This window comes from Pezoporus flaviventris, unplaced genomic scaffold (genome assembly GCF_033815535.1).
Source record: "Pezoporus flaviventris isolate CSIRO_AGI_PZ_B2104156 unplaced genomic scaffold, CSIRO_AGI_Pfla_v1 ptg000252l, whole genome shotgun sequence".
NCBI classification, from domain to species: Eukaryota; Metazoa; Chordata; class Aves; order Psittaciformes; family Psittacidae; genus Pezoporus; species Pezoporus flaviventris.
The window spans coordinates 251,196-384,710 of NW_026892799.1; the positions used below are offsets into that span (position 1 = coordinate 251,196).

General features: G+C 54.1%; 8 protein-coding genes, 1 long non-coding RNA gene and 14 other non-coding genes across 28 annotated transcripts; 4 read left to right on the plus strand and 19 right to left on the minus strand.

Annotated features, from left to right (window-relative positions):
- Positions 1-1,201: 1,201 nt before the first annotated feature.
- PCGF2 (polycomb group ring finger 2) lies at positions 1,202-12,745 on the minus strand. 3 transcript variants are annotated; one of them, XM_061442725.1, is made up of 10 exons: positions 12,728-12,745; positions 7,115-7,254; positions 6,818-6,914; positions 4,129-4,184; positions 3,748-3,798; positions 3,552-3,660; positions 2,883-2,931; positions 2,662-2,760; positions 2,263-2,343; positions 1,202-1,715 (listed from the first exon to the last, which is right to left on the minus strand). In XM_061442725.1, the coding sequence occupies exons 2-10, from the start codon at positions 7,224-7,226 to the stop codon at positions 1,401-1,403; spliced, it is 969 nt and encodes a 322-aa protein (XP_061298709.1). In that variant the 5' UTR covers positions 7,227-7,254; positions 12,728-12,745; the 3' UTR covers positions 1,202-1,400. The 3 variants fall into 3 exon arrangements, with proteins under 3 accessions (XP_061298709.1, XP_061298711.1, XP_061298710.1); XM_061442727.1 differs by lacking the exon at positions 12,728-12,745 and adding an exon at positions 11,474-11,589; XM_061442726.1 differs by lacking the exon at positions 12,728-12,745 and adding an exon at positions 11,474-11,577 and having other exon boundaries at positions 2,662-2,757.
- A 58-nt stretch (positions 12,746-12,803) lies between these two features.
- Positions 12,804-12,877, plus strand: TRNAN-GUU (transfer RNA asparagine (anticodon GUU)). The gene has a single exon. It is a non-coding gene; the product is annotated as a tRNA-Asn (tRNA).
- Positions 12,878-16,369: 3,492 nt separating this feature from the next.
- PSMB3 (proteasome 20S subunit beta 3) lies at positions 16,370-19,182 on the plus strand. Its single transcript, XM_061442754.1, has 6 exons — positions 16,370-16,410; positions 16,496-16,750; positions 17,387-17,494; positions 17,847-18,024; positions 18,381-18,475; positions 19,061-19,182. The coding sequence occupies exons 1-6, from the start codon at positions 16,370-16,372 to the stop codon at positions 19,107-19,109; spliced, it is 726 nt and encodes a 241-aa protein (XP_061298738.1). The 3' UTR covers positions 19,110-19,182.
- A 2,657-nt stretch (positions 19,183-21,839) lies between these two features.
- PIP4K2B (phosphatidylinositol-5-phosphate 4-kinase type 2 beta) lies at positions 21,840-42,850 on the minus strand. The gene is made up of 10 exons (XM_061442762.1): positions 42,557-42,850; positions 33,817-33,914; positions 32,181-32,277; positions 28,574-28,726; positions 27,685-27,831; positions 27,283-27,321; positions 25,865-25,978; positions 25,334-25,592; positions 24,860-24,963; positions 21,840-24,226 (listed from the first exon to the last, which is right to left on the minus strand). Exons 1-10 carry the CDS (start codon positions 42,731-42,733, stop codon positions 24,146-24,148), a joined length of 1,269 nt encoding a protein of 422 aa, XP_061298746.1. The 5' UTR covers positions 42,734-42,850; the 3' UTR covers positions 21,840-24,145.
- A 1,076-nt stretch (positions 42,851-43,926) lies between these two features.
- On the minus strand, positions 43,927-58,649 carry CWC25 (CWC25 spliceosome associated protein homolog). 3 transcript variants are annotated; one of them, XM_061442757.1, is made up of 11 exons: positions 58,642-58,649; positions 50,324-50,361; positions 49,944-50,116; positions 49,463-49,699; positions 48,708-48,777; positions 48,088-48,215; positions 47,786-47,855; positions 47,247-47,419; positions 46,608-46,712; positions 45,876-46,037; positions 43,927-44,437 (listed from the first exon to the last, which is right to left on the minus strand). In XM_061442757.1, exons 2-11 carry the CDS (start codon positions 50,339-50,341, stop codon positions 44,323-44,325), a joined length of 1,251 nt encoding a protein of 416 aa, XP_061298741.1. In that variant the 5' UTR covers positions 50,342-50,361; positions 58,642-58,649; the 3' UTR covers positions 43,927-44,322. The 3 variants fall into 3 exon arrangements, with proteins under 3 accessions (XP_061298741.1, XP_061298739.1, XP_061298742.1); XM_061442755.1 differs by lacking the exon at positions 58,642-58,649 and having other exon boundaries at positions 50,324-50,413; XM_061442758.1 differs by lacking the exon at positions 58,642-58,649 and having other exon boundaries at positions 46,608-46,694; positions 50,324-50,376.
- On the minus strand, positions 51,229-51,300 carry TRNAC-GCA (transfer RNA cysteine (anticodon GCA)). Its single transcript has one exon. It is a non-coding gene; the product is annotated as a tRNA-Cys (tRNA).
- TRNAC-GCA (transfer RNA cysteine (anticodon GCA)) lies at positions 51,684-51,755 on the minus strand. Its single transcript has one exon. It is a non-coding gene; the product is annotated as a tRNA-Cys (tRNA).
- On the minus strand, positions 52,074-52,145 carry TRNAC-GCA (transfer RNA cysteine (anticodon GCA)). The gene has a single exon. It is a non-coding gene; the product is annotated as a tRNA-Cys (tRNA).
- Positions 52,623-52,694, minus strand: TRNAC-GCA (transfer RNA cysteine (anticodon GCA)). The gene has a single exon. It is a non-coding gene; the product is annotated as a tRNA-Cys (tRNA).
- TRNAC-GCA (transfer RNA cysteine (anticodon GCA)) lies at positions 53,079-53,150 on the minus strand. Its single transcript has one exon. It is a non-coding gene; the product is annotated as a tRNA-Cys (tRNA).
- Positions 53,508-53,579, minus strand: TRNAC-GCA (transfer RNA cysteine (anticodon GCA)). The gene has a single exon. It is a non-coding gene; the product is annotated as a tRNA-Cys (tRNA).
- On the minus strand, positions 53,985-54,056 carry TRNAC-GCA (transfer RNA cysteine (anticodon GCA)). The gene has a single exon. It is a non-coding gene; the product is annotated as a tRNA-Cys (tRNA).
- TRNAC-GCA (transfer RNA cysteine (anticodon GCA)) lies at positions 54,442-54,513 on the minus strand. Its single transcript has one exon. It is a non-coding gene; the product is annotated as a tRNA-Cys (tRNA).
- Positions 54,782-54,853, minus strand: TRNAC-GCA (transfer RNA cysteine (anticodon GCA)). The gene has a single exon. It is a non-coding gene; the product is annotated as a tRNA-Cys (tRNA).
- RPL23 (ribosomal protein L23) lies at positions 56,791-58,647 on the minus strand. Its single transcript, XM_061442761.1, has 5 exons — positions 58,566-58,647; positions 58,240-58,323; positions 57,680-57,808; positions 57,082-57,195; positions 56,791-56,914 (listed from the first exon to the last, which is right to left on the minus strand). The coding sequence occupies exons 1-5, from the start codon at positions 58,576-58,578 to the stop codon at positions 56,832-56,834; spliced, it is 423 nt and encodes a 140-aa protein (XP_061298745.1). The 5' UTR covers positions 58,579-58,647; the 3' UTR covers positions 56,791-56,831.
- On the minus strand, positions 57,426-57,556 carry LOC133263108 (small nucleolar RNA SNORA21). The gene has a single exon (XR_009741444.1). It is a non-coding gene; the product is annotated as a small nucleolar RNA SNORA21 (small nucleolar RNA).
- A 184-nt stretch (positions 58,650-58,833) lies between the features above and the next one.
- TRNAC-GCA (transfer RNA cysteine (anticodon GCA)) lies at positions 58,834-58,905 on the minus strand. The gene has a single exon. It is a non-coding gene; the product is annotated as a tRNA-Cys (tRNA).
- A 1,320-nt stretch (positions 58,906-60,225) lies between these two features.
- Positions 60,226-60,297, minus strand: TRNAC-GCA (transfer RNA cysteine (anticodon GCA)). Its single transcript has one exon. It is a non-coding gene; the product is annotated as a tRNA-Cys (tRNA).
- Positions 60,298-60,506: 209 nt separating this feature from the next.
- LASP1 (LIM and SH3 protein 1) lies at positions 60,507-88,702 on the plus strand. Of its 2 annotated transcripts, XM_061442759.1 has the most exons (7): positions 60,507-60,670; positions 65,619-65,713; positions 76,867-76,951; positions 83,213-83,320; positions 85,982-86,159; positions 86,273-86,361; positions 86,500-88,702. In XM_061442759.1, the coding sequence occupies exons 1-7, from the start codon at positions 60,602-60,604 to the stop codon at positions 86,671-86,673; spliced, it is 798 nt and encodes a 265-aa protein (XP_061298743.1). In that variant the 5' UTR covers positions 60,507-60,601; the 3' UTR covers positions 86,674-88,702. The 2 variants fall into 2 exon arrangements, with proteins under 2 accessions (XP_061298743.1, XP_061298744.1); XM_061442760.1 differs by lacking the exons at positions 60,507-60,670; positions 76,867-76,951 and having other exon boundaries at positions 65,633-65,713.
- A 4,709-nt stretch (positions 88,703-93,411) lies between these two features.
- Positions 93,412-104,360, minus strand: FBXO47 (F-box protein 47). The gene is made up of 12 exons (XM_061442731.1): positions 104,232-104,360; positions 103,970-104,085; positions 102,254-102,460; positions 101,671-101,841; positions 98,892-98,968; positions 98,273-98,350; positions 97,168-97,276; positions 96,099-96,275; positions 95,854-96,000; positions 95,114-95,256; positions 94,560-94,719; positions 93,412-93,621 (listed from the first exon to the last, which is right to left on the minus strand). The coding sequence occupies exons 3-12, from the start codon at positions 102,432-102,434 to the stop codon at positions 93,500-93,502; spliced, it is 1,365 nt and encodes a 454-aa protein (XP_061298715.1). The 5' UTR covers positions 102,435-102,460; positions 103,970-104,085; positions 104,232-104,360; the 3' UTR covers positions 93,412-93,499.
- An 8,576-nt stretch (positions 104,361-112,936) lies between these two features.
- Positions 112,937-113,500, plus strand: LOC133263086 (uncharacterized). Its single transcript, XR_009741440.1, has 2 exons — positions 112,937-113,128; positions 113,401-113,500. It is a non-coding gene; the product is annotated as an uncharacterized LOC133263086 (long non-coding RNA).
- A 260-nt stretch (positions 113,501-113,760) lies between these two features.
- On the minus strand, positions 113,761-131,754 carry PLXDC1 (plexin domain containing 1). The gene is made up of 14 exons (XM_061442722.1): positions 131,651-131,754; positions 130,553-130,677; positions 128,603-128,746; positions 128,457-128,526; positions 127,494-127,616; positions 127,245-127,363; positions 126,304-126,403; positions 124,631-124,726; positions 121,212-121,293; positions 118,939-118,999; positions 117,972-118,107; positions 116,445-116,480; positions 115,211-115,371; positions 113,761-114,115 (listed from the first exon to the last, which is right to left on the minus strand). The coding sequence occupies exons 1-14, from the start codon at positions 131,703-131,705 to the stop codon at positions 113,996-113,998; spliced, it is 1,428 nt and encodes a 475-aa protein (XP_061298706.1). The 5' UTR covers positions 131,706-131,754; the 3' UTR covers positions 113,761-113,995.
- Positions 131,755-132,456: 702 nt separating this feature from the next.
- On the minus strand, positions 132,457-132,528 carry TRNAC-GCA (transfer RNA cysteine (anticodon GCA)). The gene has a single exon. It is a non-coding gene; the product is annotated as a tRNA-Cys (tRNA).
- Positions 132,529-133,515: the final 987 nt, after the last annotated feature.

Genomic DNA, 133,515 nt, shown 5'->3' on the forward strand with positions numbered 1-133,515 from the left:
AGCAATGGTGCTGCTGTCCCAGCCGTGCTGGGGGTGCAGTGCTTCCAACAGATGAATTAAAGGATAACAATAATTAAGAAACACGCTGACGACATCCCACATTTCCTGACCTTTGGAATGGGGCTGTTCAGACAATTCCCGTGCCGCTTTGCCTTTGGTCCTCGCTGTGCCGCTGTGGGGGTGCTGGCTGGGTGCTGCAGGCACTTGCTTGGTTTATGTCCCCCTCCCCAGCAAGGGCAGGAATAAACCCCCCCCCCCTTGGCTCTGTGCTCCTGGGGCTCGTGTGCTTTATATGGTCCATGTAGAACGTTGGTCCATTGCGGGGCTGCCACCCAATGCACGGCAGCACCTTCCCACCATTGCCCCTCACCGAAGCCTCCTGGCTAAAGGCACTGTACTCTATAGTTTCTCTATTTAAAAACCCAATGGGGGGGGGGGGGGGGGAAGGAGGAGAGGGGGGGAAGGATGAGAGCAAGGGGGAGAACGCAAAGAAAAGCTTTGAAATGCAGCGTTGAAGCTGTGGGGAGCCACTTGTGGGGTGCTTTGAAGCCCCTGGGTCCCACAAAGACTCATCCAGCGCTGCCAAAACAGCCCCCAGTGGTTTAGACCAGAATCGGTGCTGGTACCAAGGAGGAGACACCAGTATCTAGTGGACCTTGTGCTCCTGCCCTTTGTCGCTGGCACTACACCACCCACCCTACTTACTGTGCATGAAGGGGAGCGTCTGCATGAGGCTTCACGAGGGCAGAGCCTGAACCTCCATCCAGAGACCGCATGGGAAGAGCAGATAAAGGAACAGGGAGGCGCTGGGCAAGGCAAAGCCAAGGTGGGGGCAAGGCCGGCAAGCGATGCTCAATGCCAACCAATGGAGCCGGGGCAGCCCGTTATCAAACCTGGGGCTAAAACCAGAAACAAACACAAACACAGCAATAAACCACAGGGCATGGGGGGGGATGGAGGGGCAGTTTTTGGCTTCTGTGCTTGGCCTTTACCTGTGCTTCACCCTTACCTGTGCAGCTGCGAGTGTGCCCCTGCCCCATGGAGGGGAGAGGGATGGGGAGGAGAGGGAAAAGTGGCAGAGAAACTGAGCAAGGAAGGCAGCAGCGGCTCCCAGCTCTGGCATGCAGCTACATCAGTGAAACCCAAAGGAAAAGGAAAGGGAAAAAGGAGGTGGGGGGGGGAAGGAAAAGAAAAAAAATCATTTAAAAATATTCCACCACCTTTATGCGTCGTATTTGCACTTTAAATTAATCCGGTCGCTCGGTAGAAAATAAGTACGTATAATTTGTCTTGTTTCGCTTCCGTTCGTCGTTCTCCCTCTGTCCACATCTATAGGTATATATATATAATATATAGAGCTCTAGAAAAGCCAGCCAGGAGTCCCCTGTCCGCCCGCTGCTTTAGGTCAAGGCCGAGGCCGTGCTGCCGTTGACAGTCGCTTTGCGGCAGCGGGCGGCGGGCGGCGGGTGGCAGTTCGAGGAGCCGTTGAGCGCGGGGCCGGTGCCGGTGGAGCTGGGGGAGCCGTGGGATGGGGTGGCCGGGCTGGGCAGGGAGGAGGAGGTGGCCGGCAGCGTGGCCGGGCTGTGGGCTTTGTCGCTGAGCGACTCGCACTCGGAGGCGCCGCTGGTGTTGGTGCCCTCGGGGGTGATGGGTTGGGAGAGCTTGAGCCGCTTGCAGGTCGGTTGGACGCGGTACTTCAGGGGTAAGGGGCCGTTCTGCAAGGGAGGGGGGGGGAAAAGGGGGAGAGGGGTGGTACCCGGCACCCTGCGGCACTGCCGATGGGCACCAGCCCTCCAGCCTGCCCTGGGGATACAGGGAGAGAAGCGTGAGCAGCATCCCGCATCCTCCTAGAAAGCCCATCAGGAGCAAACACCTTTGCAAGGAAAAGCTCGTGGGGTTTATGCACGGAAGTGCCCCAAGTTTTGAGCTCTGATTCTTAAGCTTTTCAGTTCCAAAGTTCTTCAATTTTAAAGCTCTTTAATGTTGAAGTTCTTCAATTTTTTAAGTTCAATTTTAAAGCTCTTCGATTTTAAAGCTCTTCAACTTTAATGTTGAAGTTCTTCAGTTTTTTAAGTTCAATTTTAAAGCTCTTCAATTTTGAAGCTTTTCCATTTTGAAGTTCTTCAGTTCCTAACTCCTTCCATGCTGACGCTTCCCCATGCCCTCAGCCCTCCCCTCGAGGACTGCATGTCCAAGCTTTCCTCCAACACAAGCCCCCCCAGTGCCCATCCCCATAGCAGGGAAAGAGGCAACTGCGCTTACCCTCCTCCAGGGATAGATGTAGGCGATGTCCATCAGGGTGTAATACTCCTTCAGGGGCTCATCTTCATAGAGGACTTCAACCTGGGGCAGGGGACAGGGTCAATCCTTCGGCATGGGGACAGAGGCACCACGAGCCCCCCCCCAGCCCAGAGCAGCTCATTGGGCTCTGCCATCCCCAAGGGTGCTGCTGGAGCTCCAGCCCTGCTTTGGCTGGAGGAGCATCCCCATTGAGACAGGACCCACAATAAAGGCCTGATCCCTTTGAGATGTGGGGCTGCAAAGCCTGGGCTGCACAAAGCAGAGCAAGCGAAGCACGGTGAACGTGTTAGCAGAGGATGCAGCCAAACAGCATCCCCCTTCCTCCGAGCCCACCGGAGCGCATCCCAAGCCCGAGCTCACCTTGTACTTGCTGGGAACATCCATCTTGTTGCGGAGGAACTTGGCCAAGTGCATGACAGTCATGGCAGCCGGGCAGCGCAGGAACCGCAGCCCGTTCTTCTGGGGACCGAGAGGCCTTGCTGAGTCCACGTGCAAGTAAATGGGCAGCTCCCATCTCCCTCTTCCCTCCCCACCCCAAAAGCCCCGGAGGCAGCCGGACACAGTGGTCCCACCACGCTCACCTTCTCCTTCTCCAGGTCCCCGTTCTCAACGCTCCCCTTCTTCTCTTCTCTAGGGGGATAAGGAAAGAAAACTCGGGATGAGGTTTATGGAAGGAATTAAAAGGCAGGGAGAAACAATACCCCATTAGAAGGGCTGTCCATGGAGGAGGAACATCAATGACCTTCAGCCAAGCTCTGGCTTCCCCCACGCAGTTGCTGCCATTTCCAACCCCGTGCGCTGCAACCGCTGCCCAGGCACCCACATTCCCTGAATCCCACTGCCCTGGATGCTGCTGACATCCTTGGAGGCCACCGCTGGGACTGGGGATGTGGCAGCCCTTGGGCTCTGCCACCGGGGGATACAGGGATGCCGCTGCCACAGCAAGCACCCACAGAGGATGCAGGATGCAGGACCAGGGCAGATGGGGTTTGGGTGCTCCTCTGGCCATTCAAGCATCCCGGGGTACTTGGCCCCATGCAGGGCCATGTCAGCCACCACCAGTTCACCTCTCAGAGGTGCCCAGAGAAGCTGTGGCTGCTCCATCCCAAGTTCAAGGCCAGGTTGGACACAGGGACTTGGAGCACCCAAACCATTCTGTGATTCTATGACCTCAGCTCCATCTCCGGAGCAGGAAGAAAAGGTGAGAGCTCATTCACAGCCCCAAACTGGGAGTAACCAGAAAATGGTACCTTGACCCTTCATAGAACTCTATGGACAGGCTGACAATCTCATCATCTGTCAGGTTCCCTTTGTCCTGCTCGGAGACTTCCCCGCGATCCTCATTGGACCCATTGGGAACTGCAGGAGGCAGAGGGAGGGAGAGGCTGAGCCATGGTGTGGGGGGGCACAGATGGGGTGCTGGGGGTCCCTGGGGCTGACACTCACCCTCTGCCACGGGGTAGGCTGCATAGAAGTCGCGCCTCCTCTTCATCTCATCTGCAGGAGAAGGGAGGAGGAAGGTGAGGGGGAAACCACCACACCAAGGGGAGATGGGTGCTGAGTGCCTGCTCCCGACCAGCAGCCCCAGCACAGGCTGCCCATAGGACCCCATAGGAGGGCAGTGGTTCCCAGCATTGCTTTGTGGCTGCCCCCAGCAGCGGATGGGCGCTGTCCGGATGGAGCCATCCCTGTCTGTTCACACCAAGCATTATCCTCCTGTCCCAGCCCCAAGGATAGGGGGGTGCGTGGGGACCAGCCTCACTGGTGGATGGGATTGAATTACAACCAACCCCAGACCCACCCAATGATAACCGGCCATGGTGGTACCTTTGAAAAGCCCCGGGACCAGTTTGTACACGATGTCCTGAAGGGTTTTGTCCGACCTGAGGTGGGCAAAGAAACAGGAAAAGAGGGGGAAATGAGCTGGAATAGGGAGCAGTTTGCTTCCAGGGCTGCCCCAGGCCAGCCCGGATGCTATTTCCCCCCATCTCCCAGCATAGAGCCCCAACTCCCCAACCCATGGCGATCCCAGCTCAAACCCATCCAGCCTCATGCTCACTGTAAGGGTTCAAGCTGGGAAAAGAGAGAAAAAAACAGCTCCAAACTCCTTGTAGATGTGTGGGATTCGGGGGCCAGGATCCGTTCCAGCCCTCAAAACAACCACACCACCACACGGAGAACTTAACAGGGATCAGCAAGCGTCCCTGCACGCCTGAGTTTCCATCCCAGTCTACTTCTGGAGCCGGCTGCGGTTCAGGCTCAGGCTTTGACTCCCCTCCGTCCAAGGGGGATGCAGGGCAGCATCCAAAGGCAGGGAGAGCACAAAGCGGGCTCTAAACCGCAACCATCTCAAGGCAGGAGCTTGTAAAGCACTCGAGGAGCCACGGAACTCAAGGCATGGAGGTGGGAGCGGGGCTTTACTCAAGGCTCAGGCGCAGGCTGCTGCAGGAGGAGGATGCGGCGCAACCGAAGCCCAACAGCTCAGGCAAATCAGGAAGGAAATCACCTCCCAACCCAAGCAGGAGCCGTGGGGATGGTGGAAGGTAAAGGACGTCTGCAATTGCTCCCATGGGAAGAGCCAGGCCTTTAAAGCAAACCAAATGACCAGACCCTGTAGTGTTGTTAGCCCAGCCGCATCCTTCATCCCTCGGTGCTGGGTGATGTCAACACGAGGCCCCCGCTGTGATTTGAGTTCCAGCACGTACCCAGGGCGTTCCCTTTATGATTTGCAGCCAGCTGATGGCAAAGCAGCCTCGGCTGCTGGCCTGGCAGCTCAATCACCAGCCAGAGCCTGCCCAGGGGGGGAGTCAGACCCATGCAGCATCAGTGTGGGGCTGGAGGACACGGGGGAAATGGGGCACAGCATCCACGGCACCGGTTGGGGAAGTAAAGGGGAAAGCGAGGCCCTGATGGGCACAGACTTCTCTATAGCATCGCATCTGGACCAGGCCCACACGTGCCCCACATTGCCCCCCAGCAGGACATGGCAGGGCACCATGATGGGATCCATCTCTGCATGCAGACAGGGGTGTTTCCGGGAGGGAGCAGTAGGAGCCAGAGTGTAAATATTTCATAGTGAAGCAGGAAAAAATAGAAAGGAAAAGGCAGAAAAAGTGTTACTACAGAAACGGATTTACATGGAAAAGGCTAAAAACACAGAGGCTAGAGAACCACCCCAGTGATGTACTGCAGCCTTTCGTGGTTTCTATGCCAACCACCTGCAGAGCCAATTCCACAACTGAGGCAGGATGAGTCTGGCTTTTCCCAGCCAGGGCACGCTGGTGTGAAGGCACCTGCACTGCTGCACTGCCAGGCTGGTACCCCCCCGGGGGACACAGCACCCACGGGGGACAGAAAAGGGAGTTAGAAAGCACAGGAAGGTCCCAGGTTAAAGTATGCATGGTGGGACTGCGGGATGGAGGGAGGGAGGGAGGGATGGAGGGATGGATGGATGGATGGATGGATGGATGGATGGATGGATGGATGGATGGATGGATGGAGGGATGGATGGATGGATGGATAGAGGGATGGATGGATAGATAGAGGGATGGATGGATGGATAGATAGAGGGATGGATGGATGGATGGATGGATGGATGGATGGATGGATGGAGGGAGGGAGGGAGGGAGGGAGGGATGATGGATGGATAGAGGGATGGATGGATGGATAGAGGGATGGATGGATGGATGGATGGATGGATGGATGGATGGATGGACGGATGGACGGATGGATGGATCGATGGAGGGATGGAGGGATGATGGATGGATATAGGGATGGATGGATGGATAGAGGGATGGATGGATGGATAGAGGGATGGATAGAGGGATGGATGGAGGGATGGATGATGGATGGATAGATAGAGGGATGCATGGATGGATAGATAGAGGGATGGATGGATGGATGGATGGATGGATGGATGGATGGATGGATGAATGGATGGATAGATAGAGGGATGGATGGATGGATGGATGGATGGATGGATGGATGGATGGAGGGAGGGATGGATGGATGGATGGATGGATGGATGGATGGATGGATGGATGGATGGATGGATGGATAGAGGGATGGATGGATGGATGGATGGATGGAGGGATGGATGGATGGATGGATGGATGGATGGATGGATAGAGGGATGGATGGATGGATGGATGGATGGATGGATGGATGGATGGATGGATGGATGGATAGAGGGAGGGAGGGATGGATGGATGCATGGATGGATGGATGGATGGATGGATGCGGTCTGGGATGTGCAGGCATGGGCACAGGGCAACCATCTGGCTCCTGCCCCAGCCACCTCCTGCTGCCCCACAGGTGTCCCTGACTCCTATTCCCTCCATGGTGCCATTTCCCACCATCCCCATTCCCCCTCCACCCGGAGAGCACCCGGAATCCCCACTGCAGCAGGGCGCACGGCCAGGAGCAAGGAGTTTTCACACCGTGAGCAACGCAACTGCTCCCTGCTCAGCCCCACGGCCGTGCCCCCTGGGTTGGCTGCTGAGCCCCCAGAGCTCACCTGATGCTGAGGAGGGGTCTGGTTTTGTGCACTTGCACATCACACATGGGGCAGTACTTGTTCGTCTCCAGGTAGCGAACGATGCAGGTTTTGCAGACTGCGGGGAGAGACTCGGTGTGAGGGGATGGAGAAACACACAGAGCCCCCCCTGTGCCCCCCACCGCCAGCACCCCTGCCCCGCATCCATCACCCCACAGCTCCATGCAGCATCAGGATGGGTTTGGGCACCGTCTCGGAGCGGCACAAACACCCCTGCTGGGGCTTGGGGCGCCCCTGGGTGCAGCCGGGGGCACTCACAGGAGTGCAGGCACTCCACGATGGTGGTGGCGTCGATGAAGTAGCCGCCGCACAGGGCGCACATCAGGTGTGGGTTGAGCTCGGTGATCTTTATCCTGGTGGTCCTGTGCATTTTGGAGCAGCTCCGCGAGGGATCCCCCCTGCAGGGAAACAGCCCGGGACCCCCTCAGTGGGTCAGGGTGGGATCAGTGGGGCCCACCCTGTGCAGCCCGGCTCCCTCTGCCCCATGGCTCCATCGCCCTGGGGGTCCCCAAGTGGGTCCCGCTATGGCTAAGGCACCTTGGAGAGGGGACAAGGCACCCATTAGCCAGGTCCTTGCCTGTGCACGCACACACACATGTGCACACACACTTGTGGGCACACACACACATGTGCACACATGCACACACACGTGCACACACACACGTGGGTACACACGTGTGCACATGCACTCATGTGCACACACTTGTGGGCACACACACACGTATGCACACACGCACACATGTGCACACACACTTATGAACACACACACTTGCACACACACAAACGTGTTCACACATGCACACACGTGCACACACATGTGTGCACACACGCACACACACGCACACATGTGCACACACACGCACACGTACACACATGTGCACACCCATGTGCGCACACACACGCACACCCACGCACACATGTGCACTCACGCACACACACGCACACACGCATACACACACGTGTACACACATGCACACATGTGCATACACACGCACACGTGTGCACACACACATGTGCACACATACGCAAACACGTGTACACACACATGTACACACACGCACACATGTGCACACATGCACACACGCGCACACACACGTGTACACACACGCACACACGCGCACACACACATGTGCACACACGCACACACACATGCACAAACACACGTGTGCACAGACACACACGCACACACACATGTACACACACATGCACACACGTGCACACACACATGCACACATGTGCACACACACGTGTACACACACGTGCACACGTGCACACACACGTGTACACACACATATGCGCACACACATGTGTACACACACGTGTACGCACACACACACATGCGCACACACACACGTGTACACACACACGTGTACACACACATACACACATGTGTACGCACACACACACACGTGTACACACACATACACACATGTGTACGCACACACACACACATGTACACACACATACACACATGTGTACGCACACACACACACGTGTACACACACATACACACATGTGTACGCACACACACACACATGTACACACACACACACACGTGTACGCACACACACACGTGTACACACAGCATAGCTCTGTTTCGCTGCCCGTGCGCTCCGGCACTTCCACGTTTACAACGGGAGACAGTGGAGCCGGAGCCTCAAATCACTGCAGTTTTATTGTTTCCATGGCAACCCTGATACTTGGCGAGGGGCCGGGCCATGATTGCACCCATGCGAGGCGAGGGCGAGAGGGGAACAGAGCCCCCAGGTTTGTGCACGGCTGCGATGACAGCAACACCCCACGCACCCACAGCGAGCAGACACACGCACACGTGTGGCCTGTGTACACACGTGATGCATGTACACACACACACACGCAGGGGTGTACGTGTACACCCCCACACGGGCGCTCGCACGGGGTCTGCTATGGGGCAGGGTCACGGGCCGCTTGACACCCAACGGCCAACAGTCAGAAGCACCAAAGGATGGGGTGAACCCCACAGCCGGGGAGCCAGCGGGGTGCACGTGTGGGTGTGTAAGGGTGTGCAGGGGTGTGCAAGGCTGTGGGTCTGGGGGGGTGCTCAGGGCTGTGCATGGAGCGGTGTGTACAGGTCCACGCGAGGCTGAGGAAGCTGCCCCCGGGCTCCCAGTGCTCCCAGTGCTTCCCCAGGGCTCCGGACTGGGTCTCTCATCTCATTTGGCCACCATGGAGTGCCCAGAAGCAGCTGGGCAGGGATGGGGACCCCAGCGACCAGGATGGAGATTCCATAGGGACCGGGATGGGGATGCTGCAGGAATGGGGATGCCACAGTGTCTGGGATGGAGATGCTGCAGGGATGGCAATGCCACAGTGTCTGGGATGGGGATGCTGCAGGGACGGGGACACCATGGCGATTGGGATGGAAAAGCCACAGGGTCCGGGATGGAGATGTTGCAGGGATGGGGATGTTGCAGGGATGGGATGCCATGGGGACCGGGATGGAGGTGCTCCAGGGATGGGATTCCATGAGGATCAGGATGGAGATGCTGCAGGGATGGGATGCCATGGGGACCGGGATGGAGGTGCTGCAGGGATAGGATGCCATAGGGACCGGGATGGAGATGCTGCAGGGATGGGATGCCATGAGGATCAGGATGGAGATGCTGCAGCGATGGGATGCCATGGGGACCAGGATGGAGAGGCTCAGGGATGGGATGCCATGGGGACCAGGATGGAGAGGTTGCAGGGACGGGATGCCTTGGGGACTGGGATGGAGATGCTGCAGGAATGGGATGCCATGGGGACAGGGATGGAGATGCTGCAGGGATGGCACACCATAGGGACCGGGATGGAGATGCTGCAGGGATGGGATGCCATGGGGACGGGGATGGAGAGGCTCAGGGATGGGATGCCATAGGGACTGGGATGGAGATGCTGCAGGGATGGGATGCCATGGGGACCGGGATGGAGAGGCTCAGGGATGGGATGCCATAGGGACCAGAATGGAGATGCTGCAGGAATGGGATGCCATGGGGACCAGGATGGAGATGCTCAGGGATGGGATGCCATAGGGACCGGGATGGAGATGCTGCAGCGATGGGATGCCATGGGGACCGGGATGGAGAGGCTGCAGGGATGGGATGCCATAGGGACCGGGATGGAGATGCTGCAGCGATGGGATGCCATGGGGACCGGGATGGAGAGGCTGCAGGGATGGGATGCCATGGGGACCAGGATGGAGAGGCTCAGGGATGGGATGCCATGGGGACCGGGACAGAGAATCCACAGGGTCCCCTGTGCTGAGGGACACGGAACAAGCCAAGCCCTGTGGTCCCCTTGCAGAGAGGGCCCCATGACCCACAGGGTGTCTGGGAAGCTCCAGCCCCCCCCCGGCTCATCTCCCTTGGGGCAGCCCAATGCTGGGGGGGGGGGGGGGGGGGGCTGTCGGTGCCCGGCTTCACACCGACCCCCAACAGGGGACCGGGCACCGGCTGCGTTTTGGGTGGATTTTGCCGCTCCCGGTACCCGCAATGGCCGCCCCGGTCTCGGCGGTTGTGGGGGGGGGAAACCCGAGCCACCGGCGCAAACCGGTTCTAATGAACCGGGCGATAACAACCGCGATTTCCTGCCGTGGGGGTGAACAAAGCCCCGGTTCCACACACACACACCCCCCCCCCCCCATCCAGGCACCGGGACCGGCCGCAGCACCGGAGCCCTCGGGGCCGCCCCGTCCCGACACCGGAGCGGGTCCCCCTCAGGGTTTCGGGGCTTTCGGGGTCTTTTGTCTCCGTGGGCGGTGGCTCTGCCCCGTGCCCCCCCCCCCCCCCCCCCCCAAGGCACGGGTGGGGAAGGACGCTCCAAAGTCACCGGTAACTTGGACCCCACCGGCCGCCCCCTCCCCGCGGGACCCACCGGCGGCGGCGGCGAGCACGGGAAATGAACCGGGACCGTCCCACCCGGCACTGCCCGCACCGGGAACGCGATCGGGAGGCACCGGAGCGTGAACCGGAGACCCCCGACAGCGCCCCCCCCCCCCAAAACCGGGGCCCAACGGCGGGACCCGCTCGGTGCGTGACACCCGCCGGGCACGGACACGCGTGGCCGCGGGGGTCCCCGGTTGCAGCCCGGTCGTGCCGCGGCTCCGCTTTACCGGGGGGGGGGGGGAACGGAACACACGCACAGACCCCACGGTTTGGGACCGGGGCTGAGGCGCTCCCGGTGCCCCGCAGCCCTTTGTACCCCGGGGCCGCCTGACAGCCCGCCCCGGGACACGGCCCGGCCCCTCCGCCCGCCCCGGGGGGGGTCCCGCCGATGCTCCCCCCCCCCCCCCCCCCCTTCCCGGTTTGGGCCCTGCGTTGGGTGTGGGGGGGGGGGAGGCAAAGGAAGGAGCCGGGGCCGCCCGGTCCCCGCAGCCCCTCACCGGTGCCCGCCGCGGGGTGGGGGGGTCCCGGTGCCCCCATCATGGGTAGCGGCGGGGCCGCGGCACAAAGCGGGGGGCGGCGGCGGCCATCGGCCATCTTGAACGCGGAGAGAAAAGGACACGGGGGGGGGGGGAAGGGGGGGGGGGGGAGCGGGAGGGGGGGGGGGGATCCCGGCGGCGGCGGCGGTGGGGGGGGGGGACCGGGGCCGTGTCCCTACCTGGTGGCGGCGGCAGCGGCGGCCCCGCGGCCGCCCCCCCGCTCCCGGCTCGGTTCGGCTCCGCGCTGCGGACGGGGCCTTTTTTTTTTTTTTTTTTTTCTTTTTTTCTTTTTTTTTTCCTTGCTCGTTTTCTTTTTTTTTTTTTTTTCCGTTTTCTTTTTTTTTTCCCCCTCCTTCCTCCTCTTTTTTTTTTTTTAATTTTTTTCCTCCTTTTTTTTTTTTTTTTTTTTATTTTTTTTTTTTTCCCTCCTCCAGCCGCCGCCAGGCCCCGCCCCGCCCCACGTGACCTCATTCCTTCGGGGTGTTGCGGAGGAAGCGAGTGAGGGGCCGAGATTGGGGCTCCCCCCCCCCCCCCCCCGCCGCTCCGCCCCCCCCATCCCTTCACCGCCCCCCCCCAAGTCCTTGCACCCTAAAAGCCGCTGGAACGGGCCCAAGGTCGAGCTGGGGGGGGGGTGTCCCCGGCGGCAGCTCCGGTCCCCGCGTTTGGTGTCACCCCAGCACCCAACACCCCCTCCCCGGGTCGGTTTTGTCCCGCGGGAGCATCCTAAGGGAGAGGGCCGGTGCGGGCCGGTGCTCGGTAGGGCCCGCGGCAGGCGGGGAAGCGGAGGGAAGGAGGGAAAGGGATGGAAGGAAAAATAGAGGGGAATGAGAGAAAGAAACAGGGGAATGGATAAGGAGGGAAAAAGGGGGAAGGGGGAAAAAGGATGGAAGGAAAAATAGAGGGGAATGAGAGGGAAAAAAAGAGGAATGGGTAAGGAGGGAAAAAGGGAGAAGAGGGGTGGAAGGAAAAATGGAAATGAGAGAAAGAAACAGGGGAATGTGAAAGGAGAGAAAAAGGGGAAGGGGGAAAAGGATGGAAGGAAAAATAGAGGGGAATGAGAGGGTAAAAAAGAGGAATGGGAAAGGAGGGGAAAAGGGGGAAGGGGGAAAAGGATGGAAGGAAAAATAGAGGGAAATGAGAGGGAAAAAAAGGAATGGGAAAGGAGGGAAAAAGGGGGAAGGGGCGGGGGGGGGGGGGGGGAATAAGAGGGGATAAAAAAAAAGGAAGGGAAAACAAAAAGGAAAGGATGGAGGAGCGGGAAGCGCCACAGTGTCCGCCGCTCCCGCGGGGTCCTGCCCGCTCTCGGTGCGACCGAGGCGGTCCCGTACACCCGCTGTAGCGGCTGCTCTGCGGAGCCCTGCGCCCACGGGTGTCTCCCCCGCTCCGCACAGCTGCGGTCGGGATCAATTCCCCCCCTACCCTGGTGCCGGTACCGGTGGCCGGTTCTCGAGGCCGGTGCCGGTGGCGGTGGGGTTGAGTACAGCGGTCGCGGAAGGGCTTCGCAGCGCGGTCTCTGTGGCGCAATCGGTTAGCGCGTTCGGCTGTTAACCGAAAGGTTGGTGGTTCGAGCCCACCCAGGGACGAGGCCACCTCTTTTTTTCCTCAACCCAGTTTTTACCGGGCCGGTCCAAGAACGGACACGGAGTAGCAGCGGTGCCCGGTCGCGGGCACCGGCAGGATGTGGCCCCGGTGGTCCCGCTGTGCTCATGGCTTCCTTCGAGGAAGGAAACCAGCCCGCTGGTGCGAGCAAAGCCACTGCTGCTCAGCCTGCCGTCCCTCTGCATCCCAGCACCGCCCATCAGCAAAAGGAGATGTTGGGACATCAAAACCGGAGCAGATTTGGGAGCCTGTTTCAACCCGGACTCTGTGTTTTGCCTTAAAAATAAGCCGAAAAAGGTCCAGAAGCTGCAGTGCTGAACTCCCCCTCTCTTCCAAAGTCTTGTAACGTTTATTTTTGTTCCCTGCTTGCCCTGATTTGATTTTCATACCAGAAATCATGAACTTAGTGGTTTAATCCAGGGAATAAAGCCATGCCAGCAAGATCCCTGTTGTTCCAAGTTGCTCCTGCAGCAGAGGCAGCACTGGGCCTCTCCGGGCCAGGGATTGCTGCTGCCTTCCCGATCCAAGAACATGAGCCTGCTGGGGAAGGGAAGAGATAAGATGGGATCGGATCACATCCCCACTGTCAGGGCTGTGAGGGACCAGGCTCTGGGTCCCCATCAGGATCTGCTGCTCCTTCTCCTCACAGCCCAAACGCGGCCTCCGGCTTCATCCCTGCTGGAAACCTTTGACAATGGAATACAAGTGCCACAGGACGGGTTGTGCCTCCGGGCTCGGTCCCGGCGTGGATAAACGGCCCCTGCACGGGCTGCGATGCTCATTGGAACCAGGCAGCCTCCTCTGTTGTGCATTCGGGCGCGTTTCCAGACACATGGATCTCTTTCCCTTTGGCACAACATCACTCCCATAAATTAAACGTTTAATCCGGTCTTCCTCCCGGAGAGGGGAGAGAGCTGCCGAGTGGGGATGGGGAAGGAAATCCAATCCTCCACAGAGCGCAAATCCCCCTTTCCATTGATCTTGGAGTACAAAATACCCCCGCAGCCGCTTGCCAGGCTCCTTCCCCTCCCCGGGATGTGCCAGGATTCCCTGCTTCAGGGTCACTTCACAGAGCCAGCACTGTCCAAAGAGGGGTTTTGCTCCCTCAGAGGAGCCCCACTGGCCCTGGCTGCACAGGGGGTGTGCCAGAGGTGCAGAAGTGGGTGGTGGGTGTGCAGGGCTGGACACACACCAGGGCTCAGTGTGGTGGTGCGGTGCAGGATGGGTTTCCTCAAGTTCCTGGCTCAATTCAGCTGGGTTTGGCCAACTTTTCCCAGTGCCCAGCAGAAGGTGCCAGGGCTGTGTAGGGCTGAGCTGGTGGGAGATGCCACCAGGACACCCTGCAGCGATCCCAGCTTTGCCCCAGGCATATGGGGGACAGGGACGGGGGTGCTCTAGCCTCGGGAACCCCCCCAGCACCACCCTGTGATGTGCTGGTCACAACCACAGGCCACCTTCACAATGCTCATCCAGCTGTGCCATACCCCCATGGGCACATCCAGCTGTGCCACGACCTTGAATGCACATCCAACAGCTGCATGCCTCTGCATGTACATGCAACTGTTGTCCTTGGATGTACATCCAGCTGTTGCATGACCCTTGAACTCCCATCCAGCTGTATCACCCCCCTGCATGCCCATCCAGCTGTTGCCCTTGCATGCCCATCCAGCTGTGCCCTGCACCTTTAGGTGTATCCAGCTGTGCCATGCCCCTGTATGCACATCCAGTGCCTGCATGATCCTTGCGTGCCCATCCAGCTGTTGCCCTTATATGCGCACCCAGCTGTTGCCCCATGTGCACATCCAGCTGTTGCCCCTATGTGTACACCCAGCTGTTGCCCCTATATGCACATCCAGCTGTTGCTCTTGTGTGCACATCCAGCTGTTGCCCCTATATGCACACCCAGCTGTTGCCCCTATGTGCACACCCAGCTGTTGCCCCTATGTGCACACCCAGCTGTTGCCCCATGTGCACACCCAGCTGTTGCCCCAATGTGCACATCCAGCTGTTGCCCCATGTGTACATCCAGCTGTTGCCCCTATATGCACACCCAGCTGTTGCCCTTGTGTGCACATCCAGCTGTTGCCCCTATGTGCACACCCAGCTGTTGCCCCAATGTGCACACCCAGCTGTTGCCCCTATGTGCACATCCAGCTGTTGCCCCAATGTGCACACCCAGCTGTTGCCCCATGTGCACACCCAGCTGTTGCCCCTGTGTGCACATCCAGCTGTTGCCCCTATGTGCACATACTGCTGTTGCCCCTGTGTACACACCCAGCTGTTGCCCCAATGTGCACATCCAGCTGTTGCCCCTATGTGCACACCCAGCTGTTGCCCCTGTGTGCACATCCAGCTGTTGCCCCATGTGTACATCCAGCTGTTGCCCCTATATGCACACCCAGCTGTTGCCCTTGTGTGCACATCCAGCTGTTGCCCCTATGTGCACATACTGCTGTTGCCCCTGTGTACACACCCAGCTGTTGCCCCAATGTGCACATCCAGCTGTTGCCCCTGTGTACACACCCAGCTGTTGCCCCAATGTGCACACCCAGCTGTTGCCCCTATGTGCACACCCAGCTGTTGCCCCTATGTGCACACCCAGCTGTTGCCCCATGTGTACATCCAGCTGTTGCCCCTATATGCACACCCAGCTGTTGCCCCATGTGCACATCCAGCTGTTGCCCCAATGTGCACACCCAGCTGTTGCCCCATGTGCACACCCAGCTGTTGGCCGTGTGCACACCCAGCTGTTGCCCCATGTGCACACCCAGCTGTTGCCCCATGTGCACACCCAGCTGTTGCCCCTGTGTGCACATCCAGCTGTTGCCCCTATGTGCACATACTGCTGTTGCCCCTGTGTACACACCCAGCTGTTGCCCCAATGTGCACATCCAGCTGTTGCCCCTATGTGCACACCCAGCTGTTGCCCCATGTGTACATCCAGCTGTTGCCCCTATATGCACACCCAGCTGTTGCCCCATGTGCACATCCAGCTGTTGCCCCAATGTGCACACCCAGCTGTTGCCCCATGTGCACACCCAGCTGTTGCCCCGTGTGCACATCCAGCTGTTGCCCCTGTGTGCACACCCAGCTGTTGCCCCTATATGCACATCCAGCTGTTGCCCCTATGTGCACACCCAGCTGTTGCCCCTGTGTGCACACCCAGCTGTTGCCCCTTCACACCCACCCAGCTGCGGCTCCAGCTGTGCGCGCCCTCCCTCCAGCGCGCCCCTCCCGCCCAGTCCTCCACCGTCCCGGCATGCCCCGCGAGCAATGACTCCTCATTTTTACCCCCCCTCCCTCCCCGCCTCCGCAACCAACCAATCAGCTGCTCCCCGCCGCAGCACGAACCACCAATAGCGAGGGGCGCTTCGCCAGGAAGCCGCGGCGGCAGCCAATGGGAAGGAGCGGGAGGCGGGAGCAGCGGCACGGTGCGGAGCGGAGCGGGGCCTGGCGGTGTCTCAGGAGCCGGCGCCATGGTGAGCACCGGGCCCGGGGACCGGCGGGGCGAGGCGAGGCGCGGGGGTGGCCCCGGGGTGGGATGGGGGCCGTCCCCGCGGGGGTCCCATCCCCGCGGGCTTCCCTCAGGCAGCGGCTTAAAGAGAGCGGTGCCGGTGCCCCCGAGGCCTCCGCAGGGCCGCGGCCGTACCTGCGCGTCCTGCTCTGTTCCAGTCTATTATGTCCTATAACGGCGGGGCCGTCATGGCCATGAAGGGGAAGAGCTGCGTGGGCATCGCGGCGGACCGGCGGTTCGGCATTCAGGCGCAGATGGTGACCACAGACTTCCAGAAGATTTTCCCGATGGGAGAAAGGCTGTACATTGGATTGGCGGGGCTGGCCACGGACGTGCAGACGGTGTAAGTGGGGCTGCCGCGTGTGCCCATGCCGAGCCCCCCAAGAGGACAAGAAGGACTCAAGCGGCAGCTTGTGCTGAGCAGAAATGGCTTTGGTTATTGGTGGGGGAGGTAACGTAGGTGGGGTCAGTTCGGCACTGCTTGGTCTCCCTTCTGTTACTGTAAGTGATTTAAGATCCCATCCCTATGAAGACTTAAAGGGGGTGACAGGAAACCTGGTGAGGGGCTTTGGACAAGGGCCTGTAGGGACAGGCCAAGGGGAATGGCTTGAACCTGCCAGAGGGGAGACTGAGATGAGCTCTTAGGCAGAAGCTCTTCCCTGGGAGGGTGCTGAGGCGCTGGCACAGGGTGCCCAGAGAAGCTGTGGCTGCCCCATCCCTGGCAGTGTTCAAGGCCAGGTTGGACACAGGGGCTTGGAGCAAGCTGCTCCAGTGGAAGGGGTCCCTGCCCGTGGCAGGGGTTGGAGCTGGAGGAGCTTTAAGGTCCCTTCCAACACAAACCACTATGGAATACCTACTGGTCTCAAGCAGGTGTCAGGAGCTGGCATCCATCAGTGTGCAGCAGAACAGTTCATGCCTGGGTGAAGGCAAAAGAAAAGGAATCTGCTTCTGCTGTAATGCTGATTCTCCTCTCTCACAGTGCCCAGAGACTGAAGTTCAGGCTGAATCTCTACGAGCTGAAGGAGGGCAGGCAGATCAAACCTCAGACTTTCATGAGCATGGTTTCCAATCTGCTCTACGAGAGACGGTAAGTGTCAAACAAGAGTCGCTGTTTATGCATCAGTGAAGGTCGTGGTGGCTGGAGCTGATGTGATCCTAGAGAAGCCAGGAGGCTGAGGAGTGCTCCTGCAGTGACTGCCCATGATACAGCAAAAGGAGACTTCAATCTAGTGACGATGTCATCTTCAGTTTCCTTGCAAAATAACACTCTATAGCAGTACCACTTTGTTCTCTTTGCTGTGCTGAAGCCATGGTACCGTGCTTCTAGGTTCCCCTCACCAAAAGCACCTGTGGGATGTTTTCCTTGCCTGGATATTCACATGGGATGCAGAGCTGGAGCTGCATCAAGGTGGTTTCACTGCTCTGTTTGTCCTTCACAGGTTTGGGCCGTACTACACAGAACCGGTCATTGCGGGGCTGGACCCTATAACACATGAACCCTTTATCTGCTCCCTGGACCTCATCGGCTGCCCCATGATCACCGATGACTTTGTGGTCAGTGGGACCTGCTCAGAGCAGATGTATGGCATGTGCGAGTCCCTCTGGGAGCCCGACATGGTGAGTGGGGCTCCTCTTCTTGGATTCAGGCTCCTGCTGCTCACTGGAGAACTGGGGATCCATGCGTTGGATGAAAAGCTATGTCCATTGGTGCTTCCCAAGGAGCATGGGAGAACAAAGAGGCTGGAGCTTATAACTGCAGGAAAAATCTTACAGCAGCTTGGATGATACTTTGGGGGTTGAACAAAATCCAGTGCACCAACATTGTTGGACAGGGCTTGGAGCAACCTGCTCTAGTGGGAGATGTCCCTGCCTGTGGCATGGGGTTGGAACTGCATGAGCTTTAAGGTCCCTTCCAACCCACATCATTCTGTGATTCCATTTTCACACTGACTAAAAGAGCTTCTGTTCCTCAGGAGCCCGACCACCTCTTCGAAACAATCTCACAGGCCATGCTGAATGCAGTGGACAGAGATGCCATTTCTGGAATGGGAGTGGTGGTGCACATCATGTAAGTGCTCTCTCCTTCCCCTGCAGAACAGAGGTAGAATTCAACAAGCTGTGTGTTAAAGGAATTTGGTGCCAGGGTATCCCTATCCCGCTCCTTCCAGCAGTATCATTAACAACATTCTGTCCATTCTAAGTGGTTTACTTCACTGCTGCAGCTCGTGGCTGTGGCTCCAGCTGCAGGAGCCACATTGGAAATCAGTCCTAGACACAGGGATTCCCTGGCTCCATTCCTGGTGGTATTTAGGAGTGCAGCTCCTCAGACAAGTAGCACTGCCCTGAGGGATGCTCTTTGCCACAGCCAGATTCAGTGTTACTTCCCCAGCTCTGCAGTCAGACTTCTGAAGCAGTTCGTTTTGCTGATGGGGCTCATTCCCTGGAGCATCCCTGGCACTGCTCTTGCTGGAGCTCCCTTGGGGCAAAGCAGGACAAGGATGAGCTTTACTTGGCTGGAACAGGCACCTTCAAGCCCAGATGATCCTGCCTGTGCCAGCAAACCCAACTACCTGTGCACACTGCAGAGGGGCCGATCTGTATGTAGGTATTAAATGTGGGTTTACTAATAGGTGTTTTCTCCTTTCCCCTCTAGTGAAAAAGACAAGATCACCACCAGGACCCTGAAGGCTCGCATGGACTAACCCAGCCCCAATCCTGTGCTTCACAGCCCCCTTTGCTTGGAACTTTTTTAAATAAAGCCCTCTATCGTAGTGAGCTTTCCTTTTCTTGAGTCTCAACGCTAGGATTAAGTTCTCTAAAGCTGTCAGGAGGAGCTTGGTTTTACACAGCAGCAGTGCTTACCTTTGTTTGAGCCACCCATCATCCCCCTACATGTGGTGCTCCCAGGAGTCAACCCCATCTCCTGGAGACAGCACAGCAGCGTTGGCTTTTCCTATCAAATTCATATGTTCTTACATCCAGGACTTGATTAAACCAGTTCTTACTTAACCCCTCCCATTGTACAGACACATATCAGATGACTTTTCCAGTTCACAGAGGACTGAAACCAACCACGTACCTTGTGGAGGCACGGTGAGGACACTTGAAAGAGGAGAGCAGGAAGGAGCAGACGTACACAAAGTTTTACTTTTATTTTTCTCTGGTTGGAGACTCATCTTGTAACATGCATGCATTTCAAAACAGTAACAGTGTCTCAAACTGCTCCTAGCAAACAGACAAGCACAGAGGACTTCAACTTCCTAGTTAAAAAACAGCAGTGAAAAAACCCTAGAATGTTTTTGTTGTTGTTTTCTTGACTTTTAACTTCATTTATTCACATTGTTTTCAGTGGCACTGATCAGCCCTGCCCACCCTTACAACCTGCGTGTAACACGCTGGGGTGCAGCTGAACAAAAGACCAGTACAACAGCCGAGTAGGGAAAAACCCAAACCACTCAACCCGATGGATGCCCAGCGGCTGGTTCTGAGCTTTGCCAGCACTGTTACACGTGATACTCACACCAAAGAGCAAGGAAAATCAGTAGTGGCTAATCTGGATACTGGAGAATGGCTCTGCAGGAGTAGGGAAGCCAACAGGCGTTAGGACACGTGGGGAGAGGAGAGGGGTTTCGTTTGGAGCTGTTGGAACCCCCATCTGTCTCAGATCGGTTCCTCAGCATCACAAACCAAGTTGAGGACACACACACACACTGACTTCAGAAAGGTTTGGACCACCTCAAGGTTCAATGCTTGGAGCTCTGCAGCTGGGAGGGAGGTGGCTGTAAAGACTGTGTGGAACAGCGCACAACCCCTACACCAAAGACAGCCCATAGCTACAACCCAACCCCGCTCCATGCCTTTCCTGGGCTAAGAGGCTACTGAAGGTGACTGTGGGGGTGCTCCCGAGGGGAGAGCAGGAGGTTCCTCCCAGAGAAGGAAATAAGACTCCAGTGTTTTAGTGTTCTTCCTGGTTATGAAAATCGGATTCAAAATTAGGATGCTTGGAGGTGAGAGTACAGCCTCATTCCCACAGGAATCTGGAGTTCTGAAGTTCTCCCTGTGATGAACTGCATGGCTTTTAAGAATTAAAAGCAGGTTAATCAGAGACATGTACCAGACCAGAGGAAGGAGCCCTTGCTGTGAGAACTCCTGCTGACATTCCCATTTCACACAGCAAACCCAGACCCTCTTCCTGACACTGAAGCTGCCCCACAGGGCGGGTGCTGGCCTGGTACCTCCAGAACATGGTGCTCTATCACAGGGTGACCCACCACGTCCTCGAGTGGGTTTTATTGCACTATTGGAGCAGAACAGCACCCCCAGTCACAACCTGTGACTGCACTCAGCCTTCCCTCTCCTGCTATCTCAGACAGGGAAGATGTCAAAGTTCTAGGTTAAACCCACTTTTTAGGTCTTTAAATTTGACAGATCCCTGTTCAGAACGAGACCCTCAGCACAGGCAGGACTGTGGACGGGGGCAGCTTCCCACTCAAGCTTCCCCAATAATCCTTTCTGAACCTCCAGCTGCCCAAAGAACTGCACCATAATTCCTGGCCGCATCCCTCCCTCAGCAGGCTCTGAGGGATGTGCTACCCACTGCAATTCTTTCAGCCAGGGGTGGTTTGCAGTCAAAATGTGCTTCAGTGTAAAGTGTTCCGCAGGGTACATGCTACAGACAGGAATATCTACATTCAGCAACCTAGAACTAAATTCACACCAGAAACAGACAACAAACTAGCACAAGCAGTTGGTAAAAGCAAGAATTAATTGAAAGGGCTGGGGTTTTTTGCTTTTAAATACTTCGAGTTAAAAAAGTGACCTAAAACAAGATTAAAAAAAACCAAACCAAAACAACCCAAAAAAAAACAGAAAAAAAAAGTCCCTTTTAAAAAGAAATCAAATATTTGCAGCTTCACTTCTTATTCTGGTAAGAAAAATACTGTCTAGAACCAAAACTGAGCATTTTTTCAACGCAATGCTACCGCTCCAAATGTAAACAATATACAAAATGCTTCTGTTAAACCAAAGTTCCATACCTGGGGAATACATCAGGAAGTGAGGAAATCGCATGTCCTTACTTTAATACACAAATATGGCAACTTGACAGAACTGGGGAAGTGCTAAAGTGAATGGAGTTCATGGGGCTTTTGGTGTCACCCGAGCCAGCGACAGCCAATTTGATCCTCAAAGGAGGTCGGTTGGAGTGGAATAAGAAAATACAATTAACTGCTCTTAAGCCCTTTAGCATCAGCCTTCCAGAAAGATTGCTGCAGGAACTAACTGCATTTTCATGTCAGCCCTGGTGATGAATGAGGCTCTTGCTCCGAGCTATGCAAGCTTCATCTGCTGACTTTCTTTGGGTTGTTTGCTTTGTAGGATGGCTGCAGTTCACTCATCCCCTTCTCTCTTCCTCCCCCCATTTCTCTCTTCTGTTTTTCCTCTACAAATGCATGATTTCAAGCCTTTCAAAGGTCCCAGCTAGTTTCCCCAAAGGAGGATACAAACTTACCAGGCCAAAGTTGCAGATTCAATGCAGAGTTTTATAACTGTCAAGAATAAAAAGTGATTGGTATTTAATTTCCGATAGTAAACTTAAGTGCTTAGTGTTTTAAGAGAAAAGCAACCAATATAATGCCCACAAAACCAAGCTGATGATACCCTCCAAGTCCTCCCTTTTTCAAAGCATTCTCATAGCTGCATTTGTTTTGTGGCTTTTCCAGCTACACACCTTAAGACATGAGACTCTCAGGCCTCCCAGACAATGGTGTGTTAACCCCACATCACACAGAACAAGGACCGGACTCCAGCGGAGAAGAGATCTGTCCCGTGTCAAAGGGAATGACCCATGAATGAAGGAAAAGATTCAGATCCCGTTATGACCCCTAATGTGAATTCTTGTTTTCTTAAAGACTCTATTTACAGTGCACTCTCGTGGGCTGAGACTTCAGCCCCTTTTTGTCCCCTTCAACGTTGAGACCTGTGGGATTCACATCACAAATGTGCGTGTGAACATCTACGAGAACCCCAAGCCCACATTCAGAATCCAGACCAGAGCTAGGTTTAGGCTAGGGAAATTACCAGAAGGTGATGAGCACCAGTTATCTCTCAAAAGGACCAAATTCCACACAGCAAACTGTAGCACGTGTTACAGCACAGGACAGACATTCGAAACAGCTTATTCCCGAAACAAAGGCATATGTGAAAACAGTTTCAAGGCAGAGAAGCAACATGTTTCAACTGCAAGAGGTTTGTTCAAAACACTAAATCCTGCTTCAAAAAAGAGAAAGACAATTAAAAAAAAGGAACCAAGAGATCTGTAAGTGGTGTGCAGCAGAGCTAACGAAACCCAAAGCAAGTCTGACAAGCTTGGCTGTGAGAAATAGTACAAGCATTCTGGAGACAAAACAGGACGTTTTTCAGTCACTCCAATAAGTTCCAATTCCTTAAAGGGGAGGAGGAAGGGGAGGGAATAACCTGGCGCAAGTGTTCAAACATTTCCACTCCTTGACTGTTGCTCTAGAGAGGGGTATGGAGCAGAGAAGAGTAAAACCAACCACAGCTCAAGTCCTGAGTCCTTTGGAGCTGGGAGACTCGCTCCGCAGTCCCAGCTCCCAGCACTCCCCACTGGTAGCGAAGTCCAATTCCTTCGTGTGCAAGTCACATTGCCATGTGAACAATGAACCACCTAAGCAAAGAACCTCTGTCAGGAAACAAATTCAAGTACCTGTTGCAGATGGGGCTAGTAAGGAAGACTGAACATTAGCTAGATTAACACTGGCGGAAGTGCGATGTTAAGCTGTCACCTAAGAGACACGGTAATTCCCGACTGAGGTGCGACAGGGAAACGCTCCGGATACTCAAATATATCCCATATCTACAGGTACAAAATGCCTTTTTCTTTTTCCTTTTATGAAATCTTCATAGCTGGCCAAATTAAAGCACAATGGGTCCGAGCACATTATGATCTGAGGTCATTCAATGCCTCTACTACTTCTCATACCTGTTTCTTTCCGTTCTAGGAGTTACACCTCTTTAAGTGATCATCTTTGGTAGATGTTCATTTCCCTCATCTTTCTTGGAAACCAAGTGCAGTTACAAAAGTTTGTCTTGCTTAAATTAACCCAAAAGCATAAAGTGTCCCAGTCTGAATTTACCTAAAGTTCAGCGACTCCTCCTTATCAGAGTAGTATTTTCTGTCCTTGAAATGGTGAGCTAGTTTCCTTCCAATTCCTACCAAGAGGGAAATAAAAGGGTTTGTGTGTCTTTCGGGTAAAGACAGTCCAGTAATAAAAAACCCCCAAAATAGTAGTTTGTGGAACCAGGCACTGCCTCACTCCCACTGAACGTGATCTAGAGCGACCCCTTCTAGACAGTGCCACGTATCATATCCCTATGGGCTTCTCTTGATCGGAGAGGAGAAAATGTCATTAGAAAGAGCAGTGCTGAAACAATGCACTTTGCTTGTTTTAAAAAGCCCTCAAATCTGTGTCTGGGCACTTCTGTTAACATAAAAACCCACTTTTCCACCTGGGTCAAGTGGACTGTTGGAGGGTGCACCTAGAATGAGTTTTTCTCTTAAGTCACGCAGTGCCACGCACTCGCTCTTGCACACTCACACGCGCACACACACGCACACCCCACATGCTGCTACAGTGTCTGTTTTAGTGTCACAGGCTGCGTTCTCTGTTTGGAAGTAGCCCCCTCTTCCTCTTCATGTCTCGCTGAAGGCTGAAGACGACTATGTCAGGATATTGGAGATAAATTCATTGAAGCGCTTAGAGTACTGCTCTGGATTCACGGTGGAGATCTCTGCCCCAGCCTGCAAGGCAGAGAGGAGACAGGAGTCACAACACCTTCCTCCAAGGGCAGCAGTGCCAAGGGGAGAGAAGGGAGGACAGAAGGGAGGGATCATGTCGGCACAGCCTGGCACAGACCCATAACAAACTGCAGGTTCTAGGGGGGAAAAAAACCCATCAAGAGGTCAAGAGATATCCCCAAGGAACTGATTTTAGGTCCAGTTGGATCTTCTGCAGACCCCTGAGTCAAAGCACTGGATTTGTTCTCATATGGTTTGGAAGGAGCATGAAAAACTCTATGTCCTCCTAAACCAGGCTCTTTCCAAGCCCTTTCGGGAAGCTTGGGATTGCTACTAGGGAGCGGGACTGGCCCCAGGATGGGGATAGGGTATCACGCCCAACTGCAAGCCAGTCTATTCTGCTCTGTGAGGCAATTTGGTGTCACACCAGGGAAATCAAGCACCTCCCAAACTGGGAAAACCTTTGCAAGACAGTCTGAGAAGATGCTAAACGAGGGAAGAGCTGCTCTTGGCCATGGAATCACTGGAGAACTTCCATACTGATAGAAAAATGAGAGTCAGGAGGCATCACCCATGCGCACGCAGGCAAAGCAGAAGCCCCAAAGCCCATCCTCCCTGCAGTGGGTGGCTGCTTACCCCATGTTTCACTGTTTTGGCAGCGTGTGCAGCTTTCTTCTTCGCATCATATGGCGTAAGAATGTCTATAATGGCCATGAAGTACACTTCCTTCTTGGGGGCACCTAGCAAGGCAAGAGAGTCGCTAGCACACCCTGAGCTCTGAGCAAAGCCCCCCTCCTCTAGAAATACGTGGCTGCTTTGCTGCATACAGCAGAGAAAGCAAGGAGCTGGAGGCTGTAAAGGGGTAGAGAAGGACTGGAAACAGCACACTAGAGGCCCACATGCTCTCTGACCATGCCACTGCTCTCCAAGCATCACATCTACCCATTCCAACTCTCACCATCCACAACCAGGCACTGCACGGCAAAGGAGAGACACTTGGCAGAATCCCTCTCTCTGTGTGCACAGTCCTCCCATTCCATTCAGCCCAGCCAGACCACAGGACACCCCCCCTCTGCCCTCCAGGGCTTCCCAGCATCCCAGGATACTCACTTTCGTGGCTTTTCATGGCATAGACGTCGACAGAGGGATCGAACTCCCCGGGCCCAAAGAAACGTGGGTAGTTGAGGAGGTTGCCAGGGCTGTCAGGGGGGGTGCCATAGGAGGAGATGGGGTTGCCTCCCAGCCCATCGTTCTCACACTCCTCGTCCTCTGCCCGATCCTCCACTTCCATCTCTTCCTGCTCTGCTCGGTCAACATCGTGGATCCCAACCAGCAAGCTGTAGTCCATAATCTTCAGCTGAGCTAAAAACTGGGAGAAAGAGATGAGTGAGAACAGCAGCATCCACGTGGGATCAGAGATTATCAGTCCTACCCTGCCAGTATCCCCCTAAGGATGGGCTGTAGCAAGAGCTAAACCCTTATTAGACTCCAGAGAATCTAACCAGCATATCCTTGACTGTACTTGCTTGACTGATCCAGGAATGGCATCCTTTGCAGCTACTACTGAGGCCACAATGAGGACCCAGTTATGGGAGACAGTTACAAGCCACCGCCCCCCCCCCCCTCCCCAGGAAACTCTACCTCCACATCCCTCTTCAGCTTCTCCAGGAAGTTCTTTTTACTCTCTTCTCCAACGTGCAGCTTCTGGCCCTCATTCAAGAAGTCGTTGTCCTTGAATGTTGGTAGATCCTTGGCCTGCAACAAGAAGCCTGGGTCAGACTCTCCAAAGCCCGGCTTCCTGGGGGAGGGCTGGTACATGGAGTGCCACAGAGACTCTGACCAAGCGTGGCCTTGCACCAGGGTGTTCTGGCTGTTTATAAGGTGAAGTGGCTCATCCTGTCCACTAAGTATGAAAACGGCATTAGGCAGAGCACACTGTTTGTCAGGGAATCCATGTGCTGAGCTGGACCTAAGGGGAAACTGAAGGGAGACACAGAAAACAACCCAACTTCAAAGGCTGCTGCAGGCTGAAAGCTCCAAAGCTGGGCTCCAGCCAGAGGTGGCCCAACCAGCTCCCACAATAGGAAAGAAATCCATTTTGTTGGCTTCTGGCTGGAGGAAGGCTTGGGGAAAACATGCTTCTCTTCCAGAAGACTTGAGGAAAGGCTTAAACCCACTGCTCTTGGGAGGAATGCGCTTGCAGCAGGCCCTGAGCACTTCTCAGGGCCACGGAAGAACATGAAACCCCTTTGTACAACTGGGAATTCATTGATTTTGTTCTTAGAATGACATATGAGTGTCTGGTGGCTTTAGACAGATCTAGTCTGAATGGCCTGAGACAAAGTGCAGCAGCAGCAAAGGCTGGGGGGGTAAAGAGCCAGCAAGCTGGGCCTTGACACCAGAGCATTCAGTGTAAATGGGAGATCCTTGGCTCACACCAGAGATCTAATTTTAGGCCAGGCTGGAGCAGACATACCCTGTGGTCCCAAACCTGAACATTCTATGTGCAAAACATGTAGTACTGTGAGTTACTACTGTGATTTCTACAGGACTTTTCCCAGCAGCATCACAGCCAAAGTTTTGCAGAGGCAGATTCTTAGTCACAAGTTCCCCTAATGGCACCAGAAACCAAACTGAATAACACACTGAGATAGCCAAGAGCCTGAGATGAGCTGCTCTGGTTTATGAAGCATCTGCTGCAAAAGCTAACTGCTGACCTGACTCAGTCTGGTACTCAGGGAGAGCTATGAAGAAATCCTTCTGTAAAGACACCATTGCACTAATGTGGGCTTGGGTACATGGGGGATTGTCCCCCAACAAGTTCCCCCCATTCCTGGTAGTGTCAATATAACAGAGCAGGGTAGGGCAGCATCAGATCTGCACCATCTCTTCCTGAGCACTTACTGGGCACAGCCTGAAAGGTGGGACAGAAACAGGTTATCACTCAAGGCCCATTTAATATCCCGTGCTCAATACCCCTTTGGAAAAGGGAAGTCAGTTGGATCCATGTGCTTCCAACCACCTGGAGGAAGGAAAGGCTGGCCAGGGATGGTCCATACCTTCTCTTTATCGCTTGCTTCCCTGGATACTGTTGAGCCCTGATAAAAGAATAAAGAAAAGAGCATTGCTGCACTATGTGTCACATTCCCAAAGAATTCCTCAACCCCATTTAATTCCTCCATGCAGAAAAATAACAGAAGCAGCTTTAACATCAGTTCTCAGCCCCTTTTTCATGCCCGGGGTACGCTTATGGGTCTCCCTGGTGTAGCAAAGGCCACTTGTATTGTGGGAATGGAACAACATTTGAGCTCCAGGAGAAGCTCCATCCACAGCCCCCCCAAACTTGCTTCCCCTGAACAAAACCCAAAGCCCAGGACATGGTCAAATGGGTGTCACAAAGACCAACTCCCCCCACTCTGGAAAAGGAGCTCAGCTCCATGCCTTGCCCTCCAAACCCTCACCTTCAGGTCATATTTCCTGTGCACAGTCAGCCTGTGACTAAACACGTTTCTGGTCACCACCATGTAGGTTTCCACTCCATCCACGGTGAGCCGGTACATGCCAAGGAACTGAGGCAGGAGGGTGTTCCCATGACACTCCACTATGAACTGGAGGAGGGCAGGGAAGGGAAGGGCAGAGGAAGACAGCACTGTCACACAAACCCATCTCTGACAGCTCAGCAAGATGCTGACAGTGAAGCCTCCAGTTCCAGCCATCTGACACCGATGGGAAAGGAAAGAGGCTTGCAAATGGCTCCGAGGGTCTCAAGAAGAGCAAGTCAGGGCATTGTAAGGACCTTCCAGCCCTGAGCTGAGACAGAGCATCCCACTGTGTGTGCATGTCTGCTGTGGCAGACTAGGTGTGCATGACCCACAGCAGAGGGAGTGTGTTGTTGGCACTGGCTAAACTTCACTTCCTGTGGTTGTGTGAGTGAAGAGAAAGCAAAGAGAAGGTCCACTGGCAGATAATGTGGACAAGGGTAGGACATTTCCAGCTGTCCCAGTTTGCCCTCCCTTCCCTGCTGCGTGTACCTGTCTCCTCCCTGGCTCCTCTGGGAAGTCTAATTCAAAGGATGGAATTAGGAGCATGTCTACGGATCTCAGGTACCAGTGACCCATCATTCATCAATACAAGGAACAGGGTGAGCTGGGAAGGGGCTCAGCACTGAGAAGAAACAGGCAGCTGTGCCGTGACTGGCTCTCCAATGCTAAGAGACACCGTTTCCTCCTGCAACAGCTCTTTGCAAGCTCTGCCAGGTCGCACGCTGCAGATCCAAGCTCCAGCTCCCCATCAGCGGATGCTCCCCCAGGTGTCTGCCACCTCCCCGCCAGGCTTCCAGACTCACCGTACCTGATGGTACTTCTTTAAGATGTTGTGCATCTCTGCTACATCCTCGCTCGACACGGCCTTGATGACGAACCTCCTGTCGTAGGTGGTGAGGAAGCGGGCCCCGCACCGGCCCTGGCTGTCACTGTTCACCGGCGCGCTGCGTGTCACCGAGTTCTGAGGGAACCAGAACAGAGCAAAGTGGGGAGGAGAAGCCAAAGCTGCCACCTCCCTGGGGAAGAAACAAAAGCAGATGAGACCTGGGGGAGCTGGGCCAGCTCCACACCCTGGCTCTGGAACAGCACACATCCCAGGGATGCTGTGGTCCACTGTAAGCGTGACGGTGGCCAAGCTTCGGAGAGCATTTCACTCATGACCATTGGAAGCATCCTTGAGTGCTCAGGTTAACCCAGCTATTGATTTACCTGGTTCACTCCACCACCTGGCATGTATTTTTGATGAGGTTTTTTTACTAAGAGCTTTTCATACACAGGCCAAGCCTCCTTTTCCTCCTGGAAGCTTAAGAACAGTCAGGATATTTCTAAAGGCTTAAAGAAAACCAGAATACAGTGAAGGAAATGGCCTTCTTTTCCCTCAAGCAGCCTAAACTGGCAAAACCACCATTGTCTGGGAATTCTTTACAGGTCCTCCTGGAAGCAAAAGCCACCCTCAGCTTCTGCTCTTCCTACAATGGGATGAAAAAGATTGGGAGTATAAATAGCTTGGTTGTTCTTCCGACAACCAGCAGCATCTGTCTTTATATCCCTGTCTCCACCCTTAGCAACGAGCCATTGCAGCTTCTTTTCCTCCTTGCAGCACGACTGGAAAATCCCAGGCAGACTGCAGAGTATCCACAACATTCCCTGAGCCCCAACGCGTTCTGAAGCCTCTCCCCAGGTAAGGAGCCTCATCCCACTGCTGGAGCCCCTGCTCTTCACACCTTCCACACCAAGTCAAACAGGTCCCCAGTCTCCTGCTTGTTTCCTGTGTCACTCCCCAGCAGCTGCCTTCCAGCTCCATGAGCCCAGTCACCAGTGCTGGTTTAGAAACCATTCTGTCAGCCAACAGTGGTGGCTCTCACTGCTGTTTCCTTGCCACTGGTGCAGGCAGACGGGGAGAATTGAGTTGTGCTCTGAAACAGTGATACTTGGTGGTGGTCTTGAGTGTCTTTTAGGATGTCAGGGCTGGACAATGCATTTCATGCTGTGTATTTTAGCTGCTGGTTACTGTTCTCTCCTCCTCTCAGCTTTCTGAGGAGCAGGCAGCAGAGGGAGCCTGCTCTTCTGCAGACAGATAGGCGAGCAGAGCCTGCTGTGAAAGAGGGATTTACCATGTCACGCTGCAAGTGAGCTCAGAGGTTTCCTTTCAGAATGAAGCATTTAAAGCTTTTAAAACTTTAATGAAGCAGGGGAAAAACTCGGCTCCTGCCAATGGCTTTAGAAACCATCAGGAAAAGAAAGGCAAACAAAAAAAAAAGCCCCTTTGCTTCTTACTGACATTTGCAAATGAGTCCGTGCTCCACAATTTAATCACCCCTCACCTCAAAACCACAGAGCTTTTCTGGTAGAAGAGCTGGGAAGCAGAAATCATGACCACATATGGACATGACCAAATTTACAGCCCTTCGGTTTACTCCGCTCCCTTCCTGTCACTCCCACCTCTTCCCCACTTGGGGTGTTATATTTAGCATTCTGGCTCCATTCCCACTGAAGCCATCACATTTTACCCACCTGCATTTAGCTCAATAAATGTTTTCTGCTTTCTGTTCTAGCTGCCGGCTTCTAAAGAGCCAAAGATGGGAGAAGTAATCCTTCAGACCGACAGCTAAAGTGGCAATGAGAGAAACCAGGTAGTGAGAACCAACAAGCACCCCAGGGGCAGGGTGCTGCTGGCCAAGCAGCCCCCTCAAGAGCCACACACAGCCTGGCATGAGCCACTGCCAACAGCCCAGAAGGTGCTGGTGCTGCTTCTCTCTGGCACCATCGGTGCCCAGAGAACAAGCCTGAGGGGAGGAGGGAATAAATGAAACCAATAATCTCACAGGCATGTGCTCAAGAAAAGCATGTCCTGAAAATAGAAGAGCTCTTCCATCACAAGCAGGAGAGATCTGCGTGCACAGCTCGCAGGTAAGGACAGCGCAAAGAACCTGGGCTCAGCTCTGTCTCTGTCAGCTCATGGGCACTCACCCAGCCCAGAGCTGCAGCAGGCAGCGTTTGCCATTCCTCCTGGGGATGGTTGGCCCCTTGCAGAAGAAAAGCAAAGCTGACTGTCAGTTCTGCTTGAAAAACACGTCTCTGTTTGAGCAAACAGCCTCCGAGTGCCCAGCACGCCTGAGAACAGGCAGCAGAGTGGGATGAGCCCTGGCAGGCAGCAGAGAGGCAGCTGAGACAATGAAACTAAGCAGCAAAAAGCCCCAGCATCGAGCCTGGTACCCCCAGAGGTCACCCCTTCTCACAGAGGCCGGTGTGCTCCCCTCCTGGTCTGGACCATGAGGCAGAGGATGGGATGCAGGCGCTACACAGCTGCCCCATACATGAGACTGCATGGAGTAGATGCAGCATCTTCCCAATGTAGCAAGCCATGGGCTAAGAAAACAGATCTCTTCATGATACTAACCTTGAAACAGACTGAGATCAGGCATAATCTAGATACAATCTGGGAGAATTCTGACACGCTTGGGGAGGGTATAGGGAGATGTATGTGGACATGGGAACACACACACACTCCCAGAAGGAAACAGCGCGGTGGGATCAGCAGGAACAGCCCTGCTCCTATCTCCTCTCCTCACAACACAGGCAGCAGTGAAGCAAAGAAGGGAGAGAGCAAGCAGCTTGTGCCACTCACCCACTGCTCCAGTGCTGTGGTGCCTCTCTGGGCTGGTGGATTCCAGGGAGGATTTTAGCTGAAGCCCTCAAGCAGCGAGTACTGGAGCTCTGCCAGCCCTTATCAACTGCAGCCATGCCAAAGACACCGGGTTTAATTACCTAACCCCAGCCTGCTAAAGGCCATGCAGCTATCAAAGCCACCCTCTTCTTCTGCACTGGCTTTTCCCCCAGTTTAAGAGGTCTCCAAGCAGCCTGCTACTACGCAGCTCCTGCAAGCAGCAAGAGTTGTGCCATCTCTTTCACTGGATTTAAGCTTAGTGGTATTAATACAAGAAAATCTCCCCTCCAAGGCAAGTCTGAGCCTTTGGCCTTTGGGGTCAAAGCAGCAGCCAGCTCGATAAACCCAATTCAACAGCACCAATCCTTGGCACACACTTGGTGAAAGCAGCACCCGAACCTGTGAAGCCACGGCAGACTCATTCTCCTTGCAGATGTTCTGCACTAGATCATGGTTATCCTCCAGCTCCTGCCTGTCTGCAGCCATCTGCTGCCTCTTCTTTCCTGCCTAGACTGCACGCTCTCTGCAGCGGGGACCATCTTTTCATCCTGCAATTGCCCAGTGCTTGGCACAGCAAGATCTACTCTGCTGCTGTGAGCCCTTGGGGTTCTGGGAAACCCATTCCAACTGTGATAATAAACCCCTAAAAACTGGCCCCATGAGAATGTTGTATCACATCTCCTCTGCCGGTTTGGTTCTTGTATCCCAGGGAAAGGTGTTTGGAGGGCAGGGAGAGAAGAGACTGTACCTGGTAGTCTTGATCATCGATCCCAAATCTCTCCCGGAGGTTTCGGAACACCAGTGGACAATATTCCTTAAATTTAAAGCGACTTGGCAGGTTTTCCCTAGGGCAAAGCAGAAAAGAGATTCTTGTGCAATGATCAGCTTGGGAAATCACACTCAATTCTTCTCCCACCTCACTGCTAACCCCCCCCCCGGCATAGCCAAGCCCCCTCCTCCCTACGAGGGCCCTATTCTGCATGTATTTACCCTCATGAGGGTAGCTTGTTTCTTTGGATGCCTACAAGAGTCACCTCCTCACAGGAACATTTGCAAGCCTAAAAGGCTTTTTGCATGAGGATGTCTGTCTGAACAGAACAATCTCCCCTGTCACAAGCACAGATGTGACAGAACCATTTCTCTCTTTCCCCTTCCTTTGTTGCTTTGTTCCCTTCAGTAACACAGCTGCCCCCTGCAACACACTGCTACTGTTCAAGAGGAAAAGCTGCAGGAAAGGAAGGGGGGAGCTCTGATTTCAGATCAGATCAGATCACTGGTGCATCAAAAGAAAGGTCAACACGCGACAAACCGTCTGACCCAGAACCCAAAGGAGAGGACAGGGATCAGCTCCAGCCAGGCGCGTTCCAGACCCCAGCATTCCAGAGCCAGCTCTGCTGCCAGGCCTCCCCAGAGCACAGTGGACACCTCACAGCATTCCCCATGGCTGAAGGATGCTGCCATCTCCTCCCTAGCAGAGCTCTTTGTCTGCCCAGTGGGAAGAAGCAGAGAGGATGGTCCTGCTTGGACACAGTGGGAGATGTTGGCAGCTCATTCTCAATGAGAATCCTTTGCATTAATATGTGGGAAACCAAACTCTCTGTAGGAGAAGAGGGAAGAGCAGATACTGCAAATTGTAAGCGCCAGGGAAGACAAACTTTTGAATCACACTCCCACTCCTCAACGCTGATCCCTGTAAAATTGAGTGAAACTGAAGCATTAATCAGGGAGCACCACACACACACAGAGCCAGGGTGGAGAACACGGCGCTCAGCATCAGTCACAACCACGGCTTCCCCAGGGATTCCAAACCTTCATCTCCAGGAAAAGGAAAAGGGGGTAACTCCAGACAAAACCCCTGGGCCAGAGGTTTAACACAGCCTCACAGCTGTCTCCTGTGAACAGTCCCAAAGGGACAAGGAACTCGGGAGGCCACAGAGAGAAAACTCCTGCCCTCTGTTCCATGCTCCATGGGATTTGGGGAATACCCAGACAGGACACTGCAGGAGTCACTGTCCTCCATCAGTTTTGTGCATAACCAAGATTCCAAGGCCCTAGGGCTGGAGTTTGCTGCACAAGTTACACCTTGTGAACTCTAAACTGTCCAGTCCAGTTATCCACATATAACTTGCTTTGCAGTGGTGCCACTTCTGAGCCTGGTCTTATCAGACTTCTTATCCCTCAAAGGCTATAAACCAAACCATGAGACAGCATCTCAGTGACAAACTGACCCTCACCATGGCCTCTTGAGGGGTCTGGGCAGGGCACAGACTTGGGGCATGTGTGCAGCCATGCCATATCCTCTTGCCATTGCAACAGGGAACAAACCAAAAGGCCGTCACCGTGCCACAGCAAAGAGACAAACAAGTTGGGAAGCACCTACTTACTTGTTGAATAGATGATTGTCCACCTTAATCTTACTGTAGGCTTTAAAGTCATCTGGCATTAACATGACAGGGACAGGAACATTGCTGAGCTCGTTGATCTAAAAGAGAAAGGAAACAGAGACTCAAACCCCAAGTTCCACTGCTCTGCAGTTACTGTCAATGGACTTCAGGGATGCCAAACACCCCAGAAGCTGGTTTGGAAGCAATAAAACCCATTAGACTTTTAGAACAACTTGCTGTGCTGAAGCAACCTGGAGAACACTGTGGTTACAAGCGGTAGAAGCATCTCAGTCAGTCATGTGCTGAGCACTCTTGAGCCAACCTCAGCTCTTCCATCTTTTCACCTTCCGCTGATCATCCAAGACACAGCTTAGAACTGAGACAAACCGACAGAAATAGCAGATCTCCTGTTTTAAATAAATCCCCTCTGCTTTTATTTAGGGAATGTTGCATCAGCCAATCTCTTAACCAGTTCTCACCATCACAAATCATGGATGACCGAAGCCTCCAACGTGGCCAGAGCAGACTGGGGGGAGCAACACAGCATAGCTCCCCTGTGGCTGCTATTCCTATGCTTTTGCTGTCTCTTGTTGCTCTTATCCCACCTTCTCGAAAGGGATGAGTCACTCCACTAGATTGTTTTTGCTCCTTAGTCATGCGTGTGCCAAGCACAGGAATAAGGGAAGCAACAGAATGAACCTGCAGCTACTATTGTACAGCCAGGCTCATGCTACAGCACCCAGCAGCGAAACAGCACTGGTAAAAACCTAGCACATAAGAACAGAATCCACCTCTGGGCTGGATGTGGCCACCCTGCTCCAGCCAAGCCCAGGCACTGACAAGGCTGTGCCAGATTCAAGAGCAGGTCAAGAGGCAGCACTGAAGACAGCCCCAGTGTCATCCATTCACATGGACCTCACAGGAATCACACGAGTCCCATCCCTCTGAACTGATATTAACCCACTGGATTGAGGAAGTCATTCCATTCCAGCTCCATTCCCATAACTCTTGTGCCAAGCAGGTAATGCTGGAGAGGAGCAGCCAACACTGGCAACAGCGGGGTTTGGACAGGAGTCAGGCCTGGAGTCTGTTCCCAACACCAACACCTTGGGCAGGGCAAGTGACTTCCAATAGGCTTGGAAACCACCAGCACTTCCCTGCTGCCTGGGAACAGGGTCCAAGCCATCAGCCTAAGGACATGGACTCCAGCTCCGGGATTCCCTGCTCCCTGCATGCAACATTACACACAATACTGTCCAAAGAGCTGCTGCCACAGCACCTCTGGAGGCAGAAACAAAAGGAGGCACAAAGGGAGCTGCTCTGCAGCAACACAGAATCACACAGTTTGGGTTGAAGGACCTTAAAGCTCCTCCAGCTCCAACCCCTGCCATGGGTAGGGACCCCTTCCACTGGAGCAGCTTGCTCCAAGCCCCTGTGTCCAACCTGGCCTTGAACACTGCCAGGGATGGGGCAGCCACAGCTTCTCCGGGCACCCTGTGCCAGCGCCTCAGCACCCTCCCAGGGAAGAGCCTCTTTACTGTCTAATCTGAACCTAAGGAGGCCAAGGGAGGCCCCAGCTCCAGAGACGTGTGATGAGCTGTCTGATGCTCTGAGCAAGCCTTTGACAGGGTATGGATTTAGCCCATCCTTTCCCCATCATTCCCAATGACAAAACCAGAGCAGATTTAACAAATGTCAGACGGGAGAGAACGACACACACACACTGCAATGAGAAAAGATGACTATTTTCAGAGCCTGCCATCCCACACAACAGATAAGCGGGAAGTAAACCGGGAACGGCTCCGTGAAGAGCAGAGATGGTGCTCATTAAAGCTCTGCCTTGGATTTCCTTTACAGCAGCACCGAGGAGCATTAAGCACTCCCATAAAGTGCTTTGGGATGTATGGAGAATGCTGCACAAATGAATGAATAATGCCACAGGCTTCCCATCATTTGTAATCACAATGGGAGCAGGAAGGAAAATACCCCCTGACTTCAGCTAAAGGCTCAATCCTGCCCAGGGCTGTTCCTTGAGCAGTAGGTAGGAGAAAGGGAAGGCAAAAGGGACGTCCCAGATGCTGATGTCCAGCTCCCAGCTCCTGCCGGGAGCTGCATCAAGCAGCTCCATGCACTGACTTTCCCCTCAGGGCACCAGCTCATTCTGTAGCTGCCTCCAGCCACTATTTCTTGCTGTCTAACAGGAGGGGAAGCTCCTTCCACACGCCTGTCCTCAGCCTCTTCCCAGCTATTAGCAGCTTGTTCCCGAGCGGAGGAAGGATGCTGAGAGGGAACAGCCATTTGGAGAGAGTCTCCTCCCTGCCAGGAACTGAGACACAAACGTTAGCAAAGTGAGATGTCAAGACGTCTCTGGATGTCCTCATTTCTGCCAAAGCACAAAGCTCAGAGCAAATGTTGTACCTGTTGCAACCCTCCTGACTGGCAGAAACGGTGCGCCAGGATTCCTCGGCTCCTTTAGAAGATGCCCCCACTCTTCCCAAGGGAAAACAGCCTGACACCAGTGAAAAAATCCCCCTCTGAGGAAGCCTCTCCCCCCCCTTTCAGCTGCAGTCAGCAGAGCTTTCTGGATGCTTTGGGATTCCTGGAGGAGACAGGGAGAAGGGGTCTGTGCCAGGCTCTGCATCACTGACTGGTCACTGATGGCCTGTTCCCCACCACGCAAGGCAGCTCCTGGTCACTGCACCTTTGCTCCTGACACCAGTCTGAAAGCAAACATGAATGGTGGGGGGTGGTTTTGTCCCAGCAAAAGGACACGCACTGTGTGCTCCCACAGTGACTCCTGCGCTCGATGCCTTCCTCAGGACGTCAAAGGGATTGGAATGGGAAGCCCCCACACTGCCTTCAATAGGGATATCCCAACCCCTCCCTCCTCACAGTATAAGGCTCAGCATCCAGCTCCCCTTCCTAAGGCTTATCAGGCCAGGTCCTGCAGCACGGTGCCAAGTGAAACCCTAGGAGAGCAGCAGCAGACAGGACAGGGATCCTCTCCTGCGGCTCATCATCACATCATGCTGGAATGTGAGCAGCCTCCGAGCGCAACGTGACGAACGCCTGGCACATGTTTGCTCTCTCGCCTTCTCCCCAGGGAGAGGCGTGGAGCAGGGATTATATATAGCAGAGTCTGTGTCTCGGAGTATTTCTGCTACAGAAGGCAAGGTCACAGCAAGGTGCAGAGTGATGAGGTGGCCAGCAAGCCCCTGGGGAGCCCTGCCCCACGGGTCTGACCCACCTGGTGCTCATAAAAGAGACGACACCGTCACCCAGCTGCAGGAGGTCTGTCCCTGCCAGGACCTGGGGAGAGCTCTGGGTACAAGGTGCACAGTGAGGTCTTGGATTGGGGTCTCTGGAAGAGGCAGCAGCCAACAGCAGAGGTGCAGCAGACACAGCCAGGCAGCAGACACAGCCAAGACAGACAGCAGAGGTGCAGCAGACACAGCCAGGCAGCAGACACAGCCAAGACAGACAGCAGAGGTGCAGCAGACACAGACAGCACCGCATCACACACCTCGGTCCCTCACCACATGGGTTGCTGTAGGAAGCACAGTGGCTGCAAGGAGCAGGTCCTGCTGCACCACAGCCTGTGCCTGGGGTGGGGGGGGGGGGTCCACACCTCCCCATCAAATGCTTTAATGGTCCCCAAGGGACCAGAATTAAGACCAGCTGATGTAGAGCAGGAGCTCTTCAGTCCTGAGCCCTGTTCTCCAGCCCCTGCAGGTTTCCTGTAACACATCCAGCTTTTCAGATCTCACCATCTACCTTTGAATCCTCTGGAAAATAAGCCCCTGGTTTTGCACAGTCCTCTTAGAGCAGTTTTCTGTTCCCCTGGGTAGGGGACATACACACAACCTGACAGGGACCAGTCCAGGCTGAAAGCACCACGAAGAAGAGCATTTGCCACTGCTGCCCTTCCCCAGGAGGGACAGCGTGAATGGGACATGCTCCTCACAAAAGGCTCAGACGTGCCAGGCTCTGAGAGGCATTAAAACCAAGACACATTTTAGCCAAACCAACTGACATCTTCCCAAGGCACCAGCAGGGGAGGGAAGAAAGAGATGCTTCACATTTCCCTGCTGGTTTCCCCCTACGGTGAGAACAAAGGAGCCACTTCCCAAGCAAGGCAAGGAGTCCGCTGCATCCCGAGGTCAGCCCGGCCAGGAGAGAGGTGAGGCAGCCCATTGCCTGCTGTGTCCAACAGCCATCGGAGAGGGAAAGGCAGGCAGAGGCCAGTGCAGCAGGGACCAGGGCTTGGGGCAACAGTGGGTTAGAAAATGCCCCCTCCCCTCTGTCTGATCAGCTTTTACTCTCCAGTCACTGGAACTGCAGACCAAGAGCAGTCAGCAGGATGCTGGGTTTATCTATAGCTGATAATTTGTCTTCCCCACCAAAGCCAAGTCCTTTTTCACTCCGAGACACATCAATAGCGTGTGTCATTCAGGGACAAATGGGCCAGGCAGGATTTGGTTTCAAAACCTGACTGTAGCCTCAGAGTAGCAATTACCATTAGTAAATTGATGGGAAAATGCGAGCTGTTTACTAACAAGAGCCAGATGATGGAGTGTGTGAGTCTCCTCTCCAGGATTCTTTACACCAGGAATTTGCTCAGGGAAGGAAAAATACTTTGCCCCTCTCCAAGTCTTTCAAGCAGACTTTCCAAGTGCTTTGTGAGGATTAGTTAAACTTCAGAATCCTCCGGGGAAGCAGGTAAAAGACACATAGAAAAATCACTTCAGCATGGAGACAAACTCACATCTGCAGCAAAACTTTGCCTCTGCTGGGCTCTCTGTGCAGGGATTTGAGGAAAAAAGAGTTTTCCATGAATTAAAGCATGATTAAGCAGTATCCAAGCTAATACCCCCCCATGCAGTGCTATGGAAGCATGAATCTTGATTTCTCTCAGTGCTCTGGGGACACTTTGGGCTTTAAGAGGGAAAAGCAGCATCGCCCAGTGACAGCAAACCCACCTCTGCCCTGAGGAAGTACTTTGAAGCCTGCTGCAAAGGATCCTGCATCCCGATGGAGCTGCAGCACAGGCTGAATCGGTCAGTGCTGCCTTGCTGATGTGGGGCAGGCTGTGCCCCAGCACCTCAGCAGGGCCTCAGGACCACTGGAGAGCATCTGTCCTCCCCATCCATGCACAGGCAAGCAGAGCTAGTGCTTCCCTTGCTTCAACCACCCTCAGCCACACGAGTCAGGGGCAGAGCAGGCAACTGAGCCCCATTTTCCTTATTGAACCACCCAGGAAAACCTCTTCTCTCCATGGCCCAAGAAGGAAAAAGCCTCCTGGAATCTCTATTTTAACAGGAGGTCCCTGGATAAGAAGGTTCAGAGCAAGGGCCTTGATCATCCATCACCATATGTTGCACTCTCCAGAGGTCAATCAGAGGCACAGCAGACAGCAAGTGCCGGAAAGCACAAATCCACACTCTTTACCCTGTGCCAGCACCAACTGATGGGACTTAAATGCTTGCTTTGTGGCAGATGCTGCTCTGGCAACACCAAACCCAGTGCTGCAGAGAAGGGAGAAGCGTGCTGCAAATCCCAGTTCTTCCACTGGAATACTCCATCGCTGCGTTCTGCACCAGCACCACTCTGAAGGGTCCCAGACGTGCTGGTGCCTCAGCCAGTGATCCAGGGAGAGCAGGAGCCTGCCCTGGGCAAGATCCACAGAGCAAGAGGAAGAGATCTACCCATTTCCACAAACATGGGGTCTGTTTATACCCACCTTTCCCTACCAACACCCACAGAGCTCCGGGGGCTGTCGCCAAACGGATCCAAGAGTCACCTCTCCAACAAGTCCCTGGGATCCCAGTGCCTGGTAGAATCAGCACCTTACAACCGTTTCTATGGTTTCCAGAGCATCACACAACGCTGCTGTGCTCATCTCGCTCCTCTTGCGAGATGGCTTCTCCCTTCCAGAACCATCCCAACGTTCCCCCCTCCTTGCACATCCAGCCAGGGCATGGATGGAGAACACGCACGGAGCCCAGCCCCAGGAGCTGAGTCTCCTCTTGCAATGCCGTGACGACAGCAGAGCTTCCCCAGGAACCATGGCCACGGCTGCTGGATTCCCCAGCACCTGACAGCAAACTCAGACATCAAGAGTGAGCCTCTGGGACTCCACTTTTCCCTCCTAGCTGCACAAGTTCTCCTCTCTCTGGTTTCTTAGCCCCAAAGTGAGCTCTTGGACTAATCCCACCCACATTTGGCTTTGCTTAAACCAGCCCCAGTCCCACCCCAATCCCAATCCAGGCAGTTTAAACGCTGGCTGGGGAGCCCCATGACAGCTAAGACCCAGAAAGGCTCCAAACTGGTGCTCCAGAAACCAGCTCCTGCTCTTGGTGTGCCAGCATCCCTGCTCCTGATCCTCTCCAGAGCCAGCACTGTCTGCATGCACACCAGCTGCTCACAGGCTTGTTTAAACACAAGGCAGGGCCGAGCTGTTGCCAGACTCGGTTAATGGACCCAAGGGAATGCCTTCAGTCAACAGAAATGGTGGATTGGAGAAAATGGGTGTTCTGGTTGCTTTGCCCACTAAAAGGTTCATCCCAAATGGACAGGATCTCCCTGGCACAGCCTCGTGGTTGCGCCAACAGCCATGCATCTCCTCCTGCTATAGAAGACCCCAAGGGAGGGCTCCACAGGCACAGCCAAGAGATTCACCTCTCCTTGTAAAGCCGTGGCGCAGGAGCCGAATACTAAAGAACCCCCCAGAAAAGAGGTTTTGAATGAAGCTCCATGGTACCCCCGAGGACAGGTCCTGCCCACACCCACTTCCCATAAAGCACCCACACCATCTCCCAGCCGCACACTGGGATGAGCAGCAGCTCAAGTGCCATCAAAGCCACCTCAACAGCGCTCGGGCACTCACAGGAGTCACCCAAACCCAGACCGAGATCGGCAGCAGAGAGATGGAGGAAAACCAGCAGGAATTTGCTGGGGAACCCTGGATTTCCAAGGGTGAGGAGGTCACAGCTGAAACGTTCTCACCCCCTTCCCAGCCCCCTCGGGTCCTCCTTTCTGGAAGCAGCTTCTTCAGAACACCCATTGGAGACAGCCTCACTACCAGCTCTGTGCTCACCACCACCGCAGCTTCCTCCCTTTCCCTAAGCATTTCATAGCCAAGTGCTCCAGAAATCCCATTGCCCTGATCCAGTGCCTAAAAAAGTTGCCAGATCCCTCCTGCTACAAGAAGCTCACCCCAGAAAGGGTAATTGCCACCAAGCAACAACTGTCCCTAAGGGGCCGCAGATGAAACTCCAAAGAATCCCTCCGATTTCCATTTCTTCAGGGCTCCACTGATCAAAGCCTCATTAAAACTCATTACCCTGCTTCCTGGGAAGGCTCTGAGCAAGCAAGCACTGGAACATCCTTTGACTCAGAAAGGCAGCTGCGTTGAACTACATTTGGAAGCTTCACTCCAGCATCAGGCAGGCTGGAAATGCAATTCTCATCATTGTGTGTGTGTGTGCTATTGGTACCTGCAAAAATTAAAGCTTAAATCCCTTTCACTCTCTAGGAAACAGCCACTAATCCACTATAGGTGTCTTTGAGCCCTAGGAGCATATTAACTTAGGAAGGGATGAGGTTTGTGGGTTCTCTGACTACCTGAATGCACAGCATCCATTCCCCACATCCCGGAGAGAGCAGTGGTAAATCAATCCTCCTTCCCAGCACGAGATCTGCGCCTGGCATCAGAGACGAGGGAGAAGTTTCCAGAGCCAAAACATGAAAGCTGGCTTTGGGAACCTCCAAAGGAGAGGGATGAAAGCACTGAGCCATCACAGGCATTCCCAAGGGAGCCCCCTCCTGAGCGAGACCTGGACCAAGCCATCACCCAGAGAAACCAAGAGTCCAGCAGCGAAAGCCTGAAGTCAAAGGGAACACGAGGTTGGGCAGAACGGAGCCAAAAGACCCTTTTGTCCTTTGGGATGGAGATGAGAGGCATCACTGTGAAGACCGGGACTGTCACCGTGCGAGTGGGACCTCGACCCCGCGCTGTAACGGTGCCATAGGGATGGGACAGGGGGTGTCAAAGGGATGCGCTCAGGGCACCAGCACCTTGCACAAAGGGGCATTAACCAAAAGGGCATCGCTCCCCCCCCCCCCCCAATCCCGGGATAAAGACCCAGGAGCGCTGAGGAAGAGGGGATGGAAAAGGGGTTGGGAAGAGGCCGCAGGCAGACGGGTGGGTGTGCGGGGGCTGCGTGCTCCGGCACAGGGACGTGTCTGGCAGCAGTGAGAAAGACAGGGACACCCCGATCCATAGGGAGAGGGAACACACCCTGATCCGGGGAGGGAGGGGGGGAACCCGACACACCCCACCTTGATCCATAGGGGCTCCCAAACCGCCTGGACACTGGGGAAGGAGCCCCAGCCCCACAAGAACGGCACCACAGGGACACAAGCGGGAAGCAGCGGAGCCCTCACAGGGCTCCCTGGGCCGGGGAAGGGAGGGAGCGGTGCCGACCCGGGAGTGCGCTGGGAGCAGGGATCCAGGGAGGGAGCAGGGATCCAGGGAAGGGATCGACTGCCGGGGGGGGGGGGGGGGGGGGGAAAGGCTGCGATAAAGGGGTAAAGGGGTGTGGGGGGGCGAGGGGCCTGGGTTGAGCCCTGCCTGAGGGAAGGAGGGAGGGGGCGAGGGATGAGGAGGATGAAGGCTCCGTCCCTTGGGTCTGGGGGTCCCGGGATGAGGATGTCCGCGGCCGAGGGGCCCCGCGCTCACCGTGTGGTTGGCTCCCCACATGAGGACGCTGAGCAGCGGCTCCGAGGCCCGGAACAGCTTCACCTTCTGGCACACGAAGTGCTTCTTCTTGGTCTTGGTTTTACTGGCGCTCAGCACCGCGCCCAGCGCCGCCCCGCCGCCCCCCGCCGCCGAGCCCCCCGCGCAGTTCGAGGCCATGGCAGCGGCACCGGCAACCGGACCGAGCCCCCTCCTCCGGGAGCCCCCCCTACCAGCGCCTCCGCATGGTTCCGCCCGGGCCGGCACACGCCCCCCGCCCCTACCCCGGTGGTACCGCCCGCTCCTGTCAGCCCTTGCCCGTTGGTCCGATCCGGCCCGTTAGCTTCTCCACACCCCCCCCGGGTGTCCCCGCAGTGGTTCCGTCCCCGCCTCCCCCTGTTTCCCCCCCCCCCCCCCCGCCCCCGCGGTGGTTCGCTCCACCGCTGAGGCCGGCCGAGCCCGCTCCGGCCCCGCGCTGAGGAGGCGCCAAGATGGCGGCGGACGGCGGAGGTGGGGAGCGGGAGGCACCATGTTCTCGGCGAGGAGGGGGAGTCCGGGATGCTGAGGAACGGGAGCGCTGCGCTGGCCGCCGCTTCGCTCCGCCTGGAGCTGCGGTAGAAACGAGGAGAACCGCTGCACGGCTCAGGCTGGGACAGAGAGCAACGGAAAAGGTTGGACATTGGGAGAGGGAAAAAGGCGAAAGAAAACGCCCTTCCCTCCTCCTCTTCCCGGCGATGGTCTCGCCCAGTTGGCGTGACGACCCCGCCCGGGCCACGCCCCGCTACACACGGACCAATAAGCAGCGAGGCGCCCGGACTTATGAATGGACTGCTGCACACGTCACAGGCCGCCGTTCCCAGGGTGAGGACGGGGATCGGCGCTGCGCGGGGTGGCCCCCCCCGGCCCCCGAGGGTCGTTCCCCCCTCCAGGTCTCGCAGCGCCGGGGTCGGGAGCTCGGATGAAGCCGAGAAGGGGCCACCACTGCCGGTTAGAGCCCGCCTGGGCCCTCACAAAGGCTTCCCCGCCCCTTCCGCCCCCAAACACCACAAAGAAGCATTTAAATAGGAGAGGGAAGTTTCTTACGATTCCAAAAAGGAAAAGGCAGATGTACAGCGCTGTACATATACACACTACTTACAAAACCCCAGAGAACCGTCCGTGTGCCAGCTCTGCTCCTTACCTTGCCCCCCCGGAGCAATGACTCCTTTTGGGTCAAACATCATTGACATCTGCGAGCAACCAAGTAACACCCCCAGGGCTTTTGGAGATGACACATTCCAAACCCACGCCCCACTCAGCCACAGGACTGAATGGGATTTTGTCCGTTACTCGCATAGCTTCATCAGATTCCACCAAATTAACTCACGTGTGAATTGGTACCAGTTTGGGGTTTAAGGACTAACAAAACCAGGGCTTTTGCTCCGTCAGGTGGAGAGCTTGGACCATCTGCTCCAAGCAGTCACCGCCCGGCAGGATTTGGTAATGACAATATACAAAAGTGATCCCGGTCAAGGTGGGGAGAGAAGGAAAAGACGTGGCCATAGGTTAAAAACGGGATACAAAAGCTCACGAGTTCTCCGGCAAAGGTTTTCCTGCAAGGTCACATCACTACAAACATGTTCGCAATGTCCTGAGCGCGCAGCAATCCAGCACCTCTTGGGGAGATGGGAAGTGTTGCTGTAGAGAGCAGGGATCTGTGCTGGAGGCCTCTCACCTTTGGGAGCAAGTGTCCGTTTCAATTCTGCACAGTGGCAGAGGGAGAAGTTCTTTCATCTCTGCATAAAGTTCCTTTCCAAGGCAGCAGGAGTCCTCTGGAGGGAGTGGATATTGCGCTTCACCCGATCTTCCAGGCTGGAAGTGGATGCACTCTCCAGTTTTAAGCGACTGCAGGGAATTGAGCCAAAAGAGAGAACTCAGGATTGATAAATCTCTTTTAAACATGACATGATTTCCAGCAGGACTCTTCATCCCGAGTCATCTACCCCAATCTAACAGAGAAACCAGCGAATGAGCTCCTATTAAAGTCTGCATTAAACTGAGCACCTTTTAGTCTGGCTTGTAACAGCTCCAAGGCCTGATTTAAGGTCAGGAATACATCTGCAGCAGCTCTCCAGCCTCCTCCATTTAATTACAAGCACAGTGGGGATTTGGTTGCTTTCTACGAAGCAAGCAAGGGAAAAGCAAAGTGTTCTTGAAGGGAAGGCAGCGTTCTCCAGGGACCAGAGCTCGTGTTGTACATGCCTATGTCAGTAACAGGAGAGAGGAGGGATCCTTGTGACCACTCACTTGACTCTGCTACTTCAGATCCCAGTGCTGTGCTTTGATGAACAATCCCTTCCTGCCTGTCTCTTAATATGCAATAAACACCATGTTTATCAGCTCAGCCCCATGCTGCTGCACAAGGAACCACAAAAAAATCATTGAATCCCAGACTGGTTTGGGTTGAGGGACCTTAAAGCTCCTCCAGCTCCAACCCCTGCCATGGGCAGGGACCCCTTCCACTGGAGCAGCTTGCTCCAAGCCCCTGTGGCCAACCTGGCCTTGAACACTGCCAGGGATGGGGCACCCTGTGCCAGCGCCTCAGCACCCTCACAGGGAAGAGCTTCTGCCTAAGAGCTCATCTCAGTCTCCCCTCTGGCAGGTTAAAGCCATTCCCCTTGGCCTGTCCCTACAGGCCCTGGTAAAAAATTCCTCTCCATGACATTTGTGATTAAGCCACCCTTGTGTGATCCCAGCTCTGGGCAGCTTTGGAAATCAGAGTTCTCCTCTGATTAATTTATAGAGCCTGAAAAACTCTACTCCAAACTACCTAACACTGCCCTGGGACCTTTATGACACACCACTGCCTGTTCTGGAAGGCAATTTCCTTTGCTTGCCATGTGCACAAAGGACTGTAAGTTACCACCCGTGTTTAGAAATGGTCTTATTTCTTGTGGGTCAGAAAGCCGTACCCAACAAGCTCTTGGCACACAGTGGGTTTGCAGGCTGAAAACTGCTGAAAGCTCCTAAAACCAGAGAATTTTCTAATATCTATGTATTAAATATGTAAAGCACTACCAGGTATTTCCAGAGGTTGGCAAAAAAAAAACCTGATTGCTGGTTCCCAAGTCTGACTGCCAAAGCCATCACAGAAATACCTATCTTTTGGGTGCAGAAGAGAGTCTGGCAACAGTAGATGTTAAGTTCTACTGCAAAACACAGTAGAGATGGATCTTACACCATTATCTGAAGCACCTCGAACATTGAGGCCATCACTCTCTCTTTTAGACGCTATGGCCTGTATTTCCCTTGAGTGCAAAAGCAGACCCTAAAAGACACTCACTTGAAGAACTTCCCATCTCTGGAGTCGAGCTTCTCCAGCTCCCGCTCCTGCTCCTCCTCCTTTTGGTGCTTCCTGAGGTTGGTTGCTCTCTCCTCTTCCCGCCACTTGGCATTTTCCATCATTTCTTGGCGTTTACGCTCTAGTTCCTCCGGAGAGATCTTCCTGTTGTGTTGAAGACATCACTGCTCTGAACCAACAGCACGCTGGGCAACCCCCCCCTCCCCGACCTTTGCTTTCCATTCTTTGAGTTACAACCCCCAAAACCAAGGTGTTTAACATGGATTTTTCCTTTGGCAGCCAGTCTGTCAATACAGGTCTAAGTGTTCTGCTTTACCACACCCCTAAAAAAACAACAGTCTGGTTTCTCCCCCTTTGCAGCCTTCTGGGTTTCAAGATGATGCTGTCAAGGTCCTGTTTTCTTGTTAGCAGTGAAACAGAACCTTTCTAATTAACAATCCATGGCACTTAGACTGACTTCGTGTCACTGCCTTGCATAGTGATATGAGACACATGGAGAACCAACAACCACATGCATTGGTTCAGGAAGCTGGCCGAGATGGAAACTACCAGCCAAGCTCCAGAGCACAAAACAGGGCACTTTAGGACTCCCTGTCTGACTTTCTGGACATTCAATCCAATCTATTTTAGTTAACAGAGGAAAACTTGGTTCACAGATTACACCTGCAATCACCAGGGCAACTTCCATCCAAAAGCACAAGGACAAGACCTCACCTTGTGTAACCCTGAGTCTGCTGTCGTCGGTAGCTCTTCTTAGGGGAAGGGCTTCTGGCTCTCCCTTTCTCCTCCCGATTGCTGTGCCTGTAACCCAGAACTACCCTTAGTAGGACAGACAAACACACATGATCACACCTCTAAGCTTGCCCTGGATTGTTTCTATACAGTTGGAAACCGAGATCTCTCTCACAACTGCAGGACTCTCAAACCCTGTCCACTCTCAAACCCAATTCTAGTGAGTATACCGTGAATTCCCATCTATTTTACTCAGTTTTAATTACTTTAGCAAACAATAAATACCATTTAGCATTTAGTCAAGGTAATTCAACAATTCTAAATACCTTTGAAAAGGTATCAGTAGCCCAAATGCAGCACAGCCACAGGCAATACCTAAAGCGTGCTCCTAGACAGAGGGTGTCCCAAATGAAGAGCGCAAAGAGAGCATGTCCTCACTAGGGACTGCCCCATGTGCTTCTGCTCCCTTCAACAGCAGCACAGCTCTGGCCTTTACACCCTGAACCCAGCAATAACATGGACAGGAAGTGGTAGGAGACTGAGTAAGAGGATTTTGACTCTGGAGAACTCTCCCCCCACAAGCAGCCTGTGGTTTACAGCACCCAGGTCAGCCACACTCACTGTTTGTGTCTAAGAGGAGATCTGGAGCTCTTGCATCCAGGCTGCTCTGAATTCTTCTTGCTCGAGCGGGACCGGCTCCTGGACCTGGAGCGATCCCGGTGCCTGTGGGACCCCCTCTCCTGAGTGGCAACTGGAGAGCTCCGAGACCTGTGGCTCTGCTCAGAGTCTCTAACCTGGAATTGAAAAGTGTTTTCAGGAGAGATGCCCTGTAAGAGCACAACAACAATGGAAGGCCACAGAGGAGACCTCTGCCAAGACAGTCCAGCAGAGGATTAAACCAGATGGGTAGTGATGTGAAGAGAAACTAAATCAAGCTTAACTCGAATTCAGAGCAGACAAAAGTCCTACCAGGATCTGAACAACTTTAGCTTAAAGGTCTAGATGGCTCCAAAACGAATCCAAACTTTATTATACCATGTCCCCCTCAAAATCCTCTTGCAGTTGGTGAAGGAGCCTCACAACAAACTGCCAAAACTCCTTTTCTTCCCTAACTCAGGGCTGCTGCTACTGAAGGAGTTGTGCAAAACACATGGACTTACTTGTAAGCCATATCCTGTGACTCTGGGAGGAGCAGGTTTCCAGGATGAACTGTTCACCCTCTTCTGAGACCTAAAGAGAAAACAGAACAGGGCTTCTGAAGCAGAGGAAATTCAAGAATACCATCGGGTTTTTGTCCACATTAAAATGTCATAAGAATAATTTAATGATGCAAACCCAATGAAGTAACAACACTGAGGGAAATAAAGAGCACCCATTAGAATGATAAGACTCAAAGAGAGGATGCATGAAAAACAAGTAACCAGCAAACAAGGTACTTTTAGTATCAAGCCTCCAAACATACTTGGTTTTGCTTCGCTCCTCCTCACTGCTGTCACTTCCACTGCTGGAGCTGCGATGTCGATGTTTCTTGTGCTTCTTCTTCTTCTCTTTCTTCTTCTTTTTCTCCTTTTTCTCTAAACTGCTTTGCAGCTACAAAGCAAGAGACCGGTTCCTTAGTGAGAATGACTGGGACCACACTTAGCACCACAAGGTAAGGAACAGAGCTCTCTGTGCAAAGGCTCCTGAAACAAAACCTAAAGCATTAAACAAGGTCCTCTCTCTCAGAACTAAGGAGGTTAAAGGAGTCCTCCCTAGTGACAGTCTGGTATCAGTGCTTGTCACACCCTATGCCTGCAATCACCCTGTAGTACTAAAGCATTAATCACCAGCTAACAAAACCCAAAGCACATCAGAAGAGTAAAATAAAACTGAACTTGAAAGGAGGAGAAACTGATTCCTGCAGACAGAAGTTTGAGACCCTTATTCTATGCTATGAGGATTATAGGAAGCTGAATTTCCTGAGTCAGGAAACAAAACTCAGCTCCTTATCCTAAAAGGAGACTGATTTTGACCTATGATCCTCTCCTTGGTTCAGTGCATTCTGTGCTTTCAGTCTGTAAGAGGGCACCGAGATAGACTTACCAGTGCCTTGATTTTCTTCATTTTCACAGGATTATTTAACACTTCTCTTTTCTTTTCCTCCTCCTTCTTCCTATATTCAAAAATAACCAGGATTTTCAAACAATTGAAAAATACCAGCTTTTCATAAAGGGTACCAACCAAGTGCAAGCTCTACAAACACATCAAGCAGGAAAGTTGTGTCCATTCAAAGCAGATCCAGCTATGGAGGTGTCTGCCCTGTCCTCCTCCAGTTAAGAGTGCAACCAGTAGGGAAAACAAAAAGCTCTTCTATTAACCATCAATGTGCCCACAACACTAAGAAAAGCCTAATAATCACAGCAGAGCACATATATTCATACACATGCAAGGGTGAGCTAAGCTGGGAGAGGGGAATCAATGTGGAGTAATAATCTTTGCATTTCCCAACTTCCAGCTCCACGATCATCATGCTTGTTCAGGTCACAAAGCCTTAGATTTGAAACCAAGTCAGCAATGTTACCCCAAAGCAGCAAACTGCCTCAAATGCATTCTTTGATGTCACGTTGCTGTGTGTGGAACACACAACAACCAAAACCCTACAAGTCATGAAGAGGGCCTCTGACCTCTTCCCAGGCAGGACCGCCACCTCCAGCCTAGAGCTCACTAACAGGCAGCTGTAGCTTTGAGACACACACACCACAGCAGCCTTTACAAAGGCAAATAAGACATTTCTTAGGGGGTTGCTACTCCTGGTGCTTTGCCTCAGCTACTGCTGCTTTCAAGGCTTCACTTAGTACCTTATCATGAAAAGCGGATCCTCCCGGATCTTGTTTGCCATATCCAGGACAGAATTGGCACCCGACTTGGCAAAAATGGAGCCTGGGAGAAGCCCTGTCTCACTGGAACAGCCTGCATCCTTGTCTTCTATCTTCTCAAAGATGTATTTGTCCACAGGGCGACCCATAAGGTACTCCTCTCTGTTCACCATGCCGCCAGGACCCTGGTACATCCACTCCAGCTTCTCTTCTTTTTTCCTGTTGCAAACAAGACCACCTTATTTCCCTTCTCAAGCTTCTGAAGTTACATTTTAAGGCAGTGGCTTATGGAGGAGAGTGGCAACGTCTTTTTGACCTAAAGAACCCTCTCATCATAGAACGGTTGGGGTCGGAAAGGGCCCTAAGATCCAGTTCCAACCCCCCAACAGAGACATTAAACCCATCGACAGGGGCACACGCAACGCCTCATCATGCAGGGCTGAGGCTCCGGGGTACCCCTCACCTCACGGTGCCCATGTCCTCAGCGTAGCGCTGCATCTCCTCCCGCGCCCGCTCCTCCTGCAGCTCCCGTTGCAGCTCCTCGATCTTCTTCCTCTCGGCCTCATGCTTCTGCTCGGCTTTCCACACCTTCTCCACATTGCGCAGGGTCTGCGGGTGCCAGCTCTTCTTCAGGTTCTGCGGGAGGGGAGACACCGCGCTGCCACGTTAACCACGAGCCGTCTGCCCTCACGGCCGGAGGCCGACAAGGGCCCGCTCCGAGCCCTCCGGCCCCGGACAACGCCAACCGCGCCCTCCCATCACCGCGCTGCCAAGGCTGGGGAAGGCCCCAAGCCCAAAGCGGTGCCCGGAGCCTCTCCGGTGCCCCCCGTCCCCCCCCCTTACCAGGTCGCCTCCCCCCATGGCGGCGGCCGCTCGGGCGCTGTCGTCTCCGCGGATACCGGGCCCGGATGTGCGTCACCAACACTCGCCGCCGGCGCGACGGTCCTGCGCGGCTCAGGCTCAAAGTCGTCACTTCCGGCCGCGGCTCTCTGAGGGGAGGCGGGGAGATGGCGGCGGAGCTGAAGCGCGGCCGGGCCCGGGCGCCTCCCGGTGCGGTTCGGTAGGGAACAAACACCGTAAACCCCAGCGAAACAACCCGCAATTGAGACACCGAACAGTAGTGAAAGCCCTCCCACACGTAAAGCAGCTCAAACCCGGCTGCCCCCGAGCCGGAGCTCTCCGCATTGCCATGTATAAAGGCGGTTTCCGGGTCCCGTTGCTGGCGGTAGCGGCCCTGGGTGGGTTAGAACCGGCGACCTCCCGGTTCCCGGCCCGACGCGTCCCCCCTGCGCCACCTCACCCCGGCAGAGCCCCCCCGCCCCTCGAGCCCTGCGGCGGGGGCGCGGCGCAGGGGCAGGGCGTCGGGCTGCGGGGCTGAAGGAGCCGAGTTCGAGCCCCGCGAGGGGCGCAGGCAGTGATTCCCTGTCGGTTCAGCACCCAGGAAGCCGCTGAGCCCCACAGCACTGCCCCGGTGCGCCTTGAGCAGAGATCCCGCTCCTAGAAAAGGGTTAAGCGCTGTGGTTAGTGGTTAAATTAATGGCAATTACTCAAACAGGAAAAACTGGAGCAGTAGCACCTGCGTTAGCCAGCGTATGCATGTACGTGCAGGATTCAGGAGAGCTTGAAACGTGGCAAACTCTGCAAAACGATCAGCAGGTGATTTTGCCAAGAGCGCAGAAGGGTAAGAAAGTCTCTCTACTGTCTGTGAGCAGATTCCAGACGAGAAGAGGGCCTAAAAGCAGCTAAAGAGGGGGCACCTGGAGTTGAACCAGGGACCTCTTGATCTGCAGTCAAATGCTCTACCACTGAGCTATACCCCCTCGACAATGCACTTTCAAAAAGAGACATCTGAAACATTCATATAGAGACAAGTTTTGCTGTCTGCTTTGGGGATCCCTTTACTTGACAACCCCCCTTTGCCTCTTCATGCACCTGACAGAACCTCTGCAGGCAGTTAAATATGATGCATTATCATTAATGTCATTACTGCAGAGAATTAAGAACAGAGAGCAGTGCACGCAGACAGGGAGCAGTTACACAGTGCACTCCAGTTTCCTAAGAGTCAGGGCCTCAGCTCCTTGAGCACTGGAGCTCAGAAACCAACGTTCAGTGCACAGCACATCCTCACAAGGCCCAGGGAGAGCTCTCGGTCTCCTTTCTGGATCCTATTTTGGCAAAAGGCAGGCTGAAGGAGGAGAAAAAGAGGGGGCACCTGGAGTTGAACCAGGGACCTCTTGATCTGCAGTCAAATGCTCTACCACTGAGCTATACCCCCTGACAACACACATAAGCAGGGTTTTACAGAGAGCCAAGCTTTTCTGTCCATGGTAAGACTGTGACCCAACACCCCCTGTGCCTCCTGATGTGCCTACCAAGGGCCATACAGAGAATACTACTGAGAATCAAAACCAGGGAGAAGTCTATAGAGAGGGAGTAGTTACACAGTGCACAGCAGTTTTCTTTAGTCAGAGCCTCAGATCCTTGAACAATGGAGCTCAGAAAGCAGTGAAGAGCACAAGTCACAAGATCCAAGGGGAGTTCTCCATCGTCTTTGGGATCAGTTTTGGCAAGAAGGCTGAAGGAAGAGAAAAAGAGGGGGCACCTGGAGTTGAACCAGGGACCTCTTGATCTGCAGTCAAATGCTCTACCACTGAGCTATACCCCCTGTGTGATGGTTTCTACGAGGAACAGCACACAACTTCATCTAGTTCTATGTCCACTGGTTAGGTCATGCTATAGAATTACAGAATGGTTTGGGTTGGAAAGGACCTTAAAAAACATCCACTTCCAACCCCCTGCCTCTGGCAGGGACACATTCCACTAGGACAGCACCCTTGTCTGCATGCTAATGTACAAGCAAAATTGTCTCTGTAACATTCTCTACACAATCTGGAGACAAACACATATGGACAGGGCCTAATTACACACACAAACTGGATCCCCTGCAGGTTCCTCTTCTATCAAAATAACCTTTGTGTCTTTGCTTCGTCACTGACACCATTCCCATAGGAAGTGTTCAGCTAAGTGCTCAGCTGAGTATCTTCAATCTTGGCCTTTGGAGATGCCGTCATGGGCAGGACAAGGACAGCAGAGCTGAAACGGAGGAATGCTCAGTTCTTCGTGAAGGAAAAGGACAACCCAAAGGGGGCACCTGGAGTTGAACCAGGGACCTCTTGATCTGCAGTCAAATGCTCTACCACTGAGCTATACCCCCTTGGCAACACATCTTCAAGAAGAGACATCTGAAACATTCATATAGAGACAAATTTTGCTGTCTGCTTAAGGGATTCCTTTACTTGACAACCCCCTTTGCCTCTTCATGTGCCTCACAGAGGCTCTACAGGCAGTTAAATGTGATGCATTACCATAAATGTCATTACTGCACAGAATTAAGGACAAAAGTACACACAGAGACAGGGAGTAATTACTCAGTGCACAACCCCTGCAGTTTCCCTATTCGGGGCTTCAGCTCCTTGAATAACAGAGCTCAGAAACCACTCTTCAGCACAAAGCACATCCTCATAAGGTCCAAGGAAAGCTCTTGGTCTTCTTTCTGTGACCACTTTTGGCAAAAAGGTGGCTAAGGGAGAAGAAAAAGAGGGGGCACCTGGAGTTGAACCAGGGACCTCTTGATCTGCAGTCAAATGCTCTACCACTGAGCTATACCCCCGTGGCAACATGCCTTCACAGAGAGGTTCTAAAAGCATTTCTATAGAGAGCCAGCCTTTTCTATTCACTGGTTACTCTTTTACCTGACAGCCACCTCTGCCCCTTAATGTTCCTCCCAAAAGGCTGTACAGAGAATTGCAATAGAGGATCAAGAACAGAGAAGTACATAAGACAGGGAATAGTTACACAGTGCACAATCCCTCCAGTTTCCTTAGAGTCAGGGCCTCGGCTCCTTGAGCACTGGAGCTCAGAAACCAACGTTCAGTGCACAGCACATCCTCACAAGGCCCAGAGAGAGCACTCCACCTTTTTTCTGGGACCAGCTTTGGCAAAAGGCAGGCTGAAGGAGAAGAAAAAGAGGGGGCACCTGGAGTTGAACCAGGGACCTCTTGATCTGCAGTCAAATGCTCTACCACTGAGCTATACCCCCACTGTACACAGTGGCCACCAACAAAACAGCATCTCAAGGATGTTCTTTGCCTAGTCTCCGACCTCTCTGTTCCATAGGAATCCAATCCAGAGGCAGAAATTGCAAGGCTGAAGCACAATAGCAGCACAAGACATCAAGTCACCACATTCCAGCACAGGAGACTGACACTCCTCTATTCCCCAAACAGCCTTGGCCCAGTTCCTCCCAGCTCAGTCTGCTCTCTTTGAGTCCACTCTTCCATGACATGGCCTTAAGAGTCTCGGACAGGACTGGGCAGAGTCTCCCCACACTGTTCTGCTCCAGGTCTAACATGCAAAAGAATGCACAGGAGAGGAAGCTGAGGAAGCTGTTCACAGGCTTCCAGTGAACAAACACCCCAAAATCCTAAAGAAAAAGTGACTCCTGAGGGGGCACCTGGAGTTGAACCAGGGACCTCTTGATCTGCAGTCAAATGCTCTACCACTGAGCTATACCCCCTCGACAATGCACTTTCAAAAAGAGACATCTGAAACATTCATATAGAGACAAGTTCTGCTGTCTGCTTTGGGGATCCCTTTGCTTGACAACCCCCCTCTGCCTCTTCATGCACCTGACAGAACCTCTGCAGGCAGTTAAATATGATGCATTATCATTAATGTCATTACTGCAGAGAATTAAGAACAGAGAGCAGTGCACGCACAGACAGGGAGCAGTTACACAGTGCACTCCAGTTTCCTAAGAGTCAGGGCCTCAGCTCCTTGAGCACTGGAGCTCAGAAACCAACGTTCAGTGCACAGCACATCCTCACAAGGCCCAGGGAGAGCTCTCAGTCTCCTTTCTGGATCCTATTTTGGCAAAAGGCAGGCTGAAGGAGGAGAAAAAGAGGGGGCACCTGGAGTTGAACCAGGGACCTCTTGATCTGCAGTCAAATGCTCTACCACTGAGCTATACCCCCATGCACAACTGCTCCCCACAACTGCTCCCCATAAATCACCAGCCCAACAAAGTCCCTACAGATTAATCCCAGGCCAAAAACCAGCTTCTCAAGAAATGTTCATTTCTTCCCTCACAAACATCCCACTGATATTCTTTAGGAATCAACTTCACCTCTGGCCAGCACCCTGTCAAACCCAGGATGGAGCCCGCAGACAGTTAAGGGGAAACACATGGCAATGGAGAGCCCCCCCCCCCCCCTTTTTCTGGATAAAAAGCAGGAAAAGGGGAGGGGGCACCCGGATTTGAACCGGGGACCTCTTGATCTGCAGTCAAATGCTCTACCCCTGAGCTATACCCCCACTGTGCAGCAAGGGCAGGAAGAGTTCCTTGTGTGCAGGGATGAGGCAGCTCTGCAGCATTCCACTGCCTCACTCCCTGCACCTGTGGCACTGCCTCTTCTATATTGCAGCCCTCTCATTACCCTTCATTTTATCCTAAACCCCACCTCTCAGCATGCTTCCAACCAGGCTCCTGGCACATAACCTAATGACTTCCCTATTAACTTTCTCTAGAACACCTCATCATACAGAAAAAAAAACCAAAGAACACTTTCAAATACCAGCTTCAAACTATGGCTGAAGCCATTCAACTGCCCCTCTGCTTGGTCTTGGGGTGGGTCATTCCTCAGCCTCAGAGAGGGATGACCTGCCACAACACCTCTCATGCTGCCAACCCATCCCAAACTGCTGCCCAGGAGCAGGGACAATCACCCACCCAAAGCATTTCATCCAGGGCCAGTCACCCAAAGCATGGCAGCCTCGTGCCCTGCCTCACAACAGCTTCAGACATCAGAAACGCAGCACAAGCTGTTAAAATCCGTCAAGGGAGAACACGTTTATTTTAGTGATGGTTCCTTACTCAGCAGCAGGTCTCCGTGTCTCTCCCCAGGGCTGAAGAACAGCTCCTCCATCACCAGTGCATCGGAAGGATGGCACCTCTCAAAGTGACTTGAGCCATGGGTTAGAGCAGTGCAATGACAGCCAAGAGCACCCCTTGTGCCCTCCTGGCACTCCAGCTCTCCTGGGAAGAAGCCACAACCTTTTGCCAGCTCCGTGGAACGACCTGCAGAAAAGAGAGCAGCCCTCAGTTGGGGTAAGTCTTTTCCCAAGTTTCCCTCCCCAGATCCCAGTTGTCCAATGGGAATGCCCGAGTTAAGACTTTCCAGGCCACATTATTTTGTGCATTCTTGGTCTCTTGGTCAAACAGCTGTGTCAAAACAGGGGTTTACAAAGCACTGCTTTTGTCCATTTCTTATCTTTTTCTACACAACCTCTGAGGTTTTGGTGCTTGTAACCACTTCATCCACTGTAACCTCTCTGCGCTGAAAGCATCAGGAATAGCAGGAAAAGACCAGGAATCCTTCACAAAGCAAAGCACGCCATGGGCAGTCCAAGGAAGGGTTGCAGCTCCTGTGGGTCACAACGTGATGTGGACTGGGGCCAAGCGGGGCATTACAGGGCTACAGCATCCAGGACACTATCACCCCTATTTTACCTTGCTCAGGAGAGCCAAAAAAACAGCTGACCTCTGGTTCACATCCAAACATCCCCTTCTCGGCTTCCACCTGAGAGGAACATGAGGAAAACCACTTCACACACCCCAAGTGTTTGTGTGTAGACGTACCTCCAGCTCTGCTCGTGAAGCCTTTCAGCTCAGCTCGAGAGTTCAGCTCAGACCTTCCACTCACAACTGCCCATCGCTGACCTCGGGGCTGGAGGGCTTCACACACGACCTCCACCAGCAGCCATGAAGCTCTGTGTCCTTGCACGTCTTCAGCAAGGCCCAAGAATCGTTCCTCAGAGCTGCTGTGCATGGTGAGCTCAAGCAGCTCACAGTACAGCTCACTTCCAGGTACTGCTTCCCACCCTCCTGCACCATCAGAGCAGTGTTCCTAAGCACTTCAACTGCCTGTTCTAGAAGAAAATTCCAGCCCCTGTGTGCAGGCATCTCGCAGCAGAGCTTCCACAAACCCACCCCACTTCTATTCATGCGGACATCCAGTGCTCAAGTCAATCCTGCTAAAGCCATTCCAGCGCAAGCCCCTTCCAGGAATTTTCCAGAGGTAGACTCTGCCTACAAAAAGAGACTTATCACTGGGTATTAAACCTCCAAACCCCCCGTCCCTGCTCCACGCAGACAAGGAGCTGCATAAACTGGCTTCCCAGAACTACCTCCCTTGTGAGGACAGGGTCCTGCTCCGCAGAGAAGGGCACTTTGGCAAGAAAGACACCACTTGTTTGGTACAAGGACTTTTATTGTGTGTATGGAACGCCGCGGCTACGCGATGCTTCCCGCGTTGGAGGCTATCCTGGGCCACAGATCCGCGCACTCCTTCGCCACAGGGCCTGTGATGGCAGAGCCTGGGAAAAAGGAGAGGAGGACAACGGCGCCTTAGAGCCCAGCATGGCTACGGAGAGGGGTCAGGGCAGCACTTTGCTCCTCTATGAGGAGCATCGGGGTCCTTCCACCCTCTAAGCAGCAACACCAACCTCCACGCTCCCCCTTCACCCAGGGTTCCCATCCATACCTTTCATTTCTCCTTTATTATTTACTATCACGCCTGCGTTGTCTTCGAAATAGAGGAATACTCCGTCTTTTCTCCTGTAGGACTTCCGCTGCCGAATTACCACCGCCGGGTGGACTGCAGAGAGACAGGAGCAGCTCAGTGTCACAGCCAGCATCTCATCTGCAGGGCTTTGCTACGTGAAATTCCACATTATAGGCAACAGGATACTTAAACCGATGGTGCGATGCTCGCAGCTGTATCTCTACTTGGACAATTTGATGTCTTCCCATCCTTCTCTCTAAATCCACCCTCAACCCACAGGTCCCTCCCCACCCTGAGCAGCGCCAAACCACGGTACCAAAGCACCGTGTCCCACCGCTGATTGAAACGAACAGCACAAGCTGCCACTTCACCCAAAAGCGGTGCCTTCGCTCTGCCCTTCCACGACAACTCACCGAGCCACTGCCATAGACCCAGCAAGTGCTTTTCGAAGGGTGGAGGCCACGCTCCAGAGATCCAGTGCCCAACTTCAGCACCAGTTTGGGGGCAGAACCATTCCCAGTGTCTCCACCCAAAGAGGGGATCCCACCGCCCCCCAGCAGAGCCATTCCCCACTCACCTTTCTTCCGCAGCTCTGGCTTGCCCTTCTTGACGGTGGCCATCACCATGTCACCCACACCGGCCGCTGGCAGCCTGTTCAGGCGGCCCTTGATGCCCTTCACGGAGATGATGTACAGGTTCTTGGCACCTATGGAAAGACCTGGGTCAACGGGGCTGGCCAGGACAACGCTTCCCAAGTCAAATCACTGAGTGAAAGCCAACAGCACAAGCGGCCTCTTCACCCAAAGCACTGCTGTTGCTGTCTCCTTCCACGAGCACAGACCCAGCAACCTAAACAAGGGAGGTTTAGGTTGGATATAAGGAAATTCTTCCCTGCGAGGGTGCTGAGGCACTGGAATGGGTTGCCCAAGGATGCTGTGAATGCTCCATCCCCGGCAGCGTTCAAGGCCAGGCTGGAGAGACCCTTGGGTGCCATGGTTTAGTGCGAGGTGCCCCTGCCTATCGCAAGGCATTGGAATGGGATGCCCTGAAGCCTCTTCCCAACCCAAACCATTCCATGATTATAGGAACTCTCCAGGAAGAAAACGAGGGCTCCGGAGCAGCCCCGTTCACCCTCACCTGTGTTATCGGCGCAGTTGATCACAGCTCCCACCGGGAGACCGAGGGAGATGCGGAACTTGGCACCCGAGGAACCACCGCGTCCTGCAGGGCGAGAAGCGGGTTAGGAGCCCGGACATGGCGCACGGCGAGGAGCCGGCCTAGCACCTCCCGGTGTGTGTGTGCGTGTGTGTGTGTGTGGAAGAGGGATTCCCGGCACCATCCGCGGGCTCCGCGCTCCCCACACCCGGCCCTCGCCATCCCCACCCGGAGCAGCGATGGAGGCACCGCGGGGAGCGCGGATGGAGCCGGATCCCGCCGCCCCCCCGGCCCGGGGCCTGTCTCACCTCGCTTCGACATCTTGGCGCCGGAAGAGGGGAACAGACGCGGGGCACGCTGGGATATGGGCTTGCCCCGCCTCCTTCCCCTCTCCGCCGGACGTCACGTGGTCAGGCCGGGGATGTTCACGTGGCGCTGGCGGGGAGGCCCCGCGGTCCCCACGTGTGGATCGCACGGTGGCCACGGGGAACACGTTGGGCCCGGTCGGTACCGGGAGTGATTCGGGGTAGAAAAACCTTGGAAAAGGGGAAAAAAGAAAGGTAGAAAACGCAAAAGAGGGGGCACCCGGATTTGAACCGGGGACCTCTTGATCTGCAGTCAAATGCTCTACCACTGAGCTATACCCCCGCCGCGCCGAATTCCCCTCCGTGCCGCCTTCCAGCGCCGCTACCGGGCACCGAGCTTGGGGGGGGGAGCCGGTGGCTCCTCCCGGTGCGCGCTTCCAGGACCGGCGGAGCCCGAGGGACCAAGAAGCGAGCACAGGAAGGGAGGCAAAGGCGCAGCAATTCGGTGTTTCCCAGGCACCGCTTGGTGTACCGGAGTGCGGCGGCAGGGCCGTGCCGCTCACCCTACACCGAGGAGGGGATGTGTCTGTTATCAGAGCCAGCCACTCTTGCCTCCATGTGTATTTGTCAGCCCTAATGATGCTGTAAATCCCGGTGTAATTTAACTGCAAAGCGAAAGGGTTTTGCCTGTTGGCAAGAAATGATTTTTGTGTTTCCCCAGGGAAAGCTTAAATCTAATTTCAGGAGGAAAACACAAGTGATGCTTCTTCATCAGCCTGGTCCTCTAAGTGCTCCGTGTAGAGCTTGAAAGCAAATAATCATAGAGTCCCAGCCTGGTTTGTGTTGGAAAGGACCTTAAAGCTCATCCAGTTCTAACCCCCACCACGGGCAGGGACACCTTCCACTAGAGCAGGTTGCCCCAAGCCCCATCCAACCTGGCCAACTGGGCAAGATGCAGGAGGTGAAGGAAATAAGAGAAAGAAAAACCAAAGCCCTGCAGTTTTGCACCCAAAACTTCTGTGTGATGAAGAGCCTCGCGCACTCGTCAGCATCTCCTCAGCCAAGAGAGGAAAATCCACCCACAACATCCCAAATTGCTGGATAAACTGAAAAGCTCGGTTTATTTTAAGCTGAGATGGGCCGGGAAAAGGTGGGAGGCTGTTTCAGGGGAGCTGGGAAGCGCTGGGTGAGGCGATCAGCGAGGGAAGGAGTGGGCTGTGTGACAGGATCAGAGAAGCTGCTTTTAAACTGAAGGAAACCAATTTAAAGCTGCATCCTGAAATAAAAGAGGCGGAAAAGAGTCGAGCGCAGCCTTTTTTAGTGTGGGTGTGCTTCATTAAAGCCCACCTGCAAGCAGAGGGTCCTTTTCTTGCGTTGGGTTCCTGGAAAGGGGAATCAAGGTGCTGTTATCCCTGACAGAGATTTAGTTAACGTTCCTGTAGAGGGTTTTGGAATGGAAGAACCCCAATTGGGTCGATGCTGCCTATCACATTGGCAGTGCAGGAAGAACCTACACGGTTCTGCCGGCCTTGCAGAGGTCGGGGAGCTTCTCCTCACGTACTTTTAAGGAGGAATCATGCGTGGGGATGAAAATAAAACACAAAAGAGAAAGACATAAGAAAAAAACACGCAGAAAATAAGAGCAATCAAAAGCTCAACCTCAAGGGGGCACCCGGATTTGAACCAGGGACCTCTTGATCTGCAGTCAAATGCTCTACCACTGAGCTATACCCCCGGCTGTCGGGGCGGCCGCGCGAGCGCTGTGATAGCGCATCCCAACGCGTGTGCGCAGCGCTCCATGCAACGCACACGCGTGTGATGGAGGGGAGGAAGAGGAAGGGGGCGGGTGTACGTGTGCGTGCACGCGTGGGTGCGCGCCCGCCCGTCCGTCCGTCCGTCCTCCCCCCGTGCTCCTCCCACTCTTCCCCCCTTACCCCCCCCCATCACTATTTAGGGTCGCGGCAGCGCGGGCGGCGGCCCCAGAAGCGGCGGCGGCGGCAGCGGGAGACGGTGGTTGGAGTCCTGGGGTCCTTGCAGCCATGAACCCCAACTGCGCCCGCTGCGGCAAGATCGTGTACCCCACGGAGAAGGTGAACTGCTTGGATAAGGTGAGTGCGGCGTCTGGGGAGGGGGGGGCGGATATATGGGATTGTGACATCTTCTGTGGGGCTGGTTCTTCCCCCCCCCATCCCCGTCCCATGTAGGATATTTCACGTGCCCTCTTGTAGGGTATTTAAGTCTTTTCCACTTTCTCTGGGGTATCCCGTTTTCTCCATGGGCTGTCTCCAAACTGCCACCCCCCCTAGAAACCTTCTCGGGGTCCCCACACTGTGGGACCCACACTTCTTCCAGCCCCGGGGGTACCTGAGGTGGCATCTTCTCATACCCCACGGGCAGTTGCCCTTTGCCTGGGGGTCACCAGCAATGCCTGGAGCCTTTTCCTTATGTGTAATCAAACAGCAGGAGAGGCCGGTGGAAAGCAACAGTTAACGCTCCCCCCGAAGCCGGGAGCCTCATCTGGTTTGCATTAGCCAAGCTTCTCCTTTTTTTTCACCCCCTTTCTTTTCCTTCCATCCCAATTGATACTTCTGTGTTCCAGAATTCCATCTTTATAGCCCGTTCTGTCTGCCATAGGGGAGGGGGGGAGTGCTTTGAGTGTCTCTTTTTGAGTGCTTTCCCATCAAAACCCATCCTTGCTGGTGCCGAGGTCCGGTGAGGAAGGCGATGGCGGTGTCTCCATCCCCTCCGCCGCCCGGCTCCCATGGGATTCGCCTGGGAACTCGCCCCTCCTGGAGAGCCGAGCCGCTCTCCTCCTCCCCCTCCTCTTCCAGGCTTCTGGGACGACCAGTTTAAGGACTAAAAAAAGTAACTTGAAGAATGCGCCGCTCTCCAGCGGCATTCCTGAGCTCCGGCAGACCCTGTTGCTCGCATTTTTAACAGATGAGGTTTCTTCCTTAAGCTGGGAATGGCTCGAAGCTGAACTATCGGCCCTGTGTTCCCTGCCTGTTGGGAGCAGGGAAGTGGCTCTGTCTTAAGGAGCCTGTGCTGCCCCCGGGTAGCTGCGGGGCATCTGAGTTGTGGATAACTGGAAAGGAAGGCGAGGAATGACCCATCCCTTCCTCCTGCGCAGCCACTGTCTGGGTTTTGGCTCCCCTGAGCTGGCAGTTGTGCAGTGCCGTGAGGGCATGGCTTGGTGTGCATCCCAACACCACGTATCCTGGCTGTTTGGAAGCAGGCAGGAGGCTGCAGTCACCATCTTGTACTTGTAGGGGCCTTATTAAGCTAAAAATCATTCCATGGTCAGCCTTGCCGTACAGCCCAGCCCTAACCAAAGAGTTACACCACACCAACTCCCCTCGCTTTCATTTGCCCTGGTGTTTCTGGCTGGACGAGCCCTCCCATGAAAGCACAGTGTTATTGGAGAGGCTGCTCCCCTTGTTTTCCTTCTACCTGGAGCAAAGTCGAAAGGACACCTCTGGTGTTGTTTGCACAAGCGCTGAAGTTGAACCCCGGGCAGCAATAAGGAAGGGCTCCGGGAGGGGAAGTGTACACGTAGCCGTGTTTAAGCTTTCAGCTCTGGTGTGTTGACAAGCAGATGGGCTTGGTTCTCCTGGGAGTGAAATCATTAAAGTCCATTTCCCTGCTGAGATTTTACAGCCAAGGAAGGAGGAAAACGTGTGCCTTGGTGGGGCTCCATCAGCGGGGCGCAGCAGCCGGGCAAGTGAGGCCATGGTGCGGTTCTGCCTCTTGACTCTGCCCATCAGCACCTGGCGAAAGGCAAACGGGGTTCAGGGAAATGGGTGGCGTTGCCTCCCCTCTGCTCTCCATATAAGGTGCTGTACCCAGCTTCTGTTTGTGGAAGTGACATCTTGTCACAGGGTTTGGTGGTTGCAGCGGCTGAACCCACGTAGAGCTGATGTCAGATGACTTTCCTGAGATGAGTAGAAGTTAGACTCGGCTGTTGCACTGCATTAAACCCGTTCAAGGCTTTGCCTCCAGCCCAAGGAGTCTCCTTTATGTCCTTTAACCATTGAGTCTCAAGTGATGCTCGCTCCCAGAGAAGGCTCCTGAAGGGGAGACCTTAGAGCAGCTCCAGTGCCTAAAGGGGCTGCAGGAAACCTGGAGAGGGGCTTGGGACAAGGGATGTAGGGCCAGGCCAAGGGGAATGGCTTTAACCTGCCCGAGGGGAGACTGAAATGAGCTCCTAGGCAGAAGCTCTTCCCTGTGAGGGTGCTGAGGCGCTGGCACAGGGTGCCCAGAGAAGCTGTGGCTGCCCCATCCCTGGCAGTGCTCAAGGCCAGGTTGGACACAGGGGCTTGGAGCAAGCTGCTCCAGTGGAAGGGGTCCCTGCCCGTGGCAGGGGTTGGAGCTGGGTGAGCTTTAAGGTCCCTTCCAACCCAAACCAGGCTGGGATTCTGTGATTTGCTTCGTGGAGGGATGCTGTGTGGCTGTAGCGTGCGCTATAAATGGAAACACCCCACCACGTGCTGTGGCTGTGAGTCCCCAGATCTAATCTATTGCCATGACCAGGTTGGCCAAAGGGCTCCATCTCTCCAAGAGCAGCATGCCTGGACCACAGCCCGTGTGCTTCTCATCGAGTCCAGCCTGCTGGGACACGGGGCTGTGCTGTGCAGCTGTACCTGGGATCACCTCCAGATGTTCGGAGCGCTTCAAGCTTGGGATTAGAAAGCACAGGCGCTAATGCTCCTCTGCAAACCTATTTGGAACTTGTCCTCTTTCTCTGCTGGAGGCTCGGCAGAAGTGTTACTGGAAGCCTACGTAATTGCTGTTCCCCTGTGTCTGTTTTTGCAGCCCTTCCTTTAGTGCTGGTTTAGATTGCTGGAGCCAGCGTTAATGCTGGCAGTGGTAGGATGAAGCTTAGTGGTGGTGAGACTTGGAGACAAGGGGTAGTGCTCTTTGTGTAGCTCTCCTCAGGCTGTGGAGAGTCCTCTGTAAGAGGTACAGGACAGAAACGCCTCTGTTGAAAGATGCCTGGTGCAAGAAGATGTGTTAATTCCTCTCTGTCTGGGGGTAAGGGCTGGCTAAATCACTGCCACTGTGCTTATTGTGGAGCCTACCTTGGGCAAGGGCAGTGCTGGCCTTGCCTTGGCTCTTGGGAGCCTGGATATTCCTTGGAGGAAGAGGCTCTGAAGTAGTGTTGGCAATGAATTCATCTCCACAGTATTTACAGTGGCATCCCTGCTACTTATCCACAGCTATTGCAGCAGAGGCAGGCCCGGGGAGGTCTGTTAACTACCTCTAATGTGGCAGGAGCTCACCCAAAAGGCTGCAGTGCCTGAAGAACTTGAGGCTCAGCCTCGCCTCATAGAGGCTGAAAGCTGGGATGGAGGGGAAAGCATCCTGTGCGGGCTGGATGGGGATGAGGGTGTTGGTAGGGAGCAGAGGGAAGCCTCCTCTCGCCGTTTGCAGTGGAGGAACTTGTATAACTGGAGGAAAAGAACAAATACGTTGCCCTGAGCAACTGAAAGGAGGCAAATTGTCCTCCTGGGCTGAGTCATCGTCTCCCAGTGTTTGTGCACTGGGGTGTGGTACCTGGGGGTAGGTGGCACAAGGGCTTGGCTCTCACCACCCCCTTGCAGGAACGCAGCAGTGGTGGAAGTGACTTTTTGAAGGCTTAAGGGGTGGAAGGAAATCACAGCGACAACCTCCAGCTGCTCTCCAGGGCTCTTTGCTTGCTGCATGTTCAGTGTTGGGCTGGGTGCCACGCTGCAGGCTTGTTGACTGGAACCTGCTGGGTGTGATGAGCTGCTGGGGTGGCTTTGGGCTGGTTCTTTCCCTGCTTCTGTGGGGTGATGCTGGGTGGCTTGGGTGCTCTGAAGAAGGGAGGGCAGCCCTGGGGCAGGGCTGAGTTGCTTTGGAGGAGCAAAGGCACTGCTCCAGCTCTGCTCCTTTCTCCTGTGTCTGATCTGGGCCATGGGATGTCTCACCGAGCCCCTCAAACAACTCCAGAGGAAGCACCAGGTCTGGTCACCTGGGGACTGGCATCGGCCTTGGTCTGCATAGGCTTGAGCAGAATTGCTTGGTAGCAGCTCTGAGCTGTTCTCATTGGGCTCCATCCAGGCACTCAGGCCAGGTAAATGCCAAGTGGAAATCATTTCATTAAGAGTAGCCCTAAAAAACCCCTGTAAACCACATCTTTATAGGGTTCATCAGGTGTTGCAGCTCCAGTGTAGGGTCATGGCTTGATTTTCAGGGGCTGTGTCTTTAGCCTTGAGTCTGAGTGTGCCTTGCTTAAAGGAGAGCTTTTGTCAGGCAACAGACCTCATCTGGGGTCAACCTGAGGCTGCTGCTGCGAGCTGTGGGTGAGAAGATGCCAGAACAGCACCCCGATGTCAGGCCAGCAGCTCCTCTTCCCTGTTGCTGCCTGCTTCAAGCCCTGGCAAGAGCAGTCATCGGTCTGGACAGCCCCACTGTGAGAAGAGGGGGATGAGGAGTGCCTGGGCTGATCCTGCATCCTCTGGGGATGCAGAGCTTGGGATCAGCCACCTAAAAGGCAGGCGGAAGGGTGGCATCTGTGGCGAGGACCTTGGAGCTGCCCGCGTCGCGCTGTCTGCTTCTCATGAGAACCTTTTAGCCTCTGCCTTGGCTCGGTGTCTGTGTGCAGCCTTACCTGACCTGCTCTTCTGGCTATCTCTTGGCTAACATCAGCAAAAAAAAACCCTAAAGCAGCATCTTTGAAGCCTGCAAACCACAGCTGGTAACTGCTGACGGCTCCCTGCTCACAGGGGTTTGTGTTGTGCTTCTTTCCGAGCAGGAGGCTTTGCCTGTCCTGTGAGTTCCTGCTCTGGAGATAAGGAAGCAAGATGCTGCTATAATGCAACTCCAGTGTTGTGCCCTGTTGAGATAAGATGCGTTGGGAGGGTCTGGGGGGGGTTTACATGTGTCCTAATCCAGTCAGAACATTGAGCCGTGCGTTCTGCAGGGGTCACGCTGGCATCGCTGGGCTGGAGTCGCTGCCGAGTTGGACTTGTGTGAACCTGTGGCCCTGTTTTGCAAGCCACTGGTGCTAACGATGCTCTTGTCCCTTGTTTGCAGTTCTGGCACAAAGCATGTTTCCACTGCGAGACCTGCAAGATGACCCTAAACATGAAAAACTACAAGGGCTACGAGAAGAAGCCGTATTGCAATGCGTAAGTGACTGCTGCCTGCTCTCGTGGGCACTGGGGCTGGGAAATGAGGGGTGAAGGGACCCTTGGCCTGCAGAAACTCTTCCCCTGCTGCTCTGCTTTGGTTCAGGGAGTGCATGTGAAGCCCTGGGCTGGAAGGGGTCACCCAGGCCAGTTAATGCTGGTATTAAAACAAGGGTTTCCAGGCTTAAATGCTGTCTATGGCTGCTCTCCAGTTCCAGCTTGGGCAGACAAAATGTGAATGAAATCCAAACTACAGGCAGGCGTTTCTATGGAGTTGACTTTGACCTGTATCCCCTTAAAGAAGGGGAAATAAAAGGGTGTTTATTCCACCCCTACTCAATGCAGGTATTTGGGAAGAGGAAAAAATGCCCTTTAGTGCAGGGGAAAGGATGTGTGAAGCAGTGAGGGACGTGGGTGGCACTGCAGCCTGGGCTCTGCTGATGGCCAAGTGCATTCACCCTCAGCTACTGGCACTTGCCCTTGGTGTTGGGAACGTAAATGCATCTGAAGGTAAATGGAGCTTAAATGCAGAATCCTTCTCTCCTGAGCAGCGTGGGGGAGATGGAGGCAGAGCATCTCCAGCATCCCACCTCAATTCACTTTCCTGCTTCTCTCAGGCTGCTGCTGAGTGATGCATGTTCACTGGCCCCCATGTCTTTTCCTGTCAAGAAGGACCCTTTACTTGTGCCCAGCTTTATGGGCTCTGCTGAGTGATGAACACAAGTCCCTGCTCAGCCCAAAGTGAAGCTCTCAGTACCCGACATGTTTCTTAATATCCATAAAGCAGCTTTGCAGTAAGATTTTTGTAGCTGCTGCTTATACATGAGTGTTCTTAGAAAGAAAAGTAGATAATGTAATACTGCTTGGCATGTGTATAGCTTGGTCCATTCACAGACTACTTTAAAAACATTAATCCTGACAGCATCCTTGTAAGATGGGTATTAATGTGTAAGATAAGCAGAAGGAAGCTGGAAGACCTTCAGCCCTGTGGTGCCTCAGCACAACCCTCCCTCTTACGTAGCTCTTATAGGTTGGTTATTGTGGACTGAAGGTGTCGATGGTGGTTGTGACCTGCCCAAAGTCCAAAACCCCTGTTTAATTGGGATGAGACTTGGACCACTATTAAAGCTCCAGCTTGTGAGGTGAAACTGGGAACTTCCTGGAGTAGTGGGGTAGCATGAGGGTGACCTGTTGATTTAGAGGGCTGTGCGTGTGTCTCAGCCTACCATGGTGGTCCAAGCAGCCTGGGGTCTGTGAGGCTGAGACCTGGATCCGTGGAGAGCTGCAGGAGATCAGACCCCTGAGCTCTTTTTAGTGTCCTGAGCCAAAGCTTCCTTTGCTGGATCGTGGGCATCACCCACATCCCAGCTTTGCCTGGGTCCATGTGCCAGGGCATGCTCATCCCCGGTGCTTCTGCCCCTGGCCTGGCTGTAGGGATGGGCCTGAGGTCCTGTTCTTGTGCTTTCTCCCTCCAGGCTGCTGGAAGGGAAGTGGGATAATAATGGGAAATTCCTGAGATTCCAAGGAGTCTGCGCAACCCATCTCAGTTTCTCAACCCCCTCTGCTTGAGGGCTGCCTTTGATGCTGGCTTGCTGTCTTAACCCTTTGCAGCCTCCCTGAAGAAGAGGCAGCTAGGCGTCTGTCCTCCCTCTAGCCCAGGGATGTTCAAAGCTGTGCACAGAGACCTGCATTAAATGCTTTGCTCTTCCTTCTTTGCCTGATCTTGCTTTAAAGGGAAGTGAAAGCAGCCGAAAGCTGCTGGCACACGAGGCTGTGCCCTTTGCTTGCTGGGGGGGAGGCTGTAGGGTGCCCAGACATGGGGTGAAGGGAACGTCCAGCCAGAGGACATGGGTTCAGTTCCTTGTCAGTTCTGCCCCCCTGCAGTATCCTGAGCTAGGAGCAGTGTCCAGGGAAGGTGAGTGACAGCCCAGGAGGAGCCCACCCATTCCAAAGGGCTGTTGCTCACGTTGGGGTTGAGGAGCCACCTCTTTTCTCCCCCAAGAAGGGGGTGGAAAAGCAACGTTTATCCTGGCAGGGAAGAGACTGCTTTTCTGAACATGCCTTAGCACAGGGTCTCCTCTGTTTGAGCCGTGGCCTTCTGCCAAATTCCTGAGTTTCTTTCTTCAAGAGAGCAGGAGGAAGAGGGCTGGGCTTCCTCCTTATCTGTGACATTACCCCAGCAATAAATCTGTGGGAAGCCTTTCAAGAAGGTGGCTGCTTAACTCTGCCCTCCCCGTGCCCAGCAGCGTTGGGAACTGGCTTGGTGGCAGATGCGATGCTCTCCACCCTCCTCCTCACTCCTCTTTTGACTTCAGCTGGGTGCTGGGGTGACTGGTTGTTCACCGGAGGCAGTGTTCAAGGCTGGGCTCATCTCTTTACATGAGCACTTTGAACTAACAGAGTTAGAAGTGGAGGGAGGGCAGCATCCAGGGGAAGTTTGAGGCTTCTGGTAATGAAGGGTGAGGGAAAGCCTGGCTGCAGAGGACAGGCAGGACTGTGTGTTCAAGGGCACCAGCTGCTCCCAAATCTGCCTTATATAGAGGCTTTAATGTCATCTTGTGCTGTAGGGATAACAGAGCCCTGTGCCTCAGTGGTGGCTCAGAAATGACTCTCTCCCAGCTGAAACCAAGCCTCTGTGTGCAGCACGAACCTGGAGCCTCGGCAGTCCTGTCTGAGGGTCCAAAGCTGTGTATTTGTTCTGGGGAGCTGGATCTTCAGAGATGGAAGCACTGCCCAGCGATGCTCTAAGTGCAGAGAGGAGCTTGCTTGTGCCTGGGTGTGGAGCCGTGTTGAGGGGGGAGAAGGAGCAGGATCCCAGGCAAGAGGCTCCTTCTGTGCCTGTCTTGGCTATAAGGAGGTTCTGCTCCTCTCCCTTGAGGAGCAAGGGTGAGACCCAAGGCTTCATCCCTAGCTGTAGGCTTGCCCAAGTTCGTGCTGATGAACAAGCAATTGCCCTGTTGGATGCATCTGGTTGGAAAGCCCTGCTCTGGCTGCATGCACCAGCCCCTGTGCTGGCATCCCGCTGCTCAGAGGGGCTGTCCCTGCTGCTGCACACCCCACGGGGCTGCAGTTTGACTTCCTTACTGCTGCAGACGAGCTGGCAGGAAGTTAATGGTCTACTTGCTGACAGTCCCTCCTCCCCCAGCACCGAGAGGCAGCCTGGCCCCACTGCAGCATCCTTTGTTTGAGCCTCCAAGGGAAGATGCTGCTGCCAGCAGAGACCTTTGCTGTGGTCCCACCAGCACAGAGAAGAGGTAATAGTGGTGCTGCTGCCTTCCACATCCCCCTTGCTAAACCCCTCCAAAAGGGGTTCAAGGCAAAGCAAGGCTGCCAGGAATATCCTGTGTAGGTGTATTGGCAGGGTCGCTCCATCTGCCACGCTGGGGTGACTGCAGTGTTCTATAAGGAGCTGACTTGCATCACATAGAAACCACACTGAGCTATCCCGGGGGATTCACATCTCGGGGCTGACATTCCTGTTTGCTGAGTCAGGGCAGGCAGCTCAGCCCTGTCCTCCTTACCTAAACCTAGCCCTGGCGTTAGTTGGGCACGGTGAGTGCGAGCTGTAAACCCTCCAATTCGTTGTGATGACCCAAAGAACCTCCCTGGCACACGTCTCTCCCCTCAGATCCTTGCTTTTCCATGCAGAGCCTGGTACCTCTGGGCTAACTCTTTCCTTGGGAGAAGTTAGTGCCTCCAAGCTTCACAAGGAGCCAGGGATCTGTTCTTGGCATTCCTCTGCGCTCCATCTGGTAGCAGCCTACTCCATTAATAAAGTGATCTTCCAAGTTTGGGGGGAGGCAGGAAGGGAAAGAGGAACAACTGTGTTGCTGGGCTGGAGTCCAGGTGTTTATCCCAGGCTTTATTTGTGCCGAGTTTCTGGATGAGAAGAGCTGCTTCCTCTCTCGGTGGGCACACTTTGCATGCCGTGGAGCTCAGAGCAGACTCTGCTGTTGGTGTAAATGAAAGCTGGTCTGCCCGTATGCTCCTATGGAGGGGGGGGGATACAGGGTCCTGCTGCTTCCCCTTTGCTGTGTTGGGGGATGGATTCCCTGGCAGCAGCCATGGAGCATCCTCGGAGCCAGGTTTGGGCTGAGCCAGCAGCAAGGGCTGCCCAGCGTTGACCTCGGTGCAGGGTGTGGATGGATGTTGACTTTGCTAAACTTATCCATGCCCTGGGGCTGGAAAAACCCAGCTCTGTTGGGATGCCCACCCTGTTCCCATAAACGGCACTGGAGGAGGTTGGGAAAGGCACTGCTCTGTTCTGGGGGCTCAGGGATGGGAGAGGGGAGCAGTGGGATGAGCAGAGCCCTTTCCAGAAGTGACTTCTCTCTTCACAGCTTGGCAACCCCTCTTCTGCATTCACCTGGAATCTTTCCATTCTGGATTAAAGCAGGTTTATGGAAACAGGCTGGTTTTTCCTTAGGCTGCTCTGCAACACCCTCAGCAACTGCTGGCAGAGCCTTTGGGGATGGAGGCGAGATGGAGGCTGCCTGGCCTCACGGACAGCAAAACCCTGCTTCCTGCCATCATCCCGCACTGGAGCCATGCTGGGGCTGGTGGTGATGGGTTTGGCTTCTCCTGCCTCCTCCAGCCCTCTGCTAGCCTGGTACCGTGGCAGGGGCTTTGAGACACCCCCAAAGGTAGAAGCTCTTCCCTGTGAGGGTGCTGAGGCGCTGGCACAGGGTGCCCAGAGAAGCTGTGGCTGCCCCATCCCTGGCAGTGTTCAAGGCCAGGTTGGACACAGGGGCTTGGAGCAAGCTGCTCCAGTGGAAGGGGTCCCTGCCCGTGGCAGGGGTTGGAGCTGGGTGAGCTTTAAGCTCCCTTCCAACCCAGGCCATTCCATGAAGCTGTGCTCTGGGTTATGTTATACCAAGCCAATCCTGATGCGGGCTGGGAGCAGATGATGGGAGCAGCAGCTGGACACGTGGAGGGCTGGACCAGCCATTTTGGCAGCTCCTCCTTGGAAGTGCTGGGAGGAACCAGAGCCTTTCCCTGCAGCCTGCTCTGGTACAGAAGGATGTTTGCGAGCCGGGTGCTGCCTTTGTGACTAACAAAAGGCCAGTTTATTTCTTGAAGCTCGTCCCCAAGAATCAGCAGCTCTTTGAAAGGCAGGATGTGACCCGGGGAGCCTCCTGGCAGAGCAGCCCTTATTGCTTCCTTTGTTTAACTCTCCTTTCCCAAAACCCTGATGCAACAGCCCAAAGGTGACAGTGTCCTCCTGGAGCTGCAGGTTTGTGGGTGGCATTTCTCCATCCCTTTAGGATGCTGTTGCTGAGCAAGCCTGCCAGAAACACTTGCTTTAAAGCAGCTTGGATTGAATGCAAGCAACACTTTGAGCTAGAAGAGGCTCTTCTAAACACTCAGTCATCTTGTACATGGTGTAAACCAGCAGTGCTGGAGGTTTGAGTCATGCTGGAGAGGCAGAGTCTGGGTCCTGTTGCTAACAGAGCTGCTGTGCTGCGTTCAGTGGGGTTTATACAGCTGTGCCCACCAGTGTCTCCTATTGGAGAAGCTTAACTCCATTTCCAGCTTGTGAGAAGCTCCAAAGGCAGAAGTTCAAGTGCTGCCCTTCTTGGGAAGGCAGCTCCTGAGAGCAGATGCTGCTTTCAAGGCAGGACTGGGATGTGATGGATTGCAAGTGCTTGGAGACTCCCACTGATCTGGAAGTGAGATCTTTACACTGTTTCTCCCTGTGAAAATACTGCCTAGGTGCCATTGGGACAAGGAAACTGGGAGCAAGGTGCTGGAATGGGGCTGTTCCTGCTTGCTGTGTGGGGAGGAAAGGGCTGTGCTTGCTTTCTGGTGTCCCTGCTAAAGCAGCTTTGGGTGTGCAGCTATTGCTCCTGCCATCACTGTGCTCCTCTGCTCCTTAGGTGCATGTGGAACCTGGGGTGCCTTTTCCTCGCGCCCCTCGGGATGGGTGTAATGGCTCTGTGGAGCTGCAGATTAAAGGGGGGTGTTTCCCAGCCTTTGCTCCATCACGTGTCCCTCTGCCCCACATATTCCTGTGCTGCTTCACTTAATCTGACAGCAGCAGGGGTCGGCCTGGGGGAGGGATCCCACGTGTCCCATTTGTTCCGCTCCAAGTGGGCCGAGGATGGATGCGAGGAGAGACCCCCCCAAGGGCAAGGCCGATCTGGTGTCTCTGGCCCCAGCGGTCTCCTCTCCAGCAGCTGTTAAAGCAATCCCCATCGGATGGAGCAGCCGTGGGGATGCTGAGGGCTCTGCACCCCCTCCTCCTACACAGCCCCTGCTGCGGAGCACCAGAAGGTCCCAAAGACCCACAGAAACCTGGCTCCTTTCCTCCTCCACCCTCCTGCATCCCTGTCCCCTGCGGCAGGGAAACCACCGGGATGCTCCTGCCCCACCAGGAGCCAAGTGTTTGGGTCCTGTTGTCAACCAGCCAGCCCCAGGACCCACAGCACCTCGACGAGCAGCTCGCAGGGGTGTGTTTTGCCCTGGCTCCTGGTTGCTCTCGAGAGGTTGCTGCTCTTGCCTGAGCAGCTCTTACTTAGCAGCAGACTTTACCCAAGTGCCGCATCCGAGGCTGCGTGGGACTCATCATTTCCTTGCAGTTTGTCAGGAGAGGGATGGTTGGAAGCAGCTTTCCCCCTCTTTGTCTTCTCGGGCAGCTTGTGCCTGAAGCCTGTGGGGCCTGGAGGGTTTTAATGATGCTCCAGGGCTCCATCATCCCTGTTTGACTCCTGTTCCCTACCTGTTGCGCTCGGGAAACAAGCATTCCTGCAGCAGAGGAACGGGAGTGAAGGGCATCAGGGCAGGTACACACGTGTGTGTGGGGGGAGTATAAATTGAGTGGTGCTGGAAGAAGACCTCTTCCTCCACTGCCTTTGGGCTCGGTGCATGGAAGCTGCTGTGGTGGGCACCAGAACTCCTGCTGGTTCCAGTTGTGGAAGCCTCCATCTCTAGCCCATGCTGGTGAGTGAGGGTGGCCGATAACCGCACAGGGTGGATTTGGGGTGCGTTGCTGGCAGAGGGAAGCAGGGTGAGCAATAAACGCCCTCCCTCTTCCCTTGCTTCCCCAGCCAAGCCCTATTTATGGTGCTGGCGAGGGGGGGGAGGACCCACAGCTCTGCTCCTGCCTTGCTTTTGGCCACGAGAAGAGGGAGAACCGGGTCCGCTCCCCCACGAGAGCACCGCAGGCAGGGAGGGACGAGCCCGTTTGCTGCAGCTCCCCTGCCTGCTCCCAACCCCAAGCAGTTCACTCCCTGCCTGCTCACGGAGGTTTAGTTTCGTTGCTCACTGCTCCCGAGGCTCATTCTCATGCACAGGAGATGGGTTTCCCCTCTCTGCTGTGTGTGGCAGGGATGCGGGTGTCTGTGTTTGCACGGCTGGGCCGTGTGGGGCTCTCACGGCTCCTGCAGCGGGAACCCTTCCATTCCCTAATTTAAGGTTCCTCATTTAAGGCACAGCCTTAAGTTCCCTGGGGACTGAAAAGCCTTTTCTTTATCAGACAGATCTCGGGAGCTGGGGAGAAGAGATGCCTCCGCTTAGGGGGAAGATGCTCGGCTCGTGTGTCTCATCCTGCTCCTAATGCAGACGGACAGATTACTCCTGCCTGCTAACCGCAGGCTGGAGGGGCTCAAGGATGTGTAAAAACCTCTCTCAACTCCTTGGGAGGTTTCCTCAATCCCTATCAGAAGCAGAAGCCAATTATAGCTCAGGCTGTGTGGTCTCTGGCTGTCTCGTCCCGTCCCTCAGCAGGCTGTGGCTGCAGCAGGGCCCAGCTCGCTGTGGATCCATCAGGCAAGAAGCAGGGATGCTCTTTCGGGTTATCCCTGTTCTCTCCCCCTCCTACCACAGCTTCTCAGTCTCTGAGCCTCACCGGGGTGAATTTTTCCATTTCCAGCCCTCGCAGTGACTGGGGCTTCCCTCCTCCTTGCATCCGGAGGCTGCTGCTGAGGACTCGGCTTCTCCCAAGCGTTATTAGCATGCCCGGGGCATGGGATGCAGTTGCCATGGCAATGGGATGATTTCTGCCGGCGGCATCAGCAGATAGTAGCGGAGCTCCTGGGCCGTGGCTGAGCTGTAAATGCAGCTCTGGCTGGTGGTGCACACACCTTACCCATTGCCTTTGCCCTTCACGGAGCCCCGGCTGTGGCTGTGGCTTTTCTGTGTGCAGCCCTTGAGCGTCAGGGGATGGGGCTGTTAGAATTGGGCATCTCTGTACCAATCCTGTCTTTGCAAAGGCCCCAGCAGCGGGGATGCCGCTTGGCTCTCCCCATAGGACCAGGATGAAGCTCCATCCCTGTTCCCAGGGGAGGCGTGGGGCTGTCTGTTGCCTTCTATGGCAAATATAGGATGAGGGAATGTAGCATCAGAGCCTTGAGGGTTTGGGCTTTGTTTGCTTTGACTTTGGTGAGAGTCAGGACGGTGGCTTCCGAGAAACTCGGGAAGGGGCTCCAGGATGCAAGGGGTAACTGGGCTGAAAGAACAGACAAGTCCCAGGACTGCCCTCCCCTGCCCCTGTAAGCTGGGTTAGTGCAGTTACTGGGTTACCACCACTGTGAGGGAAGCCCCAGCTGCCCCAGCAGCTGTTTAATAGCACCTGCGTTTGGAACTAAAACTGATGCTGCTGGTGTTTGCCCCGTGGGTACCAGCATCCCCATAGCCCTAATGCAGGAGTCATCCTGAGTGCAGCTGAGGGGCAGAGCCCCGTGAGCAGGGCTGTGCACTGCAAACTCCTTTGACACGTGCTGCCTCGGTGCCTGCAGCTTCGCTCTTAGAGGGGGTTTTGTCACCTCCACAAGGACAAAAGGGGCACGTTTCCCTCTGTGCTGTCTCTTCAAGGTAGGAATGCATTAACCCAGCACCTCCTGCAGCTCCAGGAGCCTTTACAGAGCAAACTGTGTTAACCAGAGGCCAAACCGGGCCGATGCCGTTTGTCCTTTGCACCCCTCCAAGCTGTTCATCTCTGCTCCAGCAGACAGCAGCTGGGGGTGGATTTGGTTCTGAGATGTCTTAACGCCGTTTTGCTGCATCTAAAACATCCCTCCCCGTTGCTAAGCCTTTGCTCCCACCCAGCCATCCCCACTCCAGTGGGCACCAGTTGCTGGGGGAGCAGGATGTCAAGAGCAGGTAAATGGCAAAAGCCTGTGCCCTGTGCCTGTAGCTCCTGCAGGACCCTTGTGGAGAAGCAGGATTTATCCCTGTTGGAGTGATAATGCAGGAATCTCTGCAGTGAGCTCTGCCTTGATGGCTCCCGGTGTGAAGCTGCGACACAGCCGTGCCTGCAGGCAGCCTGACCGCGGTATTATATCCCCTCTAATCAGGTTAATCTAAACAGGGATTAAACTCTATCCTGCAAGCAGTCACTGAGCTGTTGTTTGTGTAAAACTGAGCCTTGTCCTTCCCCAGTCTCACTCCTGCTTGGTTTGAGCCTTCACTTGGCCTTATTTTATGCCTCAGGCCAGCAGGGATGGGGCCGATGGGACGTGGCAGCGGGTGATGCCCTGGAGCTGAGTTCTTTTCCTCCTTCTGCAAACCACATCGGCCCCGTTTGGTTTCTCTGTGTGTGTATGGGGGGTGTGTTTCTCTTTATTCTTTCAGTGGAGCAGCTGTTTCTACTGCTGGGTTTCCTGCATTGCTGCTCTCCTGAGCTGTGCGCTGCTCTTGCAGCTCTGTGGTTGCCTCTGTCTCGTAGGGAGCAGCTCGCAACCAGACTCCTCCACATGCAGCTGGGTTTCTGCTGGTTTCCCCTCATTTGACCACGCTTGCTTTGGCCTTGGGCAGAGGTGTTAATGCTGCTTGTATAAATAGATAACTGCTGCTGCTCGGAGCACACAGGCTCCCAAAGCAGAGCCCAGCATCTTATTAAGACCCATTTCATGTGGTCTGGGAGGGGACAGGGGCTGCAGCGTTCCCAGGGCTACCAGCACCAGCTGGGTTGCATGGATGGAGATGGGGAGGCTGCACGGGTTGAGTTTCAGCCCTGGACCTGGAAGCAAAGCCTTGAGATCTGCCGGAGTGCATGGGCCCTCCCCGTTATCCTCTGCAAGGAGCTGCTGTTTCCAGTGGGTTGCTGAGCCCTGCTCAGCCCTTCCAAACCGGTTGCATTGCCTTGGATAAAAGAGGATTTATCCAAGCTCTTGGGGTAAGGGTTGGATTCGATGATCTGGTGTTGGAAAAGTCTTTTCCAACCTGGTTAATTCCATGTATGGGAGTGAACCTGAGCGTGCTGCCCTGGTGCCACGGGTGGGATGCAGGGCTGGGGCTGGGGCTGCCTCTGGTGCCTCCCACCCTTCTCCTGCACCATTAACCTGCCTAAACCCCTGCGCTCAGTTCCTGCCACCCACTTGGAGTCCTGCTTTAGCTCATGAAAGAGAAACCTCTGACCCTTTCAAAAGGCAGCTTCCCCCTCCTTGCTCTCTGCATTATAAACCTGAAGCGCTGCCGGGGGATGTCTTTGGTTTCTTTGCTGTCCCATGAGAGCAGCCACCATCTGGGCAGTGTCAGATGTCTTATTGGGGGGGGGGCTTTGCATCCATGGCAGCTACAGAGCAAGCTGCTCTAGTGGAAGGTGTCCCTGCCCATGGCAGGGGGGTGGAACTGGCTGAGCTTTAAGGTCCCTTCCAACCCAAACCACTGCATGCTTCTATGATCTGGCCGCAGGCAAGAGCATCCCCATAACATGAGGCTGGTGTGGCTGAAACTTGGAGTGCAACGAGCAAATAAAGCCCCCCTGCTCCCCCCTGCACAGCTGAAACAGCAGAGCAGGCACAGCCACTGTAAAGCAGAGCGGAGGCAGCGCTTACTCAGGCTAATGTTACCCTGAGGAGTGTTTAAGGGGAGATTGAAGATGTGTTTAAGGTCTCTCCAGGAATCAGCCAGGCACAATGGAATGGCTCCATCCCTTGGGAGGAAAACTGCCCCTTCTTTGATGAACCTGAAGTTAATATATCGAGGGTGGGAGAGAATCAATGCCTCAGCTGGGGAAGGCATCGGGCACAGGGAGAAATCCCAACACCCCCAATGGCTCCTGCTCACCCTTGCAGCGCATGGAAGTGCTGCTGCTTGCCGTGGGGCTGGGACACTGGGATGTGCTGGGGGCTGGTGGTCGTGGGGTGGTTGGGATGGGACGGGGAGCATGGCCATGGGCCCGCTGTGACTGGTGCCCTCCGTTCTCCCCACAGACACTACCCGAAGCAGTCCTTCACCATGGTGGCAGACACTCCGGAGAACCTGCGCCTAAAGTACCAGACTGAGCTGCAGAGCCCGGTGAGTGCCCCATCACCCCACGTTCTCCCTATGCCCTTGCATAGGAAAGGGCAATTCTGGGCTCTGAGTCCTTTCTCTTCCATCTCTGAGTCCTTTCTCTTCCATCTCTGAGTCCTTTCTCTTCCATCTCTGAGTCCTTTCTCTTGCATCTCACCCATCTCGACTGCCTTTGCTGTTCCCTTTATCCAGGGCTCCTTGGAGCTGCTGCGGGTGGGAAGGGTCCAGGAGGCAGTCATAGAGCAGAGAATGGTTTGGGTGGGAAGGGACCTTAAAGCTTATCCATTTCCAACCCCCTGCCACAGTCAAATGGCTTCATGTGGCCAGGCCTTGACTCTGTAGGCAAGTATTTCAGGTCAACCCAAACCTTGTAGGGCAAGCAGAAATAAACAGATAAACAGGATAAGGACTGGCACGGAGAAAGGCTTGCTTTCTCCAGAGCCTGTTTGAGAAGGGTGCTGTGCAGACATGTCCTGTTTCATCCCCTGAAGGTATCCCTGCATCAGCAAAAGCCCCCAGCCTCGATGCATGGGCGATAACTCCTGATGGGGCAGTGGGAACTGGTCCCTTTGGATGGCCCCGGAGCGATCCCTGGTTTCCTTTCCTTACTCCGAGATGAAAGATGAGCATCAATTTTGCAGAGAAACCCTTGGAAGGGCCTGGAATGGGCAGCTTTGGACGGGGGGTGACCCTCCCTCATGGCACTCGGCTCTGCTGAGGGGCTGAAGCATCTGAGATGATGCCCTGAGCCCTCGCGTCCCACATCTGCAGACGTGGGCTCAGAGGATGCTGTGCTGGAAGGAACCGCATCCAGCGGCCCTTTTGGCTTGAGTCAGCGTCTGAGCAGAGCCCAGGATGTCGCCCATTCAATGCCTGTTTCCCTTTGAAAAGGGGCAAAAAAAAACCCTGTCCGGAGGGGACGCACGCACTGCCTCGGCTCAGTGCGGGAGCAGTGGGGCGCAGCACAGGGTTTGCTGCGGTGTTTTCATGGGGAGCGATCCCTTCTCTGGATCAGCGCCCTCCTCCCCCTGCTGCGCTGTGAAGGATGCAGTGACCTTCCTGCCTTCTCGCCCGTTAGCCTCAGTGAAAGGCTGGGAATGCATCCCAACGGAGGAGGAGGAGGAGGAGGAGGAACCTCAGGACCTCACCTGATCGGAGCTGCTGGTGCCACCTCTGCTTTTGTAAGGTCCCTTCCTCCCAGCGGGAGTTGCCCTACGGCTCCCTGGCTTGCACAAGGGCAGCTTGGCTCCAGCTCAGAGCTCGAGCTCAGCCCGGGGGCTGGCTTTGTGCTTGATGTGCTGAGGAAGGGGACAGCGGCTGCTTTTCCATGGTAACAGGCGAGATGCTGCTGCGCCCGGCGCTCAGGAGACTCCAGCGCTGCTTTTACAGTGAGCCCAGGCTCTTTGGTAGTTGTTGGTTATCAAAGCAGGCCCTGGGGAGGGAGGCAGGGATGTGCTCTGCTCCCTGGGGCTTCCAGGGGCTGGATCTGGGGTAGCACAGGGCTCTCAGAGCCTTCTGCAGGCTGGGTTATGTGTGAGAATAGGGGCTGGGGGGCAGACAGCATCCTCCAGTGACCCCCTTTGCAGTGCTGGTTGTGCTGGTTGGAATGGGAGGGAATAGGGGCTGCTGGGGGGTGTTGGTGGTTTGGGTGCTGGGGAGGGATGAGGAGCAGTGGGAGGAGGTGGCAAAGCTTGAACCTGCCAAGAGCCCTGGGGAGGATGGATCCTGAACGCTCCAGATAAGATCTTAATTCCTCCCTGCTTTTGTTGTGCCTACAAAGGGGAGTCTCCTCCTTTCCAAAGGCCTCACATTTGTATTTCTCGAAGCACCAGCAGCAGCTCTGCTTTATTGCCCATCCCTTCTTTACTAATTGCAGGAGCTGAGCACATCCCTGGGGACAGGAATGGGTCCCTTCAACCCTTCCAGAGCAGGCAGTGGGGTTCATTCTTGCAGAGGAGCTGTTGCCAAGGCTTAAGGAGGAGCTGTGCAGTGATGACAGCCCTGCGGGTGCCAGTGCCACGTCCTGGCTGATGTGGGGCTGGGTTAAGGTCAGGGATATGAGAGCAGTTACGTCCTGTTCACGCTTACAGCCCAGCTCGGGTCCTCGGTGCGAGGCTTCCCTGAGGCTCTTCCTAAGGAGAATGGGGCTTGCTGGGTCCGTGCCTTCCGCAGGGGTCATTCCCTGGCCGTGGGCGATGCTCCCGTTCCTCTGGGTGTCTGTGGGGCTGCAGAGCTGCTGTCAATGGATGACCCTGAGGATGCTCATCCTCTTTCTGTCCCCACCACAACCACCCAGCCCGAGCACGTCCCTCCCGGTGCTGCTGCTATTTGTGTCTGCTGAGGAGGCGTCTCCTGTTCCGGTCACCGGTAACACCCGTGCCTTGGGTCACTAAAGGAGTCTCCAAAGGGGCAGCTTTGGCACCTGCGGCCTCCTCCCACAGCCCACGTGTGGGGAGAAGATTGCAGGTTCCTGGTCCTTGGCTCCTGTTTTGAGCTGCAGACGGGGGGGGTTTGGGTGCAGCCCTTCCTGCCCTGGCTGCGGGAGGCAGGAACCGGCCCCTGGCCCTCCTGTGGGTGACCTCAGGGACCTGCTGGTGGTGACGTCGGGGACGTGGGCATGAGGAAGGTTCAGTGCTCTCAAGCTGAGAGGGGTTAAAACCACAGTTATAACAGTGAAGGGGTTATAATGTGAATTATAACAGTGAGGGGGTTATAACAGGAATTACAACAGTGAGGGGGTTATAACAGGAATTACAACAGTGAGGGGGTTATAACAGGAATTACAACAGTGAGGGGGTTATAATGTGAATTATAACAGTGAGGGGGTTATAATGTGAATTATAACAGTGAGGGGGTTATAACAGGAATTATAACAGTGAAGGGGTTATAATGTGAACTATAACAGTGAAGGGGTTATAACATGTGAATTATAACAGTGAGGGGGTTATAACATGTGAATTATAACAGTGAAGGGGTTATAACGTGAATTATAACAGTGAGGGGGTTATAATGTGAATTATAACAGTGAGGGGGTTATAACATGAATTATAACAGTGAAGGGGTTATATCATGTGAATTATAACAGTGAAGGGGTTATAACATGTGAATTATAACAGTGAGGGGGTTATAACGTGAGTTATAACAGTGAGGGGGTTATAACGTGAGTTATAACAGTGAAGTGGTTATATCATGTGAATTATAACAGTGAAGTGGTTATACCATGTGAATTATAACAGTGAAGTGGCTATATCATGTGAATTATAACAGTGAGGGGGTTACAACATGTGAATTATAACAGTGAAGGGGTTATATCATGTGAATTATAACAGTGAAGTGGTTATAACGTGAATTATAACAGTGAAGGGGTTATATCATGTGAATTATAACAGTGAAGGGGTTATAACATGTGAATTATAACAGTGAGGGGGTTACAACATGTGAATTATAACAGTGAAGGGGTTATAACATGTGAATTATAACAGTGAAGGGGTTATAACGTGTGAATTATAACAGTGAAGGGGTTATAACATGTGAATTATAACAGTGAGGGGGTTACAACATGTGAATTATAACAGTGAAGGGGTTATAACCTCAATTATAACAGTGAGGGGGTTATAACGTGAGTTATAACATTGAAGGGGTTATAAAGTGAGTTATAACATTGAAGGGGTTATAATGTGAGTTATAACAGTGAGGGGGTTATAACATGAGTTACAACAGTGAGGGGGTTATAACATGAATTATAACAGTGATGGGGTTATAACGTGAGTTATAACAGTGAAGGGGTTATAACCTCAATTATAACAGTGAGGGGGTTATAACATGTGAATTATAACAGTGAGGGGGTTATAATGTGAATTGTAACAGTGAAGGGGTTATAACGTGAATTATAACAGTGAAGGGGTTATAACATGTGAATTATAACAGTGAGGGGGTTATAACATGTGAATTATAACAGTGAAGGGGTTATAACATGAGTTATAACAGTGAAGGGGTTATAACATGTGAATTATAACAGTGAGGGGGTTATAACATGTGAATTATAACAGTGAAGGGGTTATAACATGAGTTATAACAGTGAAGGGGTTATAACATGTGAATTATAACAGTGAGGGGGTTATAACATGTGAATTATAACAGTGAAGGGGTTATAACATGAGTTATAACAGTGAAGGGGTTATAACATGTGAATTATAACAGTGAGGGGGTTATAACATGTGAATTATAACAGTGAAGGGGTTATAACATGAGTTATAACAGTGAAGGGGTTATAACATGTGAATTACAACAGTGTGGGGGTTATAACGTGAAGAACCATTCTCCAGCTCCCTTTGGATGAATGTGTTTTATTTTCCTTTGTATGATGGAGGGAACAACTCCTGGGGAAGTGAATTGTGGATCCTGTTGTCATTACTCTGGGATGAGGTGTGGATACTGCCTGCATCGCTCCGCTCCAACGCAGCGTGTGGATGGAGGCAGCGATGGGTTGGCAGGAGTGATGGCTCTGCAGCCCCTTGCCCGGTGCCCAGCAGTGCTCACGTGTCCCGTGGAAGCACAGCACGACGTGCCCATGGATCCTGTTGGGTTGCAGTTCCCCCGTGCTGAGCACGGGGACGTGGCCCTTGCATCCTCCCAGCATTGCCCCCGATGCTCGTGCTGGGAGCACCAGGCTGGGATGTGTGGTTTGGGTTAGACCTGGCCCAAGGACCAGCATCTTCACCCGTGGCTCAGAGCTCAGGTCCATCCTGCAGCCAGTTCCTGCATCCTGGAAGTTAGAGGGGTAAAAAACCCCAAGGAAGATGGGATTTGGGAGGGTAAAACCACAGCAGCTCTCAAGGGAACCGCTCAGCCTTGTGATGAGCAGCAGCCTGGGGACTGGGTTCCCTACAGCTTCTCCAGTGCTGTGTTTGCAGCAGGATGGGGCTCAGTGAACAGGAGCCTGTGGGATGAAGGCTCTCCTGAGCAGCATCCCACACCCTGAGGCTCTGCAGGAAACCAGCCTGGGTTGGAAGCAGAGCAGAGCAAGGACAAACGCAGCTCGTGGGGCTGGGGCAGAGGTTCAGTGTCCCAGCTCCATAACCTTGGGTTCCTCCAGGCTGCTCCCTCCTCACCAGTGCTGCTCATGGGCTTCACCCCAGCTGGAACCAGCTCTGCTTTGGCTTGAAGCAGCGAGGGGCACAGAGAGCTCTGCCTTGAAAAGGATCTCATGTTCCTCTGTGCTTGTATTGACATCCTCCCAGGGTGGATGCTGCAGCCTGGTTCCTTAACCCTTTGCTGGCTAACATCTAAATGTGATACGGGCCAGAGAGGACAGCATCTCCCTAAGGGTTTCTGTGATACCGGATGGGGGGGCTCCGATGTTCTTCCCGAGCCTGGATTTCCCCTGCCTTGCAGCTTAGGAAGAGGGAAGGGGTTTGCAGTAGAGCTCCTGCTGGTGCCCAGGGTGGGTGAGCTCCAGGGCACCTTTGCCTCTGCACACAGCCCCTTTTAAGGCTCTTTCCAGCCCACACGGGCAGAGGCAGCTCCCGATCCCGGCACAGGGCCAGATCCCTGCGCAGAGGATGGAGGAGGTCAGGGGGTCTCTGTGCACATCTGCTTCCCCCCAGCCATAGGGGAAGAGCTGCTCTATGGGGGCAGCCAGGCCCTGGCTCCTTTCCTGCTGGAGCTGTTGGGTTCCAGCCTCTGCTGAGTGATGTGGGTGGGAGCAGAGCTCCTGGCTGGGAGCAGGACCGGGGCTGGGAGCTCCAGGCTTTGAGCTGTGTAGATTTATCCTAGTAAATAAAGGCACAGAGAACTGAGCCTTTTGAGCTGCTGGGCAGTGATGCTGAGGTCAGTGTGTGGCAAAGAGCAATAAGGAGGCTTGTGTATTGCCAGCCTCCACGCTCCCGTTTCCCTATGGCCATCTGGGTGTATTCCTTCCCGGTGGGGCTAAAGGTCTCTTGATGTGGACCTGCTTTTGTCTGGCTCATAAACCCTCAGGGCTGTGGGGCAGGCAGCTTGCCATGGCTCAGCTGCTCCCTGGGACGTGACTTGGGTGTGTTGGTAGCCCAGAAAGGAAATGTGAGTTATCCCAACCGTTGCAATAGAGAAAGCAGCTCAGTAGGTGCAAAAGGGAGCTGTTGGTGTGCTCCAGCCCTTGGCAATCCCCTATTTTACCCATGCTGGATACACTGGGGCAGGGGGGGGGTCTCCTTACCAAGGCAGGGGTTGCTGCAGTGCTCACCAGCGTTGCTTTTCAACCTCTCTCTTCTTGATTGCACCCAGATCCGCTACAAGGAAGAGTTTGAGAAGAACAAGGGGAAAGGTTTCTGCGTGGTGACTGACACCCCGGAGCTGCAGAGGATCAAAAAGATCCAGGATCAGATCAGCGACGTGAGTAGCTCCTGATCCCTGCGGGTGATGCTGCCCAAAGGAGGGGGGGTTCTGACCCACACTGATGGATGTGAATGAACACATGAGGAAAGCCAACCTGGATGCACCTCTGGATCCATCGGCCAGCACAGAGGGGCCCGAGAGGTGCAGAGCACCTCTCGGGCCCCTCTGTGCTGGCCGATGGATCAGGGGTGCATCCTAATCCTCATCCCATAGTGCTCAAGGTCCCATTGGTGTGAGCAGCAAGCACAGGGGGGGTATTTGACTGGAGCAGAGCAGGGGCAGCACTTGCAATGGTCCAGGTTCAGGTCCCCCCCTCTCTGCTCCCTGCTTGTGTGTGGCATCCCCAAGCCAAAGGCACCTCCTTCTCGTGTCCCTGGGCAGGCTCTGCTTGCCTGGACCCCTCCTGGCTCCAGTGAAGCCCTTTCACCCATCCAAGAGCTGCTGCTGCTGTTGTTGGTTTGTCCCCAGGGTCCCCCCTCTCTGCTCTCACCAGCCCCAAGGGGAGGACAGGGATTGTCACCCCTTTTCCTAACAACATCCCATATGTTGCAGTGCTCCTGCACCTGAGGAGCCTTGCAGGGAGCTCCTCAGTGTCCCTCCTTACCTCTGCTGGCGTGGAGGTGATCCTGGAGGCTGCTCCCATCTCCATCCTGCTTTGTCCTTTGGGAAGGGGGGCTCTGACCTCTGTCTGCAGGAGACCCAGCTCTTCCGTTTGGGAACATGAGGTTAAACCCGTGGCCAGTGGAGTGGCAGCTTCACCCCGCAGGCCCTGGCTGTTGGTACCCAGGCGCTGTGCGGGGCTGTCTGCGTGTTGCCATGGTGATCAGGAGGATGCTCACTCGCACATAGAGCTACGTGGGCTTTATCCATCCCCTGCCCAAAGCAGACCCCGTGCCCCTGCAGCAGAGCACAGGGAGTTAATTAACCTTTGCCTAATGAAACTCACGGGTGCTCCTCATCCAACACTGGGAGCTGGTGCTGAGCCCTGGCAGAAGGCTGGGGTCTCCGTGACCGCTAAACCCAGCCCTGGAGCACAGCTTGGCACAGGAACCTCTGCCGGGAGCTGCGATCCCACATGGAATTCCGCAATGCCTTGAGCTGCTCCCGCTTTTCCACCCCTCAGCATCCCTGTCCGGGGTGGGAGCTGCTCTCTGCTGTGCCCAGGGGTGCAGGGAGAGGGAGGATGGTGCAAGTGGAAGCTTGACCCCCCCACCCCAGGAGCTCACACGCATACACAAACACCCTGCTTTATTCCCTCCTCTTCTGATCCCGTTGTGGACTCTGGCAAGCCCTGCTCTCTCCCTGGGGACCTGCAGGGTGTGTTACCTGTGCACCAAGGGCTGGAGGAGGTTTTCCCCTTGGGAAACAGCCCTGGCTGCAGGATATTCCCTAGGGACAGGTTCTCGGTGGGGTCTGGTCCAGCAGGAGATGGGTGCAGCGTGGAGCAGGGCTCGGTGCTCGGTTCCAGAGATGCTGGGGAGGTTTGGGGGCACTCAATCACACAGCAGAGAGCAGAAACCGGCCCCCCCCTCCCTCCTCTCCCAACCACGGCAGCAGCTTCCCTGTGGGCATCTGGCTGCCAGCCTGGGCTTGCAGTGACCCACTTAGTGCAGACACAGGCGCGAACCCGCTCCCTGCGCCAAGCCCGGCTCAGCCTGTGGGGTTCCGCTGCCACAGGGGCTGCAAAGGGGCTCAGTGGGGCAGGAACCTGGCACTGCACGGGGATTTAACCAGCAAACGGGCTCCGGGGGGGTCCCCCATTCGTTAATACAAGAGGCTGTTGGCTCTGACACCCAGGCAGGTGGGTGAAGCCTTGCCTCTGTGCTGGCTGCGGGAAGCCTTGTTCTGATGCAGTCGGTGTGGTTGGAGATGCCTGCTCTGAGAGCGGTCCAGAGGAGGCCATGGGGATGCTGCGAGTGCTGGAGCAGCTCTGCTCTGGAGCCAGGCTGAGAGAGCTGGGCTGGGGCAGCCTGGAGAAGAGAAGGCTCCTGAAGGGGAGACCTGAGAGCAGCTCCAGTGCCTGAAGGGGCTGCAGGAAAGCTGGAGAGGGGCTTGGGACAAGGGATGTAGGGACAGGCCAAGGGGAATGGCTTTAACCTGCCCGAGGGGAGACTGAGATGAGCTCTTAGGCAGAAGCTCTTCCCTGGGAGGGTGCTGAGGCGCTGGCACAGGGTGCCCAGAGAAGCTGTGGCTGCCCCATCCCTGGCAGTGTTCAAGGCCAGGTTGGACACAGGGGCTTGGAGCAAGCTGCTCCAGTGGAAGGGGTCCCTGCCTGTGGCAGGGGTTGGAGCTGGAGGAGCTTTGAGGTCCCTTCCAACACAAAGCAGGTTGTGGGTCTATGATCCTCCTTCAACACCCCCTCTCATGGCTCAGTTAAGAGCAGTCTGGGGTTAGATGTTGGAGTGGTTCCTCCCCAGTGCTCCTGCAGACTGGGGGCCTCACCTCACATCTCACCCCCATGGCCCATCCCACCCATGGGACGCTCAAACCTCCCCCTTCCTGTGCCCCAAACGGGTCTGAGCAGATTTCCCCATGGCCTGGGGAGATGTGGGGGAAGAACCCCCTTGGTACTGCCGGGCACACCAAGAGAGGAGCTGAAGGATGCTGCTGGTGCTGCAGCGCTGACCCTGCCCTCTCCATCCCCTCCTGTCACCGTAGATCAAATACCACGAGGAGTTCGAGAAGAGCCGGATGAGGCTGAGCCCCGGCGAGGGTGCGGAGCTGGAGCACCGGAATTCCCAGGAGAGCACCAATTACCAGAGACCCACGGAGCAGCAGCAGCAGCAGCAGCAGCAGCAGCAGCCTCCGGTCCATCACATCCAGCCCAGCAACCCAGGTACAGGGGGGCTGCGGGTGCATGGCCCTGGCTTTGCTGCAGCCGCAGCCACCTCCTTGCGAGGGGTTTTGCTGCAGCCCCACATCAGACCCATCTTTCCCCCCCCTCCTCAGTCTACCAGCAGCCGATGTCTCAGTCCTATGGCTACAAGGAGCCCGCAGCACCAGCTTCCACCCAGCGCAACGCTCCTGCTGGAGGGTGGGTGAGTACAGCCCTGAGCGCACCCCCATGGGGCAGGCTTTGCCCTGCTTCCCCCCCCTGTGCAGAGGAGCCCTTAGGATGGGGTTGGAGGGTGCTCGGTTGTGGGGCTCTGTGCCCACTGACCCCTCTCTCCCCACAGAAGCGTTTCCGCGCTGTCTATGACTACAACGCAGCCGATGAGGATGAGGTCTCCTTCCAGGACGGCGACACCATCATCAACGTGCAGCAGATCGACGACGGGTGGATGTACGGCACGGTGGAGCGCACGGGGGACACGGGGATGCTCCCCGCCAACTACGTGGAGGCCATTTGAGCCTCGGGAAGGGGACGGGGCAAGGGGCTGATCCTCACAGCCGAGCCCCCAGCCCCACCGGCCTCTCCGGGTTGTGTGTGCGTGCATCTCTCAGCCCCAGCATCCCTTATCCGTGTGCTCGGGTGTTGCTCACCGGAGCCGCCTCCTCACGTCCCGGTTATTCCGTGTTTCTCTCTCGCCGATTCAGCTTTGCTCTGGCTCTGTTGGGACCGAGGGAGCGTCTGCAAAGGGGATGCTGGGGGCTTGAGAGACCAAACGCCGCAGTTTTCCTTCTTCAGGCTCCCTCCTCTCTCGCCGTCCCGGTGTTTCCTGGCAGGGGGAAGCAGCTGGGATCTGGCAAAGGGAGGAGGAGACCGTCCGTTAGGACCAAAGTCCCTGGTTGGGGTGGGTTTGGGCAAGGGGCAGCCGTGTCCGCGTGGGTGAGGTGAGGGATGCTCATCCCAAGGGATGGGGTGGCTGCCTCCACCCTGCGCTGCTCTGCCTTCTCCCGTTGCTTCTCCCGGCTCCTCTGTGCTGTTTCCATTCCTTCCTTGCTTCCTCTAGTCCTTAAAACAGGAAGAACATTCCCAGTTCAATGTTAACCACAACCCTGGGATTCAGAGCGGCTGCTCTGGACACTCTGGAACCTGCCTCATCTCCCCCCTCCCCTGCATCCCTCTGGGAGCACTGCGACACCGAGACCTCATGTCCCCCCCTGCAGCTCTGGGGTTCTCTCTCTGGGCCGGGGTCTGGGGGTCCCCTGGGCCCCCCTGGTGCTGGGGCAGCCTCTTCCTCTCTGCAGTGCTCCCAAATCAACCCCCAGTCTTCTCGCTTCCCTCTTGCTGCTGCCGGGCTCCTGGGCCCCTCCTGAGCCCTCCATGTGCTGGGTGGGTGATCCAGGGTCCCTGTGCCTCTGGGGGGGGGGCATCCTCCCCCTCTGCCACCTCGCGCTGGTCCCCAGCTATGGTGGCTTTTGGGGCCACCACTGGCTTGGGGTCACATCGTGGACCAAAACCTCAAAGCACATCCCCATCCCCTTCTCTTCTGGGCTCCGAAGGTGCTGGGACAGGGGCAGGTATAACTGGAAGCCTGTGCAGGGAGGGCAGGAGCCGGATGCTCTCCTGGGTCACAGAAGCTGGATACCAGGGCTGTGATGATTCCCCATTCCCAGCCCCGGCTAAGCCGGACACTGGGGACCAGGCAGCCATAGGACACCATCCCCAAGCTGTGCTGCAGGGGCTGGGATGCTTCCAGGGGGAAGCTGCCACTTTTGCTGTTCCCAAAGGAAAAGAGGGGAATCTAGGGACCAAAGCAGCTGAGTTAGGACGTTCCTTGGCTCTGTTTGGGGCTGGAAGGGAATGGGGCACCGCTGTCCCCTCGGGGTGACAGTGGGACCCCAGAGGAGGCCGGGATGGGCTTCCCGGGATGTGAATCCCGGTTGGTGCTAAACCAAGCGAGCACAAGAGCAGGGGAAGGGGGAAGTCACATCCTGCTCATCCCCTTCTGAATCACGTTCTTGCCTGGGAGTGGGGCAGTGTCAATGTGAACCCATTTTGTAATGGACCAAATGCCACAGCACCCGTTTTGGGAATAGGGACCTTTTTAATGCTACCTTGGATCCGTTGTCCTACTTGTCCCCTCCTGTCCCCTGCCATGGGAAATGAACCTCTTGACTGCTTGACTTCTGCCTTTTTCTCTCAACTTATGCACTTTTTTGCCTTTCTTCATAGCTGAAAAGCACCTAAACCTGTATTTAAATAAAGACAGAAAACAATAAGGAAAAACCAACCCTGAAAAGCTGAATTGCTCCTTACCCCGTGTAAAATAGCCCTCGCCCATCCCAGCTGCCCTGGTTGTGTCTTGGTGCTGAGCTTAGAACGTGTTTTCTTGCGGATCCGTCGCTTGAGCGGGGTTTGTCTGCGTGTTCCCCTTCCCGACAGGGCCAAAATCCATCCTTTGGCCTTTTGAACTGAACCTTGGAATGGAACAAACCCAATGAATCTCTGCCCCATTTACTCCAATGAACAATAAAAGTCTAATTTTTACCTGATGCTTGTGCTGGTTGTGTTCGGGATCACTTTTCCTGCTCCATTGGGACACGGAGTGGGGGGGGGGAATCTGGGCTCTCGGGAATGCTGCTATGGATCTCGAGCAGCTCCAGTGTTGAAGGGGATGGTGGTGGTATCAACAGGCAAAACCCATGAGAACCAAAGGGCTCCCTGGTGTTGCTGCTCGCTTCAAACCGTGCTGCTCTGCGCTGCACCGCGGTGGGTGACGGTGGCAGCAAAGGATGCTGCTGTACCCTGGGGATACCAGATGGAACAGTGGGAGTTTGGCACGGTCCTGCCCTACATACAGGGTTTTGCTTGGGGGGGGGGGGGGTCACATCCCCATGAGCACCCCCTAATCCGGGCAGCGGGGGGGGGGGAGTGGGGACAAAGCCCCTCAGGAGCCCCCCCAGCATCGCCCTGCCCGTGCCGGGCTGGAGCCCTCTCTGACCCCATCCTTTATCCCTTTATTTCCTGCCTGCCCGCTGCAAAGCAGCTCCGTCAGCTCCGGCATCATCTCTGCATCCTGAGCGGAGCGAGGAGGGGAGGACGCAGGGGCTGGCGGAGTGGCGGCATCCCTTGTCCGTGCCGAGCATCCCTTGTCCCTGCTGAGCATCCCTTGTCCCTGCTGAGCATCCCTTGTCCCCACAGTGGGGAGCCTCCCCTCCGCTCCTCAGCGCCATGCTGGATATCTTCATCCTGATGTTTTTTGCCATCATCGGCCTGGTGATCCTCTCCTACATCATTTACATGCTGTAGAGCAGCGCTGGGGACGATGCGGCTCAGCCACCGGGGTGTTTGCCAGGTGAGTGGTTGCTCCTTGTCCCATCAAGCTTGGATTTTCGGGGGATGGAATGCGTCCTGGGAGGCAGGAGAAGGGGGAGGTTTGGGGTTAATGCTGCTGCTCAAGGCAGCTGAGCTCTTCCTGCTCAGGGCTGGAAGGAGGGCACCAGGCTTTGTTCCAGAGCTCAGGCCACCTCAGCCATGCTGCTTCCTCCCCAGCGGCTCCAGCAGCCCCTTCCTGGTTGGAAAAGCTGCTTTAACAGCGCTGCAGCACGAGCTGGTGGCTCCCGTTCCCAAGAGGGACAGAAATCAAATGGCTTCAGGGAGAAGCAAGAAGGGATCCTGGTGCCTCATTCTAAAGGAGGCAAAGGGGGGGTTCGGTGGCTCTGCTGGCAATGGGGGCCTGCAGCCGCTGCCACTGCCCCCATCCCTGGGGCCGCTGCAGCTCTCGGGCCTGGCTCTGACCAGCATCTCCTTTCTCTTCCACAGCCACCACCGCTGCCTGCTCCATCTCCCACAGAAGCTTCTGGAACAGCATAACCCCGCTGCGAGGAAACGGAGAGCTGAAGGAGGGGAATGGGGTGGTGGGAGCCAGGGGACATCCTGCTGCTGATGTTCCCGGTGCTGGACGCAGCATCCCAGGGGATGAGGACGGTCCTGCTCCCCCTCCCTGCGTGGCTTCCCTTGGGATGAGCGCTTCCGAGGGTTTAGCTTTAGAAAATCCCTTCTATTTTCAAACGAGAGATGTAAAATGTAGAAGGAAATGAAATAAAGAGGAATGAGACGAGGGAGAGAACGCGGCCGATGCCGAACGTGTCCTCCTGCACAGACTGGAGCGTCCCTGAGCCGGGCACTGCCCGTCCCCATCTCTTGGATAACCTCACCACAGCAAAAAGGAACATTTTAAATAGGATGGGAATTCCTGTGGGATGGAAAGAACGTTTCAGAGCTTCAGTTCCCCCCGCGAGGAGAGGTCTGGGAAGGTGTTTTGGGGCATCAGGAGGAATTTTCCTGTCCTTTTATGAGCTTTTTCCTATCCTTTTACAACCCCCCATGTCCATCCCTGCTCCTCCAGGCAGTCCCACGCTATCCTGCTCTCAGACTGGAAGTCTCATCCTCCTCAAAGACAAAATAATCCCTGGTCTCCCCTGGGATTATTCTGTTCTTAAGCCATAAACACCTGAAATGCCCATGATGGGAAAAGCTCCTCGTGGTTAACCATTAGTTAACCACAGCACCAGCAGTGCAAGCAAGTGGGACCCACATAGAACAGGGACCAAAGTGGTCGATGGGACCTTCAGAAGATGCTGTTTGCAGGAAGCAGGGGGATTTCAGAGCCTGGGAATGCTGGATGTGGTCGGTGCTGCCAGCTGAGCGCTTGACACGGCAATTCCTCTTAGTAAAACTCTGGGGAGAAAGCCCAAGTTGGTGACTCTGGTCCCAGGCGTGTCCTTGGGGTGCAGAGAGCCGAGGCCTGGAGATGGGGAAAAGCTTCTCCTCGCTCCACCACCAAATATAGCCGAAAATGGGAAGCTGGGAGTATTCTGGGAGGAATTTCTTCAGGCACAAGTCATGTTCTCACCAACCTCCCCTCCGTGGGCCTGTGTCTGATGTCAACATCTGCAGTGATTAAGAGAGAGTGAGTAAGGAGGAATGCATGGAATGGAAACTCAGCTGAGTGTGAGACCAGGAGCAGTCATTTTCTCTTACTCCAAGCTCTCCTCTCCCCTCCACGGCCCTTCCACACCCACCAGCAGGGTGGAATGATCCCTTCCTCCCTGTCCCAAACCAGCCAGCTCCGTGCTGGAGGGTGAAGTGCAGAAGGATGGAGACCACCGGGCAGGAGAAGTGGCTGCAGCAGATGGGATCCAGGGCTCCACACTGGCACAGAGGGAATTTTGCTTCTCACGCTGGGAGGGTTTCAGCTCCTCGTGGCAGCAGTTCAGATTTGGCAGCTTTTTCTTCTCCAAGCTCCTCTGGATCCAGGGTTTGTGCTAGCCCAGAGGTGTTCAATCACCAGAGCACATCAGAGGGTGATGTTGGTGATACTGGCTTCAAGTGTGGTGCATTCCCAGGTCAAGCACAAGTGGTCTGGGGAGTCCCACTGGGAAGGGGTTGAGCTTTGGTCCTTGCTGGTGGCAATGCTGGTGTACGTATGAACGCTGCAGAAGCCAGCACTGAGCTGGTGTGTGTGCAAGGAAAAGAGCAGTTCATAATGATTAATGACACCATCAATAACTCACAGTGGGCAGCTTTAGCACAACTGGGCCTTCAGCCTGGGCCTGCTGCCGGTGAATCAAAGAACTCCTCCTGTGCTGCTGTGCTGGCCCCAGGGCATCCTTTGGGACAGGCTATTGCCACCGTGTCCTTGTCCCAGGAGAGGAGCCAGGTGCTGATGGGGGAGCTGCTCCAGCCTGGGGGGTGCTTTGTGTCAGAGCAGTGACACACTGGAAACCCAGTGGAGCGGGAAGGTGCAGGACACTGTTATCAATCCGTTATTCTGGATTCCACCAACCAAGATGATTTATTGATGGTGATCCCTGTATCTAGAGCAGTGGGACAGTGATTGATCCAGGCAGTAGCATTCCAGCACAGCGGCTCCTCAGCTGTATCTCCCTGTCCCTGTATGTGCCCCTGTATTTGCTCCTGGTAGTTTGAGCTCCTTTGGGATCAGTTTGGAGGCACTCAGTTCACTGACAAAGCCTTGGACAAAGAGCCTTGCTTTTGGCTTCCTTCAGAGCCAGTTACACGTAGTTGCAGAGCAGTTGTAGGAATGCAGTGTGCTCTTGCTAACCTTCCAAGAGCAAGGAAAAGGGATGTTGGAAGCGATTCTGCAGACACTCCTCTCAGGAACGGTTTCACCTCTGCCATCTACCGGCACGCTGCAAGGATCCTCAGCAAACACATATGCCATCCTCACTCCTTAATGGAGTCAGATCCTGCCGGTAATAGCGTATTCACCACGTTGAAGGATCTTTAACGTGCAGGCTGCTGTCACTGGTGAAACCAAGTGGGGGCAGCTGCCATCAGTCGGCTGTCGCCTGCAGCTGAAGCACTTCCGAAGCTGAACGTGGGTCCCTGCAGCTAAAATCTGGTCCTGGAGGAACACAGAAATGTTTGGGTGGAGGAGAGGCTCTTTAATCATCGGGAGAAAAACAGCCACGTTGTAAACAACACAGAGTAAAGTAAGTGCTCTTTATTGTGCATCACATAGGCTTGAAGGCAATATAGGAGAGAACCAAAACCTTTCCTAAGGAGCAAACATTTATGTACCTTAATGAAACAGTGATCTTAGCCTACGTGGGTTTAACATGTATCTTCCACTCGGCTAAGTCCTACAACAACCCTTTAACAGCTCGCTTCTCACACAAGGCAGGGAGAGGGATCTGAAGTTTCTTGGTTTATGGGTAGAAGGTGCCTGTGGTTTGAGGGGGGATTGCCTTGCTTGATCAAAGGCTGTCAGGAATCACCTCTTCCTGCTAAAGTGGGCTGAGGAATATAGAGAGTGCTTCTGTCCCAGGATTAAGAGGTAGTGAGAGAGACCTCTTCAGTGTAGCTGCACTTCTCTACTTACATCTGCCTCTTTCTCCTCCGATTCCCAAGGGAAAGCAAAATGGAAAGATCCAAATATTTTTGGTTCTGAACTAAGATAACATTCTTCAATTTGTGTGTGCCCCTCAAACGCGGAAACGGTGTCATTTTTATTGTGTATGCAAACAGCCACAGTGGGAAAAGAATGCAGGGTATGTTCCCAAAGGAGAGGCCCCCACTGCCTTCCTCAGTGCTGCCACAGAGCAGCTAAAGGCCCAGAACTCCACTGCGAGGTCCCAGCAGCTCCATGAGCTCATTCCACTGGGCTGATGTGTCCCTGGCTCCTCCCGCTGCCGCTCCAGCTCCTGCTGGAATGGAAGTTTTTCACAAATAATTGGACATTGCTTTGAAAAAAATGCTTAGGAAAAAAAAAAGCTTTGGAAAACCCCAGCAGGATTTGAGCAGAGTCCGGCACACCCGGAGCGTCAGGCAGTGCTGCTGCTGGGGCTGACCAGGCTCAGGCATAGGAATTCCTTATGGAAGTTCGCTTGTGCGTTGACAAGGTGAAACAAGTTCAAGAAGCTGCTGTCCTCTTCATCACGATCCCCTGCGGGAGCAGAGCAAAGCAGTTAGGGATGACCAGTGAAACACAATTACTTCTTGAAGCTAAGTCTTATTCCCTGTGTGTTTTCAGCAGCCTCTGCTTAGATGTACAAGGCATCAGTTACGGCACCTAAGGGCAGCGCAGCTGAGGAAGCACACTGGAGACTCTCCAACATTTCCCTCACCAGCTTGTCCGAAGATGGACAAGAGCAATTGTGCATTAAGATGCAGGAGCAGGGTGTTCGTCTCTCCAGCTTGTTACCATCAGCAGTCTGGAGGCTTTATGGAGGCTGACAAGCTGTGGTACAGGGAGCAACTTCTCAGAGCCCTGGTTTAGGCTCAGCCCAGAAGGATCTTGGGCCTAACGCTTGGTGGGACCTGTTTTAGAAGAGTGTTGCTTCCCCTGGCCATGGCACTGGGAATCTCTGAGGCAAGAGGGACTGGTTAAAAGAAATGTCTCTCCCAATTATCATAGGATCCCAGCCTGGTTTGGGTTGGAAGGGACCTTAAAGCTCCTCCAGCTCCAACCCCTGCCATGGGCAGGGACCCCTTCCACTGGAGCAGCTTGCTCCAAGCCCCTGTGTCCAACCTGGCCTTGAACACTGCCAGGGATGGGGCAGCCACAGCTTCTCTGGGCACCCTGTGCCAGCGCCTCAGCACCCTCACAGGGAAGAGCTTCTGCCTAAGAGCTCATCTCAGTCTCCCCTCTGGCAGGTTAAAGCCATTCCCCTCATCCTGTCCCTACAGGCCCTTGCCCAAAGCCCCTCTCCAGGTTTCTTGTCAGCCTTTCTAGGTATTGACACTCATGATTACTTATGACATTGATTTTATGATATCAAAGCACTTGAGGCAGCCCCATATTGCTCTGGTGGTGAGGGAAGAAGGAGGCCTGGATGTGGTGCCATGCTGACCAAGTTGCTCCCTGCCCTTGTCAGTGCTTACCAGACAGCACTGCCTGGAGCATGTCCATGATGAGGTGAGCAAAGGCATTCTCCAGACACTGTAGAAAGTAGTTTCTCTCCCCTGGAGTGCTGAAAACGTTGCAGACCTTCTGCATCATTTTTACTGCCCAGTCCATGCAGTACAGGTCCTTCTCACAGACCTGATGGACATGGGGAACATTAGAAACACGCCTTTTATGGTGGGAACAAAACCACAGAAGGCAAGATTAAATTTTAGGATTAAGCGTTGATTCTAATGCAGGGCTGTAGCCATGGCCTAGAAAATGAGGGGCTGCTCTCAGGACATAGAGGTTGCTGTTGTGGTTGGCATGCTAATGGGGGAGGTGCTCCACTTTCTGCTAGTGGTACTTCTCCTCAAAGCCAGGCTTTGCAGTGGCTGCACAGGGACCAGAGGGTGAAAGAGTTCCCAAGCCTCTGCCAGGACTTACTCCTGGTACGTAGGAATAGATGGGGCAACAGTTTTCAAGTCTGGGAAAGCAAATCTGGGGGTAAAGAGACAAAAGGCCTGAGCATGCTCTGTTCAGGGGCACTCACCAAGGCCAGGAACACCACGAGCCTGGCTAACTCAGCCACTCGCCCGTTCACAGCTTTACTGGCCATGAACGTGAAGCAGATGTTGTTTCCACTCAGAATGAGCAGCCGAGCATTGTTCTCCATGAGCCACTCCCTGGGAACCACTGCAGGAACCAGAGAGAGTTACAGCCAGCTTTGAACAAAAGAAAGGAGTGCCACAAGAACTGCTCTGAATGACATGAATCTGTGAATCATTGGCTTTGATAGCTAACCAGGACATGGAGGGGATACTCTCTGGATTGCAGTTGCAGCACTGAAGCTCCTACCAGCAGTGCAGTTAGAGCTCTTCACAATAGCTTTCATGACACAACCTCACCCCAAGCTAACTTTCAGTGTAGCTGTTAACATTGTTCTGTAGATGTTGGCTGGAACAACCATTATGTTTTCAGCTTACACAGCTTGCACAACGTTTCCTCACTAATGGCTAGACAAGACTTGGATTTTAAAAGGTCTGCATGGGTTCTTAAAATACTTCACAATGGGGAAAGACAGCCTGGATTTGTCAGCAGTGCTGGGTTTCTCTCCTCCCCAGCTACTGCCTGGCTTCCATGTGTAATGGCTTTTCCAGTTATGCTGCAGCTACTGTAAGGAATATCACAATCAGCTTCCCCAGGCACCCGTGTGCTGGAAACACACCCACTGCCAGATTTTAGGCCATGAGTGTATAATCCTATGGATTAATGATAAAGGCAAAACCACACCTGACAGCTCATCCACAAGACTGATGACATCGTCTGTTGTCCATTCTCTAGCTTCTGCATCATAGAGCAGTTTAATGGCCTCTGCTAGACCTTTCAGGCTGGCTTCATCTGTTGGTCCTTGTATCATTTTCTTCCAAACCACGTGTCCTGAGCAATATATGAGCCACAACTGCTGGTAAGTGACCAAGTGATTAAACAAACTCTGTAAATGACACACACACACACACCCCCCCCCGACTACTCGCCATCAAGAGAGGACACTGGCCCAAAGATGATGTACAGCAGGCGAGCTTGGTTAACCATGGGCCATGGCTTCAAAATGCGGGTCAGCCAGAACGCGGAGTCGCTGCGATGAACCCAGTGGTTCAACAAGACGCTGCGGCAGTACAACCTGATCCTCAGCTCCAGCTTCTGGGCACTTCCTGGGGCAAAAGAAGGTGGATGTTATCAATCCAGTAAGCCTGAGGTGATACAGATGATCACTTCCTTCATAGGAAGAAAAAGAAGGATTTTCTTAAAGCTGCACCAGAGCATCGAGAGGGATTGAAGGAAATTCTGGCTCTTTTAGGTACGTTGCACTAATTCAGGCCATAGGATCTATTGATGCAGCATGTGGTACCTTTCTGCAGCAACTCATGTCTAGTTCAAGAGCTCTCAGCTGGGTTTTGGTTTCTGGGGTTTGGCATCAGTAAGTGGAAACAGGAGGAAGGTGTGTATGTGGCTGTGGATAGTGTCCCACAGAAATACCCAGTCCTGTGCTGCATAACATGAGAATTTCTTGAGAGGTGTGTGCCACATCACTGCTGAGTTTTAGAAACATTAAACCTGACTTTTTACTGATTCCCTCTCTTTCTGTGTTGGTTCCTTTCCTGCTGATTTCACTGGTACTGGTGTACAGTCAGAAAGGTTCAAGTCCATGTTACTATTCACATACATACATAACTTATGCATTGGTTTGATAATGGAATGATTCAAAACACCCCAATGCCTCTCAGGACAACTCTTTTCACTTTAGGGTAAGTGAAAAGCATTACGGTAACAAAAGCATTTATCTTTGATGCTGGTAAGCAAAAAATACCTCTATCTATCTGTGTGAAGGCCAAGTATTTGCCTTCAAATGCCCATTTTCTGCCTAACGTTGGAGCCAATAGAATGTACATGAGTCTGGAAAGGATTGGTGCTACAAGGCTTAGGAGAGTTAAAGCAGTCTCAATTCTAGACACGTTTTGTTTGCAGTAATGGAGCTCCATTTTCTGCCTTTTCCTTGATAGTGTGTTTCGATTTGGTAGGGCTTTTGTCTGCTTTGATGATTACCTGGTTTGCTGCTCACAACTGTCTGTACTTTACGGGCTAAATTGCTCAGCTCCCAGAGGAAGTTAAAAACCCGGTGACACTCCAGTTCATCCCAGCCTGCTGTTAGGATCTGAAGGTTACAAAAGAGAGGGGGTAAAAATGAAGAGATTGAGCCCTAGATGTCCATCACAATGCCATTTCTCCTATTGGATCAATGCAATCTGTCCTGCAGTTTCTCAGAAGGACAGGGAGGGAAGGTGTCATACCTGCAGTGTGGTGCCTGCACAGCTCCTTCCTTATGAGCAAAGGGAAACCATTATCTGCTATAGAGGGGCTGTGCATTATGCCAGAGGTTGTGCTTAAGCTTAGTGCAGCCCAGAATCAAAAGCTGCCAATGGTGTCCCACATTCAGAGCCAAGATCTTAGTTTGGAACCTTATGTGGAGAAGTACAGAAAGGGATTTGCTACAAAGACAAATGTCCCAGCACAAATAATTATCTGTAGCTCTTAACCACAGAAAGATAATACAGGTTTTGGTATTATCAAAGCCTTTCTTGCTGCATATGTGTAGAACACGTGTAACACAAGTTTCTAAGACTTAAATGCTTTTTAAATGGGCTCAGGGTGCCTGTTCTTTTCAGAGAGAACTTCTTTCTGTATTTTGTTTTATTGTTGCTCTCCACTAAAGCCTCCACTATGGCAATTCCAGCACTTCACTATCAAACGTCTCAAGTAGTGTTAAGAAGCCCAACCCAGAGTGTTCCACTGCATCTTTGCAATCACAGCAGTCATTACGGTAAGTAAGCCTCTTGAGCTGTGAATTTGAAGCTGTGTAATCAAATGTTCTCCTTCTCCCATGTCATCTTAGATAATAAACGGCTAATCAAGATCCAGACTGGTTGGTAATGAAATCCAAACCGAGGAATTCCCAAGTCAAATCAGCAACTTTAACAAGCAGAAAGGAAATTCATGGAACTGTGTGAATAAATACCTTCCCCCTACATCCCAAGGCTCAAAACCATCTTAAACGTCTAAATAGCTTCCAAAACCACAGATTAATTTAGAAAAACTGCCTCATTTTTCTTTTCTATTTGGGATACTTGCCTTGTCTCCATAGATACTGTACCTGTAAAAATACCCCATAACACTGTAATCCCAAACAATGCAGAGGACTTGGACAACCATTAAGTTTGAAACAGGACACCTGGAAGGGCAAAACATTTGTGATTTATCTGGCTAGAAGCTAATTCCTGTGATTGAAAATTCTCTGTGCTACCTATGGACATCAAGACTGATTCAAAAGACTCAGAGGACTCCCTTATTGTATAAGGAAACAAATTATAGTCCCTATGTCAAGGCTTAGCATTAAGTCCAAAACTGTGGTCAAAAGGGTGTGCAAATGGTCTCTAAGATGAGCAACCCTGTCTCCTCCAGGAGAGTCACATTCCTGGAAGAGCTGTGCTCTTCCTCTGCAACATTTCTAGTAGTCCACAAAGTGAAGAGAGGCTGAAACCCACTGCTCTTGGAATATGAAATCTCTGCAGAACAGCCTTAGTCTAGGCTGGCTTAGGCTTTTCTCTTGTTAAAGAGAGACTGATTTCAAATCAATAAACTCATTACACAGTAGTAATAAACTCCAGCAAAGGGACAGTAAAAGGCATCATTCAACATTAAGTGCTTTATAGAAATGGTGTTGTAAGTGCAAGGGACAATTAGAAGCAGTAGTGAAAGGACCATGAACTTACTCCTGAGAGAACCTTGTGGATGTACTTCAGCCTCTCTTTAGTAGGCAGGAGAAGCGTGCATCTTTTAAGCAACAATCCTGTGAGCAGAACAAACACATGCATGTTGTCAGTACAGCCACGCAGCAGAGGCGCTCCTCAATGAGCAGAAGTGCTCCCATCACACATATCCAACACACCATCCAGAAAAACTGCTGTGAGGCAACAAGAGCAGCACAAAGAGTAATTTGTGCTTTGGAGGAGAGGTGCACCCTCTTGTAGCAGAGATATCTTTTACTAGAGAAATGTTGTCAGGGCTTCCTAGGCCATAACTTGTTTATTGTGTTGTTGTAAAATCCCCGTTAGCCACAGTTGGAGCCCTATAAAAATTACTCTATTGGTTTTAGAATTACAGCAGTTAAAAATACTGGAAAGAAATGTTACTCGTTGCACCTCTTCTAACAGTTCCCTGGGGAATGCTGTTTTCCCCTTCTATCATGGAAAGACGAGCTTCCCAAATTGTTTTCAAGATAGCCACGTGCTCTAAAAGGAAAAGATTCTAAATGGTGTGAATGTAAAACGTAGCTAAGGGGTGGAATTCTTTTTCCTCTACAGGACTGAAATGGTCCATTTAGGATGTCCAAGTCTGGAGTTCATTATAGCCTGGAACAGCTACCCTACTGATAGAAAAGAGGTTAACAGCTTGCTTTTCAAAACCTTTTACCAGAATTGTGTATATATATAGTTAATTAATCAAGAAATCCACAGAAAAGCATGTGCTTTGTACTTTTCAGGGGGAGGGAAAAAAGAGGAAACCTTTTTTGTCTGAATTGTCAGTCTCCCAAATAACACACAGCTTCTCCAATGTCAAAAAGTGCTTTCTGCATTCACTGTGGTTCCAAAGTGACTCTTTCTTTCTTTAGCAGGGTGTGAGCATTCCTGTGTGACAGACATCATTTATTCATCAGCCCATGACAGCGTCCAAAGCTCAATCAAGTCAATTTGCTCTGGACTATAATAGGCTTTAGAGAGATGTCCCAGACAGGCATCAGCAGGGGGAATCCTGGTGGGTGAAAGGGTTGAGCAGAAGGTGCTGCTCCTGGGTTTGCTCAGCAGAATCCCCCCTGTGCAGAAGGACAGGGCCATGATCATTTAGAACTCAAGTCTCTTTTAAACCATGGCTGGGATTCTGACCCTATTATAAGCACTGGAAGATTTTACTGTGCACTTGAGTGGAGCCAGACCCCTGTGAGGTTAAGTGACATTTATGTACAGTCCCTGCTCAGGCTCTCTGAATGACAATGAGTTTTTTCCATTGTATCCAATCTTTTCTGCTGTAAAGTGAATATTGATTTTGCAACTGACCTCTGAACAAAAACGTACTCTTGAGTCTTCCACTGATGACACAGATATTGCCAGTGATCTTTATATTTTGAGTATGACATTGGTTTACTACTAGGCCTACTATAGTGTTCACACCTACGTCCAAATAGCAAGTTGCCGTTTTGTGTGTGTCAAACTAATTTTGACATTTATTTTTAGTTGTTTTTTAAGAATTGTAAGTTTTCAGGCTTCATTTTAAAATAAACCACTAAGATTACTTTAAGATACCTCAAAACCTGGAAGGATTGCTTACAATAGGAGCTCTTTGGTCTGAATGACTTTAACAGTGTTCCGTTGCCTTTATTTAATGTCTGAAGTTCAAACTGTACTTATAATTCCACATCTAACCATGGCATCATTTTATTTCTCTGTCGGCTATCAGAGAGGTAACAGTAAATAGCTGTGGGTCAAATCATGTTATAATTTCATTTGCTTCCCTGATAGAATGCCTTAGAATGAGTTAGAATAAGTGTGTTTTAAACGTTAGCAGAAAAGTTAAAAAGCAAATGGGTTTGGATTTGAGGCTGCACAGCGCTCCTCCTTACCACATAACCCAGGTCATTCTGATCTGTTTCTATTAGCAGGAGGTCTGAGCAGCTGGAACAAAGAACATGTGCATCTTTTCACCCAGAAAGAGCTTGATTAGCACACAGGACACCATGACAGCCAAAGCACAGACATTTTCACATTGCCCTTAAGCTGAGAGTGAGAGGAAAATGTGTTCTCCATGCCTTTTTGTCTCTGAACTCTGAGCCAGAGCTGCCAAAGAGAGCTGTAATCGCTGACAAGTGAGAGAACATTTTTATGATGAGCATGCTTCTTTCCTAAGGAGTGGAATGTGCTCTGGAATCCATCTCAAGGAGACTGTCAAGCAGTCTTCCCGATGGCAACTGTCCTTGGTCACTTTAGAGTTAGGCTGGCTTTAAGTGCTGCGGCTGCATTTCCCACACTGAGGAATGTGAGCTACTCCGGAGTGCTCCAGGAATGCAGCCTGAGCAGCCACAGTCCTTCCTTCAGGCAGTGTGGGGCCTGGGAGCCTGGGTTCCTGCTGCAGTTTCCAGTGCTGGTGGCCAAACAATCTATATTTGGAAACACCTACTACTGAGAGCTGATCCTCTGCCCAGCCCCTGCTTGCCATTTAATAGGGGGGAAAATAAAACCCGACACAGAGGAGGCAGAATATACATTCTTTTTTCCATAACTAAGAGGCTTTGGAATCATTTCAGGTAATTCCTCCCACCTCCCCTGGCCAGTTAATGGAGCAGGCTATTTGGCACCGAGAGGAACTTCTCTTTCAGAGGGAGCTGCACAAATGATTTGGGCCGTATCTTCAGCATTTTACTGATCAATGCAGAAAACAGAAGAAACCTTTTAACCGAGCTCAGTTCTCTAATCTTTACCATTTGCATTAAAGGATCACCTAGAGATCTGTAGTGCTCTAAAATATAGGATCCTTCTCCCTTGCCAGGTAGCTCAAGGTTATGGAAGTCTCGCAGTAAGAGCCTTTGGTTTCCTGCTGAGGTTGAGATGTAATTCATAAGGTGGTTGCTGATGGTTTTCGACACCATGCTCAGCATGCTGATATCCTTCACTGAAAAGGCAAAACCCAGTATACTTGTAATTCTTCACAGCAAGAGAAAGGTTAGTCAGTAACTTGATCTTCCTCAAAAATAGGCCAAGATATAAGATTTATCTCGTATATACCAAAATTTAATTAGTTTATCTCTTTTGCTAACAAACTGTAGTCATCAGAAATGGAGAGATCTAATAATGGAGAGACATAATAGGCAAAACCCACTTCAAATAATTTTTCATTATCATTTACATTTTTGGTCATTTGGTTCTGCATACATAAAAGCTGAAAATTCAGAGAATAACTCACATCAAATGGCTTCACCCAGGTAAAAGCTAAACCACTTTACATAAGAATGAATTTTTCTGAATGGGAAACTTGTGGTAATCTTCAGACACTGGAAGGGAGATTTTTCTTATCAGATTCTCACCTGAAAGATAATTCAATATCATTTGAAAGATCTCTAGTGGAAGTGTTTGAAAATACCCAAGTGTTGACAGAGATTGGGAGTGTGTGTCCGAGGGGTTGCAGCGCTGACTGGAGCGACGGGTGCTGCGCCTGTATTTCTGATTCGGAATCAAGGTGTAGCTGGTCCCTGGGGTGGAGGTCATTGTCCTGTCAGTCCCATCAATTGAACCTGGAGAGAAAACATGGAAGTCTGTCATAACAGAGGAAGAAAATACCATCCCCGAACCTAGGAGGAAATGGCCGCATTGTTGACACTGCGATGGAGCGTGAAAATCTGGTCATATGCATAGGATAAGGATTTGCTTTAGTTTAGTGCAGTGACATTTAATTTACTAAGTGATGTTCTAATTCCATGCCTCAGAGAACGGAGTATTCAGCTGATTTTAAAGGAGGAAAAGATAAAAGCATGGGGGTCATCCTTTGAGTGCGACATCGGGAAGATGAGAAAATAGTTCCGAAAGGAAACTCTTGAAGTGCATGTGATGGTACAAGCTGCAGTGGTTAACTAAGTTCTCTTACCTTGGTACACCAACTATTCAATAGAATAAGATGAAGTTCTAGGGATGTTATTGAAAGGACTGTCATGTTACTTGATTCCTCTAGTGATAGCTGTTTATACACAGTTATACTACTTACACAGATGCTTGCATACGACAAAAAAAGGGATTAAAAGTAACAAAGTGATGCTTCAAATCATTTTTTCTGCAGCATTTAAGTTGGCACGTGGCTTGATTTCATATAATGACATATATATTTTATATCATGACATATATATTTCATATAATGACATATATATTTCATATATGTGTGATATACACATGTGAACAAAGAAAACCAATGAGCCAAACTCTCCCAGAATCCTGAGGGCCTGAAAGGAATGAGCTTTAAAAGATCAATACCTAAGCTCTTTTGCTTTGCTTTCTGGTTTCTGAGTCCCTAGAACAGGCCCACCTCACCTTGTCAAGCAGCAGTGAGAGTTAGTGCCTCGCTACCTCGAGTCTTATTCTTTTTAACAGAGATTTTTCACACTGTTTCTTGATTCCAGCAGCTGAGGCTCCAGGGAAATTGCCACGGAGAATGAGTGCTGCAGTGTAATTACAAGAGCTGGCAGCGCTGGTAGCAACAGAACTGGACCCCATCCAAGCTGCAGTGCAACATCCCAGTTGCCATCAGTGGGAAACACGCTTGGAGAATAGGCCTCATTGTTTGGAAGATTAAAAATTGACAAAAATTACAGCAAACGAGTTCCAAACATCCTTCATGTTTCTTACGAAAGCCTGCAGAGCCAGACCTCTCTAATGTGCCACTGAGCAAAATTACCACATCCACAATGGAAGCACTGTTTGTCCTGACAACTGCAAGAATACAGGCCATTTCATTAGCAGTGTTACAAATGGGTTTGGCTGGCTCGGGCCTGGGTGTTGGATAGAGTTTGCATTGTGCAGTTAAGGAGGTTATACTTCACTGGAAGCCTTTTTCATTTTGGTATGGTTTAATTCTAGCTTCTAAGCTCCAAGCTTAAACTTTCACAAGGCTCGTGAGCCAATATAACTGCTCCTAAAATTAGTGTTTCATTAAGCTTTTGCACTGCCTGAGACAGAAAACTGCTGTAACACCTTTAGGAACAATCAAGAAACCACTTACAGATAAACATAAGTGTATATGGATAAATGTTTACCTTCTAAAAGCAAAGGCTGAAGTCAGTTGGAAATGTATACTCACAAGTGTGGGTTGAAGACAGCTTGAATTCCTTGTGCACAGTGCACAAAGCAGCTCCACTCCTCTTTATAGCCACTAAAATGCGTTCAAGACGGGCTAAACCTGATACATATTTCAGATCCATAGACATAAAGTTGCAGCCCTACGCTACTTTCTTTTCCTCCCCACTCCCCTTCCCGCGCTCAGCAGGACTGTACTTGGGAGGATTTATGGCCTCTTACCTCGGGTCTGCAATTGTGTTATAGGGAAGGATAAAACCACTTTGCCACCAGGGAGGTTTTCAGCCGAATTCAGCCAATTCCGGTCTGTTCCCGTTCAATCTGATCGAAGTGGAATCGACTCCCACTATTTGAACCTAGAGAGGAGCTAGATAAAAAGAACATAAATAAACCCGACTACAAACAGTGAGTTTCAAAGCCAAAAGCTTTAGAGACTTTTACTGAAAGCTCCCATATGCTTCCTCTTTGACTTAACGTGGGGTTTTCTTTCTGAGGGAGTTCAGCCAGAGCAGGGCCATGGTGTGAGCATCCCCATCTGCTTGCCGGGATATGGCTTGTTTAGAGAACTGCTTAATCCAGGCTGGAAATTGAAAGGTAAACGTTAAATATTTAACAAACTAAACTCAGAATATCAGCCAGGAAGGGTGGCCTTATTTGTTGCTATAAGCTGATCTGTTTACAGAGCAGAAAGCAGCAACTCCCAGTGCAGAAAGCAGCAAATCCCAATGTTTCTTGTCCCGGAGCAGTCGCTAACCGCCCGCTAATGGATGCGCTGTTGTCCTGGTGCCCCGTCTTAGGGTTTGGCAAACATTTATTGCTTACTTTGGAGATGGCTTTGGAACATTTCCTCACAAAGAGCACGGAACCATTTGCTTCAAATATTAGCTCCAAAGGGGATTTTTTCCCCCCTTATTTCTTTAGGTTTTTCCTTCTCAGTGCACAAAGGCACGGGTTCAAGTGAGGGAGGACAAACCTCGAGGGCCCTGCTTGTCCTCGTACCCCCCCCCAGCCCACACACAGTGCACAACCCCTATCTTTTCCCTTATGCTAAAGGCATAACTACATCTTAAATACCTCACTACGTCCTTAAACGACTTCTATGGGGCTGCTAGCGCGGACTGAAAGCACCTCGGGAAGGGGTAGCCATGAGCCCAATGCAGAGCTGAGGGAAGCCTGCCCCTGCTCATGGCGGCTGCGGGGAGGGAGGACCCTTCCCCTCCAGGGTCTGCATGGAGGGGGAGCACCGACCCCTGCTTGCTTCTCCCCTCACGCTGGGTTTGCCCTCATCGATGCAGTAAGTTATGCTTGTCCTTCGGGTTGGGTTTAGCCAGGCCATGACACACCTTTAGGCCGAAGAACCAGCTAGGCCGCGCTCCCCTCCACCCCCCCCCCCCAGCCCCCCCCCCCTCCCCAAAAAAGGGGGACCTGCACCCCCAAACCTCCCCCAGGCACTAAAGAAGGTCTCAAGTTGATGCTTGCTTACAAAGAGCACCATAGGAGCCATGTTTTACCTCAGGGATGAGCCCTGTCCTCAACAGCCCCCCAGGGCCGGGGCGCCTGCGTCTGAGGGGAGCCACAGGGGTGTGGGGTGGAGGGGGGGGGGAGAGGAAAAGAGTATTATTATTGTTATTATTATTATATTATTATTATTATCAATTCATCATTTAAAGCATGATTTCAGCCACCCATCGCTCCCTCGGGGGCTGAAGTGGGTCTGTGTGGGTTACTGTGAGGCAGACGTGCTTGCCAACACTGACATAAACCAATGCAGCTTGTCAATGGGAGGGGCGGGAGGGCTGCGGTGCCCGGGGGCAGCCGAGGGGTGCTGCTGCGGGGCTGCGCCATTACCGTGCTTTAATAAGCCATTAATGACTTAATTTCATGCTAATTAGTTTGTAAGGATGACTTTCCCGCCTTTCCGCCCGCTGCCGCTTTCAAAGCGGGGTGGGAAGCCAGGGAGCGCCTCGGCCTCCTGATGAATAATTAATGAGGTCCCCACCAATCCGCAGCCGGAGAGCGCGGCGTGGCCACGCCCCCCTCGTGAATAATTAACGCCTTTGGGCCGCCATGTCAGCAGCGGCGGGCTGTACTGGTGGGGCTGTGGGTTCGAGGCTGGCCTCGGCTCTTTGTGGGGCGAGCTGGCTCCTTGTGGGGCGAGCGGGCTCTTTGTGGGGTGAGCGGGCTCCTTGTGGGGCGAACGGGCTCCTGCGGCGGTTCGGTGTCCGCGGGCCTCCCACCGGGGTGAGTGGTTGATGACAAGCTCTGAAGTGCTGTGGGGTTTGTGTGTGGGCACATGGGTACCACCAGGAGCATCTCTGCGGGTTACGGGTTTTAGGACGCCTATGGAATCACGGAATGAATCCCAGATCGGTTTGGGTTGAAAGGACCTTAAAGCTCATCCATTTCCAACCCCTGCCGTTTCAATCTCCCCTCTGGCAGGTTAAAGCCATTCCCCTTGTCCTGTCCCTACAGGCCCTTGTCCAAAGCCCCTCTCCACGTTTCCTGTATCCCCTTTAGGTACTGGAGCTGCTCTAAGGTCTCCTGTATGTCTTGGGACAAAGCTATAGCGTTGTAAATCAAACCCATGGCACAACATCAGTTAGCAGAGGCTGTGCTGCGTGCACCAAGCAGTTGGGAATCGCTGTGCAGCGGGGAGGATGCTCATGCTGTGAAGCAGCGTTGGCCCGTGGTGCTGCGATGCGAACACCGTGGCAAGCCGCCGTGCTTTGTGTAGGGCAGCGAGCAGTTGGTATTCACTAAAAAGCTCGTTTAAAATAACGATTTCCTTTTACAAACCCTGCCTCGGAGGTAGCTGCCTATAAATAACTGCTTCTGTCGGGGATAAGTGAGTGAAACCCTCGGGAAAGGTTTTCCTGCTGCTCCCAAGGCACTTCCCATACGATGGCAGCAGAGGGCTGCAGCTCGATTAAAGGACTGCTCCCTGTAGGGTTTTCTCCCCCTCAAAGACTGTTTGGGTTGGAACTTCATTGGAGGAAGAGCTTTCCTTAGCGAAACTGGAATAGCAACGAAGCAAAGGTCACGCCAAACCGAATGAGGAATGGTACGGCATCATTTGGTGTTAATGATAAATGATAATGCTGCTTAAAGGAACGGCGTCGAGAGTGGGAATTACGATGATGGAATCCCGATGGCAGGATTTTTGCTGAGGAGGTGAATTAGACAAACGTGCCTCCAAGGCATCATCACAGCCTGAGCAGACAGCGGGGCAGCACCAGCTACGTACAGCCTAAAGCCTTGCAGTATCCCTGTTCCTTTTGCCATGTGGGAGACAGCCAGCAGTATCCCTGCCGACTACCCCTTCCTGCAGCTGGGTTGTGCCTCTGTTAACCCTTCACTCCTCCTCCTCATCCCCACGCCTGTTTCCTGGTCTGTGCCTCTGTTCCATCACAAGAGAGTTGCATTCCAGGAATGCCGGGATAAAGGATTTCAGACGTGTTCATTTATGCCCGGACCAATGTTTCCAGTGGTTCCCCCACTGCTTGGGGAAAGAATATAATAAAATGGGGCACGTATGGAATATTTTGCTACAGCTTTCTGGAGCCTGACAGCGGTTTAAGGGTTTCCTGTGTCCAAACCCACATCCAAACATGTTTAATATGCAGTGATGGACCTACATTTAACTCCATAGTGATGGGCATAATGAAGGACCACAGCAGCACCACTGCGTTCTGCAGTTTAATTGCATTCCGGGGTAAAAGTATTATCTCCTGTTTGGTTTAAATTGGTTGACTGAGTCACGGTTGATTTCTTCTTCCATTTGAGGCTCTAATCTCGTCGCTGTTTGTAAACTGGTTTGAGCTGACAGGATGAAAGTTAATAAGGGAAATATACAATTGAGTTGCTCTAAACTCGGGTGATGGTTCTCTTGGAGTGCTAACGGCTTATTCTATGCAGGAGGGGCTTTGCCTTGTGTACCTAATTTATCCTTGCCCTGCCTACACCAAACGTGTGAGCATCATGATGTAACCGGTAAAAATACCAGCTCTGTCTCTGGTGCTCTGCTCCTGCTGGGGACAGAAACAGTGGCAGTGGGCATGAGCCTGTTGGGCACCTAAAACCTATAGGAGGCTCGGAGGTAAATGTGCTGTGTGTGAGCATGTCATTAAACCATAGACTCACAGAGTGCTTTGTGTTGAAGGGACCTTAAGGTCATTCAGTTCTAATCCTCTGCCACGGGCAGGTACCCCTTCCACGGGAGCAGCTTGCTCCAAGCCCCTGTGTCCAACCTGGCCTTGAACACTGCCAGGGATGGGGCAGCCACAGCTTCTCTGGGCATCCTGTGCCAGCGCCTCAGCACCCTCCCAGGGAAGAGCTTCTGCCTAAGACTTCAAAGTCATTTTAGTGTGTGTAAGAGATGGAAACCACCAGCTCCTGGGATGGATGTGCCTGATACTTGCAGTCACCTTAGCAAGTGATTCCAGCCTGCACTGAACACCCCTTTCCCCCCAAGCCTCTGTAAGTATCTCACAAATCCCAGCCCATTTACAATTTGTTTGTGACAAAGGAAGTTATTCCCATCCTTCCTTCCCAAGCGAAGCAACACAAAGACATTCAATATACAACCAAGTGAGGAGTCGAGGAGCCCTCATTCCCTGCTCCCGATTGCGACCAAAGCTTCATTCCCCAGCCCTTGTCAAATGCAGCTTCAAAGCTGTGCATCTATTTGAGGTTTTATTCCACCACCCACGGGCCCTTTTGTAGAGCAATCTGCTCCCTGCTTATTCACCATGCTCTCCATTCCGGGTCTGCATCCTGTTGGAGCTGAGGTTACCTGGCCAGGGCACAAACCCGTGTTCATTTGTGTAATGGATCAGGTATTTCCCCCTTTTCCCCTGTTTCTGGAAGAGGGTTTGAAAACCATTTAGGATGAAACCTATTTGCTGAGAGCTGGCTATTTATATTTCTGCTTATTTATATATTATAGGGTATTTGCTTATATATGTATGTGTATATATATATATAAATTGAATATATATATACAGTTCCTAATTATGTATCTGCTACTTTTCTGCTGGAAAAAAATAGAACAAGGCATTGGGATAGTTGAATTCTGTTCTGAGGCTGGAATTAACTCTTAGCTGTCCCTATTGTGGTTGTTTCCAGCCTGGAAAAGAATTCTGGGGAAGAGGGGATGGGCAGGGTGTGAGGGGCTGGGGAAGGTCAATGGGGAAATGGGAAGAAGCAGATACATTGCCCCTTTTTCCAATACTGCAGCACAGTTGTAGCCAGCAGGGACAAAGTTCTGCTTCGAAAAGGAAGGATTTAGGTCCTCGAGGAGCATCAAGGCCAAGAATGGGAGCTATAGATGCTATGGAACAGCCCCAGGCTGGGGAGTGGAAACAGCCCCAGGTGGAACATGGTGTGTTCCTGTTCACACATCACAGCCAAGCAGCTGGGATACCAGGAGCTGCTTTTATGACAGCTCTGTCCCCTGTGCACATCATCCTCTCTCAGTGTGTCTCTAATGATCTTTTCTCTTGTAGAGGGTGTGAAGCAGGACCCAACTGCTCCAGTTTTGGTGCCAGCTTGGCTATTTCTACGTGACACAGCAGTTTGCAGGGGAAGAGCATGGAATATGCGTAAGTCCTGGCTGTGCCCTTAGCAGCTACTCTGGGTGTAACACACAGGAGCAGTGCTGTCAAAGCTCCCACAGAAATCAATCTATCGATGGCACAAAAGCCATTCCCTACAGTTCATCATCTCCTTTCATCGCTGCATCGTGCCAGTTTGTTCACACTTTTCATGTACAGTAGCAAAGGAAGCCCAAACACAGAGGTGCTCCCCAGAGCTTCCAGGTAATGACCCTGAAAGTGCTTCAGGGTTTTAACTACTGTCAAAACCAGGCCAAGCAAATTATAGCCTTGATTCAAACCCCAATTACACTCGTTTTTATCCCAGCTATGTCCTGGGAACACCTCCTGATAATGATGTCTTATTGCTAAGGCAGCAGAGGACGTCTTCAAAAACCTTTGTGTTCTCATAGCATCCATTAAGAGAATACAAGAGGAAAATCACTCCTAGAAGTTCACATAATCGGAGCAGTCATCTTTTGCATGGTTTATTTTGAAAACAAAGCAGTCCAAAAGGGAGATTTTTCTTGTTTAATAATAAGACTGTATTCCATGCAGCTACTCCATAGTAAATACCTTGCATTAAAAGACAGTTAAAGTGCCTTTAGTCCCTCAAAATAGTCCAGCTGTGCTGTAAATTCAAGTATGTGGAAAATAGGCCTTTAGTTATTAAGAGAATATGTTTTGATCAGGGTCCTGCTCCCACTGATGTCAAAAATGGGGGGGTAGGGGTGTTTAGCCTCCCTTCCATAGGAGCAGACCCCACCTCACGCTGGTCTCTGACAAGCCCTGTGCTGTGTTTGCCCACTTGCTGAGTGGCCAAGGGGCAGCTTCTTGATGGCATTTTCTGCCTTATGCCCAATGACACACTCAGCACTTGCAGGGTGCTTGGAGAGACAAATGAGGAGCCACAGCACTTGGTTGTGGTTTGCATCTTTAACCAGCTGAGCACTGGGCTGAGCACAGCCAGCAGCCCCTATGAGAGCTCTAACTTACACAGGTTGATATGCACACGTATGTTACGCAGGCTGAAGCAAGCCCAAACCCAACCCAGAGGGAAACCCCAGGATGTGGCTAGAGAAGCCCCAAGATTCAAAGCAAAATCCAACTCTTTTTATGTTGTAGTCCCCATCATCCTGTTCTTGCTCCAGCACTCCAGACTAGCAAGATTAACCAGCATCTTGAAGTCAGAGTTTGACAGACAGGACAGGGATATTGATCCTGATGCTTTTGACTTGGTGCAGCCGGCATTGTACTTGCAGCCACCCTCTTCTCTTCAACCTTAGAGGAGCACTTCTTGATGGCAAAGGCATTTTTCTCTTTCTTCTAGGCATTGGCAACGTTACCATTGGGGTTTCCTGAATTTAAGAGACAACCTCTTCTCTTCCACTCTCCCAGATGTGAACTTCAAGTGCCCAGAGCTAGACCTCACATCAAAAGGCAGGACAGAATATGTTACCCTCCTTGAGACACAGAATGTAAGCGCCTTGCTTCTCCAGGCTGGGCACTGAGAGATGCTGGTTGGCTCCAAACCTTCAGCTCAGAGCACGACTATGGGCAGAAACGTCTTTATCTACTCTACCCCAAGATCTTAGAGATGATGAATTGGAGCTGTTAATGCTCTACTTGACAGTACCCTGAACTATATTCTTCAGTGGAAGAGACAGCAAACATCTGGTGCATGGCTGCAGAACAGCCTGCTTTGGTTTCTTTCTTTCCTTAAAGGAAAAAGAACCATTTGAAACGGTCTTTTTCCCTCCAGGCACTCAGAACTTGGCCTCTCCCCTCAATGCAGGTGTTTCCCATATCTCAGCCATTGCTGTGCAAGGCACTTGGATGTTGTTGTTCTCCACCTGAGCACCTGATCCTCTTCTGAATCCTTCCAAGACCCTGGCTGCAGTAATGCCCCAGTGGTTTACACAGCTTTATACATTATTTAAAGTCTGTTTTCTTTCAAATTCCCAGCATTTCAGAACCCTTGGATATTACCCAGCATTTCCAGGGCTTGTGGATGAGGAGGAGTACCCCAAATCTTCCTGTTCCTATGTGTGCATGGTCAGAAAAACAAGCAAACCAAGGCCATTATTTGAAAAGAGTAAAATCCAGAGCAAATTCCTTACCAGCTCATAATCATTTCAAAGGAGATCAGATCCTGGGCATAAACTAGATGAAAGCATCCCTTTGAATTCTTTCTCCTTCAAGGATACAGGGGGAAAGGCAACCTTCCAGCTGAAAGCTTCATTTGGGCATAAAGTTTCTCGTCAAACTATGTCTAAAGAGAGACTTTGTCTGGGCTAGAACAACTCGGCGCGACTCTGACTTAGCCAGTTTGAGCATCTTGGTGCCTTTATGCCATAAGATGAGCCATATCTCCCTAGTGGCTATGTAGAAGATAGTAGAATCTGGGTGTAAATGCCACAAAGCAGCCGTATTTGTCTTGAATGGCTATAGGAGTCAGCAGATGAGAAGGAAAACACAAACTAGACAGCCCTTGCCTTTGGCAGCATCCCCCACCAATGGCAGCTGGACCAGGCGGGGGAGGAAATTTGCACCAAACCCATGATTATCAGAATAAATAAATGAGGATCAAGAGAAAATTAATTAAAAAAGGGGGAAAAGGCCCCATACACCCAACACCTTTGTTGGGGGAAGGAAACCTTTACCTTCCACTGGACTTTGGCCTCCTTTGTTTTTAACAGGAGCTTTCCTCAGTTTAGAGCCCAAGCTCTGTCTGTGGAAGCAGGGGGCAGTATGTATAACCTTAGTATGGAATAGTCTTAGTATAGCCTTAGTGTGGAATTCGATGGCACAGAAGGAGTAGGAAACCCTGAGAGGTCTCGTGTCTGAGCCCTTTGCTAGGGTCAGAGGCTGGAATCATTCTGTGCACAAATCCAGACCAGGGACCTATGGCAGGCAAAATAAACCAGTAGAAGCAATCCACTGCCTCCAGAAGGCTCTGAACCCAGGATATTCGATGGGGTGAAGCCACCAGCGTGTGCCTTCACTCCTTATTTATGTGCCCTGCCCACGGAGGCGTTTGGATTCCCTGCAGGACTGAGCCTGTGGGAGGACTCTGTTTCACTCGTGCGCTATCCCCATCCTCCTCCACCACATCCCACTCTGTTCCTGCCGGATTAGTGGCCACAGCACCAGGGTGTGTTCTGAAGGAATCCAAGCTGTCTGCAATCACACTGTCTGCTTTAGGGCAAGGGTTATCATTAGGGATATAGCAAACTAATGAGATGCCAAAAAAGTGCTTCAGAGCCATTGGCTCACAAACATCCTGAAGGGGAGTCCTCTGCAGGGTTTTGCTGTTAAGACAGAGCAGGTTTCCCTTTCTCCCAGGCAAGGGGTAGAAGCTGTTGCTTTGAAAGGAGGGGAAGGCAGGGAGTTGAAGGCTGCAGGCTTCTCAGCTGCAAAGACAAAGCTAAATGTTGCCTGCCACAAAAGGAGGGGGGAGAGGAGGAAGGGATGGAGATGGGAGAGAAGAGAAAGGGATGGAGAGTGGAGAGAAGAGAAAGGGATAGAGTGGGGAGAGAAGAGAAAGGGATGGAGATGGGAGAGAGGAGAATGGGATGGAGAGGGGAGAGAGGAGAAAGGGATGGAGAGGGGAGAGAGGAGAAAGGGATGGAGATGGGAGAGAGGAGAAAGGGATGGAGATGGGAGAGAGGAGAAAGGGATGGAGATGGGAGAGAGGAGAAAGAGATGGAGATGGGGGAGAAGAGACAGGGATGGAGATGGAAGAGAAGAGACAGGGATGGAGATGGAAGAGAAGAGACAAGGATGGAGATAGGAGAGAGGAGAAAGGGATGGAGATGGGAGAGGGTTGGTGAGCCCTGGGAGCCAGCTTTAACCTCTCCTGGGCCACCACCAGCACCTCCCCAGCCTCTCCATGGAGACGAGCGAATCAGCCCAGCTTTCCTGAGTGCAGGCAGCAAAAAGCATCGGGTTTGCTGTCTCCAAGAGCTTCCTGCTTGAGGCAACCTCATGTTTTGCCCATAACAAGATTTCTTCCCCCTTTGCTGCCCCTGTAAGGCTCCCGGTGGAGGAGGGAAGAGGTCAGCCAACACAGCAGGGAAAAACCCAGCCACAAACCATAAACCCCACTGTGAGCTGAAGAGCTGAGTGCACTTCTTTCCACCCCGCATCCAGGGCTACAGCCAGTCCAATGTCCACAGCCAACTGCCATCCCTGCAGGCTCTGCTATCCCGGGAGGAATCCAGGTAAATCCAGCCCCACATCACCCCGCCTCACTCTTCAAATGCTCCATTGGGTCTTTTTTTGCCTCTACTCGCTCTTTCTTTTCCAAGAGGGGAAAGACTTTGCAATAGGATAACAGAAGACTCCAACACTTGAGACATGGGAGGTTTGAGGTGCGGGGGGGGGAAGAAACGCTCAGCACTGTTCTGCTTCCACAAAGCCCTCCTTCTCCTGGCTGGCTGGTTCCACCTCGGAGTACGTTGCGTGGTTGCTGTGATTTCGGAACTTCATGGCAGGCCAGTGATGTGGCCTTCGCTGGGGACAGAAACAAAGAGCCATCAGAAGCTATGGCAGAGCCCTTCACGCCAAGCCCGCAGGGAAGTTGGAGTCTTGGTCCTGAAACAAGAACAGTCTTTGTGGAAGTAATAAATGCTAACAAATACCTTCGTGCTTAACCCCGTTCATCCCAACACATCCATCTCGCTGAGCTGACCCACTGCTAAGGTTAAAATGGGGCAGGAAATGGAAGCTTGAAGTGAAACCTCACATCAGCCTCAGAACAAGGATGCGCTGTGCCCGGGGCAGCAGCCGAGCACGGCCACCCCACACAAGCCAGCTTTGTGTGTCCTCTATCAGCAGAGCAGGGACGACTGCATTGCCCCATCCCAGCTGGGTGCAGGTGAATGCATCCAACACTGCCAAGTGCTGCTAGACTGGTAGAGGCCACGTAGCTCAATTCCCTTGCAAACAGGGCACATGGAGCAAAGCCAAGTGCTCAAGGAAAAAGCCAGGGAGCGATAAGGAAAGGCTGAGGGTTCAGTGTTGCTCACTCCCTCCTCAGCAGCTCCTACGCCAGGATTCAGCCCACTTCTGCCTGCCTTGGGATCCTGCAGCAAGCGGTCTTCTGGCTTTAAACAGCAGATGGAGACGGTTGGACCCCCATCATTGTGTGAATTAAAACCTTCTCTTTAGAGCCTTCACACCACCACTTACACAGTAGCTGATGGCGTGCCACCTAGCAGTAAAACCTGACAATTTTAGTCCCCAGAATCCAGCTGGGTGACTCAAAAGGCAGCGAGCTCAAGCATGTCGTGGCTCCAAGCGAGCCCTCCGACTGCGTGTCGACGGCTCCTGCAAGCAGGTGGAAGAGGGGAACGTCACATGGGGGAAAAGAAAAGGCAATGTGTGAAAGAGAGCATGTGAAAGGGAGCAAAATAACACCGTGTGGGAGGGGAGAGCCTAAGTTTAAAACATCATCAGCTGGAGGTTGGGAGATTAGCTCTGACTGTAGGACCACGAAAAGAAACCCAGTCTGGACTCCATCAACGCTCCTCTTTGCTCTCCTGTAGAAGGTTGGGATTTGGGGTGATAGCAGAGGGAACCGGGCGAGGGATCAGGTTCTGCACTCACCTCAATGAAGAAGAGGGCAGCAGTGGACGTGGGGTGGCTGTTGATGTAAATGCCAGCGAGGATGATGACTGCGATGAGCAGCACGGCCAGGACGATCCCCACGATGGTGCCAGTGTGGATCGGGGCGCTGGCTTGCTTGGAAGGAAGGCTGCTTCCCAGCCCTGCAAGAAAGGGGTCACTTCAGTCTGGAACTGTGCCGGGACCTCGGGGAAAAAGGAAGGGAAAAGCAAGGGAAGAGCTTTCAGAGCTCTGCACGTAAGACTGAGCACCTCAACCGGCTCCTGCCTGGCTCACGAGAGGGGAGGAGGCACCAAAGGGCTGTCCGGGCTCCAGCATCCCTTCCAGAGGATACAGGGGGGTTGGTTTGAAGGCAGATTAAACCAGCACCATGCAGAACCCCATCTCCAATCCGTATGCTTTATAGATTGGCTGCTCACTCTGCTGGAAAGCCATTAGCCATATGCTGAGCTGTGCCTCCCTTGCCCTCGGTCCTCAGCTATGAATATACAAAAGAGGATGGAGGTGGCACTTCTGAACAGTGCCATTGCCACCATTTGGGGAGCAGTTTGGCTGCAACTGGGAAGCTGAAACATTCCAAGGGCCCTGTGCCTGCAAAGGAGCCCATCCTGCGCCCAGTTTAACTTCCCTGAGCTGCTTCCAGGTGAGCGGAATGGGCTCGGGGTTTGCACAGACCACAGTGCTTGCAAACCTGACATCGGGTGAAGAGGGCTCAGATCCTTCCCATACTCTGGAATTAGTCAGAGCCTTAAGGCAACAGTTTGGTTCCCTGCCCTTGGGGCCGATGAGCAGACTTTGAGTGAGAAAGGATTCATTGGAACAGGGATGAAAAAGGCAGAGCTGGGCTGAAGAACACTTCATATTTGGACTTTACGCTGCTCTTTGGCACAGCTGAGGAAATTCAAAAGGAAAAGGGACTTTGTCTGTGCAAAAACTGCAGGGAAAGGGAATTACGTGGAAAGAGAAAACTCATCATCTTCGTTTGCACAGCAGGGCTAAGCGGGAGAAGCAGACAAACAGCAGCAGGGTAAAAGAGATTTGGCCTGACTCTCACTTTCCACTCTCTGCCATGGTACTAATCAGGGTAAGGACAAGAGGAGCCTTATCTTGACTCCATCCTCTCTGCTCCAGCTGCCCACCCTTTCCACCCGGTGGATTTGGATTTGATTTCACTTGGAATGCCTGGGAGCAGGCAGGGGGAGGATGAAGGCCTTACCTTCACTGCCTGCGTACTGAGTGAGCTTCGTGTCATCTGAAAGAACAAAACACAGGCAAATAAAGTTAGGAGGCACCGAGGACGTTCTGCAGCTTCCCACCCGCTCCCACTATGGTGTTTGCAGCCATGAGTTGCTAATACAGGATCCCAGCCTGGTTTGGGTTGGAAGGGACCTTAAAGCTCCTCCAGCTCCAACCCCTGCCACGGGCAGGGACCCCTTCCACTGGAGCAGCTTGCTCCAAGCCCCTGTGTCCAACCTGGCCTTGAACACTGCCAGGGATGGGGCAGCCACAGCTTCTCTGGGCAGCCTGTGCCAGCACCTCAGCACCCTCACAGGAAAATTAAGGCTTCTTTATAGCAAGTTCTCAGTCATGGTGCCCATACAGCCCGAGTAAATCAAGGGGATGGTGTTACATTATAGATGTCTTCCGTGGAGGCCCAAAATCCAATCCCATTTTCAATCTCATTCTGGAAGAACTGGGATATGTCACACAAGGCTTAGCATCTTGACGGGCTCCACATCAGCACCCTCACGTGTCCAGCTGGAATCTCACTGCTTGGCTTCCACGCTGACACATGGCCCATCCACAAACACCCCCATGAGCGGCTCCAGCGAGATGGGGAGGAGGATGCAGGGGGTGGCTCCATCCTCGTCCTCTCTGCTTCCTTGGCGGTGCTTCTCCAGATGAAGCTCGCTGCCTGATGCAGCTGGATGAGTGTTTGCTTCCAAGAGCACAAATGAGCTCCATGCCTGGCTCTGTCCCAGAAAAGCCTCTTGTTCTTCTTCCAAGAACCGGCGATGAGTTGGGAAATCATCTCAGCCCTGGTGTCGTGTTCCCCCCTTCCCTTTAATTGCTCCTTTCAAAGTCAGCTCTGTCAGCACGGGCTCCGTTCACCCACCCAGCTCCTTCCCATTGCTGAAGGACAATTAGGAGTGCTCCTTTCTATTCAGTCTAATTAGCAGTTTGCTTTAGGGACTATTAAGCAGGCAAATGGAAGTGATACCTGCCGCTAGGATCCGAGGAGCCAGCCCTGTCTTAATAGGATTATCAAGCTTTAGACCATGGGTGTCTCGAGGGACACTCAGGGCCTTGTGTGGAGCTTTCCTGCGCTGGAATCAACACCATTCCCAAGCAGAGGGCAATCACAACCCTGTGTTATTGCCACTCTGATTGTCCAGGCAGCCCTGAGCCACCAGCTAAGACCAAGCACATTAAAAGCAGGAGCCCTATATACTGTATTAACCCCTGCTATGATGCTGGGGTTCTCCCCACCAGGTACCAGCTGCTTGTGGACCTTCTCGAACACCCAAACTGGCTGCAATGCAACTGTAAGACTCTCCCCACGGATGGGTTTCCTCTCCTCCTTTGCCACGTCACCCCTCTCACCTTTTCCTTCCCATTGCCTCCTGTACTCTCCCCAACCCTTGTGCTTCAAAACCTGCTTGTTCTTGGATTTAACCGGATAAGAATGGGCTTTGGAGTGGGGTAAGCATCAGGGAGGCGGTACCCACGCGCTGGTCCCTACCTTCTGTAGTGAGGCTGTCAATGAAGAGCGAGGACGTGGAGGTGGTGAAGTCCTCATCCAGCGGGGAGGAAGAGCTCTCGGGAGGTGCTGAGTAGTGCTCACCGGCTGCTAAATCCTCACAGGTCTTCTCCTCAGCCTGGGAAGGAAACAGACAGGAGCCATTTTGCCCTTGCTCTCCTCCAGCAGGAGCATCAGTGGGCACCGGACTCCGCTTCCCAGGCTTGGGACTACCGAGCAAGAGGGCTTCCAACACTGGAGTGGAAGCAGAGGATGTGGTCCAGAAGTATGGAGGGGGCTGACCTAGGGGTTAGAGGAGGAAAAGGTTGGGAACCAGTTAAGCAGGCCAAGGTCTGACCTTCTTGCATCACTGGGTGACCTTACATAGGTCCTGTGACCCCCTTTCCCCTCACTCAAGCCTCTCGGTTAAGAGGAAACAAAGCTGGGTTTTCAGAGGGAGGAGAAAGAAAGAAAAGCAACCCAAAGCAGAACCAGATGTTTCCTTAGAGCTGATCTTTCCGAGACAAAGAAACTGGTTCATCCAGCGTGGAGATAATTGGAGAGCAAAGAAAGTCACAAGGATTAATTCCTTCATGCTCGAGAGTGAGTAAGAGTCATGCTTCAGAAGGTGAAGAAAAACACATCCCAGAGCACTCCGACTGCACCACTTGGTAACTTAAGGAGGTCTCTGCACCTCTGCTGAATACCCAGCACCAGGGAAGCAAGACAGCAGCAAAGCAAACCCTGTGTGAGATGGACCAGCTTTTACCCATTCCCATACAGACACCCAAGTGGATCGGCGGTCCTGCTCTAACGGGAAAGGGGTATCTAAAGGGATGCTCAGCCTATTCCAGGTGTGGGTTAAGTGGAGCCGAGTGTGACTTTTAGGGGATGTGGCCATTGGTTTTGCTGCAGATCAGCATCATCCTCCTAGCAGAGGACCTAAAAGTGACTCTTGCCCCAGCCTCACCTTCTGCCCGTAGCCATAGGAGAGCCACTCCTCACGGTATCGGTCAAAGCCACTGGAACATCTGTGGGCAAGAGCAGAATTAACCTGGGCCAGAGGAATTCGAGGGACACGGCAATGCTAAAGCTCCTTTGCCTGCTGGGGGGGCACTGGTAGGGATTCCCAAGCCGCCCAAGAGTCCCAAATGCTGCCCTGATGGGTGTTCAGACAAATAACAGAGGGCTGGAAAGAGGAGATACAGGTTGACATGGGGATGTTGTATCTCCTAATACAGCTGTGCTGGAAGGACCCCAATGTTCCTCTTCACGGAGGAGGAAAAGGGTCAGCACCGCTTCTCCAAGGGGAACAGAGAAGCAGAGAACTGGGAAAAATATATGGCCTGACTTGGACTTTCCATTCCCTGGACCCTGCCGTGATCTCCACGAGGGTTTTGTGGGGTTTTTCCAGCACCATCTGCACAGGAAAAACACATTAAAGGAATTATAAATGAGCTCAGGAAAACACCAGCTCGAGAAATCCCTACAGAAAGAGAGGGAATGGAGGAGCACTCTGACCTTTGGGAGGTCTCTGGGGACACCAAGCCGTGAATCAGGGGTTCAGAACTCATGCAAGCTCTGATTTACCCAACGACCAAGCAGGAAAAGGAGGAGAAACCACAAAAACCCCACTCCAGGTCCTGCTGAGTCGCTGGGATCTTTGCTTAAGGTGCTGTTCCGGTGAGAGTTATGGGCTCAGCAAAAGCAAAAGCACAAACCCCACTGTCCAGAGGTGAGGTACGGGGTTAACGCTGGGGTTAAATCACTGCATTCACTCCCTGGAAGCCACCCGACCCATTCCCTTGGGAAAGATCATGTTGGCTTTGCAAAGCCAACCTGGTTGAAAGCCAGCAAGAGAGCAGCAGGCTTGCTCCAGCTCGCCATGTGTCCTGGCCGTGTGTAACCTCAGCTCCTCGGGATGGAGCTGCCAACACGCAGTTACGGCTGTGGGAAGCGTGGCCTTTAGCCAGCACAGGCAAGCATCTGGAGAGGGGCTTTGGACAAGGGCCTGTAGGGACAGGCCAAGGGGAATGGCTTTAACCTGCCCGAGGGGAGACTGAGCTGAGCTCTTAGGCAGAAGCTCTTCCCTGTGAGGGTGCTGAGGCGCTGGCACAGGGTGCCCAGAGAAGCTGTGGCTGCCCCATCCCTGGCAGTGCTCAAGGCCAGGTTGGACCCAGGGGCTTGGAGCAAGCTGCTCCAGTGGAAGGGGTCCCTGACCGTGGCAGGGGTTGGAGCTGGAGGAGCTTTAAGGTCCTTTCCAACCCAAACCAGGCTGGGATTCTATGAAACATGAGCAACAGTGACTTCGGTTTTGGAAGCTGGGGTTTGCAAACACCATGACTTTGGAATAAGCAGGATAGCAAAGCTCTGGAACCCTGAGGTTTTGGCCCAAACAAGACCCAGACTGAGCCACTGACCAACCCCAGGTTTGGTTTTGCTACAAAAGCCACATCTGCTTTCACACATCTCAGCTGCAAGAGCATCCCCTTCTCTGATCCGAAGGGCTACAGCAGGGGGGAACCACACTGAACCACGCTGCCCTTGCAGGAGGCGGCTGGGGAAGGGGCCCAGCCTCTGAGCCTCCCTGGTTGATCCTGTGCCGCCTGTGAGGATCTGTGTTACTGGGTCCCCTCCCCTGCCACGAGCTCCAAATACAGATTTCAGCAGAATCTCATTAAACTCCTGCTCCCCATCACGCTGAAGAAGAGCACGGAGCAGGGATGCTGCATGGCAGGGCCAGCCTCATCCCTGCATCCTCTGTGCACCCCTAAACCAGCAGCAATAGCCCTCCCCTTGCTATGTCTCATCCCCAACAGGGAGAACACGGGAAGCATCCCCCTCTCTGTGACCTACCTGAGGCTGGAGCGCATCCCAGCCTCCCTGCCCTGCACTTCAGGCTCAAATCACAGCCTAAAGCAGGACAAGTTTCCTCGCATTTAAACTTGCTGATTCACATCAGAAATGTGAATCTTGCTTCTGGTCCCAGCTTGTTCCAGCTGCTGCACTGAGACGGCAGGACCGAAAGCCCCAGGGCTGGGAAATGTCTCCTTTCAATGGCTTGTAACTGGAGACCAGCTCACAGCATCACCAGGGCTGTGAGCCTGAGAGCAGCCCCAGAAAGCACCAGAGAAAGGAAAAGAGTAATAAAAGCCCATGAGCCAAACCCGGAGCTGTGCTTGCACTCCCAGCTATAGGAACGTGAGCAAGAGAAGAGGTGGGGAGGAAACCCATCGCTGGTACCTCTGCAGGACGTGGCACCAGCTGCAGTTGAAGGTCAGCTCCGAGCTCACGCACATTTCACAGCTCTGATGCTGGAGACAGGCTGTAAAAGAGAGAGGAGACACAGTGACCCAGCAGCATCAGCACGGGCACCATCCAGTGACCCAGCAGCATCTGCACGGGCACCATCCAGTGACACAGCAGCATCTGCACGGGCACCATCCAGTGACCCAGCAGCATCTGCACGGGCACCATCCAGTGACCCAGCAGCATCTGCACGGGCACCATCCAGTGTCCCAGCAGCATCTGCACGGGCACCATCCAGTGACACAGCAGCATCTGCACGGGCACCATTCAGTGACCCAGCAGCATCTGCACGGGCACCATCCAGTGACACAGCAGCATCTGCACGGGCACCATCCAGTGACCCAGCAGCATCTGCACGGGCACCATCCAGTGTCCCAGCAGCATCTGCACGGGCACCATCCAGTGACACAGCAGCATCTGCACGGGCACCATCCAGTGACCCAGCAGCATCTGCACGGGCACCATCCAGTGACCCAGCAGCATCTGCACGGGCACCATCCAGTGACCCAGCAGCATCTGCACGGGCACCATCCAGTGACCCAGCAGCATCTGCACGGGCACCATCCAGTGACCCAGCAGCATCTGCACGGGCACCATCCAGTGTCCCAGCAGCATCTGCACGGACACCATCCAGTGACCCAGCAGCATCTGCACGGGCACCATTCAGTGTCCCAGCAGCATCTGCACAGGAGCATCCACTGTGTGCTGGTGCTGTGGGCAGACCCAAAGCATCAGCAGGTGAGTCTCTAACCCAGCCTCTCTGCTATGGGCCTGCAGACACCTCTCTAGCAGGATGAGTTCCCAGTCCATCTGCAAACCTCTTCCCATCCTGTTTGGCTGGGAGGTAAATCACATCTGGGACTTACAGCACTTCTATTGCACAGAGGGTGTTGAGCAGAAGGAAGGGAGCGATACAGACAGTTTAACCCTCTGTTGCTGTGTCCATAGTATGTAGCTCTGCAAGAATACCTCCATCTGCAGAGGCTGACCTGCTTGGAGAGTCCAACCCTGGCTGGAAAAGGTGGTCTGTCACAAAAAGCCACAGAAACTGATGGTTTCCATGCCCCACACCTGCCCTCCTGCCCTGAATGAACCTAACCATGAAGCCCCCAGGAGAAGAAGAGGCCTCCAGCTCCCCCCAGTCCTGTGGCTCCACTGGAGATGCTGCTCTCAGCATCCCTGCCTGCTGGGGAAGACGAAAGAGCAGGGTTTAAGGAGAAGAAATAGGGTTATTGCTGGGTGCTTATTTATGATGTGCTCTGCGGTGACCCTGCTGCTGCTGACAGTCACCCAATGCCCTAGGGAGGCCGTTCCCATCCATAACCCTGGGATCTCTGGACACGTTCCCTCCCTGCTCTGTATCCATGGGCTTCGTGACAACTCGCACGTGTCCTTGGATCCCAGCACTAAAAATGGGGCTGCATCCCGAGATATTCCATCTGTGTGTGGAGGCATCCAGAACTGCTCATAGGCAGACCTGAAGTGAACCGGTGTCCAGCGGGATGAGCTGCAGCTTGTGGAGCAAAGGGAAGGAGGTCTGCAGGATGGGCAGCTGGGAAGAGCAGGGAAGAAGGAACTAAAGGCCTAGGGTGAAAGGGGATCCATTGGCGAGCAGCAAGAGCCATCAACCCCACATGAGGTATGGTGCTGGCAGCGGCATGGAGCGTGGCCTGGGACCATGGTGCTTGGCACCACGGCTCTCATCGCTTAGTGGGGAGTGCTGAGCGGTAGGGAAGGGAAACTGCCTGCAGACCCCTCCTTTCCCAGCTTTTCCCGTGCCCGCTGGGCTTTGCTGCATCCCAGGCTCCCATCGTGGCTCCGGAGCAGGCAGCCTGGCACACACATGGGATATGGAGATCAACCCAAACAGGGCTGTAGGCACGAGATGGCAGGGGTTGGAACTGAATGATCTTAAGGTCCTTTCCAGCCCAAACCATTCTCTGTTCAGTGACAGCCACTCAGAGACCTTCAGGACAAGTGGGGGACCCTGGTTGATGCTCACCCTCCCTCCATAGCTCCCAGCCATCGCTTGGTGGGTGACAGCCACACAACCCCGGTACCCACTGAACCTGCCTCCTCCTGCCCTTGGCTCCACACAGGAGGCTGCTGTAGCTGATGGTGAAACCATAGGAGGAGAACACCCTTCAGGGCACCACCCCAGCTGCATCGTCCCATCGCTGCGGTCCCCAAGTGTTCCCAGGGCCCCATTGCCCCATCGCTGCGGTCCCCAAGTGTTCCCAGGGCCCCCTTGCCCCATCGCTGCGGTCCCCAAGCATCCCCAGGGCCCCGTTGCCCCATCATTGTGGTCCCCAAGCATCCCCAGGGCCCCGTTGCCCCATCATTGTGGTCCCCAAGCATCCCCAGGGCCCCGTTGCCCCATCACTGTGGTACCCAAGCATCCCCAGGGCCCCCTTGCCCCATCGCTGCGGTCCCCAAGCATCCCCAGGGCCCCGTTGCCCCATCGCTGCGGTCCCCAAGTGTTCCCAGGGCCCCATTGCCCCATCACTGCGGTCCCCAAGTGTTCCCAGGGCCCCATTGCCCCATCACTGCGGTACCCAAGTGTTCCTAGGGTCCCGTTGCCCCATCGCTGCGGTCCCCAAGCATCCCCAGGGCGCCACTGCCCCATCACTGCGGTCCCCAAATGTTCCCAGGGCGCCATTGCCCCATCACTGCGGTCCCCAAGTGTTCCTAGGGTCCCGTTGCCCCATCACTGTGGTACCCAAGCATCCCCAGGGCCCCACTGCCCCATCACTGCGGTCCCCAAGCGTTCCTAGGGTCCCGTTGCCCCATCGCTGCGGTCCCCAAGCATCCCCAGGGCCCCGTTGCCCCATCGCTGCGGTCCCCAAGCATCCCCAGGGCCCCGTTGCCCCATCATTGCGGTCCCCAAGCATCCCCAGGGCGCCACTGCCCCATCACTGCGGTCCCCAAGCATCCCCAGGGCCCTGTTGCCCCATCGCTGCGGTCCCCAAGCATCCCCAGGGCCCTGTTGCCCCATCATTGCGGTCCCCAAGCATCCCCAGGGCCCCGTTGCCCCATCGCTGCAGTCCCCAAGCATCCCCAGGGCCCCGTTGCCCCATCACTACGGTCCCCAAGCATCCCCAGGGCCCTGTTGCCCCATCACTACGGTCCCCAAGCATCCCCAGGGCCCTGTTGCCCCATCACTACGGTCCCCAAGCATCCCCAGGGCCCTGTTGCCCCATCACTACGGTCCCCAAGCATCCCCAGGGCCCCGTTGCCCCATCGCTGAGGTCCCCAAGTGTTCCCAGGGCCCCATTGCCCCATCACTGCGGTCCCCAAGTGTTCTTAGGGTCCCGTTGCCCCATCCCTGCAGTCCCCAAGCGTGCCTGACTCACTGGGCAGGGGGGTGAACTCCACGGCTGACAGGTTGCTGATCTTGCTGGTGTCCAGCTCCACGCGGTGGTACTCGTAGATGGTCCGGCGGCGGGACTCTGAAACACGGAGCCTCGGCTATAGATGGGGCATGAACCCCCCTCAGCACCCTTCTCCATCCTGCAAAGGGGGGTCCCCCGCTGCTGCCGCCTCCCAGTTGGAAGGCAAAGGTGGCCCCAGGTCTTGGGGTTGTTCCTGTGGGAGAGGAGAGTGCATGGAGGCTGCAGGGAATCACGGAACAGTTTGGGTTGGAAGCGACCTTCATCCTCCATCCCGTCTGCAATGAGCAGGGGCATTTCCAACCAGGGAGCGATGCAGGATGCGCTGCGGGGCAGAGGGATGTCGGGACACAGAGCTCCCCATCCCTGTTTGCTGGGAGGAGCTTGGAGCTCGCTGTGCCCCTGTCCCTGAGCAGAGGTGGCCGTGGTCCAGGCCAGCATCGCTCTAAACAAACACATTTCTCCTCAGTGACTCATGGGGCTGTGAACCAACCCCTGCTGCAGCCGCTTCCCCACGGCCTCCTCCTTCCCCGTTTCCTTCTCTTTCCCCACCATCCCGGGCCTGGAAGGGTCTCCCACGTTCCTCTTCTCCCTGATCTGGATTCACGTGGTGACACCAGCCAAGATGCTGCTCTGGCATCACGCTTCCATGGGAGGGGAATGAAAAGAGCCCAAGGGATGAGCAGGACAGAGCATTGGCCCCTCCTCTCCTTCCCTTCAAGCCTCGTTTCTTCACCTCAGGAGCTGGTTTTGACCCCAGTTCTTGCACTTCTTCTCCCCTCACCCCTTAGGGCAGGCAGGAGGTACCACAAGCCACGGGGATGGAGGCACATCCATCCCGGCTGAGGTTCACTGTTGTAAGGGGGTGACGAATGAGAAGCACGTGGAGCTCCATAAATAGCAGGGGAAAGCGACAGCAGCAGGAGGCTGGGGCTGGAAGAGCCTTTTTGGGGAGCTCAGCCCATGCCTGCAGCTCACGTGTGGAATAAGCACGCGCATGAAGCCCTCTTGCCTGCAGCACCTGGCTAAAGCTGACAGTGCTCATGGGCCATGGTGGTCTTGGCCATGGAGAGATGGATCCAGAGAGAGATGGACCCAAATACTGATGGACTCCAAAGAGAAATGGACCCAAATACTGATGGACTCCAAAGAGAAATGGACCCAAATACTGATGGACTCCAAAGAGAAATGGACCCAAAGAGAGATGGACCTAAAGAGAGATGGACCCAAAGAGAAATGGACCCAAAGAGAAATGGACCCAAAGAGAAATGGACCCCAAAGAGAGATGGACCCCAAAGAGAGATGGACCCAAAGAGAAATAGACCCCAAAGAGAGATGGACCCCAAAGAGAGATGGACCCAAAGAGAAATGGACCCCAAAGAGAAATGGACTTCAAAGAGCGATGCACCAGGGGATGTAGGACATGAGGGGTGTCCATGCAGCTGAGCCCCACACATCTCCTCACACTCCTTGCTCCGCACCATGAAGCCAAGCAGTGCATCCTCCTGAAGTGCCCCAAGGGAGGACATCCCATCTCTCCTTCCCCAGCTGTGATCCCAGGGGAACTGTGGCATCCCTGCGGGATCCACTGCTTCCCTGCCCCAACCTTCCCCGGTTTCCCCAGCCCAGCGACCCACCAGGCACATCAGGAGATGGGTTGAGGACCATGAAGGCATCGGAGAGGCCAGCTTTCACGGGGTGCTGGGTGGCACTGATCTGCAGGACCGGCACGGGGACCTGCAGCCAGGGAGAGAGGACATGATGGAGGTGATGGGGGTGATGGACGTGATGGAGGTGGTGGGGGTGATGGACGTGATGGACGTGAGGAACGTGATGGAGGTGAGGAACGTGATGGAGGTGATGGAGGTGATGAACATGATGGACGTGATGGAGGTGATGGATGTGATGGACGTGATGGAGGTGATGGACGTGATGGAGGTGATGGACGTGATGGACGTGAGGAACGTGATGGAGGTGAGGAACGTGATGGAGGTGAGGAACGTGATGGAGGTGATGGAGGTGATGAACATGATGGACGTGATGGAGGTGATGGATGTGATGGACGTGATGGACGTGATGGAGGTGAGGGACGTGATGGACGTGATGGACGTGATGGACGTGAGGAACGTGATGGACATGATGGACATGATGGAGGTGATGGACGTGATGGAGGTGATGGACGTGATGGAGGTGATGGAGGTGATGAACGTGATGGACATGATGGAGGTGATGGACGTGATGGACGTGAGGAACGTGATGGACATGATGGACGTGATGGAGGTGAGGAACGTGATGGACATGATGGACGTGATGGAGGTGATGAACGTGATGGACGTGATGGAGGTGATGGGGGTGATGGACGTGATGGACGTGATGGACGTGATGGACGTGATGGACGTGATGGACGTGATGGACGTGATGGATGTGATGGACGTGATGGACGTGATGGACCCTGCTCCCGGTGCTGCTGCAGATGTCTCTGGTGCTTTGGTGGCACCGGGAATGCCCAGCCCCGGTGTGTAGATGGTTACAACAGGGCCCCTCCTGCTGTGCCTTCCCCAGCAGAAGCACCTCTCACCTCCTTGTACCCAAAGACGATCCTGCCGGTGCTGTGCAGCGCTGCCTGGAAGGTGAAGCTCCCCATCTCCTCCTTCCCCTGAAGATAGACCTTGTCCCACTGCACCACGAACGCCGTCCCTGCAGGAGACACCAGAGCGCATCAACCCCTTCCCCTCTGCTTGCTCCCGTTCCGTGAGGACGGAGCAGGAAGCCGGGATGCTCCGGCAGCCGCTCCGGTGCGCGCTGGGGTGGCCGGAGCCGGACTCACCGTTATCCATGTACTGGACGGTGGAATTGCGGGAGAAGCTGGGGTTGAAGTTGGCCATGAGGGGAGCCACGTACTGCGTGGCCGTGAGCATCCGGTGGATGACGTCCCCCATGAAGATGAAGCCTGAGCGGGCAGAGGAGGGTGAAGAGCTCCCGTCCCCTCCTTCCTTCCCTCCTCTGACCCCCATCTCCCTGCCCTGCCTCCCGCAGCATCTCCCCTGCATCCCCGCAGCCGCTGGTACCAGCAGCAGGGCTGGGGTTACACTTGGGGTGCAGGGAGAGAGCTCAAAGGGCTCTCGAGGGCTCAGGGTTGGACTGGATGATCTCCAGTGGTCCCTTCCAACCCTATTGATTGTGTAAGGCTGGAGCCAGCCTCAGAGCCACATCCTCGCACTATGGGAATGACAATGGAACATAGGCACCCCATCACATCCCACCCCATTCCATTGACCCCATTGCATCCCACCCCATTCCACTGACCCCATCGCATCCCACCCCATTCCATTGACCCCATCACATCTCACCCCATCCCATTGACCCCATCACATCTCACCCCATTCCATTGACCCCATTGCATCCCACCCCATCCCATTGATCCCATTACATGCCACCCCATCCCATTGACCCCATTGCATCCCACCCCATCCCATTGACCCCATCATATCCCACCCCATCCCATTCACCTCATCACATCCCACCCCATCCCATTCACCTCATCGCATCCCACCCCATCCCATTGACCCCATTGCATCCCACCCCATCCCATTGACCCCATTGCATGCCACCCCATCCCATTGACCCCATCATATCCCACCCCATCCCATTCACCTCATCATATCCCCCCCCATCCCATTGACCCCATCGCATCCCACCCCATCCCATTCACCTCATCACATCCCACCCCATCCCATTGACCCCATCGCATCCCACCCCATCCCATTGACCCCACCCCATCCCAACTCACCACCCGTCGCTATCGTGACCTGCCGCAGGAGGTGGCCATAGAAAGGGAAGTCGAAGGAGAGGACGATTCTCTATGGGATGGAGATGGGGTGAGAGCCCGTCCCCCAGGACGTGGGCTGGGGTGCAATGGGATGGGTCGGGGCTCACCGATGCCTGTCGGTGCGTGTTGGAGAGGATCCCGTGGATCTTCACTTGGCTCCTGTTGGCCGCGGCCAAGTCGACCCACAGCCCCCTCAGACGAGCATCACCCGGCCCGTAGACCCGCGACACGTAGTAGCTGTGGTTGTCCTCCTGCAGCGACAAGGAACGGTGGTACCCGGCTGGCTCCATGGAGACCCCCAGGCAGGGCTCAGGGACCCCATCTCAGCCACCCACCAGCACCCAAAGCCCGGTGTGAAGCCTGCGAAGGGCTCTGAGCAGTAGGAGAAGGTGCAGAGAACACCATGGGACAGCTGAGAGCAGGGGCCGGTTGGCAGGAGGGAGCCGTGACTCAGAGAGACCTCAGCGGAGCAGATGCAGCCTTGCTGGGATGAAAACATCCTGCTCCCGAGCCAGGGCTGGGAATTACATACGGGAAGTGAAGCCAACAAGTGAGGATGGGGAAACCCAGAGGAAAGGGAGAGCAGCAGAGCGGGAGCGAGGGGCTGAGCATGGGGACACGGGGCTGCATCCCGGCAGCATGGGATGGGACACGGCTCCATGTGAGCGGTCAGACCCCTCCTTGCTATTCCCAGGATCCCAGACCCCCTTCCCAAGCAGACCAGAGCATGGAGCACGCAGCAAGAGCCATCTCCAACCAGCCAGGGACCTGCTGGAGGATGCACATCCCCAGCCAGACCCCAGCATCTCTCCCTAGGGACCTATTCCCCATGTGAGGCCGTGCCAGAGGCAGGGAATGGCCCATCGGCCCAGGATTCAGTGGGTAAAAATGAGGCAGTAAAGCCCTGTGTTATTCCCAAGAGAGCAATTACAGCCCCTTCCTGCTCCCAGGCCTTCCCGATGTATTCCAAAGAGTCAAGGGCTGGGATTGCGGAGCAGCTGACTCACTTGGGTGTCCTCATCCATCACCTTGCTTTGGATACAGCAGGAATGGAGAGAGGAGAGGCTTTGGACACACCAGTGAGTGGGGCAGTGCTTTGGGCAGGACTTGGGGATGCCCGGTAGCACATCCCCCTTCATCCTTCATCATGCCAACATTCCAAACCTGGAATACTTTGGGAAACCCCTCTGGGCTGGCACCCTCCTTCCATGGGCCGGACGCAGAGAGATGCAGCAATGCCCCTGACCCTGATGCAGAGGCTCCGAGTGCCCCAGCAGGGAATTGCTGCCTTTTCCTCCGGGAAGCCCAAGTGCCATCGCTCCCACCCTGCGGCTCCGTGGCTGGGTTTGGGCTGCTTGGGTTTTGCCTTTAAACGCTTCCACATCAGCGACTTTGCTGGTTTCTGGCCCCTCTCCATCCCTGCTGCTCCCGAGCTGGGGCTCCAGGACCAGCCCCAGCCCTTTCTCCCCTCCACCCCAGGCCACGGAGGCACCAATCCCATTGAATCCATGAGTGGCAAAAGCACCAGGACAAGTCCATGAGGAGCCAACCTCCGCCGCGCATCCAGAGCCCGGTACCCTGCGATCCCATGAGCCCATCCCGTCGGGATCAGCGCCAGGCAAATCCCCTCGGTTTCAAGGGACACAAATAACCAGGAGCTAATTGAGGGCGGGTAATTAGGCAGGGCTGGGATGGGGGAGCCAGGGCCGATATCCCAGGAGGGGCCGCTGCAGCAGCGCAAGCTCCTGCATCCCAAACCCATCAGCTTCCAGCACCCCTCGAGCCCCATGGCAGCATCCCCCTGCACATGTGGCAAGTGGAGCATCTCCAGCTCCTCGGGGTGGGAAGGGATGACCACAGGGCTCGGGGTGATGCCCAGGGCACCTCCTCACTGGGCTCTAATTACCCTCCTGGATCCAGCCCCATGCATTAGATCCAAGCCAACATCTCCCTGCCCAGCCTGGAAATAGCTCCCAGCGGTCAGGCTGGATCCTGCCTTGGGGGGGACCAGATTCCCTCTTCCCAAGGGTGGATCCCGCTGGGGGGGGGGCACTCACCACGATCCGTGTTTCATTGGCAGGCAGCGTGTCGATGGCCAAGCTGCCCCCCACCAGGTCCTGGCTGATGTGGGTCCCCTCGCTCCCTGGGCCTTCACCCATCGCTGGGCTCCCAAGGGGGTGTCCTGGAGGACAGGGGGGGGGCACAGGGATGGGTTATCAGGGTCCCACAATGGGATCAACACCCTCCCCCCACAGCAAGGCAGCTTCTGCTTGGGTGACACGAGTTTGGGGGGGTCTCAGCCCCCCATCGCTGCAATGATGGAGGCAAAGAGAAGGGCTCCCCGGGTGAGGGATGGGTGCAGGGATGGGTGATGGACACCCATGGCCGTGGGAGGACAGCTGCCGTGGGGGGGGGGGGTGGTGTAAGGACACCCCACAGCTCATTCACACCCACACGAGGGGCTGGGGCTGGGGAAGATGCAGCTTCAACCACCAGCACCAGTGGCCGTGGTCCAGAGCCACCCATCCCCAAACCCGGGCTGCAATGGGGTCTCCGGACCCGGAGCATCCATGTCCTAAAGAAACACCTCCTTTGTGTCCCCCCCCCGCCCGGCTCCAGCCCCAGGTAGATGGAAAACATGGAATTGGGGGGGGGATGGATGTGAACAAGCCATTTGGGACCAGACCTGCAGAGATCCATGGCACTTCCCTGCTGCTCCCGATGGAGCCAGGACACCGGGGGGGGCTGCTCCATCACCCCTGGGACAGGGTCCCCCCCCTTTTCCCCATAGGGAGCTCGTTGCTGCCTGAGGAGCTCGGAGCCATCCCATGGGGCTGGGTTCTATCCCCAGCTCCTCTGGGAGGGGAAACTGAGGCAAGGAGGGGGGGGGCAGCCGGCAGCCCCCGGGTAAGGGAAAGGGTGCTCAGTGCTGGGGGGTCCCCATGGGAGCACTGAGGGGGACCCAGCCCTCGCCGATGCTGGGGGCTCAGTGGGACCCCACAGAGGCTCCAGTGTTGTCCCCCCCCAAATCTGCACCCACAGCCACGAGGGGGGGGGGTGGGGGGTCCCCACCAATGGGGCTACAGCCCCCCCCCTCCCCAGCCCCACCGCTGCACCCCCCCCTCGGGTCCCTCGCCCCCTCCGCAGCCCCCTACCTGCGCCCAGCGCCGCGCGGAGCAGGCAGAGCAGGATCAGGCCCCCCCAGCGCATGGTGCTGGGGGGTGGCGGGGCCCCCCCTCGGGCCGGCGCTGCTGGGGGGGGGTGTGGGGGGTGTGGGGGGTGTCAGCGCCCCGCCATCAACCGGGACCCGCGGGAGCCGCGCACCCGGAGCGGAGCGGGAGAGGAGCGGGGGGGGGGGAAGGGGAGGGGGGGGGGGAAGCAGGGGGTGGGGCCGGGGGTGGGGCTGGGGGCGGGGCTGGAGGGGGCATGGGGGGGATCCCGGGGTGTGAGGGGGGGGGGTTCCGGGGTTGGGATCGCGGGGATGGGGAGCCCCGGAGCGGGGACGGGATCCAAGGAGCGGAGCGGGGATCCCGGAGGGGGGAACCCGGCCCCGGTCCGGGCACGGCTGCGGCCCCCCCCCCCCCCCCCGGCTCCGTCTCCATCCCCTTCCTTGGGGGGGGGGAGGCAGCAGCGCAGCAGGGGGTCCCACAGCCCCGTCCCTACTGCGGGCGTGAGGGGGGTCCAAAATGGGAGTCCCGAGTGCCGCGGGGTGGGGGGGTCCCAAGGTGGGGGTCCGGGGGTGGGGGGGATCCTTGCGACGGGGGGGGGGGGGGGGGCACTGTGGGGGTCTCTACCGAATTGGCTCCGTCCTCCTGCAAGGGGAAGCGACCCCCCCGCTGGGGTCACCCGAGGCTGCGGGGAGCAGGAGGCGACCCCCCCCCACCTGGTTGAGGTGGGTGCTGGGGAGCAAATAAAGGGGACGGGGAAAAGGAGCCCCCCCCGCGCCCCGAGATAGCAAAAGAGGGGGCACCCGGATTTGAACCGGGGACCTCTTGATCTGCAGTCAAATGCTCTACCACTGAGCTATACCCCCGCCGCAATCACTGCGCGCTCACTCGCGCTGCAGCACCGCTGCATCCATTGCGTACCCCCGCCCCATGGACACCCCCTTGTGCACCCCACTGAGCACCCATGACCCACAGGCTCCCCCGTGCCCCCCCCCCCCGTCTCACCTGCACACACACACACACACACCCTCCCATTTGCACAGCAGGGGTTGGAGGATGCAGCCCCCAGACTCATCGGTTCGGTTCGGGGGACACGGGACATGGCATCATCACCCCCCAACCCCATCAGCACAGAGCAGGATGGAGCCAGCTCAGGGCCTGCCTGTGTGTGCACTGCAGGGACTTGGGGGGGGCTGCGGGACCCCCGGGGGTTGGGGGGGGGGGGGGCAGAGGCACCATGTGGGGCTTCCGTGGGGCTGGGGGGGGGGGGAATTCGAGCCGGAGACAGCAGCGTTGTGGGGAGCAGCCAGCGGGGGGCGGATGAGGGGAGCGATTGCCCCATGGAGCCGGGTCAATATTTGCTGCCGGAGCCGCTGAACAAACAGAGAGCGAGCGGCGGCAGCGCCCGGGGCACGATCCGGGGGACAAAGGAGGTTTGGGGCCCCCCCAGTGCGAGAGGCCGCGGTGGTTCCCCAGCCCCCGGCCCGGGGTGTCCCCTCGGCCCCGTCCGTGCCCCATCGGCCTCCCCCCGTCCTCTTTACATGGGGAAACTGAGGCACGAATCAAAGCCCAAGGGGGGGGGGGGTCATCTCCATCCCCACATCCCTGCAGTGCCCCTGCCCTGGGGACAAACCAGGGCAGCGATGGCATCGCTGCAGGAGCCAGCCCTGGGCTGCTCTTCCCCGCTTCAAAGTGTATTGGAGAGGTCGGCGGGTGCCCCCCCCCGCCTGTTTGGGACCACACTGTTGGGGTGCTCGGGGGGGGGGGCCATTAACGGGTTTGCCCAGCGCCAGCGCAGCTCAGCCGGGTGATAAGGGCCCGGCCACGCAAACACCTCGTTAGTGAACCCATTA

What these genes read in the sequence shown, in the direction of transcription:
- PSMB3 (XM_061442754.1), top strand. Translation starts at nt 16,370, where the DNA reads ATGGTGAGCACCGGGCCCGGGGACCGGCGGGGCGAGGCGAG. An exon ending in GACCGGCGGGGCGAGGCGAG is followed by an intron (nt 16,411 to 16,495) that starts GCGCGGGGGTGG and finishes AGCGGCTTAAAG; the next exon opens with AGAGCGGTGCCGGTGCCCCC. An exon ending in CCCTCTGGGAGCCCGACATG is followed by an intron (nt 18,025 to 18,380) that starts GTGAGTGGGGCT and finishes TCTGTTCCTCAG; the next exon opens with GAGCCCGACCACCTCTTCGA.
- CWC25 (XM_061442757.1), bottom strand. An exon ending in TCACAGGATATGGCTTACAA is followed by an intron (nt 47,420 to 47,785) that starts GTAAGTCCATGT and finishes TTTCAATTCCAG; the next exon opens with GTTAGAGACTCTGAGCAGAG. An exon ending in CAGACTCAGGGTTACACAAG is followed by an intron (nt 46,038 to 46,607) that starts GTGAGGTCTTGT and finishes TCAACACAACAG; the next exon opens with GAAGATCTCTCCGGAGGAAC.
- FBXO47 (XM_061442731.1), bottom strand. Translation starts at nt 102,434, where the DNA reads ATGACCTCCACCCCAGGGACCAGCTACACCTTGATTCCGAATCAGAAA. An exon ending in AGAGCACTACAGATCTCTAG is followed by an intron (nt 98,969 to 101,670) that starts GTGATCCTTTAA and finishes TTCTGCTCACAG; the next exon opens with GATTGTTGCTTAAAAGATGC. An exon ending in TCCACAAGGTTCTCTCAGGA is followed by an intron (nt 98,351 to 98,891) that starts GTAAGTTCATGG and finishes TTGCCCTTCCAG; the next exon opens with GTGTCCTGTTTCAAACTTAA.
- LASP1 (XM_061442759.1), top strand. Translation starts at nt 60,602, where the DNA reads ATGAACCCCAACTGCGCCCGCTGCGGCAAGATCGTGTACCCCACGGAG. An exon ending in AGACTGAGCTGCAGAGCCCG is followed by an intron (nt 76,952 to 83,212) that starts GTGAGTGCCCCA and finishes GATTGCACCCAG; the next exon opens with ATCCGCTACAAGGAAGAGTT. An exon ending in TCCAGGATCAGATCAGCGAC is followed by an intron (nt 83,321 to 85,981) that starts GTGAGTAGCTCC and finishes CTGTCACCGTAG; the next exon opens with ATCAAATACCACGAGGAGTT.
- PCGF2 (XM_061442725.1), bottom strand. Translation starts at nt 7,226, where the DNA reads ATGCACAGGACCACCAGGATAAAGATCACCGAGCTCAACCCACACCTG. An exon ending in AGACCCCTCCTCAGCATCAG is followed by an intron (nt 4,185 to 6,817) that starts GTGAGCTCTGGG and finishes TGCCCACCTCAG; the next exon opens with GTCGGACAAAACCCTTCAGG. An exon ending in AGCCTACCCCGTGGCAGAGG is followed by an intron (nt 3,661 to 3,747) that starts GTGAGTGTCAGC and finishes TGCCTCCTGCAG; the next exon opens with TTCCCAATGGGTCCAATGAG.
- RPL23 (XM_061442761.1), bottom strand. An exon ending in CAACTGCGCCGATAACACAG is followed by an intron (nt 57,809 to 58,239) that starts GTGAGGGTGAAC and finishes GTCTTTCCATAG; the next exon opens with GTGCCAAGAACCTGTACATC. An exon ending in TAATAAAGGAGAAATGAAAG is followed by an intron (nt 56,915 to 57,081) that starts GTATGGATGGGA and finishes CCTTTTTCCCAG; the next exon opens with GCTCTGCCATCACAGGCCCT.
- PIP4K2B (XM_061442762.1), bottom strand. Translation starts at nt 42,733, where the DNA reads ATGGCCTCGAACTGCGCGGGGGGCTCGGCGGCGGGGGGCGGCGGGGCG. An exon ending in TCGATGATCAAGACTACCAG is followed by an intron (nt 28,727 to 32,180) that starts GTACAGTCTCTT and finishes TGGTTCCCTCAG; the next exon opens with AACTCGGTGACACGCAGCGC. An exon ending in CCAAAACAGTGAAACATGGG is followed by an intron (nt 24,227 to 24,859) that starts GTAAGCAGCCAC and finishes TCTGCCTTGCAG; the next exon opens with GCTGGGGCAGAGATCTCCAC.
- PLXDC1 (XM_061442722.1), bottom strand. Translation starts at nt 131,705, where the DNA reads ATGCGCTGGGGGGGCCTGATCCTGCTCTGCCTGCTCCGCGCGGCGCTG. An exon ending in CGTCCAGTACATGGATAACG is followed by an intron (nt 127,364 to 127,493) that starts GTGAGTCCGGCT and finishes TGTCTCCTGCAG; the next exon opens with GGACGGCGTTCGTGGTGCAG. An exon ending in CCCATCTCCTGATGTGCCTG is followed by an intron (nt 124,727 to 126,303) that starts GTGGGTCGCTGG and finishes TCCGTGTTTCAG; the next exon opens with AGTCCCGCCGCCGGACCATC.